We start from the raw sequence: 139,234 nt of genomic DNA, 5'->3' as shown, positions 1-139,234 counted from the left end.
CCCACATCACATGACCTACATCACATGACCTACATCACATGACCCACTACATCACATGACCCACATCACATGACCTACATCACATGACCTACTAAATCACATGACCTACATCACATGACCTACTAAATCACATGACCTACATCACATGACCTACATCACATGACTCACATCACATGACCTACATCACATGACTCACATCACATGACCTACATCACATGACCTACTAAATCACATGACCCACATCACATGACCTACATCACATGACTCACATCACATGACCTACATCACATGACCCACTACATCACATGACCCACATCACATGACCTACATCACATGACCTACTAAATCACATGACCTACATCACATGACTCACATCACATGACCTACATCACATGACCTACTAAATCACATGACCTACATCACATGACCTACATCACATGACTCACATCACATGACCTACATCACATGACTCACATCTCATGACCTACTAAATCACATGACTCACATCACATGACCTACATCACATGACTCACATCACATGACCTACATCACATGACCTACATCACATGACCCACATCACATAAGCTACATCACATGACTCACATCACATGACCTACATCACATGACCCACATCACATGACCTACATCACATGACCTACTAAATCACATGACCTACATCACATGACTCACATCACATGACCTACATCACATGACCTACTAAATCACATGACCTACATCACATGACTCACATCACATGACCTACATCACATGACCTACTAAATCACATGACCTACATCACATGACCTACATCACATGACTCACATCACATGACCTACATCACATGACTCACATCTCATGACCTACTAAATCACATGACTCACATCACATGACCTACATCACATGACTCACATCACATGACCTACATCACATGACCTACATCACATGACCCACATCACATAAGCTACATCACGTGACCCACATCACATGACCTACATCACATGACTCACATCACATGACCTACTAAATCACATGACTAACATCACATGACCCACATCACATGACCTACGTCACATGACCTACATCACATGACACACATCACATGACCTACTAAATCGCATGACTCACATCACATGACTTACATCACCTGACCCACTAGACCGCATGACCTTCATCACATGACCCACATCACCTGACCTACTACATCACATGACCCACATCACATGACTCACATCACATGACCTACATCACATGACCTACATCACATGACCTCAATCAGTGGTTCCCAACCTGGGATCCGGGCCACCCCCTGGCAGTTCCTGGACCACATGACTTACATCACAAGTCCTAGATCACATCAAACTGTTAACTGATCGCTCATTTTGTCTGAAATTTGGAGCGAACAGGAAGGACATATAATCTTTAATAACCTTGTCATCTTAGATGTTCCCCATCTGAATATACTGTGGTTGTATCCATCTATAACTAGAATGTAGCAGCTTTTTTTTTTTTTTTGCATTTATCCCTATTCCTATTGATTTTCTCTTTTCCTCTCCGGCCTCTGTTCAGACCGTCTCTTCCATTCTCCCAGCAGAAACTCTGAGCAGCAGCTGATAACTTGGGGATCAGAGTAGTGAGGCTCTGCTTCATGCCTGGTTTCAGCTCCTTTCTCCTCATACATTCCTCCTCTGGCTCCAAAAACAAGCTCCTGAAATCCTTCTACAAAGTTTATCACAGGCTGGGACTGATTCCAGATTCGTTTCTGACTGACTGTATCTGATTCTTCTATTTTTAGATCCCTTTCACAATATTCTTTAAACACAATCTCAGTTTTTCATATAAAGTTCTCAGTTTTCTTTATCTTTACATTCAGTTCCATCCATTAATATGCTCCTCACTGCTGTTCTCTTAACCTTTGACCTGGTAAATGCACCCTGGGCCCGTCCCACTGGGACTGTACCCACATTAGTTTTATTTCCTGACTTCTTGAAACAGAAACAACCTGCAGAGACAATCTGCTCCAACCTGTTGAAGGGTGACAGCAGAGAACAGGAAGTGGAACATGCTGATTCATTCCACACATTCCAGAGCTCCAATCACACCTTCCTCACACTCCTCTGCTCCGCCTCGCACTCACTCCTTACTTTGAACCTCCGTTTGGCTTTTAATTGGACGCATCCTCTCAAAATTTAGATGCTCCACATTCCAGTCAAGTTACTGAAGGCTCAGAGGGAGGAACACGACCTCTGACCTCTCTGGTGAGGAAGATCATCTGTCTCTACTGCACTGTATAGGAGGCATCATAGTGGGAGTGAAGAGCGACCTACCGAAGAGCAATCAATGCTGCCTAAAACCGGTCTGTGGAGTGAAAGAGGTCTGGAGCTCTGGTCAGCTGACCGGCCTGTACCATCGCCAGCCGGGGGGGGGGGTCTTACCTGGCCCACAGACTGTGAGGGGGGAACAGGGCCTGGGCCAGCAGACTCTGGTACAGGTACAGACACACCATGTGGCCGGCGGTGAAGAAGCCCACCATCACACACAGCGCGTTGAAGCCCAGGTGGCTGATGGGAAAATGGCACGCCCACCATGTGCACACGCCGATGAAGAGCAGGAAGTAGATTGCAGAGAAGGCTGAGGGGAGTGTGATGCCTGGAAGGAAACACACTCTTCAATACACACACCCAGTAACCCTGGAACATTCTGGATGATCTTGACTCGGCACACAGAAAAATCCAGCCACTGAATTTCCTTCTTCTTTAATGAAACGCATAAAGAAGAACGGTAAATGTTGAGGTAAACAGCTGAAAGGTTCCTCCTCTGTTCCTAAACCTTTCGGGTCATGAAGTCCAGCTACCTGGCTCTGCAGGTGGTCCAGGTCCAGCTCCTCCCTGGAAACATGAGAACTCTCATCTCTGTGTTCTGTTTGGACTCAACAGGTAAGCTGCAGTCTGTAGTCTCCGCCTCGTCCGGACCTCTATGAACACTGAATGAAGTCAGTGGAATGTTGTGTTGCTTTAGATGCACTAAGAGGTGACCTGATTCTTTTCAGTGGATCAGTCCCATAATGCTTTGCACTGTTTGTGACATGTGGACAGAATCCCACGTTTGTCTGTGAAGCTCCAAAGAAACTTCTCTTGGCTCAGAACTGAATCAGGGAGAGACGAGCGCTGCAGGCTTTGAGTTGCTCAGGGGTACCTTGGAGTTCTTCCTGGTTTCCAGGAACTTCAGAGTGTCTGAAGTGACGTTGTTTTCAGGTTTCAGCGTGAATCTGAGCCAGTCTGTCTTGATAGAGTCAGGTAAGAGCTCTCTGTCACTCTGGGTACTGAGGGATGCTTTATTGCTCCGGTTTCCCGGCTCTGTGAGCTCTGCCAACACTTTTTCCACGGCCTGCATCAGGTCAGTGACTTTCCTTGGCTGGTTTCGCCTCACAGGAGCAGTTTGTCCTGTTCTTCCAGGATTTCTATGGAGATGGTTGATTTATTTCCATATCTGTTCCCCATCACTCTGAATACCTCTGCAGATGTTCCGCAGGTTGACAGTCGTGTCAAACACTAGGCTGCTCAAGCGGCGTGAAAGAGCCACATAAGTGAAATCCGTGTTTTTAACTAACGTCTGAAAATGGGGCGAAGCTAACGGAGCGTGTGAAGCTAACTTTTTCCAAGCATCCTGCCAAACTGTGAGCATGGCGAGCTGGACATTCGCTTTAATCCCGACTGAGTGGCAGGACAGCGGACTCCCTCCTCAGGTCACTGACTGGGATCAGTTGTGTGAATTTGTGTGGCGGTTGCAGTGATCTGGAGATAAAAACGGATTAATCCAACCGGTACAAACGGTCATTGCACCTCCAGCAGACTATCTGCTCTGACATTCCCACTTCCTCTGAGCTCGAAATTGAAGGCAGCAGCCACAGACAGCACCCCTCAGCTTCCTGACAGCCACTTGCCTGGTGTTTGTAGATAATTTGTCAGTTGTGGCCGCCGAGCGACGCCTCCGGCGGTGAAGGAGAATGTAAACACCCTGACGACCTCCGGGTTGAAACGCGAGCTCTTACCAGCCAGAGCCAGCAGGCTGACGGCCAGGACCCTCCCCAGGTCCCGCAGGACTTTCCGCGCCGACGCCTTCAGACGCTCTCGCAGCTGCTTGGCTCTGGTCGCCGCTGAAACCTCCTCTTCCAGGTCACCGGGATAGGTCTCATCTTCATCTTCAACATCCTCAACATCCTCAACATCCTCATCATCCTCATCGTCGTCTCCCGATGCCTCCTCTGCATCCTCCTCTACCTCATCTGGTGCTTTGTTCTCTGGCTCGTCTTCAAGCTGAGGAGGGAGCAGAGAATAAAGAGTTAAGAATCCTGAGGAACCAGGTCAGAGCCTTTCTAAAGCGGTTGTTTCTAGTATGAAGCAATTTCAACCCTTCAGGTTCTTTCACAAATGTCAATGTAATTAAGTCCCATAAACCTCCGGAAAGCTTTTTGCCCTCTTGCCAGTGGTGTTTCCTCATTGTGTTGGCTCATTTCAGCAGGATAATACATCTTTCAACACTGAAATATCGTGAGGAACATGGCAAAGAGTCCTGGAGGTTGACTTGACTTCTAAACTCACCAGGCGTCAGTCTGATCCAACATGTATGGGAATGGGTGGATAAACCCCACCGATCCAAGTGGAACCAACCTCACTATTAACAGAGCTTAAAGGATCTGAACGCCACAGAGCAAAACGCTTCCAAAACTCCTCCAAACCGGGCGTCTCTGGAGCCACATGGGAGCGTACAGACAGTCCTCACCGGGTGGTCCTAATGCTGTGCTTGTTTACCGTGTGCTTAATGGTATGGAAAGTTTTACATGGCCCGAACTCCCTGGTGTAGTGTTTGGACTGCAGCGAAGGAATGCACTTTATTGAAGCAGGCAGAGGACTGAGAAAAAACCCTGCAGCCTGCACTCGGAGGAGAACCGGGGAGGTAGGTAGGTGGGCAGATAGATGTAGGTAGGTAGATAGGTGTTTAGGTAGCTTCAGGTAGGGAGGTAGATAGCTGGGTAAGTAGATATATGTAGGTACTAGGTAGGTAGGTTGATTGGTAGGTAGGTGGGTAGATAGATAAAGGTAGGTAAGTCAATAGGTAGGTAGGTAGGTTGATTAGTCGGTAGGTAGGTGAGTTGATTGGTAGGTAGGTGGGTGTGTAGGTTGATATAGGTCGGAAGGTTGATTGGTAGGTGGGGAAGTAGATAGGAAGATAGGTAAGTAGGCAGGTACATAGATTGGTAAGAAGGTTGATTGCTAGGTAGTTAGATCAGCCAGTCAGTTGGTATGTTTTTCATTTATGTAGGTCAATCATAGGTAGGTGGTTAGGTAAGTCGGTAGGTACCTGATTTATTCGGTGGGTTCATATGTACATTAGGATATATATGTAAGTCCATACAGTATATAAATCAGCAGACAATCAGCCAGTAGGTTTGTGGATAAGTAGGTTAGATGACAGGTGGACAGTAAGGTAGACACAATGCTACTGTTGGGAAATGCTGACGTGGACAGTCATAAAAGAGGAGCAAGAGAACAATAATGTTAAACATTAACACCTGTAAGTATAAAACATGGTAATAACAGTAAGATGTGTATGTGGGACGGTTGGAGGGATCAGTAGAAGTAAAGGGGCATCCAGGTAGGATGGAGTGGGGGTCTGCAGGATTCTAACCCTCAATGAAGACATTCAGGCCTCCACAGTGGTTTATTGACCCTGTTATCGGTGACTGCACTAAAGCTCAATACAACAACACACAGACAGGCGGTCAGGCGTGTGTTTTTGAAACATCTTTTTTCTTCATGACAAATCTGATCTCTTGGCTTCTTTCAGGGTCTCAAACATCCGGGCTCGTCCTGGTGACGAGCTCCACCAGTCCAGCCTGCTCCTCCATGAGCTTTACAGGCCTGTTCACAGTTTTTACCCTCCTAAAACTTTTACTGCGTCTGTCATCGGGTTTCATTACTCAATTAGAGTTGGAATAAAAGAGAACGGCGTCCGACTGCTGAAGTGCTGACACAGCGCAGGTTAAATCTGTGTGAACGGAGTGGCCCGGCGAGGCTCTCACGAAACGACACGACAGGCGGCAACAGGTGGCGGAGATCTAACGTTTCTCATCACGGAGACCAGAATATCACATGACCCCCCCCCCCCACCGAGCGCCTCCCCCACTGAAATGCCTGTGTACAGGATCCAGCCTGAGCCTGGAGGCCCGGTGCTGCTCCACTGGAGATGATCCAGCAGAGGAGGATCTTTACTGCCTCATCACGTCAACACACACTGGACACACACTCCAGGACCAAGCAGTGTGTTTTAACAGAGTGAAGAGCAGCCCAGTGACGCCGTGGCCTCAGAGCAGGACGGCCCACTGTCTGATTCCGATGGTTAATGTGAAGGTCACCAACACTGCAGCACGCCGGAGACCCCAGTGGAGGTCAGGGAACAGCAGACAGATGGGTGACATGAGTCTTTACCACACACACACACACACACACACACACACACACACACACACACACTGACAGCTGTCATGACAACCATTGCAAGGTCTTGAGCTCACGCTCGCTCCTATTTGACCCTCCTTCGTCACTGCCTCACCTCAGCCCCACAGACCCCTGGGGGTCCAGGCCCCGCCCCCCACTCACCGATGTGATGTTGGCTGCAGCCACCATCGCTCTGTTCCTCAGCAACCTGCCGCACAGCAACACCGTCACCAAGGACACCAGACACACTCCCAGGTCCGGACAGACGAGACGAGTCACCGTCCAGGGGTCGTCCAGGGGGAGCCTGAGGGACGCACACACACACACACACACACACACACACACACACACACACACACACACACACACACACAGGTTACCTTAACACATGATGGAGTCAGAGGGAGTTTGGAGTTTGTGACGTGCGTGCTGGACTCAGATCAGAATGTAGTAACGTCTTCACGTCCACTAAAAGGTCAAAGGGCATGGCGTGCAGTTGTGACGTCAGTCGGTTGTTTTGTTTTCGTCTCGGTCGGTTCGGAGCTATGGCGATGTTCCTAGACTTACTCTGGACTGTTCCAGATGTTCCAGACATCAGGCTGAAGTCAGCTGCAGCAGACGCAGGACTGCTGCCTCTGGGAAACCCCAGGCCCTGAAGACTGACCTGGGGTCACCCTCCACCTCAGCTCGGGGGGGCACAGAGGTACTCTGACCTTCACAGGTGACCTGTGGCGTTCACCTTTCTGTATGTGATGACCCCTTCTGACTTCCTCTGCGGTGAACTTCACCTGATTCTGGTCAGAAATCAAACCCATTCACTCCAAAACATCTGGCTAGAGCAGAGGGCTGCAGCTCCCGTTTGGTCCTGAGCAACTGGCCCCGCCTTCAGGACCCTGTCTGGGTGGTTTGGGGTCGGTAAGACCGCCGTACGTTCCGTTTGGGAGGCTGCAAGGCCGCTGATCCCTCTGCCCCGGGGGGAGAAACTGCAGGAGATGGTGGACGGCTTTGAGGAGAGGTGGGGTTTCCCACCGTGCTGTGGAGCAGTGGATGGCTCTCCTCCGGCTGACCTGAACCCTCAGCATGGTTCCAGACAGGAGGATGAGCCGTGTCTCTGGTGTTGTGGTCTACTGCTGTGGTGCTGGGCATTGCTTTGTGGTAGGAGCCTCCGTCCAACAAAACGATGGCCGGGCACACAGCAAAGCATCCGACTCATCAAAAAACGGGCAGGAAGTGCGGCCCTCCCCGCCTGGCTGCTGCTGCCTCTTCACATGTGTGATCTCCGTTTGGCACTGTGCCAGCTCCAGCTGGAGCCGCCCTCCCTCATGGTCTTGGTGACTGTCTCCTCAGGGGTCCGGTTGTGGTCTGAGTCCTCCGGCTGGCACCGAGCTGCATCCTCTGCCAGGCCGCTGGAAGGCGGCGTGCCTCGGCAGACCCCCGGGCCCGGACGTCCACGCTCTTCGCCATCGCCATTGGAAAAGTGTGCAAGCAGCGGTGGTACCTCCACTCGGCCACAGCGGTGATTTAAAGACCATCCAACCTCCAACCCTGTGCTCCTGAGACCCGAGACGCTCCAGGTGGAAACTGGGCCACAGCGAAAACAGCCGGGGCGACCTGACCCACCTGGACAGTCCGATGTGTCTGCTGATGGTGTCCCATTGCGAGCAGTTGTCCCCGATGGCGATGCTGAGAGGCGGATACGTGTACAGTGTCGTCTGGAAGCAGATTTGAGCCACGATAAATAACAGACTGGTGCCCAGCACTGCTTTGATGAACCGGCCCGTGTGACCTGGAAGACAAAGAAAACAGAGTTACCAGAGCACCGAACCGTCGCCAGGAGACAAAACCAGCAACCAGAGACCAGGCTGGGAACCTGCACCCGTCTCAGCAGAGAGCTGCCACTTCAGGATTCAGCTGCTCCAGAACCACATGGTGAACAACAGATCAGCACACTGTGACCATTTCAACATTCAAGAGATCTGATGAGACCAGCATTGAGCTTTTTAGCTTTTCTGATGTATCAGATACTTGTATCATGCAATAAAATGCAAAATATTAAAAAATCAAAAGTTCAGACTAGAGCAGGGTTCCCCAAAAGGCGGCCCGCGGGCCGTATCCGGCCCACTGAACCATCCAATCCAGCCTGCGAGAGGGTTCCAACACGCGCGTGCATGAATGCACGTACGTACGCACGCATTATATGTATGTATGCTGCTGCTACCGGCGATCACCCCCCCCCCCCCGCGCGCTCTCCGGTCCGTGGATGGATGCACGGCCCACGATTCACGTGCGCAAAAAAAAAAAGTGGCCCGCTGCCAAATCTAATTGCCGACCCCTGGACTAGAGCATAGAGAACATCTAGGGAACATCTCTTGGCCCAGTCATGATTAGGATGATTCAGCAGAGATCAGGTCCAGGACTGAAGAGCTCAATGCAGCCACAAACACCTGCTGGTGATAAAACCAACATGAAGTTTAAATCTGAGTTCAGACTGAGTGAAACCAGGAAGTCTGGCACCCTGAGAGGAGACCAGCCTTCCTCTGTCAAGACACACAGAGGAGAGTCTGAGTACAGGGTCTCATCATCGTATTCAACTGAGATCAGACCCGCTGATCATGTGGAAGGAATCCTCCTCCTCCTAGTCCCTGACCCTGGGTCCCTGGACCCTGGCCTCTGTTCCCTGGTCCTTGTTTCCTGGTCCCTGTTCACTGATCCCTGGTCCTTGTTCCCACCAGTGATGTCAAACAAACAGCTCCCGGACCAAAACCAGCCTGCAAGAAGGTCCAGGCCAGCATGTGTGTGTGTGTGTGTGTGTGTGTGTGTGTGTGTGTGTGTGTGTGTGTGTGTGTGGGGCTGGTTGTATCGTCCCAAACACACACTTGTGTGAAAGGTTTCTCCTCCAGTTTTTCTTCAGCTCCCTAACAGATGAAGTTTTGAGGTGAATGAGGTAAATGTGTAATAAACTGTTTGAATAAGTGTGTTTCCTCCTTCATGAAGGGCGGAGCTTCGTGAATCTGTGCCGAGCAGCAGTCGTCTTACCTCTGATGGTGTGTTTGTTGGGGCAGAGGAACCATGGCAGCAGCAGCAGGAACAGGAAGTACACCAACGACAGGACGTTGAAGCGGAAAAGACAAGCTGCGGAGACAGACAGCAAGACTTCAGTATGACGTCCTCACACACTTTAACGTCTGTCAGAAGTCAGGGACACCGGTCACAGCGGCTGGATCTGACTGGACACTGCAAACACTGGGAGTCGGTTTCTGAAATGAGTCTATTCCAGTAAAAAGCCTCCAGTCAGGATGGATGTTGCCTATTTATCCATGTATTTCAAGGTTGAGAAAATCCTCTGGCTTCTCTATCAGCTGTTCACCGTAAACATCAGATGTTCACTGTAAACATCAGCTGTTCACTGTAAACATCAGCTGTTCACTGGAAATATCAGCTGTTCACCTTAAGCATCGGCTGTTTATGGTAAATATCAGCTGTTCACCATAAATATCCGCTGTTCACTGTAAACATCAGCTGTTTACCGTAAACATCAGCTGTTTACCGTAAACATCAGCTGTTCACCGTAAACATCCGCTGTTCACTGTAAACATCAGATGTCCACTGTAAACATCAGCTGTTTACCGTAAACATCAGCTGTTTATGGTAAACATCAGCTGTTCACCATAAATATCCGCTGTTCACTGTGAACATCAGATGTTTACTGTAAACATCAGCTGTTCACCGTAAACATCAGCTGTTCACAGGAAATATCAGCTGTTGACTGTAAGAATCAGTTGTTTACCGTAAACATCAGCTGTTTACTGTAAACATCCACTGTTCACTGTAAACATCAGTTGTCAATATCAGCTTTTCACTGCTGTTCACTGTACACATCAGCTGTTCAGTGGTAACAAACACTTATCAAAAGCTTTCGGTTTCCCTGCATACCATCGTCTGGCTGCCAGATCAAACCTCCTGTTCTGTATTTGAAGTCGCTCTGCCTCCCAGCATGGCCACAAACATCCGCCCTTCGTCTTTCCTCACACACGGCTCCGTCTGGACTTTAAAATGTGAACTTTGAGAGTTTGCTGCTGCGGTTTGAGTTGCTGCGGCAGTACTTTACAGCCCAGCGGGCCGAAGCCCCAGCAGAGCAGCTTCTGGAGGAACCTCGGTGTTTTCCTCCGGCACAGGAGAGAACAGCTCCTCAGACGTCGGAGGCTTTACGAGGTGTCGCAGGCGTGGAGGAATTAAAACCGTCTGCCAGCGTTTAGAAGTGGAATGAAGGAGATTGGTCTAATTTCCTCTTGTTAAAAGCGTGTTGGGATAATGATTAGCACCCAGAACCGAAGCTGGCATCAGGCTAGCTCTGCAGTTTACAGGAGGGAAGAGACGGACACGAGTCATCCTCTCAACCATGAGGTCTCTGATCCTCCAGCTCCTCGTGTTTTCTTCTGCTGATCTGATCGTCACAGTTTGTTTGAGTCTGTTTGCTCTTGATTGCTTCTGACGGTTCACTTCCGGGACTGGAGCGGTGTTCTGTCTGTTCTCCAGGTTCATTTAGGAGAACATTGTCTATCAGTGCTGAATGAATCTATGTTATCATCATCTGGAGGTCGTGTGGTTCCTGGACTTCCTGGAATTTTCCCCTTCAGCAGATGAAGTCCACCACTTCACTCAACTGGAATACAGTGCATCTTTAGAAAAGTTTGAGCCTCAATTGAAGCAAAAAGGAAGGAAGTGAGTCTCTTTTGCAGAGCGTCCTGTTGTTTTCCCTCTGAAGGAGAAACTTTACATATATAAAGGAAACCTCGGTTCACGAGAGGAAACGTTTCCTCCGCTCAGCATGACTCATGTTGTCATCTGACGGTCATGCTCAGTGTGCGAGTGTGTGTGTGTGTGTGTGTGTGTGTGTGTGTGTGTGTGTGTGTGTGTGTGTGTGTGCGTTCTTGTATTTCTATCCTTGTCGGGGCCAAATGTCCCCACAAGGATAGCAAAACGTGGAACGACGTGCCTTGTGGGGACCTTTTTCCGGTCCTAAGTAGGAGAAACAGTGTTTTCTTGACCATTTTGTTGTTACTGAAAAAAGTAAAAGTGCAAAAACATTTCTTTAGGGTTAGGCTTTGTTGTGGTGTGGGTTAGGGTTAGGGTAAGGGTCAGGGTTAGGGGCTAGACATGAATGGGAGTCAATGGACGGTCCCCACAAGGATAGAAATACAAGACTGAGCGTGTGTGTGTGTGTGTGCGCCACAGCAGTTCATTTCAGTTTCCAGCTCCACCCTGCTGACCAGCTCACACCCAAACTGAAGTCTGTGCACACACACGATAACACTGTAATAACCACAGCACAGCACCTAACTGACCACACACACACACACACACACACACACTCACACTCACACTCACACTCACACTCACACTCACACTCACACTCACACTCACACACACACTCTCTGATCCTCTTGGATCGGGGTGTGCTGTCATGTGAGACTGGTGAGGAGGCAGTCAGCACATATTTGTTTCTTGGAGCGAGGGAAAGAAAAATGCCACGGCCATCCGTCTCGTAGCTGTTGAGACATCTGAGTGAGGGGTTGATGGGAGTGTGCGAGGGGTCAGGAGGTCAGGAGGTCAGGAACGGGCTCGGGTTCAGCTCAGAATATTTCCAAAGCGGCGGTCAGACATGAGGAACGCTGAACGCTCCCGAGCCACATGCCGCAAACAGGATTTCTACGCAGTGGAATAGAACCGTCAACCCGGGCAGCTGTGAAAACGAATCCCATCGGAATACTTAGAGTCAGAGACAGGACAGAGGACGGACGAGCAGAACCAGGGCCCGAGGAGCAGCCGGTCTGATCTCTGTTCATAAAAACACTGAAGATCCAACCACTTTATGGAAAATGAGCCACACTGACAGAGAGGGCCTGTCTCTGCCGAGGACAGCTCCGGGGCCTGTCTCTGCCGAGGACAGCTCCGGGGCCTGTCTCTGCCGAGGACAGCTCCGGGGTCTGTCTCTGCCGAGGACAGCTCCGGGGTCTGTCTCTGCCGAGGACAGCTCCGGGGTCTGTCTCTGCCGAGGACAGCTCCGGGGCCTGGCTCTGCCGAGGACAGCTCCGGGGTCTGTCTCTGCCGAGGACAGCTCCGGGGTCTGTCTCTGCAGGGTGACAGCTCCAGAGATGAGATCAGGACCTCCAGGCCTTCTCCTCCGTTAACACACCGTGAGGAGCAGCTGGTGCTCATAGAGGATAACACATCCCACAGTTCAAAGGTCAAACCGACACTTTCTCCAATACACAGCTTCCACAACCCCAAGGTGAAAGGTCACTGTTCACTAATAGAGAACGGCATTTCAATCCACAGCTGGAGCGACAGAAGAGGGGTCAGAGCCGATCTGCTCAGAAAACTGGAGTCAAACTGGAATCAGAGACTGAAAGCTGAACAGTGACGACTGAAGGTGTTCAACAGTCGGAAGAATAAATGATCAATGACAAACTGAGGAAACTCAAGCCGTCATGTTGATACTGAACCTCAGAGCATGCACACACACACACACACACACGCCGTGTGTTTATTCTTCTCAGTAACAGTGCTCTTTCTCTCGTTCTCTCTTGAGACTGTTTTTCCATTTTCTCAGCAGCAGTTTGAAGAGTTTGATTATTTTAGACATTTTTTCCTTCGCTGTGACTTTCTGACTTCGTCCTTATGAGACGCTGGAGTCTTTATGGTTTTCACATTTCCCTCACTGCAGCAGGTTTAGTGCTGCTTCTCACACACACACACACACACACACACACACACACACACACACACACACACACACACACACACACACACAGCTTTATGACCGCAGATCTTCCAGATGAAAGCAGGACCTGCTGAGAGGAGCCTGGAGTCGACGGTCCTGCCGTCCCGGTCCTGAAAAGATGAGGATCTGCAGCGCGGCGCCCGGACACGCTCACACCGCCCGGACACGCTCACACCGCCCGGACACGCTCACACCGCCCGGACACGCTCACACCGCCCGGCCCCACGCTCACACCGCCCGGACACACTCACACCGCCCGGACACACTCACACCGCCCGCCGGATCCCAGAACTCCCATCAGACGGTCCCGGTGTTCGGCGGGTTCCGCGGCTCAGCTGGGGGGAAAAGCTGCAGGCCTGAGATCAAGGTGATCCAGCTGGGATCTGCCAGCTGGGAGGGGACCCGCTTTCCTGTTTTCATGGAAAAAAGAGCCACACACACACCTATAATTTACACACACACACACACACACACACAGTGTAATTACACAGTGTGTTGAATATAATTTCTGAGTAGCTGGAGTTACAGTCAGTCCCGAGTTTCCATGAGAACCAGCAGACACCCCGGAGTCACTGAGAGACAGGAAAGACTCCCAGAGGAGGATCCACTGAGAGGAGATATACTTAGACAACAGGAGGATCCACTGAACACCGAAAGTAAGATCCACTGAGGGGAGATCCACTGAGAGGAAGATCCAATAAAAGGATCAAGTGAGAGGAGAGGATGATCCACTGAGAGAAGGATCCAATGAACACTGAGAGGAGGATCCACTAAGAGGAGGATCCACTAAGAGGCAGATCCGCTGCTCTGGTGTCAGAAATAGTTTCTATGTTCCAAAGTCAATAATGAGTCTGAGTGTGTGTTGATAGAACCACGAAACCCTGACAGCTGAAGAGTCCAGAGGACCAGAGGGACCGGTTCAGCAGGTCTACAGAGGAACCGTCTGCTGGTCTACAGAGGAGCCGTCTGCTGGTCTACAGAGGAGCCGTCTGCAGGTCTACAGAGGAACCGTCTGCTGGTCTACAGAGGAACCGTCTGCAGGTCTACAGAGGAACCGTCTGCTGGTCTACAGAGGAGCCGTCTGCTGGTCTACAGAGGAACCGTCTGCAGGTCTACAGAGGAACCGTCTGCTGGTCTACAGAGGAGCCGTCTGCTGGTCTACAGAGGAACCGTCTGCTGGTCTACAGAGGAGCCGTCTGCTGGTCTACAGAGGAACCGTCTGCTGGTCTACAGAGGAGCCGTCTGCAGGTCTACAGAGGAACCGTCTGCTGGTCTACAGAGGAGCCGTCTGCTGGTCTACAGAGGAACCGTCTGCAGGTCTACAGAGGAGCCGTCTGCTGGTCTACAGAGGAACCGTCTGCTGGTCTACAGAGGAGCCGTCTGCTGGTCTACAGAGGAGCCGTCTGCAGGTCTACAGAGGAGCCGTCTGCTGGTCTACAGAGGAACCGTCTGCTGGTCTACAGAGGAGCCGTCTGCTGGTCTACAGAGGAACCGTCTGCTGGTCTACAGAGGAGCCGTCTGCAGGTCTACAGAGGAACCGTCTGCTGGTCTACAGAGGAGCCGTCTGCTGGTCTACAGAGGAACCGTCTGCAGGTCTACAGAGGAGCCGTCTGCTGGTCTACAGAGGAACCGTCTGCTGGTCTACAGAGGAGCCGTCTGCTGGTCTACAGAGGAGCCGTCTGCAGGTCTACAGAGGAGCCGTCTGCTGGTCTACAGAGGAACCGTCTGCAGGTCTACAGAGGAGCCGTCTGCTGGTCTACAGAGGAACCGTCTGCTGGTCTACAGAGGAACCGTCTGCTGGTCTACAGAGGAACCGTCTGCTGGTCTACAGAGGAACCGTCTGCAGGTCCAGGTCTTCCTCACAGATAGTTCTCATGCAGTAACCGGAGCCAGGGGGTTCCAGGCTTCGGGAACAGTTTCTAGGCCACAGCTGTGAAAGTCATTCTGGATCTGGATCCGGAGTGGAGCCGACCAGCGAATGTTTGTGTGATTCGTCATGAAGCTGCTGACAGAGAGAACCTGCTGGAGTCGGCTCGGCTGCATGTCGGTACTGCTGAGAGAACGAAGACGCAGGACGTCCTGCAGCCAGCACAGGGACTCAGAGCCTCCCGGGCAGGACGGAGACGGCAGGAACTGTCCCCGACTTCACTTCGTCTCCGGACACACTGAGCCGCAGAGATTTCACCACATCTCTGATCTCAATGAAACCCAGGAGCTGATCCACGGAGCAGGTCTGGACAGGTCTGGACAGGTCTGGAGCGGTCGGCTCTGCCGTCTGGAGAGGAGCTGACTAACACACACCAGCACACACACCGGCTCCTGGACCAGACGCCACTGAACCTCTAAAGCTCACCGCCTCCAAACGTCCGCGGCTGGCAGGAGCTCTCAGTTTCCACGCCACGGCTTCAGGGGGAAACGGGGAACCGGAGCGAGACGCCAGAGAAGTGGCGCGGCGAGCGCTGCCAAGTGGGACAGTCAAGACTCTGAAGCAGAGGGGAAGCGTCTGGCCTGTGAGACAGACTCTGGACGGATTCTCTGAAATGTTGCGGAGCGGGACGTTGATGCCGAGCAGATGTTCGCATCTGCCGCTGAGAGACGTTCGTCCTGCCTCACACGTGTGGCCGCTCCAGAACGTCTCAGAGGTTCCATGACTTCACGCCGCTGCAGAATGTGGCGGAGCGCCGTGGAGTCGAAGGCTCTGCCTCAGGCGACCTCGGAGAACACACCGTCCATCCTCCGTCCAGAGTCCTCTCACACACCCGCAGTATTTCTCACTGAACCGCAGAGTGACTCACTGAGCAGCCCTCACACACTCGCTGCATCAAACATGGCTGCATGTCGGAGCTGGTCCGCAGGACTTCAGGCGTTCCCCGCTCCACAGCGGACCATCCGCTGGAGGCGATCCAGGTCTGAGCGGACCGGGTTCACGTCTGTTTCTGAGAGTCCGAGGCAGAGGAAGCAGCTCACTGCACAGCCGAGGCTGGTCCAGCGTCAGGACGGGGACCGAATTCCGCCGGTACTACGAGTACCGATCCACGTACAATCGGACGGTACCGTGTTTTGGCACCTGAAGGCATCCACTGTGAGGGAGCGGAAGAATGAGGAATTTCCCGAGGCGTACTTGAACACAGCATTGTGGGTTCAGTCAAGAAGTCCAGCATGGCTGACGGAGCGTGGCATGGCTCCACGTCTCGCAGAGCGACGCAGATCACGCTCACTGCAGTCTTTGAAAAGTGCTTCTAACCGCAGGAGGCGCCTGGCGAAGCACACCGTTTCTCTCCAGAGTGCACGATTGTTTTATTTGCTGCTGCACAGGTCTCTCTTGCAAATGAGACCCTGGGTCTCAATGGCATAACCTGTAGAAATAAAGGTTAAAATAAAATAAAATAAAAAATTTCACAGTTTCAGATCTACGGCTACAACTCCTGCATTCGGCACCATTAGCATGCTAGCACCCCTTACCATGCTAGCATCTGTTAGCACGCTAGCATCTGACAGCAAACTCGTCTGAAGCCAGAACCAAATGAAAATTTATTACCACAAAAACATAAAAGTAGTGAATATTGGTGGCGTTGAGTCCCGGTACCGGTTCTCTGGTACCGGCAGTTGGAACCATATGTGTTCACATGTGAAGGAGTCCAGCAGCTGCTTGATGCTTCAGTGTCCGACTGAACCTCAGTCCTGCAGAGGAGGAGGCATCATGGGGCTGAGCGGGGGCTTGGTGTTGACAATCCCCCCCGGAGGAACTTCAGGTTCTAACAGAGACCCTCCACGGCGGTCTGCAGTTCCCTGAAGACAGCCGGAGTCTGCAGGACCAGGACTCCACTGTTCGGTCAGTTCTCCTCTCACTGATCAGGACTCTGGAAGGCCATCGCCACGCCGGCTTTCTGATGCGCCCTTTACCAGGAAGCAGGCAGGAGCCGCTGTAAACACAGCAGCTGAGAGGTTCCTCTGGTCTGAGTGCTGCGGCAGCTCTCAGAGGTCAGCCCTGCTCTCGCTGGGGCCACAGTGTGGTTGATCTGATCTGATCCTCTCTGGAGTCCTGGACTCATCTCGTCTCTCATCCGTCCACCTCTCCTCCCCGACAGGAGCACTGAGGCCGACACCGACGTCCACACCGACGCCGCCGGGAGCCGGCCTCGGCTCATCGTCCCGCTCCACCCAGAACCTGCAGAGATCAAACGGCTCCGCCCCGTCTGGCAAACACCGCTGCTCCCGTCGTCCACATCAAAGGTCGACCCGGCCATAAAACCTCTCCGCCCTGCAGAACCCGGCCGAGGCCGCACCGCGAGGGACGCTACGTCCTGGAAGCAGACGTGGGGAGTGTGAGAGGAATGGGTGTGTGTGTGTGTGTGTGTGTGTGTGTGTGTTGAGAACAGGTCGACGGAGCTGCAGAATCCTCTTCTTTCCTCTTGAAATGTGCTTCTCCATGAATTCCACCCTCAGTCTCCGGGAGCTCTGGCTGTTTGACGTACCGATGCTGAACAGGATCCGTTCCTGGAAGCAGGGCGCAGCGCCGGCTCTCCGACGCTTGAAGCTTTTACGGTCTCAAGATAAGATAAGATCAGATCAGATCAGACAAGCCTTTCTTTATCTCACAGTGGAGGAATTTCTCATTTCAGAGATAAACTCACACTGAAGGGAGCAAACACCAGGAGGAAACAGAAAGAAAATAAACCTGCACGTTAAACCGCGTCCAGTCATAAAACCTGAAGAGTGCAAATTAAAATGCAACTGTAGAGATATGAGCACAGAGTGGAGGAGGGGACCTGTTTACTCCAGCTCTACGTGCACCGAAAACCTGCAGTCACAGCCCAGGGCCCAACCCTCTACCTGCAGTCACAGCCCAGGGCCACGCCCCTCTACCTGCAGTCACAGCCCAGGGCCACGCCCTCTACCTGCAGTCACAGCCCAGGGCCACGCCCCTCTGGAAACTGGAAACCATGAAGTGTGTCTGAAAGCTGAAAGTTGAAGCTGAGAGGATTTTTTCCGGAGAAGCTTCTTCTCAGGTGAGTCAGCGTCAGTCTGGGTTTCTGCTCTGACTCGTCACACCGTGCACACACTCCAGCTCCTAACATCCTCTCCCACCGCCAAAACACAGCAACACCCTTCAGGTGACACACACACACACACACACACAATGAGACACACTGAAAGGACGATAGATGTCGAGGCGTGTGTGTGTGTGTGTGTGTGTGTGTGTGTGTGTGTGTGTGTGTGTGTGTGTGTGTGTGTGACTGACAGCGTTCTGTTGGCATAACTCAGACCTTCCAGTGTGTCAGTGAGCCGTCCTCCCTCCAGAGGACAGTGGGACGGACACACACTGATTGTTCCTGTTTCAGGAACACTTTTTAAAAGCTGTACTGCTTCTGTTCTTCCCCAGACTTTAAAATATCTTCACTTTGATGCTGGCGTTCTGGCTGGACGGCCGAGGAGGAACATGTTGGGACCGCGGGTCACTGAGAACACAGCATGGCTTTACACGGTTCTCATCCCTGGAGCCATCCTGGACCCTGGTCCTGCTGGTCCTCCTGGTCCTCCTGATCCTGCTGATCTCCTGGTCTCCTGATTCTCCTGGTCCTGCTGGTCCTCCTGGTCCTGCTGGTCTTCCTGGTCCTCCTGGTCCTCCTGGTCCTGCTGGTCTTCCTGGTCCTCCTGGTCCTGCTGGTCTTCCTGGTCCTCCTGGTCCTGCTGGCTGGTCCTCCTGGTCCTGCTGGTCTCCTGGTCCTCCTGGTCCTCCTGGTCTCCTGATCCTCCTGGTCCTCCTGGTCCTGCTGGTCTCCTGGTCCTCCTGGTCCTCCTGGTCTCCTGGTCCTCCTGGTCCTCCTGGTCTCCTGGTCCTCCTGGTCCTCCTGGTCTCCTGGTCCTCCTGGTCTCCTGGTCCTGCTGGTCTCCTGGTCCTCCTGGTCTCCTGGTCCTCCTGGTCCTCCTGGTCCTCCTGGTCCTCCTGGTCCTCCTGGCCCTGCTGGTCCCAGCCCTCAGGATGGTTTGATTTGTTTTGTTTATGTTGTTGTTCCTGTCTCACAGTGAAGTCCTCCCAGATGAAACATGAAGTGGCGTCGGCACTGCCAGCAACGCTCAGCTTCTCTTTTCACTGGAAATGAAAAGAGAAGTGCAGTTCCTCGTTCCTATTCCTGCCCGGGAACCGCCACATGTGGCAACAGCCAAACAACAGCTCAGCAAGAACAGCGAGGCTGTCGTCATCGTACAGTCTGCTGTCAGCATGATGACACCGCCGCCATGGCAACCCCACACTATGACGATGTCAGCCTCTTCAGAAACTCTGAATGGTCCATTCTGGTGTTTCTCCATTGCTTTGTGCTTTGGCTCATTTCTTCAAACAGAAACAACATTTTTAAAACTCTAAGATCTTTTGGGAAAACCGTTCAGCTCGACACCGCGGTTCACCTGTCACTTATCTCTTTAAAACTCTTCACCCAAACTCCATGTGCTTCTCCTGTCCTGTGGTGCTCGGTCTGTGTGGCGCTGTGCGGCTCTGACAGTCAGAATGCCGACATGTTTGGTCTTTGAGGCAGAGGAACCCTGAAACCCCCCTCAGCTCCCTCAGTCAGCCCAGGCCTCCGCTGCTGATGGCCGCTGTTCAGCTGACAGAATACATGTTGTTTATGAAACTGAAGAATAAAAAAAGCTTTTCATGGTGAGAAAAACTTTGCTCTCATACTGCCACGGAAACTGTAGTTATTTTCAATTCACATGCAAAGAAACTTCCATCCAACAGAGTTCAATGTGCTGTGAGAGAAACACAAACAAAGGAAAATCCTGTTTCCAATCCAGAGGATGGAGGGAGGGAGGGAGGAGGGATGGATGGATGGATGGATGGATGGATGGATGGATGGATGGATGGATGGATGATTTACAGGTTGAATCCTCAGCCAGATGAGAAGCTCTTCCAGGTATTTCAGTGTGTGAAGTCTCTCTAATCCAGAGAGAATCTGACGTTTCGGGATCCCCGTCCTTCACCGACACTCTGAAAGCCCAGCTTCACAGTTTTCCAGCCGGCTGTTGAATTTCACACAGAGCTATTTTTACTCCTGTTTGGGAATTTAGAACCTGATTTCACTGCCTCGGCCCAACTTTCACTACCGAGATCTGAACCTTCTCTGAATCAGGCGGGGTGAAGGGAGGCAGAGGAAGAAACCCTCAGGATGGCAGAGTGGCTTCAGGTGAACCTCAGGTTTACCTGGACCAGCTCCGCTCATGAACACACACAAACAGGAACACTCATTTTCACAGTCAGACTGAGGAAACAGCCTGGATTCAGAGCTGCCACATCAGGAGAACAGTGAGAGAGGTTATAGTGTCACACTGGGCGTGTTTGGTTTGTCTCACAGTTTTACATTACTTACATTAAAGTTAGGAATCACTCTGAAATGTGACTTTTTCCTGGTAAAAGTCTGAATTCTCAGATTCAAGTCAGAATATTGCCTTTCTGACCCTTTTTCAAAGTCAGACACAAAACCTTCAACTTCTTTTTTAAATACATTGATCTCAAAACGCAGAGGGAAAAGCTTATAAATAATCTGACTGGATTCAAGACAAACACCCTATTCTGACTGGACTGGTCTAAGTCTGGCGGTCCATCACGGTTCTGAGCCCTGGTTCGGTTCTGTTCGGTTCGGTTCGGTCTTCCCCCCCCCCCCCCCCCTCCCCAGCGGGACTCACGCGGCTCACAGTCCGGTAGAGACGCACCGAGTCCCGCCTCACTCCCCAGCGCGTCCCGCTTTACCTGAGAGCAGCGCGGCGGGCAGCAGCAGGCAGTAGAAGAGCCAGACGACCACCTGGAGGTCCATGTCAGAGCAGGACCGGGTCCGGGACCGGGCCCGGGTCCAGAGACCAGCAGTCTATCTGGGCTGCCTCCATCCAGGCAGCTCCGGTGACAAAGGAACGGAACTCTCGGTAAATCCCCGAACCCTCATGGTCTCCGGTGGAGCGTCCTCAGAGGACAAGAGCAAAGTTTTCCCGCTGGAGGTGAGACTCTCCTCTCAGTCCGGGTCTTCCTCCGGTTCTGCCCTCAGTCCGGGGTTTCTCCGGTTCTGCCCTCAGTCCCGGTTTTTCTCCGGTTCTTCTCTCCCTCCGGAGTGTGAACTTCTTGAGTCGGAGGTGGAAAATGTGATTCACAGACCAGGGGCGTTCATAGAGGAGCTATTCTGTACGAGAGGCGCTGCTGGGCCCTCCCTGCTGCACGGAGCCACAGTGTGTGTGTGTGTGTGTGTGTGTGTGTGTGTGTGTGTGTGTGTGTGTGTGTGTGTGTGTGTGTGTGTGTGTGTGTGTGTGAGTGAGAGAGAGTGAGTCAGTCAGTCAGTGTGTGTGAGCGTGCTTATGTGTGCGACAGTGTGTGTTAGAAAGTTGAGTGTGTGAGACAGCTGTTCATAGAGGAGCTATTCTCCACTTTTGCTCTGCTGTCTCCTCCCAGTTCAGTGTGTGTGTGTGTGTGTGTGTGTGTGTGTGTGTGTGTGTGTGTGTGTGTGTGTGTGTTTCAACATGCACACACCAGTCACCCCTGACAAAAAAGTAGTTCTTCCTCCAAGAAAACACAATGACAGGATCTACCCCACCTGACGTCAGTGCACGAGGCTGTGAGCGAGGCAGCAGCGCCCTCTGGAGGAAGAGGCAACTCTTCAATCACAGACACAGACGGCAGAAAAAGTCTCAGGCTTTTGTTTCTTTGACGTCTCATTCACTGGACATGACAGGCCTGTCTCCTCTATAGCGACTCTATATCTCTTTAGTGACTCTATATCTCTATAGTCACTCTATAGCTCTATAATGACTCTATAGCTCTATAATGACTCTATATCTCTAAAGTGACTCTATACCTCCTCTGCAGTGACTCTATATCTCTATAGTGACTCTACATCTCCTTTATAGTGACTCAATAGCTCTATAATTAGTAGTTACTGGACGAAACTCCAGTTCTACGAATAAGTGCTTAGCCCGCCTACGGGCTTCACTATGGGGACCTCACCCTCGACCAATCACGACCAATCACTGATACAAAGAGGAAGCTTGATGCACCAATCCCCTACACGCGATGGGGCAGCGCCACGCCCCCCGCCGAGGGTATATAACCTCAAGGGGCCTTCTGCAAATCCTTCTTCTGATGAAAAGTAAGGAAGCAGACAGCTGAGCCAGCAGGTAGGCGGGCACGCACTTATTCGTAGAACTGGTGTTACGTCCAGTAACTACTAATTCCACGTCAGAAGTGCTTAGCCCGCCTACGGGCTTCGCTATGGGGTACTCACCAAAGGCGAAGGCCGTAGGGATGAATGTACTCCCAGCTGGCCTGCTGACAGGATTGGTGCGTAGGACGGAAGTGAAAAACCGTACGTCCAGAACGATCGTAGAACTCCTGAAGAACGAGGTGGGCAGCCATGTGCCAAGCACAGCCCGCGACGTGAACAAGCATCGCCACAGCGACGCACACACGCCAGCCGCGGCACAGCCGAGCGACAGGCGGGGAAAGCCCTGGACCACGGCCCCCCCAGGGATGCAGAGACAGGCCAGAGGACCGAAACTCTTAGGCGACCGAACCCCTGTTCACGCTAAAAACTGACATGGTCACAGAGTCTGTGCACATATCCAACAGATATGAACGCACAAAAATGGACACAGAGGCCCAGGAGGCAGCCTGGCAGACGTCACCCACCGTGACCCCCCTGCACAGGGCCACAGAGGCAACCACACGCCGTGTGGAATGAGCATGAATCACCGCCGGCGGCAAGAGATTCTGCGCCTCTTGGGGGAGAGGTCAGTGAGGCTCCACGCTCCCTGGCTCCAAACCTCACAAACAGCTGGTCCGTGGTAGAGCCCTGACCAGGCACAACAACCCCAGCCGTGGGTCGTCCCCAGATGAGCCAGGCATGGAGGTGAGTGTCAAGACCCTGATCACTCGTGACCGGAAGTCCAAAGTGATCACCTTGGGATGAAAGGCCGGGTTAGGCCAGAGATGCAGGAGTCCCCCATCTGCGCTGAACACCATGCAGGATGGGTGGACTGACAAAGCGCAGAGATCCCCAACTCTCTTGGCAGATGCTAGTGCTAACAAAATGTCAGCCTTGAAGGAGAGAAAGCGGTCCTCCGCCTGCTCCAAAGGCTCGAAGGGGGGTCCCTTAAGACCCTCCAACACAATGCAGAGGTCCTATGGGGAGACCACATGCCTGGGGGGTGGCTGAAGCTGACACACCCCGCGCAGAAAACGCTTCACCAGCGGATGGCTGCGTGCCGAGAAGCGGCCGAAGCCGCCATGACCCGCCGCGATAGCCGATGCAAACACCGCAAGAGTGGATGAAAGAGGTGGGCCGGAAGGAATGCATACAGGAGGCTCGGAGGCCAGTTTCTGTGTGCGAAGGCGTCTACCCCTAGAGGGGGTCCGTCTGACGACCTGAGCGAGAACCAGAGTGGGCACTGTGCGTTCTCTGCACTGGCGAAAAGGTCTGCCACTGGGCATCCGAACCGGCGCCAAAGCTGAGCTGCGACCCACGGGGCCAGGCCCCACTCGTCGTGGAGTGGGCCTCCCCGGGACATCCTGTCCGCACCGACGTTGAGAACCCCGGGCACGTGTCGCGCTCTGAGAGACGCAAAGTGCCGGTCCGCCCACCGGAGGATCTCCGCCGCTTTGTGGTGAAGAAGAGGAGACCGGGGCCCCCTCTGCCTGTTCAGGTACGCGACCACTGTGGTGTTGTCCGACCTGACAAGTACGTGGCTATCCTTCAGCCTGGCCTGGAAATGGAGCAGGACCTTCTGCCCCGCAGTCATTTCCAGCACATTGATGTGAATGGGAGTGGAATCCCAAGCACCACCCACCGCGTGGTGGGCTAGGGTGCCTCCCCATCCTGCGAGAGACGCATCCGTGAACACCTCGACGCGATGCGACACGCAGCCCAGGGGGACTCCTTGTGTCAGGCGAGCCGGATCCATCCAGTAGATGAGATCCTGGTGTGCGTGGGGCGGGATCGGGAGCCTTCTGCGACCATCCCGCACCCCCACGCAGTGGCGGCGTACGAACCACCGTTGCAGCCTGCGCATGTGCAGGAGGCCCAACCGAACCACTGGGTGGGCAGCAGCCATCAAACCCAGGATGGTTCTGATCAATCAGACCCTGACCAGGGGTGTGGTCATCGCAGACCTCAGGGCCGAGAGCAGGGAGGTTCATCTCTCCTCGGAGAGGTTGGCCATCATGGAGAGAGAGTCCAGCTCCAACCCCAGGTAAGCCGTCCGCTGAGCCAGGGTGAGGGCGCTCTTGTGTCGGTTCACCGTGAACCCCAGGAGCTCGATGTGGTGCAGGACCTGGGTCATGTGCAGCACAGCCTCCTGCTGGGAAGACGCCAGTATGAGCCAGTCGTCGATGTAGGTGAGGATCCTCAAACCGCGACGACGGAGGGGCTCCAACGCTGCTTCGACACACTTGGTGAATGTGCGAGGAGCGAGAGAATAGCCAAAAGGGAGCTGGGTGTATTGAAAACACCTGTCTCCCACGGCAAACCTGAGGAAGGGCCTGTGCCTCCTCAGAATGGGGATGTGGAAGTAGGCGTCCGTCAGGTCGACCGACGTCATCCAGTCCCCGGGCCGGATGCACTCCAGGAGGTGTTTGACCATCAGCATGCGGAACCTCCTGGTGGCTATGTGAGTGTTGAGGACCGGCACTTCCAAAAAGGGTCTCACTCCCCCGGACTTCTTGGGAACCAGGAAGTAGGGGGAATAGAAGCCCGAGTGCGTCTCGTCCGTGCTCAGCTCCGTGACCGCGCCCTGGCGGAGGAGCGAGGCTACTTCCACTTGGAGAGCGGCCGCCCCAGCAGGGCATGCGAGCCACGTACGAAGGACGCCACTGAAGAGAGGCGAGCAACAGGGGAACTGCTGGGCATAACCGTTTCTCAGTGTCCTGGCCAGCCAGGGAGAAAGCAGCCCCAACATGACACGCCACATGTGAAACCGGAGTGTGAGTGGTTGCACTATGGCCAGGGGGGACGGCCCATCCGTCGTCCTGGCCTCGGGAGATGGGGCCCCTCGAAGAAAGGGCCGTGGAGGGGGCGTCCCGTGCTTGAGCGCGGGCGGCCACTCCGGGGCTGCAGGCCAGCTCTTTGTTGGAGACAACCCGGGCAGAGGCCGCGAGAGGGCTGAGTTTCCCGGGTCGCTGGCCGTGGTCATGAAGCCGGAGCTGGACGCTCAATAACGAGACGCTGCGTGGCGATAACCCGGAGCGGTACGGCTCTTTTGCCCCGACGCCTCGCCGCGTGTCACGGTGAGGCTGGAGGGGAAACACTGCTTGGAGCGTGGTGAATAACGCCGAGAGCGGGGCGCCCGGCGGTGGAGACCCGGGTCGGTGAAGCTCCGCTGCTAAGACGCTTCGCTACGCTCACCTGAGCCGAAGCCGACGGATAATGCAGCCTGGAGCGTTTACGGGGTGCTGGAAGGACCTCAGCAGCGCTCTGTTTCCGAGACGCACCTGACGTGGAAGCCAGCGGTCTTGATGCGCTGCTGCATCCCATACACGTGGCCGCCGTGCAGCAAGCCCATGAGTGCGCATTCAACTCACCGATCTCAGCCACTTTATCCCGAGCGAGAGACGAGAGGTGGAGAGACCCTACCGAGTTTAACACTTTTCGATCGTGTAAACACCGGGGAAAGAAGAGACAGCTGCACTGAAATAGTTGTAACGTGCCTGACTGCCTTTATTCACAGATTTCACAGCTGGAGTTGGACGAGCGGACGGGGCGCTCCGGGACTCGGGAGCGTGGGCCCGTTTCGGCTGGTTGGCATCCCGGGAGGGTCGGCGGGAAGACGGTCGAGTCTGGCCAGACACCGGGGAGCTCCAGGGGGCTGGGCGCCACTGGTCCGCGGGACGTCGTCTCTGTGGCGGCGGCTCACTGTGAGGCTGCAGATGCGGGGTGAGCTGTTGCGAGCCGCACGCAGCCGCTTCCATGCGCTCAATGATGGCCTGTATGTCAGGCTCAAAGAGAGAGGAGGTGGACAGGGGGAGGCCCAGGACTCCCCGCTGGTCCCGGTCAGACAGTGAGGACAGGCCAAGCCACAGGTGCCACATGGTGAGCTGTGCGCTTGCAATGACGCGGCCTCCGTTGATGGCGGTGGCTCTGCACATCCGCATGAGGACCTCGGGCACGTTCTGGATTTCCTCAATGTCATCTGGAGCGAGCTGGGACCTCTCCTGGCATATCTTATCCACGGAGCCCAACAGGATGGTCAGGATGGTCATGTTGTTAGCCAGGGCAAATATTTGATTGCCGCTAGCATAACCACGGTCCAGGAAGGTCGCCATGCGTCTGTCTCTCTCAGACGGCAGCATGAGTTTTCCGCTCGGCCAGGCGGAGGACTTGGGGAGAAGGCACAGTCTCACAGAGTCCTCAATTGCAGGCACTCCGGGGACCGGCGGCCAGCCATCCACGCAGGAATATTCGCGGTAGCCTTTCACCGCGCCCTTGGCAGTGAGCGGCGTACCCCAATCTTTCCGCACGTTCTCCTGGAATGAAGGCACAGCAGAACATAACACCGCAGTCCGGGACCGAGTCCGTGACAGGGTTGCTAGCCCGAGTGCAAAATCACGTTGAGCCGGCTCCAGAGGCTGCGGCGGCAGTGCGAGGCCGATGCGCTAGGTGGTGGAGGTGAGGAGCTCTGCAAGGTGTTCGGCGGGCTCGCGGGGGAGGCTCACGGCACCTGGCGCGGGAAACGGTGGCGGCAGAGTTGTTGAGGCGGGAACTCCGCGACACCGAGACGCTGCTGCTGCTGCTGCTGATGCTGCTGCTGCTGCTGCTGATGCTGCCGACGGCGTCGCCCCACTCGTAGGCGGCGGGGGCGGTGACGTCCACGGCGTCTTCAGCGTTGTCCTCGCAGGCGGGAAGTGGGAGAGGTGTCTCCCACGAAGGTGGTTCGCCGGTGAAGCTCTTCTGGCGGCAGCGCGAGGCTGGCCGGGCAGGTGGACCGCTGGCGGTGATGCTGCCGGCCGAGGCAGAGGAAGCAGCGCTCGTGATGATCTCCCTCGCAGAGCGGAGTGCCGCAAGAGCGGCAGGGGAAAGGCCCGATGCCTGATGGCGACTGGTCGCGTCCCGGTGAATCCATGTCTTGATCCGTGGTCTTGTTCCGCAGAAAGCTTCTAGTCTCATGAAGTACTGAGGAAGAAGAAGGATTTGCAGAAGGCCCCTTGAGGTTATATACCCTCGGCGGGCGTGGCGCTGCGCCATCGCGCGTAGGGGATTGGTGCATCAAGCTTTCTTTTTGTCTCAGTGATTGGTCGAGAGGGTGAGGTCCCCATAGCGAAGCCCATAGGCGGGCTAAGCACTTATGACATAGAATGACTCTATATCTCTAGTGACTCTATACCTCCTCTATAGTGACTCTATAGCTACTTTAGAGTAAAATAGATCATATCTGTTTGATCCTCAGTAATGTTTGTGTTCTTCTGGTAGCTAACCTCTACTCTGTCATGTGATTATCAACACCCAGTGTTTCAGTGTGTCAGAACATGGTGGAGTAGAATGACATTGTTGATGATTGTGACAAGTGAAACATCTGAACTTTTTTAGCTCTATTTTAATGAGGACTTCTAACCTCAGTCACAGTGGACCTGCTGGAGGAAACGCAGGCAGCCAGGTCTGTTCTGTGTTACATCTCTTCTTATAAATTGACTTTAGCAACTTTTGCAAATAATATTGTAATTTTTTGTACATCTCCTGTTCATATTTATTGTTAGTTTTCTTTATAGGTGCCATCGGTTCTCATGGCATTGTTTTGCTCTGTCATTATAAGCTTTTTTAAATTCTATTTTACATTTGTGTCATTTATATGTTTTAATGTTATTGTTGCTCGACACACCCAAACAAGTTTATAGTACTGTGAAAACTGAACTTTTGACAATAAACCTGGTTCTGATTCTGACTCTATCATATCCGATTTCTTTATTTGTCCACTTTATTAGTAACCTTACTAATCCTTTATTAGTAACATCCCATCATTACTGTTATAATCAGAAAATATTGTATGTATGTTGATTATTTCTGTTTAGATCTATCTATCTATCTATCTATCTATCTATCTATCTATCTATCTATCTATCTATCTATCTATCTCTCTCTCTGTGCGGCTGTGTCTACGTTAATACTCTATGTTTCTATGTTTATAGGTCTGGGGCTTTACGCGCCTCCTCCTGTGACGTAGCGGAAAAGGCGTGGTTTAGTTTATTTCGCGGGAAAGTGCATTGTGTTTCCTGTGCAAGGCGGACTCAGACTCAGATCCAGATCAGAGCCTGGCTGCAGACAGAGTGTTTTCCTCGGTGGTTGTCGGTCCCTCGCGGTCTCTCTCGGTTCCCCGGTTCTTGGTTCTTGGTTCTCGGTTCTCCGGTCCTCGGCTTCGTGCCCAGCAGCATGGCTCAGGCTCAGGCTCAGGCTCAGGCTCAGGCTCAGGCTCAGGCTCGGGTCACTGATTTCTACACCCTGACGAAGAGAGGCGCCGGCCGGCCGCACAAGACCAGCAAGCAGCGGAGCGGCTCCAGATCCCGGGCCCGGGGCCCGGACCAGGTCCTCTGCTCCTCCGGACCCCGGGATCAGGACCTGGACCAGGTCCTCTGCTCCTCGGCCGTGCACGAGGAGTTTCTCCGGGTCATCGACGAAGCTGCGGGGCTGACCGAGGCCCCGGGAGTCCCGGCCAGTCCCCGGACCCCGAAGCGGACCTCCGCCGAGGCGGAGTTCGACCTCGGGGCCGCGGTGTTTTCCGCCACCCCCAAGAAGAGGCGGGCTGCGGGGGCCAGAGGCCCGGCTGCGGCCGCAGGGGGGCCAACGCGGAGCTCCGCCAGGAAGAGGCTCCCCCTGCCCGAGAGGGCCCCCCAGGTGAGTGGCCAGATCCGGACCCCCAGGCCAGAGGGCAGATCCTGGGCAGCACTGGTCCTCTAGGATCTGTAGGACCCTTCTGGTCTCTGTGGGACCCCCCTTGGCCCCTGGGGGACAGTTCCTGAGTTGTCTTTGTTAAACTCTTTTTACTGAGTCTCCTCCTTTGTGTTGTGTTCAGGCTGCAGCCCGGCCCCCCTCCACGGACCTGGATGAGGGCCCCCCTGGTCCAGTCCAGTCCTCCTCCACGGACCTGGATCAGAGACTCCCCTCCGTGGAGCTGGATCAGGGGCCCCCTCCAGCGGGCCCTGACAGCAGACCCTCGCAGAAGAGCCATGTGGAGGTCCAGGACAGGAGGCGTGGAGGAGAGACCCCCAAGGTGAGTCCTGTCCTCAGGGACCCCCTTCATGGTCCTGGATCAGGCCCGGTCTGGGCTCTGGTCCTGGTCTGGAGGGTCCAGGTCTACCCTGGAGGTGGACCTGGTCTTTGATGATGGCTGTGATCACATCAGCTCCTCTTGATTAGCTTTTGTTCGGATGCTAATGAGAACCTGAGGAGGTCCAGGCTGGAGTTTCCATTGTTTGGTCCTGATGCGGATCCTTATCTTGATCTAGATCAGGGTCTGCAGCGTCTCGCAGGACTTTGTCCTCTTGTTTCACAGCCTCCTGGACCGTCCTTTGTGGCGTCTCCTCGTCAGACATGAGAGACAGAAACTATCAGATCAGTTTGTTTCCTTCTTTCTCCCTGAGAGGAAAGTCTGCGAGGCTTCAGCTTTTTAAATATTATTTTTATTGGTAGAAATTCACATGTTTGCATTTCTTCACGAGCTACGTCCGGCCAGAGAGTAGAAAACAGCAGTATTTATCTTCACATGCAGAATTTCACAGTAAAGGAAGCAAATGAACAGATGAATCAGTAAATAGAACAAGCAAAACAGAACTTCACCACTGCTGTACCACCGCTTTACCACCGCTTTACCACCGCTTTACCACCGCTTTACCACCGCTTTACCACCGCTTTACCACCGCTTTACCACCGCTCCATGGCTGAGTTCCCGCAGCGAGCAGCATCCTGAGTCAGGATCTGTTTGTTCCTTATCTCTGGAGATGCGGAGCCCAGATATCAGTGTGAAAATCAGATGATAAAGACATGTAAAAAATACTTCTGTGGCTTTCTGTCCAATAGCGTTGAATTTGAACAGAATGTGAGGAGGCGAAGCTCTGCAGCACGAAGCGAGGTGTAGTGCTGTGTAGCGTTGTGTAGCGTTGTGTAGCGTTGTGTAGCGTGAAGCCAGCATTCACCTGCCGATGGTGTGTTTTCTGTCGTGGGGTAATTAAACAGTCAGTCTCATTGTTCCATCTGTGAGCTTCAGTGTTGAATTAGATGTTTCTTCTCTCTGTTGTTGATCAGCCTCCTCCTCCTCTCATTGGTCCTCGGTGTATCTTGCTGAGTGGTTGTTGAAGTTGTGAGTCTTTGGTGTTGTTGTGTTCTGATGTTTGTGAGGATCTCTGATCGGATCGAAGGTCTGCCGTCTTCTCCCTTCATCTTCCTCTTGGTGTTTCGGCTGTAAAGTTCCTCCTGTTCCAGAGAGTGCTGCTTCAGTCATGATGTTCCAGGGATGGTGGACTCCAGCCACCGCTGGACCAGTCCTCTCCCTGCCGTATCAACCTGGAAATGGTTTCACGCCATTCAGTGAAGTGGTTCTGGTTCTGGTTCTGGTTCTGAAATGAGGGACAGAAGTCGAGGGAGTACATTGATTTGAATTCTTTGACTTAAAGGGGCTGTATCATGCTTTTTTAGCTAGTCCAAACCCTAGAAATGGCTCTAACATGGTAATAGTTTATTTTTGGCGCTAAGGAAAAGTAATTTTGTGTGAAATAAAAGATTTTCTGGGGCTAATTCTGAAACCCGGAAGAGAAAACGCTCCGTTTCACTGAAAATCCCGCCTCTCCCCCTGTGGACTTTGACTGACAGCTACTTCAACCAATCAGAGCTTCAAAACAAATACGCTAGCTAGCTTTAGCTCTTTAGCTCTAGCTTCTCCACGCGCAAAAACGTCTTTTCCTGTGAGAAAATCACCAAGCGCAGACCCTCCAGACCCTCCAGACCCTCCAGACCCTCCAGACCCTCCAGACCCTTCAGACCCTCCAGACCCTCCAGACCCTCCAGACCCTCCAGACCCTCCAGACCCTTCAGACCCTTCAGACTCTTGCTCCTGCTTGACTGTTGCTTTCAGACGATGGTCAAAGTTTATCCTCGAAATCGGAGTTACAAAAAGCAGCAACGCTGATTGCCGAGGGCCTGTGGGAGGGGGGCTCAGGGGAGCCGTCTTCACAGTGTGACGTCAACGTGGGAAACAGAGCGTGGGTGGGTGTGGAAGGGGCTGCCTCTCTGAGCAGCACAAACAGGAGGAAAACTCAAACACACAGGCACGGAGGAAAAAAAACGCTTTGGGGTGTTTTAGGCGAGTACATAACTATATCACAAAGTTAAAACATACAAAAAGTGAATTTTGCATGATACAGCCCCTTTAAAGATGAGAACAGGGGAAAGAGGCTCCATCTGGCCTGGTGGTCTTGATTCCTGATGTCCAGAGTCTGCTCTTCCAGACGGTCTTGGTGTTCAGGAGCGTTCTGCAGAGGGCTTCAGGGAGTCTGTCCTCCGTTTCAGTGGCGAGGCTCCTTCTAACTTGTCTGATGATTAAAGTACCTGTTTTACTGCTATTTCATTGAGCCAGTCTTATTTAGGAAATCCGTCACTTCTGGTCGAGATACTTCAGGATTTCTTCAGTACAGCAGTGTGTCGTCTGCGTAGCGGGGTGTTCAGCGTTCAGTTCCTCATGTCTTTTCTGGTTGGAGGTTGTAGAGACGGGCTGGAGAGCAGAGTTTTCCCCATGATCATTTCCTTTTCTGTACTTCTGAATTTCATGACTTGTTTCTTTTTTGAGTTTGGGGCCGTCGAGTCGGCTTGAACCGAGCCTCCATGTTGGATTCCTTCGCCTGTTTTTTTAATCCACTCTAACCTGATCACTTAAATCAATCAGTCCTGCTTCTGACCGGTCCCGTCCAGGCATGGTACCGTGCTCTGTTCTAGACCAGCAGCATGTTCCTGTTCCGGGCTTCATCTCATTCAAGTCTCACTCACGTTCTTCTTCTTGTTATTTTGGCCTGAGCTCTCAGGTTGAGGCTGGAGGTGAATGTTTGTCTCCTTCACACATCAGGATTCCTCCTGTTTCATAGAAATGAGACGGATCACTTCTTAGGAAAAGCCAGTTCGCTCCTGCTGCTAGCGTAGCATTCCGGCCTCCTGCGTCTCCGTCCGTCTGTCCTGCTCCTCTTCGCTTGGTGGGTTTGACCGGCAGGTTCACGGGATGTTTAGCGTTCAGTCGGGTCACACCGGTCTCTAACGGGACCGGGACCGGGACCAGGACCCGGTTTTAGCTTTTTAACGTCTTTTTTCCACAATGTTCAAGAAACGACATGACGAAGTAGCAAAACTTGACACTGATGACAGAGTCCCTGTTACTGCAGGTCCCTCGGCTCTGGACCATCGGGTCCTCATTACCGGTCTGGTTCTGGTCTCTCTGATCCACATTAGCAGCGTTTCCTCGTTGACCCCCCCGATCTGTTTCAGGCTCTCAGTCTGGAGGACGTGGTCTCGCTCAAGTCTCGTCTTCAGAGGATCAAGAGACGAGTGGAAGAAAGGACCACCGCCGAGGCCTCTTCATCCTCCTCCTCCATCACAGCCACGCCCCCTCCCCCCTCCATCACAGCCACGCCCCCTCCCCCCTCCTCAGAGACCCTCAGACTGAGTCGAGCTAAAGAGCTAGCAGCCAGAGCTCAGAAGAGGAAGGAGGATGAGGAGAAGAAGAGTGAAGCACCTGCACAGACCAGGTGATGAACACACTCTCTCTCTCACACACACACACACACACCCACGCCCTCCTGTCCTCGGTGTATTCACGGCCCCCTCCCTCTGCCCCCCCAGCGCCGAGCTGCCGGCCCACCAGCGGTACCACAGCCTGGCCCAGGCCGCCCCCCCGGGCCTGGTTCTGCCGTTCTCCTACCGGGTCCTGGCCGAGATGTTCCGGAGCATGGACACGGTGGTGGCCATGCTGTACAACCGCTGCGAGACCGCCACCTTCTCCAAGGTCCAGAGGGGAGTCCAGGACATGATGCACAAGTAGGTGCCAGACCTGGTCCACACGGTCCACCTGGGTTTCCTGATCCATCACCTCATAGTTTAAATTTGAACATGGTGATATGTGTGTGTGTCAGGAGGTTCGAGGAGAGCCACGTGGGCCAGATTAGGTGTGTGTTCCCTGAGGCCTACACCTTCCGGCAGCAGAAGGACGTCCCTCCGTTCCACGGCGGCGTGAAGCCAGGAGGCTACCAGCTGACGGTGGAACCCGTCCTCCAGTCAGGTGGGTGCAGAACCGTCAGAGACACCGTCACGGTGGACGAGAGCGTGACGTGATCTGTCCTCGTCCTCGTCCTCAGACCAGCAGGAGGTCCGTCCCGTGCTGTCGGCCTCCCGGCTGCTGGACCGACGCCGCGTCTTCCACCTGAACCTGCTGTCCATCGTCAAGCAGCACCACAAGGTGAGCGTCCGCCGGAGGAACCCCTCCGCCGCCGCCACGCGTCCCGCCGTCTCACCCCTTCCCCCCCCTGTCCGCAGGCCTTCCTGTCCTCGCTGACTCCGCCCCTGTCCGTCCCGGAGGACAAGCTCACCCGCTGGCACCCCCGCTTCAGCGTGGACACGGTGCCGGCGCCGCAGAGCGCCGCGCTGCCCCGCGCCCCGCACGCCCAGAGGCCCGCCACGGCCCGGGAGGTCCTGGACCAGGCCCGCCACCTGCTCACCCCCAAGGTACCGCTGATGCTAATATGTTGCCATGGCAACCAGAGTTCCATTCACAGGCTGAACCACCTGAGCCAGGCTGCTCTGGACTGAAACGTGTCTCTTGTGTTCAGATGGAGAAAGCTCTGGTTTCTGCGGCTCTGAGGGAAGACCGAGCTGCTGAGGGTGAAGAGAAAACCCCTCCTCGGACCGCTGCAGCGCCACCTGCTGCTCCACCTGCCGCCGCTCTCAGAGGAGTCTCGCAGTCCCTGCTGGACAGGGTACGTACACCATCAGCTGCTGTCAGCCGTTCCGGTCGCGGAGCGGTTTTCTCTAAACCTTGTGGATCCGCCGGTTCCAGATCCGAGCCAAGGAGGCCCAGAAGCTGCAGGCGGCCCTGACTCGAGACCCGGCTCAGGACCAGCGCCTGCTGATGATGTCCCGGCTGGGGGAGCTGGCCCGGATCCTGCGCGGCGTCTTCGTGGCGGAGAAGAAGCCGGCTCTGACCATGGAGGTGGTCTGTAACCGGCTGGAGTCCAGCTACAGGTCGGCTCTGACCGCAGGTGGGTTTCAGTCAGCCTGGTCTCCGAGTCCAGCATCCGGTCTGGTCCCACAGCGACGAGCTCAGGACACAACGCAGACGGTCGTCTGGTTCCATGCGTGCAGAGCATCCATGGTGTTTCGCTTGAGCTGGCGGCTACGTGTTTAGTGTTAGCTGTGGGTTACATGTTTAGCGTTAGCTATGGGCTGCGTGTTTAGTATTAGCTGGAGGCTGCCTGTTTAGCATTAGCTGGTAGTTATGTGTTTAGCTAGCGGCTACAGGTTTAATGTTAGCTGGTAGCCATGTGTTTAGCATTAGCTGGGGGCTACATGTTTAGCATTAGCTGGTATCCACATGTTTAGCGTTAGCTGGCGGCTACGTGCTTAGCATTAGCTGGCGGCTACGTGCTTAGCGTTAGCTGGCGGCTACGTGTTTATCATTAGCTGGCGGCTGCGTATTTAGCGTTAGCTGGCGGCTGCGTGTTTAGCGTTAGCTGGCGGCTACGTGTTTAGCATTAGCTGGCGTTTACGTATTTAGCGTTAGCTGGCGGCTACGTATTTAGCGTTAGCTGGCGGCTATGTGTTTAGCATTAGCTGGTGGGTACGTATTTAGCGCTAGGTGCGTTCGACATGAGAAAGCCAGAGGCAGACTTTTGAGACTTTTGAGCTGCCCCGCCCAGATTTGGCCCGGCGTCACTGATACGTAGGACCTACGTAGGGCATGGAAAACTCGCGAGACCCAAACGAGATCAGTCACAGAGGTAGCCGCGTGAGCTGCTGGAGAGCAACTCACCGCGGCTACCTGGCCCACCCTTCTGTTTCATACAGGCAGGGGATTGGACCCCAGCCCACTCCTCATCAGTTTGATGACAACACGCTTTATTTGCATAAATAAACACCCAGTCCCGGCTCCAGTCCAGTGTAGGGGGGGGGCTACAAATGGGGGGGGGGGGTGCGCAAAGGTGGCGAAAAAGTAACGGAGCAACACAAAAACAGAATCCACAGATCAGAGGCCTGTTCTACCATGTCCAACAACGTATGATCATTAACCACATTGCTAAAAAGCACAAATAGTGAAAAAACCAAATGATAAAATAAGCAGCTCTCACCTTTAGTAGTGCTGCAGTCTCCTCTTTTTTTGAATTTTGAATAGCACAACACTTCATATTGATTTGACCCAACCAGCCGAGTTTGCTCTTGTTTTTTAAGGACATAATAGACTGAAAACTTATTTTTTTTAAATGAAATACTATATTTTGACTGAGGGGGCGAGGCAGTCTGCACCCCCCTTGATGCCGGGTCTGCACTTGCAGCAGCACACACGCCTCACATGACAGAAGCCAAAACATAACTTAAAATTATTTTGTTTTTTACATTTTATTTATTTCAGTTAACTGAATATGAATTAACACAATGTGACACATGAAAGAAATTATGAATTCTTTTGTTTTTAATAAGAAAAAAAAATTACCCTCTGACAGCCAGGGGGGGCAAGGAGGCACAGGCGGGGGGGGCAGGGGCATTGCCCCCCTAATTGACACCCCGGACACCCCCCACGGTTGGAGTCATGAGAAACACGAACATGGAGAACACAGCGTTGTCCGAGTTGGAGGCAGACTTATAACTCCGCCCCACGGCTGCGCCGTCTACTTCGTCTAGCTCCGTCTACCTCTGGCTTTGCCATCGTGAACGCACCTGTTAGCTGGAGGCTACGTATTTAGCGTTAGCTGGCGGTTACGTGCTTAGCGTTAGCTGGAGGCTACGTGTTTAGCGTTAGCTGGCGGCTACGTGTTTAGCGTTAGCTGGAGGCTACGTGTTTAGCGTTAGCTGGCGGCTACGTGTTTAGCGTTAGCTGGAGGCTACGTGTTTAGCGTTAGCTGGCGGTTACGTGTTTTAGCCAGTGGCTACATATTTAGCATTAGCTTGGGGCTACATGTTTGGCGTTAGCTGGTAGCCGCATGTTTAGCATTAGCTGGTAGCCATATGTTTGGTTGGTGCCTACATATTTAGCATTAGCTGGGGGCTACATGTTGAGTGTTAGCGGGTAGCTACATGTTTAGCGTTAGCATTAGCTGACAGCTATGTATCCAGTATTGACTTAACCCGTGTTTGATAACAGGAAGTGACCTCATGCTCTTCTTCACAGGGGAAATGGAGAAACATGTCCGCCTCCTGGCCGAGCTGGCTGCTGATTGGCTGAGCATCCATCCAATCAGGAAGGACTTCTACCTGAAGCTGAACAAAGGCATGGAGCTGAGCGCCGTGCTGGACAGACTGAGCAGGAGGCTCCAGGAGGAGGAGCGGGGGGGCGGGCCCTGAGGAGGAGGAGGAGCGGGGGGGCGGGCCCTGAGGAGGAGGAGGAGCGGGGGGGCGGGCCCTGAAGAGGAGGGGGAGCGGGGGGGCGGGCCCTGAAGAGGAGGAGGAGTGGGGGGGGGCGGGCCCTGAAGAGGAGGAGGAGCGGGGGGCGGGCCCTGAGGAGGAGGAGGAGGGGTCAGCTGCTCACTGAGCCCCTCCCCCCATCCATCAGAAGACTGAGCCCAGTGTGAGCGTGCTGCCTGGCCGCTCTGCAGTGTGTTGTGGAGTGTGAGGACGGTTGATGAGCTCGATGCTGCTGGAGCTTCTGCACAAGGTTCTTCTTTGTTTTTAATAAAGTCACTTTGTGGGATTTCTTCCTTTTCTGTCAGATCAACAGAGAACCAGGGACTGGCCTTCTCTTAGCAGCCCAACTTCACAAATCCCCACACTAGTGTTTCCTTTATGCATTAAATTGGTGATTACAAGTTGAAATGTGATTAAAATGTAATGGATTGACAGAACTAATGTTTTTGCTCAGGACAAGCTGTTTTCAGGCGTCAGAGTTCAGTGTTTTTTCAACCACGACCGTCTGGACAGCATCTTCCTGCAGAAGCTCCAGAAACACAGATCACACATTGGAGGCTTAGAACCGTTTAATCTCATTAGTTTCAAATCAGTTACACATTCTGTATTAAAAATAATAAAAAATGAACCTAACATGGTTAGAATACATTAAACATAATTTTAGTTCTATGGAATCAGCTTCAGACGGTCGACAAGAAGCCATGAGAACTTTAAAGAGGTTTAAATGGAATTATGTTGATCACACAGCGGAGTGTTCCTCTCAGAACCAGAACCAGACAGAACCATCACCGGCCCCTCAAACCCCGGCTGCTTCTTAACGGGGAGCTTTCAGTGGAATCACCAGAACTTTTCACATCAAACTCTGTTCTGAGACAGACCACAGAGTAAAGTGGTCTCCAAGATCCTGGATCACCCCGATACCCAGAACCCTCCATGCTCTCAGTAAGGAGAACAGATCAGAATCATGAAGAGGTTCTCAGAGGAACCCAGACACCCGGCTGCAGGAAGTTTAAATCCTCTCATGTTCTGGATACGAGAAGGAGAAACGTTCTGGAGTTCTCCAGGAGAACGTCTGCAGCCAGCTGAGGTTGAAGCTGTTGGTTTAAGTCCAGGCTTCCGGCTGTCGTCAGAGGACGGGGGGCTCTGGGGGTTCCTCAGTACTGGACCAGGGAGAAGACCCTCTGCGGCTTCAGCTTGTCCACGCCCTGCAGCTCTTTGAGCTCGATGACCACCAGGCAGCCCAGAACCTCCGCCTGCTGCTTCCTCATCAGCTGGCAGGCGGCGTACAGCGTTCCTGCGGGACACGGCAGAACCGGGACGGAACCGTCAGAGAGCCTCACGGGACAGGACCGTCCCGGAAGACACGAGGAGGCTCAGAGTTCTGACCTCCTGTGGCCAGCAGGTCGTCGATCAGCAGAACCTTCTGACCCGGAGCCACGGCGTCTTCCTGGATCTCTGCCTCCGCCTGAAGAGCGACGCAGCAGAACGTCAGCCGGGAACAGAACACTGGGTGATGGAGGACATTCATGGAACAGATGGAGATGTTCAACATGTACCGAGCAAACTAATCAGTGCAATAAAAACCTGTTTCAGTTAGTACGTGTGTGTGTGTGTGTGTGTGTGTGTGTGTGTGTGTGTAGTCATGTTAAGTCAGATTTGTGATCTTTTTCTGTTGCAGTTGCGCTCTATGACCACTAGAGGGCTCTCTCTCCATTGTAACACAGTCCCTCAGAATCCCGTTAATCAAAGCTGTTCCAGTAGTGATCTTATAAAACCTTTATTCCATCCTCAACCACTGACTGACGCTGCGTGTCCAGTTCCACCGGTTCAGCTGATATGTTCTCTACGTGTTCTGCCACATCTCTTCTATTTGCTGTATGCTGAGGTCCTGGTCCTGGTCCTGGTCCTGGTCCTGGTCCAGGTTTCTGCGAGCAGATGAGGACTCTCCAGAGCTGTGGGGGTTCCTTACCGTCCCGTACTCCAGGTCATAGGTCACAGCCACCGTGGCTCCGGGCAGCTTGCCTTTCTTCCTCACCAGCACGAAGCCCACGCCCAGCCGCTGGGCCAGCAGGGGGCCGAACAGGAAGCCGCGGGCGTCCAGACCTGCGGCGCCGCACGGGGACAGGAGACGGGTTAGTGAAGGACGGGTTAGTGAAGGACAGGTTAGTGAAGGACGGGTTGGTGAAGGACGGGTTAGTGTAAATCCGCCATGTGACGGTGCTGAAAATGAGGACAGAGACTGAAACAAGCTGCTTCTTACCAACGATCAGATCAACCTGCTGGTAGTTGATCCTCACATGATCTTCAAACAGATCGATCACTGCAGAGAGAGCAGCCGCGTCCTTCAGGAGGGGACAGATGTCTCTGAGACGGAGACAGAGACTTTTCAAGTCACTGCACATCGAGAATAAGAACCATTAAAACACAAAGCTCACTTCTAGACCCTCCATGTGGTTCCTGATTTCTGACCTGGATCTAAACTGAGTTTCAATGTTTAAACTACAGACAGACCGATGTGGTTTTCTCAGGCTGATACTGATTCTCAGTAGCCAAGGAGGCCGATAGCTGATACTAACAGCCGACATTCTTTTGCAGTGAAAGAGAAAATATCGGTGTGAGGATTCTGAACTGTCCAAACAGAGCTGTGTAGTGCCTGGACTGTACCGGTCTCCCACTTCCTGTTCACGTTCTGCAGGCTGAAGGCAGTTTTCAGTACCGTTTGGCGTGGCAGAGCAGTCGTCTTACAATCAGGAGGTTGTTGGTTCGATTCTCTATCTTCCCCGTCCATATGCTGAAGTGTCCTTGGGCAAGACACTGAACCCCAAACTGCTCCCAGCGGACGGACTGAGCGCCTGGCATGGCAGCCGCCTCCACTGGTGTGTGAATGGGTGAATGTTCATGCAGTGTAGAACATTCCCCATTTGCTCGTCTTTTCCTGAGTGAGGGAACTATCAGCCTGCTCGTGCTGAAATCATCAGCGTTTGTGTTTTGTATTTAGCCAGTGGAATGTTTCTCACTTTAATTTGTTCCAACAAGTTCTGCGACTGTTGTGCTAACTGTTAGCATGTCAATGGGTTTTCCCATACAAGTTAGCATTAAGCTAGCGGTACTTCTCATCCATGTGGAAAGCAGAATTCAGCCTCTACAGCAGGGGTCTCCAAACTGGGCCAGAAAGGGCCGGTGTGGCTGCTGGTTTTTGTTCCAACCAAGCAGGAGCACATCAGACTCCACCCATGTCCCCAAGCGAGTCCCCAAGCGAGTCCCCAAGCGAGTCCCCCTGTGGACTTGGTGAAACAGGCGGAGTGTAGTGGAGTGTTTCTGTCTGGTGATATATTACACAGAGGAGCAGCACTCCCTCTGGGATGAATGAAATGCGACTACTGCTCTCCTGGAAAGGTCAGCAGTTGGTTTAAGTCGGGTTTCAGAGGCGCCGGAGCAGCTCCACTGCATGATGGTACCTCCACCGTGCTGCACAGGGACCCTGGCGTTCCTCTCTCTGCTTCGTCTGGAGATCAGTAAACACGGAACAGGCATGAAGGGCGAACCCGAGTCCAGACGGTGAGACCGATCAACCACAGCAGAGACGTCACAGAGTAAAGTTCCTCACGTTACATAAGACTTTTGTCTCAATGTTCAGTGGGAGACGATCTGATGACCCTGGAACTCTGGAAGCACGTTCTGCTTCACAGCTTTACACTCAGATTACTGGAATCAGCTGCACTGAAGGAAACAGGCCTGGTGATCAGATTGTGATTTCATTCAGAAGGATTTCCAGTGTGGAGGGAGCCTGGGGGGGGGGGGGGGGGGGGGGGGGGGGCTGAACTGTCCCCTCATTCTTCACTGAGTCTTATCACTAATAAAAGCCTTGGAGATAAGCAGCAGAACCAGGCGGCTCTTTAACCCTCACGGGACCTGCACGCTGGAGCTGAAGCTGTTTCCTGTCAGTCTGACTGGATCCCTCCAGAGGACCAGGACCAGGACCAGGGCCAGGACCAGGACCAGGACCAGGACCAGGACCCTGCTCTGCAGAGAACCCCTGATGCTCCATGCTGCTATGAATGTCTGGATATAAACAATGATCCGCACGTGCTCCGTGGCCCTGAGGGGTGAATGTCAGGACCAGGACCGCGTCCTCCTGCAGGCTGCTGTCCTGAGGGGACAGAGGTGTCTGTGCTGCCGCCTCGTGCTGCGGGCCGACGGGTCCTTCTTCTTCTTCTGTGTCAGGCTGGCGGCTCCTACCTGAACACGATGCCTTTCTTGGGGAAGTCCGGAAAGGCCCGGATGTGGCTGACGACCAGCTGAAGCTTGGAGTCCCGCACGCCCGCCTCCATGCTGCTGCTGCTGCTGAGCCACGCGCTGCTTCTGCCTCTGCCTCTGCTTCTACCCCCGGCTGCTGCACACCGCGGCTCTGCTGCCCCCTGCTGGGCTCCAGCAGGCACAGCGCAGGCTGCTTCCGGCCTTCTGAAACTGCACTTTCCATCCTGCAGACTGCGTTTATAAATCTGAACTCGTTCTTCGCATGCTGCAGGACTGACTTGCAGGGTGCAGAAAGTATATTATTTATAACATCTTCAGATTAATATGTTACAAAATAGAAAAATGAACCTGATCAACCTTAAGCCACCAGTGAAATAGCAACAGCAGATGTAGAACAAATGGAAAGTATTTTATTTATTTATTTATTTATTTATTTATTTATTTATTTATTTATTTATTTATTTATTTATTTATTTATACTGTTCTTTTGTCTGAGTCAAACCAAATTAACTAAACTGATCACATTTTTTTTCTGGTTTTTGAACATAAAGAGGAGAAACTCCCCTGATAATCAGAGATCAGCCCATGTGTTCCCTTTCAATGTTTTTTTCTTTCTTTGTTTTAATTTGGAGCTTCGAACCATCAGGAGCTCTTATCAGTGAGATAAACATCACTTTTCAGGTCGAAGCATCTTTTCAGGACTGTGGTATAATCAGGATGAGACAGCAGTGCTGCAGAGAAGACACTCAGCTTCATCCTGGCTACCTCTAAACCTCCAAACAGATCTTTATTACATATAAAGGTGATTTGTTTTTATGCTTTTCAGACTGACTCTCATTGAACAAAATGTAGATCGTGAACAAATTTTAGCATCGCGTCTGTGCTAAAATTTACTTTGTACATTTAAATATGTTTCAATGTGTGAATCAAATCATTTTAAATTTAAATTTGAAATAACTTAATTGTGGAGCATATCAAGGATTTATTCGTGTATTTTTTGTTGACAAAATGAATGATAATAACAGAAATACTTAGACACTGACATAGATTTCTGTAGACAGTCAACAGGGTGGCGGTGGAGGTGAGGGTGTAGTTCACCCTCCAGACCAGCAGGTGGCGGCAGTGAGCAGCACCACGAATTTTTTCCTCTTCCTGCTCCTCTCCCACCTGCATCCTCACTGCTGTGTCAGTGTGTGTAGTGTGAGTGCGTCAGAGTGTGTTCTATGTGACAGTGTGCGTGTGTGTGTGTGGGAGTGAGCCAGAGAGTGAGACAGAGTGAACCAGGGAGTGAGATGTGGGCCTCGGCTCGCCCCCGCCTCTCCCCGCTCCTCCTCCCGCTGCTCTCCGCTCGCTGCTCCGGATGGAAGAGGCTTAGCACTGCGGGGATCCGCCGCGCAGGTCAGTGCTGTCCCCCGTCCCCGCTCCTCCTCCCTGCTCCTCATTCCTCCTCCCTGCTCTTTAATCTGCTTTTTGTTGTTGTTGTTTTTTATTCAATTCAATTCAGTTCAGCTTTATTTACAAAGGGCCAATTACAACACAGTCACTTCTAGACACTGATACAGAGAAACCCAACAGATCTACATGAGCAAGCATCAGCGACTGTGGGAAGGACAAACTCCCTTTAAACAGGAAGAACCCTGCAGAACCAGGCTCAGAGGAGGAGAACCCTGCAGAACCAGGCTCAGAGGAGGAGAACCCTGCAGAACCAGGCTCAGAGGAGGAGAACCCTGCAGAACCAGGCTGAGAGGAGGAGAACCCTGCAGAACCAGGCTCAGAGGAGGAGAACCCTGCAGAACCAGGCTGAGAGGAGGAGAACCCTGCAGAACCAGGCTCAGAGGAGGAGAACCCTGCAGAACCAGGCTCAGAGGAGGAGAACCCTGCAGAACCAGGCTGAGAGGAGGAGAACCCTGCAGAACCAGGCTCAGAGGAGGAGAACCCTGCAGAACCAGGCTCAGAGGAGCAGAACCCTGCAGAACCAGGCTCAGAGGAGGAGAACCCTGCAGAACCAGGCTCAGAGGAGGAGAACCCTGCAGAACCAGGCTCAGAGGAGCAGAACCCTGCAGAACCAGGCTCAGAGGAGGAGAACCCTGCAGAACCAGGCTGAGAGGAGGAGAACCCTGCAGAACCAGGCTCAGAGGAGGAGAACCCTGCAGAACCAGGCTCAGAGGAGCAGAACCCTGCAGAACCAGGCTCAGAGGAGGAGAACCCTGCAGAACCAGGCTCAGAGGAGCAGAACCCTGCAGAACCAGGCTCAGAGGAGCAGAACCCTGCAGAACCAGGCTCAGAGGAGGAGAACCCTGCAGAACCAGGCTCAGAGGAGGAGAACCCTGCAGAACCAGGCTCAGAGGAGGAGGCTTTCTGCTATTCCGGTTGGGGTGAGGGGACAGAACGAGAAGGAGATAGGACAGACAGTTTCTTGTATCTACATACAATTCATGGATAAACAGAGAGAACAGAGGCTACAGGAGGAACAATCATCAGTGACACGTAGTACTAGAATGGAATTACCTTGAAACGAGTGAAAGGAGCAGAACTGGGAGCCGGTTCCACATGGTAGGAGCCTGGGGTTAAGTAAACGCTGACACCCACTGGGTCCGGGTTATCTCAATCAATCAGTGGATCAGCTGTTTCGATTGATGCCCAATTAGAATTGAATGCACCTATGGAATCCAGGTTGTCTCATTAGATCAAGTTAAAGGGCAACTCCGGTTTTTTGACACCTGGACCTTATTTCTAGGTGTGTCATGCTCATATACTCACTCAGACAAACATCGTGCAGCTCGGAGTCCTTCAAAAGTTATTTAGATCCAACCGATTTAGCGGGGGCCACGGCAAGGGAGTTTCAGCGCGGGACATCATCTCTGCAAAATCGCTCATTTCGGCTATATTTTTTTCATCCATCGCCAGTGTTATCATAAAGTCAGCTCGTCTACCGTCTTCAGGTCGGTCAGCTGACCCAATTGAAGACGGTCGGACGGCGAGGGGCGGCTGGCGCGTGGGTCCGGTCGCTCGCCCGCGGAGCCCGACCGGGCCTGGCGGCTGCGCCGCTGGGTCGGGGAACCATCCGCCATGGTGGCGGCGCTGGGCGGAGCTGCAACTATCGAGTATTTTGGAATCGAGTATTCTATTGATTATTTCTTTGAGTAATCGAGTACATTTTGGGCTCACGCGGTGTTCGTTCCATACATGTCCACTGATCCAAGCATCCTCGAGAAGCTTTTCCGTTTCTCCAGACTTTTTATCTGCTCTTTCATTACAGATTATTGATAAAAAATGAAGCACATATATTGTCAGTATAATATCATAGTATTACAGGTTGTTAAGCAATTTTTTCTGGTTGTAAATCGCGGGGGCGGCGCCTGAACAATTAGATACTTTCAGTTTAGTAGGCAGACCTTCTTATCTCTCCAGACAGCAGTCTGATATCCCGCATTGCTTGGATATGTCTGCCAATTCACTTCTTTTATGATACTCATGTTATAAAGCAGCAGACAGAAACACGTCAAGTCAGATGACTGAAAGCAGAGTTTGGGTCCGAAAGGAGAAAGAACACTGTTAGTGGGAAGGTTAACATTCATAAGCAGCTGTGTGTTGTGTCATTAGAGCCGTGTTGATTAATTACTGAAGAACATAATTGTTATAATGTCTCTGTGTCTGCGGGTGTGGTGGTGTCTGTCTCTGCGGGTCCTGTTACGTCTCTGTGTCTCCTGGCTGTAGCCTGCTGACCTGTAGCCACAGCTGAGGGACTGGACGACTCTTGTCTCACTATGTCTTCTGCCCTCCAAGGAAAGCTGCAGCGGGACGGAGACCACAAGAAACCAGTGGTGAGTCTGTGTGTGTGTGTGTGTCTGTCTGTGTGTGTGTGTGTGTGTGTGTCTGTGTCTGTGTCTGTGTGTGTGTGCATACAGACCTGAGGCCTGTACTAGGAGTGGAATCATCAACTGAACTGAATGTGAGATCTAAAGTGAAGCAGGTTGTGATTGGTTGGAAGCTGTAAGCTCCGCCTCTTTAATGTGAACGCTCATCAGGACTGGAGGAGTCTGGGCTGAAGTACTGGGTTCAGAACCTGCTTCATAGTCCAGGGAACTGAGACATCCAGGGTCTGTTAATCCAGGTCAGTGTCCAGGCCTCAGGTGTCTGAGTGTGAAGCTGTGTCTGCAGACCTGGTCTCTGTAGACCTGGTCTCTGTAGACCTGGTCTCTGCTAACCTGGTCTCTGTGTGTGCCAGACCTGATCTCTGCTGACCTGGTCTCTGTGTGCCTGCTCTCAGATCTTTGTGGAGGGGAACATTGCCAGTGGGAAGACCACGTGTCTGGAGTACTTCAGCAGAACCAGCGACATCGAGGTAGATCACATTCTGACTCTTGTTCTCAAATCATGTCCCAGAGACACCATGTTGTCTCCGGGACCTGTCCTCCTGATTCTCTACAGCTCGTGTCCTCTGGTTTCAAAACGGCCCCGCCTCCTTTGACTGTTTTTCCAAAATAAAAGTGGAACTGCTCCTTCAGTCCAACACTCCTTCACCTGGAGGTCACGGCTGGTGGACCTGGACTCCTGAGGCCTGGATAAACAACAGACTGCGGGGTGGGGTTTTGTTTGGACCGGATGGTGGACTGACCCTCTGCTCTGGTTGGTTGCAGGTCCTCACAGAGCCGGTCTCCAAGTGGAGGAACGTCCGAGGACACAATCCTCTGGTAATGTTCCACCACACACACCTGCTGCAGCAGGGACCGCGGGACCCTTCAGAACCCGGGTTGTTCCCCTGTCATGGACTGGTCAGGGACTATGTAGCGTTTTGTCCTCCTTCAGCCAGGTTCAGGTTGTTTTTCTGGGTCTGCCTCACTCTGATGGGAACAGCTGCTCACACACGTGGTCAAGCTGTGGTTCCAGGTCGTCTCTGAGGACTCTTTGTCCCTGCAGGCTCTGATGTACCAGGATCCTGAACGCTGGGGCCTGACGCTGCAGACCTACGTCCAGCTCACCATGCTGGACCGACACACGTCCACCACAGTAAGTGACCCACCAGAACTGCAGTCCTGATTCACCAGACTTTCTGTGTTTCAATGGTTGAAGTCACTGATGGGCCAGACTAAGGGCAGGTCAACAGCTCCTATGATAAGGTTACAATCTAGATCCGTGACGTCGCCCGGTATGGTGCAGCCGGAGCCCCACCCTGGAGCCAGGCCTGGGGTTGGGGGTTGCAAGCAAGCGCCTGGTGGCCGGGCCTTTGCCCAGTGGACCAACCCTCCAGCCAACTCTCCGGCGGACCCACCACCCGCCAAGGGAACCGTAGACTTGGCAGACCCAAACGTATTGTGAGGGTCTGCTGGGAATGTATGGTTGAACCCTCTGTCAACAGAGTTTTCAACTCCCACCTCCAGGAGAGTATCTCTCATTTCGGACATTGAGTCCGAATGGACCATGTTCTCTACCTCCATTGTCGAAGCAGCTGCTCGGAGCTGTGGTCGGAAGGTCTCTGGTGCTGTCGTGGCGGCAACCCTCGAACCTGTAGGTGGACAGCGGAAGTAAGGGCTGCCGTCAAGCTGAAGGAGTCCTATTGAGCCTTGTTGGCTTGTGGGACTCTAGAAGCAGCTGACAGGTACCGGCAGGCCAAGCGAACTGCAGCCTGAGCGGTTGTGGAGGCAAAAACTCGGGTCTGGGAGGAGTTCAGGGAGGCCATGGAGGAGAACTACCGGTCGGCCTTTAAGAAATTCTGGCAAACCGTCCAGCGCCTCAGAAGGGGAAAGCAGGTCTCCACTAACACTGTTTCCAGTGGAGGTGGGGAACTGCTGACCTCAACTGGGGATATTATAGGACGCTGGAAGGAATAGTTTGAGGACCTCCTCAATCCTGTTGCTACGTCTTCCGTGGAGGAAGCAGAGGCTGAGGTCTCACAGGTGGACTGAGGTCTCAGAGGTGGACTCATCCATCACCCAAGCTGAAGTCACTGAGGTGGTTGGTAAGCTCCTTGGTGGCAAGGCACTGGAGGTGAATGAGATTCGCCCCGAGTACCTTAAGTCTCTTGATATGCAGGGACTGTCTTGGTTGACACGTCTCTGCAACATCGCATGGTGGTCGGGGACAGTGCCTCTGGATTGGCAGACTGGGGTGGTGGTTCCCCATTTAAAAAAGGGGGACCAGAGGGTGTGCTCCAACTATAGGGGGATCACACTCCTCAGCCTCCCTGGGAAAGTCTATGCCAGGGTACTGGAGAGGAGGATCCGACCGATAGTCAAACCTTGGATCCAGGAGGAACAATGCAGTTTTCATCCTGGTCATGGAACACTGGATCAGCTCTTTATCCTCCGTAGGGTGCTCGAGGGTTTGTGGGAGTTCACCCAACCAGTTCATATGGGTTTTGTGGACTTGAAGAAGGCATTCGACCGCGTCCCTCGTGGTGTCTTGTGGGGGGTGCTTCGGGAATATGGAGTCCAGGGCTCCTTGTTAAGGGCCATCCAGTCTCTATATGAGCGGAGTAGGAGTCTGGTCCGCATTGCCGGCAGGAAGTCGGACCTGTTCCTGGTGCATATGGGACTCCGGAAGGGCTGAACTTTGTCATCGGTTCTGTTCGTAATCTTAATGAGCAGAATTTCTAGGTGCAGCCAGGGGCCGGAGGGGGTCCGGTACGGGGACCGCAGGATTTCATCTCTGCTTTTTGCAGATGATGTTGTCCTGTTGGCTTCATCGAACCCGGACCTGCAGCATGCACTGGGGCGGTTTGCAGCCGAATGTGAAGCGACAGGAAAGAGAATCAGCACCTCCAAATCTGGGGCCATGGTCCTTGACCGGAGGAAGGTGGCTTGCCCCCTCGAAGTTGGTGGAGAGACCCTAGCCCAGGTGGAGGAGTTCAAGTATCTTGGGGTCTTGTTCACGAGTGGGGGACGGATGGAGCGTGAGATTGACAGGCGGATCGGTGCAGCATCTGCAGTGATGCAGTCGTTGTATCGGTCCGTTGTGGTGAAGAAGGAGCTGAGCTGAAAGGCGAAGCTCTCGGTTTACCAGTCAATCTACATTCCCACTCTCATCTATGGTCCTGAGTTTTGGGTCATGACCGAAAGGACAAGATCCTGGATACAAGCGGCTGAAATGAGCTTCCTCCGTAGGGATAGTCCAGGGACCCTTGGGGATAGGGTGTCCTTAGGGATAGGGTGAGGAGCTCAGTCACCAGGGAGGAGCTCGGAGTAGAGCTGCTACTCCTCCACATCGAGAGGAGCCAGCTGAGGTGGCTCGGGTATCTGTTCAGGATGCCTCCTGGACACCTCCCTGGGGAGGTGTTCCGGGCATGTCCCACCGGGAGGAGACCCCGGGGAAGACCCAGGACACGCTGGAGAGACTATGGCTGAATCCCATTTCACCCCTTAGCCCTCCCCCTTGGCCCTACCCCTCCATTTTGTGAGTTCACGTGGAGGGGTAGGGTGTCCCAATTGTCATTATGACGGAGGGGTAGGGGGAAGTGGGCTATACACCCCTCCAAACGGAGATTCTCCTGAGGCACACTCCAAACGGAAGGGTATGACAGATTTCCCAGAAAGCCTTGCAAGATCGGCAAGATGGCGGGGTCCGCAACGAAAAAAGTTAATAAATTTAAGTATTTTCTCAATTAATAAAGTTTTAAAATGTAAGAAAAACATTCTTCGTCGGCAAACAGTTGTCGCATCTGCCTACGTCATCGGCAGCGGCGACTACTGATGACCTACGCGATTGTCAAAGGGGTGTTCCAATTCGGAGGGGTTTACTTTCGGCCCTACCCCTTAGCACTCCGTTTGAAAGGGGTAGGGCTAAGGGGGAGGGGTAGAAAGAGAAATGGGATTGGACCTAAGTCTCTCAGCTGGCCTGGGAACACCTTGGGGTCCTCCCAGAGGAGCTGGAGGAAGTGTCTGGGGACAGGGAAGTCTCGGCATCCCTGCTGAGACTTCTGCCCCCACGACCCGGTCCCGGATAGGCAGTGGAAAATGGAAGGATGCATGGAAGTCACTGAGGAGTTCTGGTTTTCGAGTTCTTGTTTTAGTGTTAGGGTTTTACAGTCCTGGTTTAGTGTTCTGGTTTCAGAGTCCTGGGTTCAGAGTTTTGGTTTAGTGTTCTGGTTTCAGAGTCCTGGTTTTCCAGTCGCCCTCTTTCTTCTGCTCTTTGTTGTGCTGCTGTTCTCTCAGATAGTTTTCATTGATGTGATCAGCTGATCAGCTGATCGATGTTCCACTCTGCTGCAGGAGGCTGCAGTCAGGATGATGGAGAGGTCCATCTTCAGCGCCAAGTACATCTTTGTGGAGAACCTCTTCAGAAGGTACGGAATCACTGATCAGTCCTTCTATCCGTCCACTGATCAATTAGCTCCAGAATCAGGACCGGCTGAGGCCCCGAGCCTCAGCCCAGATGAGCTCAGATGTTCTGATTTGGTTCTGGGTCCTGTGGACCGGGTGTTTGAGGTAAACCCAGATCAGAACATGACCCAGAACTGGATCTGAGTCCCATCAGCGAGTCTTCATTGATCAGTTCTGGATCAGGTTCTGATCAGTCTCTGGAATGTTCCTGCAGTGGGAAGATGCCCGAGGTGGACTTTGCCGTGCTCAGTGAGTGGTTCGACTGGATCACCACCAACGTGTCCATTCCTGTGGATCTGATTGGTGAGAGGACACACACTGTCCCCGTCTCTGTGCGCTGTGGAGCGTGTTCTGGTGGAACTGCTCCACGTTCCTCCCTGTTCTCTCAGTCTACCTGCAGACGGATCCTGAGACGTGCCACCGGCGGCTGAAGCAGCGCTGCAGAGAGGAGGAGAAGGTCATTCCACTGGTGAGGAAGCAGCTCTTCGTCCTGTGCTCTGCTAACCCTAACCCTAACCCCGTCAGCTGTGTGTGTGTGTGTGTGTGGATGTGTGTGTGTGTGTGTGTGTGTGTGTGTGTGTGTCCAGGAGTACCTGCAGGCCATCCACGAGCTGTACGAGGACTGGCTGGTCAGACGGACCTCGTTCCCGCTGCCGGCTCCCGTCCTGGTGAGCTTCACTCCACAGCGCCAGAGCCTTTAACGAGAGAATCAAACCGTCCAGTTCTTCACTCTTCATCTGAGGTTCTAAAGTCTCAGTGGAACACTCAGGAAAGGTTCTTTCATCTCAGTTGAAACACTCAATCCGGAAACTCAGTGTTATGAATTGAATTCAGAAGGTTTAGTGAAATAAATCCAAATTGATCAAGAAGAATGTCTTCTTCCACACACAGAATATGAAGAGTAATTAAAGATGAGTGTGATCATGGAAAATGTAACAGTGATCATACAAACATCACCTCTGACCCCTGAGAAGAAGCAGGTCGGAGTGGCCCTCAGGGCTGAGAAAACGGCAGCCATCCCAGAGGCCAGACCCCAGCCCCTCCCAGGTAGACGTCCACGCACTGGTCCAGAAGGGGGCAGAGGAAGGACCTGGCTCCCAGGGAGCCTAGACTGACAAGGCGACAGCCCAGGGCCTAAGAGCACAAGAGCCAACCCCCCCCCCACCCACCCCCACTCCGGCAGAAGGACATGACCATACCCAGGAGAACTGGCCCCCCCGGGGCAACTACCCGCCCCAGGCCAGCGCTCCTCCAGTGCTCCAGCCACGTACCCCAAAATCCAGGGTATCACAATCCCCCAAGGCCCTCCCACAGCCGGCCCAGACCAAGGCCCCCTACCACAGGGCACCGCACTCTCTCCTCACATACATACCTATCCAATCACTCCCCCCCCCCCCCCCCCCCCCCACACACACACACACACACACACACACACACACTAACACCTGGTAACCTGGTGTCCGGGGCAGTATAGTCTTCATTTCATCTGTGTGTGTGATGTGGACAGGCTGGTGGATGTGACCTTTGACCTCTGTGCCTGTCCTCTCTCAGGTGATTCCTGCGGACGGCAATCGTCAGAACATGGAGCTCAAGTACGAAGAGAACCGAGAGCAGATCCTGGCTGCTGCAAAGCTCTGATCACACACACACACACACACACACACACACACACACACACACACACACACACACACAAACACACACACACACACTGAGCAGAGCTCTGAACCTGGGGGGACCTGAAGGAGACTCATAGAGTTCTTCATTTTTCTCAGTTTTAACTGAAGAATGTTTCGAATGTTTTTTTTCTCTGTTGGAATCAATAAAATTGATCGTTTTGAAGCTCCTGATCCTGTTTTAGGGTTTCTGTCAGACCTGAAGTGTGACGGATTCATCAATACTGATAACTTGAGAGCTTGTGTCGGCGGAGATGTCGTTCCTACTGGCCGTTGCCACTGTGAAGCGTGCTGGGGGAGCCGCAGGCTCTGTCAGTTCACCCGACGTGCCTCAGGTGGCATCCGGAGAGGGCAGGCTGTGCTCTCAGCCTGTGGTCTCAGTCCAACCAGGCTATTCAACTTGACCGATAAGACCCCCTGTCGAGCGGCTCGGGTCACCGGCCGGAACTCTTGTGCCCCATCAGGGCTCTGAGCTACATGGCGGCGACGGCAGATGTGCGGACATCTGACCAGCTGTTTGTCGACATTGTCGACATCGAGTGACATTGTTGGTATACATACTTGAACTACTCATGCGCGAAGGGAACATTACAGTGCATAAAGCACCGCTTCTGGCGGTCATCCAAGATTCATGGAACCATAGTTTCACCCTCCCAACTTTGAGGCTCCGCCCCCCCTGCCCCCCTGCCCCCCCAAGCTGCTCTCAGCTCGCTGGATGAGGCTCATCAGTGAGAGGATCCATCGCACAGGTCAGTGCTGCCCTGCGGGACGCCTGTCCCCCATCCCTGCTCCTCCCTGCTCGTTAATCTGCTTTATATTCAGTTTTTTTATTGTTGATTATAATCTATGTGATGTGTTCAGGGCACATTGCGAGACATAACCTGCATAAAAATGACTAGAGCTGCAGCTATCGAGTATTTTTTTAATCGAGTATTCTGTTGATTATTTCTTCGAGTAATCGAGTACATTTTGGGCTCACGCATGCACACCACGCATGCACACTGATCCACGCATCCTCGAGAAGCTTTTCCGTTGCTCCAGACTTTTTTATCTTCTCTTTATTTCAGATTATTTATAGAAAATGAAGCACAGTATAACATCATTTTGTATTGGAGTTTATTAAGCAATTTTTTCTGGTTCTGAATCATGGGGGCGGCGCCCGAATGAATGGATACTTTCAGTTTAGTAGGCAGAACTTCTTATCTCTCCAGACAGAAGTCTGATATCCCACATCGCTTAGATATGTCTGTTAATCACACACACACACACACACACACACACACACACACACACACACACACACACCATCTCTCTCACTCTCTCTCTCGTGCGTGTGCACATCTCATCGCCATGTGAGGTTGATTAAACGAAGCAGTATAAGAATTTGTCTCGATCGTTTTTTGTACTCGAGATACTCGAATTACTCGAGTAATAGTTGCAGCCCTCTTCCACATCTGAACTTTGGTTCTTGTTGTGTTAAAGCGACACTAAGGAACTTTTCAACCTTAAAGGTGTAATACAGGATTTTCTTGAAAAGATGAAGCCAAACGGCCTGTTACTTTTTGAAAAACGCGCATGCGCCAGACCATCCGGCCGGCTCTCCTGCTTCTCCCAGGAAACGCCTATAATGCTGGAAGCATGCGAGCGCGTCCTCCTCTTCTCCAGGCGTGCACGGCTCTGTTTACAGTTTCTGCGATCGGCCTCGCTCATAAAGCTTATTTTCCAAAACAATTACAGTTTCATTATGTCAGACTCGCCATCGGTAAGTAGCTACTAGCTGAAACCGAAGCTCACCGGCTGCAAAAACACTCTGAATGCGCATGCGCAATACGTAGAATGTGATTGGGAGCGAGCACACAACGGCTTGACGAAAGCAGCTCGTCAGAATGATTGACAAACAGGCCCACCAGTTATTTAGATGATCCACCCGGAAGTCAAAGCAAATAGAAAATCCTGTATTACACCTTTAATAGAGCATTTTAATATCTTTTGTGATGATACATCGACTTACAACTAGTCGAATGACCCTCTGTCACGGCCTGAGGGCGTCAGTGTTGCTTCACTTGGACTGAGCAGCTGTGAGGAGGGTGGTAGGAACCCTGCACACTAAAACACTCCAAATGTGCGGACTGCTTTACGGCATGAGTCACATCACGATATAACATTGTTTAGCCACCATTAGATTCATGACCTCGTCGCTATCCGTCCTTCACACAGCCACTGGAAACAAATGTAGGCGAGTTCAGTCCGACAGCACGCCACCGGGAGCAGCATTTTACGACGCCACACGCTAGGCCTCATGGGAACTGTAGTATTCCTTCAGGCAAAACACTACCGCTTTTGTCCACTGGCGCCGCCAAAATCAACGAAAACTGAAAGTTCCTTAGTGTTGCTTTAAGTTAACATGCTGACTGAGGAGTCCGCACTTTCAGTTTAATTCTTTCAAATAGAGTTAAAGTTGAGTTATGGTGGTGCATGGCTGGACTGAAGCCTGATATCTTCAGCTGTTAGTGATCAGGGTGTTTGACCAGTCTGCTGGAGTCCAGCTGCACTGTATTAACACATCGTATTCACTTCTTTTATTATATTCATGTTATAAAGCAGCAGACAGAAACATGTCGAGTCAGATGACTGAAAGCAGAGTTCTGCTGGAGGATGGCGATAAAAAAACAACCTGCGTCTGATGGAAACGGGGTCCGAAAGGAGAAACAGCACTGTTAGTGTAACATTCCCAACACAGCAGGACTTCAGCATAAGCAGCTGTGTGTATTGTCATTAGAGCTGTTTTGATTAATCACTGGAGAACATGATAGTTATAATGTCTCTGTGTCTGCGGGTGTGGTGGTGTCTGTCTCTGCAGGCAGAGGTGGAAAAACTACAAAAAAATTGTAATTGAGTAAAAGTATCTTCACTTTGCTTAAATCCTACTCAAAGTAAAAGTAAAAGTACCCATCTGAAAATTTACTCGAGTGAAAGTACAAAAGTACATCGTTTAAAATGTAATTTGAGTAAAAGTTACTTAGTTACGCGAACGCGGATAGGTCTTCTAAGTTTGGTCGAGGGTTTTTGAGGTTTTCCTCTCCAGAAGTTGTAGCTTCTTCCGACCCTTTCTCCTCCATGATGTCCAAATTGACTGCAACATCCACTGTACTGGAGGCTCAATACAGTGACTGTCTTTTCATTTGCAATCGCAGAGTGCACGTCGGTTAGAACGCTCTTAAGTTCCCCCAAGACTTACTCCAAAGACAGACACTAAGAGGATATGTTCATTTATGGAGCTTTAAAGCTCGTGTCCGGAGTTTTGAAAGAGAGAGGGGTTTTTTTTAATCCAGTGTTTGGAGGTTCCGCCCTCCCTCTGCTTTCAGGAGCGACCAAGCCACGCCCCTTTAATTGTGCACACTATTATCCGTTGGGTGAAAATGAGAGCCTCTGAGTCCTACAGCATCCTCCATGTTTAGCTGTTTACGGTGGATGTTCAGCAGACAGTGGATATATCCGAGGTAAGTGTGGCGGCTGCTGCGTTGCTAACTCACCTCTGCCTGGGCGAGCGGCCGTGCTCTGTGGCTGCGTGCACACGTTTGATTGACAGCGTGAGAATGCGCAAGCTCGAAATCTATTGGCTGACACTGACCGGCGCTTTTTCGGATAACATGGGGGTCTATGAGACGAAGGCGGGGCTCATAAATAAATTTTTATATTGCTTTATGCTAATATTATAGTAAAGTATCGAACCAGACTGACACATTTAAGCTCTGTTGAAAAATGATACATACATTGGAAACGAACGGAAACTCCGGACACGAGCTTTAATGATACTCAACAGGCAGTGTACAGGTGTATTGTGTGGTTTTCTAAGAATAAACAGAAAGACAATAATCATTATCAACTCACCACACTTATCCATATTTCCAGACCACATGTATGTATAGATAATTTCCAGAGTGATAAACAAGGCCTGACACAGCATGAACACACTGACCACTTATAGAGATCAACCTGAACTAGTGGGAATTGCCCTTTAATGTCGACGTTAGCTTCTATCAATCATTATCATTGCTAATCACACATAGCTGCCATAGAGTTAGCTTAAGCAACCTCGCCACAAACAAGAGGGACAACATCCACTGCACCAGGGCGACTGACATTCTCTGGACGCTCACTAACACTGACACAACCCACACCTGACAGCTCCAACCTGTCTCTGATGTCGGACTTCTCCATGTGCCTTTTACTCTCCGACACGGAGCGGTGCTCAGCAGCCGTGAGCGGCGCCAGCACTGCCCCTAGTGGCTGCCGGTGCAAATAACGTCTCCAGTCTGCAGAACAGCCACCTTTCCACGTGTCGATCCAGATTATAAATGAGACAAGAGGAAGGGCGCGTCGTTTTTTCATTATCATAATTGTACTCAGTAACGTGAGGGGGCTCAAATGTAGTGAAGTAAAATACTTGGGTCAAAATGTAATTGAGTAAAAGTAAAAATTACATATTTCAAAAGCTACTTATAAAATGACAAATTACTCATAAAAAGTACTCAATTACAGTAACGTGAGAAAATGTAATTCATGACTTTCCACCCCTGTCTGCGGGTCCTGTTACGTCTCTGTGTCTCCTGGCTGTAGCCTGCTGACCTGTAGCCACAGCTGAGGGACTGGACGACTCCTGTCTCACTATGTCTTCTGCCCTCCAAGGAAAGCTGCAGCCGGACGGAGACAACAAGAAACCAGTGGTGAGTCTGTGTGTGTGTGTGTGTGTGTGTGTGTGTGTGTGTGTGTGTGTGTGTGTGTGTGTTAGTGTGTGTGTGTGTGTGTGTGTGTGTGTGTGTGTGTGTGTTAGTGTGTGTGTGTGTGTGTTAGTGTGTGTGTGTGTGTGTGTGTGTGTGTGTGTGTGTGTTAGTGTGTGTGTGTGTTAGTGTGTGTGTGTGTGTGTTAGTGTGTGTGTGTGTGTGTGCATACAGACCTGAGGCCTGTACTAGGAGTGGAATCATCAACTGAACTGAATGTTAGATCTAAAGTGAAGCAGGTTGTGATTGGTTGGAAGCTGTAAGCTCCGCCTCTTTTATGTGAATGCTCATCAGGACTGGAGGAGTCTGGGCTGAAGTACCGGGTTCAGAACCTGCTTCATAGTCCAGGGAACTGAGACATCCAGGGTCTGTTAATCCAGGTCAGTGTCCAGGCCTCAGGTGTCTGAATGTGAAGCTGTGTCTGCAGACGTGGTCTCTGCTGACCTGGTCTCTGTAGACGTGGTCTCTGTAGACCTGGTCTCTGTAGACCTGGTCTCTGCTGACCTGGTCTCTACAGATTCAGATTCAGATTTAATTTATTCGTCCTAGTGGGGAAATTTGTCTTCACCGACTGAGACATACAACAACACACATTATACATCACAGACAAGAACAACTACAGTGGGAGCAGACATAGCAGTATGGGGACATTGATGACAACAAACAACGGTTGGTGAACTGGTCAGCCTGTCAGCGGGGCCTGGTGTTTAGGGCGGCTATAGCTGCGGGAATCAGGCTTTTCCCAAGGCGAGCCCTCCTGAATTTTAATGTTCTGTACCTGCACCCTGAGGGTAGTGGGATGAAGTAGCGGTGTAATGGGTGTGTGATGTCCTGGACTATTGTGTTTGCCGTTCGGGTGATGGATCTGTTATTTAGCTCTGTAAGGTTGGGTGTGGGGAGGCCGATGATTTTAGCAGCTGTGTTTGTGATGCGTGTAGATTTGGCCCAGTTAGTGACAGAGAGCATGGTGTAGAAACATGTGGAGCAGAACAGGAGGATGGGTTGGATGATACTTTTATAGAGTAACAACAGGAGGTGGGGTGCTACTTGTAATCCTTTAAGTTTGCGGATGGCTGACAGTCTTTGTTGGCTTCTTTTTTGAATGTCCGTGGTGTGCTGATCGAAGGTCAGTGTATTGTCCAGAGTTATTCCTAGATATTTGAAAGTGTCGACTGACTCAACTGTTTGTGTGTTTATGGTAATGGGATCCTGGGGTGAGGGGGGTTCAACCATAGTTCCTTAGTTTTGTTGACATTAATCTCCAGATAACTGTCTGTGCGTAGCTTGGTGAAGTGGGTGACTGTGTTGTGGTAGTCCAAAGTAGATTGACTGTCAGAGAGAAGTGCATGGATGGCTGTGTTGTCTGAGTATTTTAGGTATGTTGTGGTGGGTGAGATGCTGCGGCAGTCGTTGGTGTAAAGTACATACAGGAAAGGGCTCAATACACATCCCTGTGGAACCCCGGTGTTGATGGTGAGTACAGAGGATGTGGCTGAGCCCACCCTTACTGCTTGCAGTCTGTCTGTGAGGAAGTTGTAGATGAGATGGATCAGCTGAGGGGGGATGTTTAGATGATGTAGCTTCCGGATCAATAGGTGCTTCCGTTGAAGGCGGAACTGAAGTCCACGAAGAGGATCCTGGCGAAGTTGCCTGGAGAATCCAGGTGCTGGAGGAGGAGGTGCAGCAGGCAGGCCACAGCATCCTCTGTGCCTCTCTTAGCCTTGTAGGCAAATTGGAGGGGGTCCAGGTGTGGGGTGACAAGTGGAAGGATGATATTCAGCAGTAATTTCTCCAGGCACTTCATTATTATGGATGTGAGGGCTACGGGCAGGTAGTGGTTGAGTTCTGTGGGTCTGGGTTTTTTTGGTATTGGAATTATGGTTGCAGTTTTCCATAGTGTGGGTATTGTGGCAGTCCGGAATGATTGGCAGAAGAGTGAGTGTAGGATGGGAGCGAGCTCCATGGCTTTTGACCACCCTGGCTGGAATGCCATCAGGCCCTGGGGCCTTGCTCGCCTTGCAGCAGCTCAGCTAGCCACTGTGCCTCCTCCACTGTGAAGAGGGCCGGTTCTTCAGAGTCTGGTGGTGGGAGAGCTCTCAGCAAGTCCTGACACTCTGATGAAAAGTCCTGTTTATCAAAATGGGTGTAGAAGGTGTTTAAGTCCTGGGTGAATATTTTTTGGTCACTGGCTGTGCATGTGGGTTTGGGTTTGCATCCAGTCAGGGTTTTCACATTCTGAAAGGCTTGCTTGGTGTTCATATGGCTGAATTCTATTTCCAGTTTGTTCTTGTAGTCCAGTTTGGCTTTAAACACCTCATTTTTTTGGACTGTTTATTACATTAAGGCTGGTCCAGTCCTTGTGTCTGAAGGATTTATGTTTTTCCCACAGGCTCTTTCAACTGTGGAGTAATCCATGGTTTGGAGTTGGGATAGGTCTTTATTGTTTTGGTTGGAATTGTGGAACTGATGCAAAATTTGATGTAGTCTGTGATGGCGGAGACCCTGTCATCCAGATTCCCATAAAAAATATCCCAGTCAGTGCAGGCTAAGGAGCCTTAGAGTTGTTTGATGGCGTCCTCCGTCCATTGGGGGACACTGCTGCAGTGTGGTGTGTGGCGCTTTAGTTCCTGTTTGTAGAGCGGAAGTAAACAGATGACGTTGTGGTAAGCGGCTCCGAGCGGTGGATATGAGTGGGCACGGAAGGCATCGATGATGTTTCTGGTCTCTGCTGACCTCGTCTCTTCAGACCTGGTCTCTGCTAACCTGGTCTCTGTGTGTGCTGACCTGGTCTCTGTAGACCTGGTCTCTGTAGACCTGATCTCTGCTGACCTGGTCTCTGTGTGCCTGCTCTCAGATCATTGTGGAGGGGAACATTGCCAGTGGGAAGACCACGTGTCTGGAGTACTTCAGCAGAACCAGCGACATCGAGGTAGATCACGTTCTGACTCTTGTTCTCAAATAATGTCCCAGAGACACCATGTTGTCTCCGGGACCTGTCCTCCTGATTCTCTACAGCTCGTGTCCTCTGGTTTCAAAACGGCCCCGCCTCCTTTGACTGTTTTTTCAAAATAAAAGTGGAATTGCTCCTTCAGTCCAACACTCCTTCACCTGGAGGTCACGGCTGGTGGACCTGGACTCCTGAGGCCTGGATAAACAACAGACTGCAGGGTGGGGTTTTGTTTGGACCGGATGGTGGACTGACCCTCTGCTCTGGTTGGTTGCAGGTCCTCACAGAGCCGGTCTCCAAGTGGAGGAACGTCCGAGGACACAATCCTCTGGTAATGTTCCAACAGCCAGGTTCAGGTTGTTTTTCTGGGTCTGTCTCACTCAGATGGGAACAGCTGCTCACACACGTGGTCAAGCTGTGGTCCCAGGTCCTCTCTGACTACTTTGTCCCTGCAGGCTCTGATGTACCAGGATCCTGAACGCTGGGGCCTGACGCTGCAGAGCTACATCCAGCTCACCATGCTGGACCGACACACGTCCACCACAGTAAGTGACCCACCAGAACCACAGTCCTGATCCACCAGAACCAGTTCTGAGCCACCAGAACCACAGTCCTGATCCATCAGAGTTTCTGTGTTTGAATCATTGAAGTCACTGAAGAGTCCTGATTTTCGAGTTCTAGTTTTAGTGTTCGGGTTTTACAGTCCTGATTTTAGAGTCCTGGTTGAGTGTTCTGGTTTCAGAGTCCTGGTTTTCCAGTCGCCCTCTTTCTTCTGCTCTTTGTTGTGCTGCTGTTCTTTCAGACAGTTTTCATTGATGTGATCAGCTGATCAGCTGATCGATGTTCCACTCTGCTGCAGGAGGCTGCAGTCAGGATGATGGAGAGGTCCATCTTCAGCGCCAAGTACATCTTTGAGGAGAACCTCTTCAGAAGGTACGGAATCACTGATGAGTCCTTCTATCTGTCCACTGATCAATCAGCTCCAGAATCAGGACCGGCTGAGACCCCGAGCCTCAGGCTTCAGATGTTCTGTTTTGGTTCTGGGTCCTGAGGACTGAGGGTTTGGGGTAAACCCGGATCAGAACATGGCCCAGGGCTGGATATGAGCCAGTTTCCATCAGCGAGTCTTTATTGATCAGTCTCTGGATCAGTTCTGGATCAGTCTGTGCTCTGGAATGTTCCTGCAGTGGGAAGATGCCCGAGGTGGACTTTGCCGTGCTCAGTGAGTGGTTCCACTGGATCACCGCCAACATGTCCATTCCTGTGGATCTGACTGGTGAGAGGACACACACTGTCCCCGTCTCTGTGCGCTGTGGAGCGTGTTCTGGTGGAACTGCTCCACGTTCCTCCCTGTTCTCTCAGTCTACCTGCAGACGGATCCTGAGACGTGCCACCGGCGGCTGAAGCAGCGCTGCCGAGAGACGGAGGAGAAGGGCATTACACTGGTGAGGAAGCAGCTCTTCGTCCTGTGCTCTGCTAACCCTAACCCTAACCCCGTCAGCACTGTGTGTGTGTGTGTGTGTGTGTGTGTGTGTGTGTGTGTGTGTGTGTGTGTGTGTGTGTGTGTGTGTGTGTTTGTATCAAGGAGTACCTGCAGGCCATCCACGAGCTGTACGAGGACTGGCTGGTCAGACGGACCTCGTTCTCGCTGCCGGCTCCCGTCTTGGTGAGCTTCACTCCACAGCACCAGAGCCTTTAACGAGAGAATCCAACCGTCCAGTCCACTTCACTCGTCATCTGAGGTTCTAAAGTCTCAGTGCAGACACTCAGTCCGGAAACTCAGTGTTGTGAATTAAATTCAGAACGTTCACCAAGATGAATCCAGATTTATTAAAGGAATGTTTTCTTCCACATGCAGAATATGAAGAGTGGTTAAAGATGAGTGTGATCAAGTTCAAATGTGACAGTGATCATGCAAATATGACCTCTGACCCCTGAGAAGACCAGAAATAGGCCAGAGAGGCACTCAACCGGCAGCCATCCCAGAGCCCAGACCCCAGCCCCACCATTCAGACGTCCACACACTGGTTCAGAAGGGGGTAGAGGATAGAGGAAGGCTACGGTTCCCAGGGAGCCAAGACCGACAAGCCCGACAAGCCGAGAGCCCAGGGCCCAAGAACCCAAGAGCAAACACCCCCCCCACCACCACCACCCCCCCCACTCAGGTAGAGGGCCATGACCACACCTAGGAGAACTCAGAAACTCAGGACTGAGCTGACCTGATGCAGGGCATGGACACACAACAGAACACGTGGACAGACCCACAAGGAGCCCACAAGACACACAAGGGGAGCAGCACTTAAATAGAGGGGAACACAGGTGTCACACATTAGGTGATAACGAGGCAGGTGAACAAGAGGATCAGACAGAAACTGGTGGGGCAGGGCAAGCACAGGGCGCCCCCACATGGCCACAGGGGCACAGGGCATGACAGTTGTGATTTCAATTTCAAGGGGACATATGCTATTTTTCAGTCATGGCATATAGGTCTCAGAAGCCCAAAAACATAGTGTTTAAGTTTGTTCACCCCAAATTCATCCTTTGTTCGGAGTTTCAGTGGTCTAAAAAGTCGCTCTGAGGAGCCCTCCTCAGAACAGGATGTTTATGAGCCTGCTTCCCGGTATGCACTTGAACTTATCTGTCCACACCCACTCTCTCTCTCTCTCTCTCTCTCTCTCTCTCTCTCTCTCTCTCTCTCTCTCTCTCACACACACACACACACACACACACACACACAGTCTCGTATTTCTATCCTTGTGGGGACCGTCCATTGACTCCCATTCATGTCTAGCCCCTAACCCTGACCCTTACCCTAACCCTAACCCACACCACAACAAAGCCTAACCCTAAAGAAATGTTTTTGCACTTTTACTTTTTTCAGTAACAACAACATGGTCAAGAAAACACTGTTTCTCCTACTTAGGACCGGAAAAAGGTCCCCACAAGGCACGTCGTTCCACGTTTTGCTATCCTTGTGGGGACATTTGGCCCCGACAAGGATAGAAATACGAGAACACACACACACACACACACACACACACACACGGTGGGGGCACAGTCAGGGGGAGGAGTGAAATCCTCTTATTTCAGGATAACCACCCAACTCGAACTCGACCGTGACTAACAATCAAGCAAAACCAAACACACAATCTATCTAGGTGTCTATACAACTCGTGTTTATATGAATGTGTGTGTGTGTGTGTGTGTGTGTGTGTGCGTGCGTGCGTGCGTGCGTGCGTGCGTGCGTGTGTGTGAGGGAGAGGGACGGTTTGTGACGCTAGATGGAGGACTGGGGTATGGAGCTACAGATCAAAATGGCGGCCAGCCAAAGACTACAGTTAAAATGGCGGATCAGAGGGATGTGCTTGGCACATGTGCTCGGTAACAAAGGAGGGCTTGAGAGATAGTTGAGGCCTGTGTTCTTCTCTCAAATCCACTTTGTAAAAGCCAATTCAAAAAGAGTCTACATGATCTGGGTGGTCCATCACGTCAGACCAGGTGGAAGATGTTGGATTAACCAGGTGATGTTTTGGTGTGATGCTGGAGGCTGAAGCTTTACAATTCAGTACCAAGATTAACTTGCTAACCCGGTGTTGGGTGAAGCGAAGTGATCATCAGCCTACAGACTGTTAACTTATCCTCAGTTCATCAAAACCAGAAAACAATCTCAATTAAATCCACACATAATAAAAGCAAACAGTTCTTAGAAAAACCTGTTTATGCTAAAGCCCAGATAGTTCCCACGTTCCATGGTCTTTGGAGGAAGAGTCGCTCGGTGCTAGCCAGCTGCTCGGTGCTAGCCAGCTGCTCGGTGCTAGCCAGCTGCTCGGTGCTAGCCAGCTGCTCGGTGCTAGCCAGCTGCTCGGTGCTAGCTCAATGTTAGCCAGCTGCTCGGTGCTAGCCAGCTGCTCGGTGCTAGCTCAATGTTAGCCAGCTGCTCGGTGCTAGCCAGCTGCTCGGTGCTAGCCAGCTGCTCGGTGTTAGCCAGCTGCTCGGTGCTAGCCAGCTGCTCGGTGCTAGCTCAATGTTAGTCAGCTGCTCGGTGCTAGCCAGCTGCTCGGTGCTAGCCAGCTGCTCGGTGTTAGCCAGCTGCTCGGTGCTAGCCAGCTGCTCGGTGTTAGCCAGCTGCTCGGTGCTAGCCAGCTGCTCGGTGTTAGCCAGCTGCTCGGTGTTAGCCAGCTGCTCGGTGCTCGCCAGCTGCTCGGTGTTAGCCAGCTGCTCGGTGCTAGCCAGCTGCTCGGTGTTAGCCAGCTGCTCGGTGCTAGCCAGCTGCTCGGTGTTAGCCAGCTGCTTGGTGCTAGCCAGGTGGCTGCTCTTTGTCTCCTGTTAGCAGGTCCCTGCTAACGTTGCCTGTTGCTGTGCAGTGGTAGAAGGTGGAGGTTTTGAAGGGTTGAAGACCCGTTCCTGCCGTGGTTCTTCCACCGTGTCCTTGTCGTGGGCTGGAGGAGTGGATCCGGGGCCCGGTGGCAGTCAGACGCTGGGGCTGACTGGGCCTTGGCTTGGTCGGTCAGTCTGCCATGTGCTTATGGCTGGAGGCCGGAGATCCCGCTTCAGGCTGAAGGAGCTGGTTGCTTCGCCTGTGGAACTCTCAAAGAACAGTTTGTGAGAGGAGAGGCGGTGCTCCTCTGGCCTGTTCTGGTGGTCCTTGGTGGGGCCTGGATCCTGGATGCCTCTCTGGTTAGGCCCTGGGTCTGAGGGCCGACCCTTCCTTTGCCGGCTGTGGGACCTGCACATTCCCCTCCTCCCTCCTCAGACGTCGGGCGAGAACTCTGCTGGAGGAAAGTAGGAACTGCGGGACTGGACAGTTTCTGTGAGATCCTGACCAATCACAGTTCATCACCTCCTCTCAGACGTGGGCCTTGAAGCTCGGTTCGAATTTCAAATGCGTAGCGCCCTTTGAGGGTGGGAGGTGGGGCTGACCCCCCCTTGCTGTGTGCGTGCACACACACAGCAGTCATGGCAAATGAACAGCTTCCCAGTGATACCTGCGGTCCCCAAGATGCTGGTGGATGTGACCTTTGACCTCTGTGCCTGTCCTCTCTCAGGTGATTCCTGCGGACGGCGACCATCAGGACATGATGCTCAAGTACGAAGAGAACCGAGAGCAGATCCTGGCTGCTGCAATCTTCTGACATGCGCACACACACACACACACACACACACACACACACTCCCAATCTGAGCAGAGCTCTGAACCTGGGGGGATCTGAAGGAGACTCACGGAGTTCTTCATTTTTCTCAATTTTAACTGAAGAATGTTTGAAATGTTTTTTTTCTGTTGGAATCAATAAAACTGATCGTTTTGAAGCTTGTGTTCCTTTTTTAGGGTTTCTGTCAGACCTGAAGTGTGACGGATTCATCAATACTGATTACAAACTGGACTATTGTGAACACAGTCCAGGTCCAGGTCCAGGTCCAGGTCCAGGTCTATGTCCAGGTCTACACAGATCAATAGATCCGTTCACTGAACCGACTTACATTTAACTGTTTGAATTAATTTGAATCAGCCTCAAATATTATATATTACTAAAAGGAGGATGAGACACACTCAGTTTTGATGCGTTCCATTTTATTACCATTTATTCCATTTATAGACCTGAGTGTTTATGAACGACGCTGAAAAAACAGAGAAAACCAGACAGTCTGATAAAACAACCCTGAGAAAACCTGGAAATCAGAGGTAAAGCTCTTCCTCCAGAAGCACCGAGGAACCGCCAGCCGTCTGCAGCTCCTCTGTGCAGTTTGCATGTTCCTCCTCTGCATGCGTGGCTTCCTGAGTCTTCATGACGGAGAGCTTCAACAACAGAGGGTGTGTGTGTGTGTGTGTGTGTGTGTGTGGTGTGTGTGTGTGTGTGTGTGTGTGTGTGTGTGTGTGTGTGTGTGTGTGTGTGTGTGTGTGTGTGTGTGTGTGTGTGTGTGTGTTCTTGTATTTCTATCCTTGTTGGGGCCAAATGTCCCCACAAGGATAGCAAAACGTGGAACGACGTGCCTTGTGGGGACCTTTTTCCGGTCCTAAGTAGGAGAAACAGTGTTTTCTTGACCATGTTGTTGTTACTGAAAAAAGTAAAAGTGCAAAAACATTTCTTTAGGGTTAGGCTTTGTTGTGGTGTGGGTTAGGGTTAGGGTCTGGGTCAGGGTTAGGGGCTAGACATGAATGGAAGTCAATGGACGGTCCCCACAAGGATAGAAATACAAGACTGCGCGTGTGTGTGTGTGTGTGTGTGTGTGTGTGTGTGTGTGTGTGTGTGTGTGTGTGTTACCATGCTCTGATGTGGGCTGGAGGTCTTCAGGTTTCAGGCTCTGCTCTGTGAGTCCGGCTCTCAGAGTGATGTGCAGAGAAATGGCCTGAGGACCGCTGAGCTCCTCTGGAGCTGCCCCCCCGGCCCCCCCTGCCCCCCCTGCTGCTCCTCCATCAGCTGGAGCTGCAGGCTTGGTGTTTCTCCCGGACCTGCTGCTCCTGCTGCTCCTGCTGCTCCTGGTGCTGCCGTGCCCTCTGGGAGGTCTCTCCAGGACCACCTTGCGGCCCCTGAAGGCCAGGTCTGGGTAGGTCTCCTGCATGTCTTCGTGGACCAGGCGGGTCTGCGGGGTTTGGATCTGGGGCTGAACGAAGGAACCTGCAGAGGAGGAACGGCAGGGTCTGGAGGGTTCTGAGACCGAGAACACAGACCACCTTCAGTCTTCATGTCCAGAACAGAGGAGGGTCTGGAGGTCCAGAACAGAGGAGGGTCTAGAGGTCCTGGAGGTGCTTCACTGCTGACGTTGCTTCCAGAGGTTCCACTAACTTGTCAGGTTGGAACCTTCTGTGAAGAACCTGCAGCAGATCCTGCAGGGAAGAACATGAGGACCGTGGAGTGAAGGAGGAGCTCTGCTGACTGGACCTCTTCAGCGGGGGTCTGGTGTGGGTCTGGTGTGGGTCTGGATGTGGGTCTTGATGAGGAGCTGCGGATGCCGCTCCAAAGGCTGTAACTGAAGCTAACCATCCCATCTCCACCACGATGCTTTGGTGTCGCAGTAGGCATCTCCGTGGTGAGATCGTTTGCAATCGCCGGATGACGGGAGGCTTGTCGTCACTATCTGGAAGTACACGAGGCATCGGGACGCGGACGCTCCCTTTGGTTTGTACGGCCGACCCACTGTGGGTGTCGGCCCCACGAGGAGTGCTTCTCCTCCATGTGGGCACGCCGTTGTGCTTCCTCCGCCTGGCTCGGTAGCTGGGCTGTCTGGTACGAGGCCGGTGTGGTCGGCCGCTTTGGAGTTTTCCCGGTTGTTGGCCCCACTGAGGCGTCGGGCCTTGGCGGGTGATTACTGTTGTGCAGTGGTGGAAAGTAACTGTAGTACCCTGGTTAAATACACGTAATTCATATTCAATTTTGTACATTTTTTTTCACAGAGGTGTTTTTATGTGCATTTAAAGCTGTTATGCATGAAATTATTTAGGTTTGAAGTTCATTTTAACTCTGTTATTGAACGTCACGGGAAATTAATCTGGAAGCTTTGGTTTCCGATTGCATTTAAAGGGGTCAGTGTTTTTTTTTTTTTTTTTTTGGAGGGGAAGGAAGTAGAAGACGGGAGGAGGAGGCGGGAGAGAGAGACACCTGGAGGAAAAACTGCGGTCAAGTGAGCCGGCGCTCTGACAAACACAGTCAAGTGAGCCGACACGTCATGAAGCGGTGCGCACATATTCTCTGCATTACGGTAAAAGCGAAACTGAGAGGATTGTGAAACAAACGTGGATCACAACTCACCTTAATGAACAGGAGACACATGAATACTGTGAATAAAAGCAAATCTGACCAACACAATGCGTTAAGGAAAGCTTATGCTTGAGTCAATATAGGTCAAAAGAACAGGGAGACAATGAGCTCAAATACTGCATTTCTCTTCAAAACATTATATTTCTTGAACAATATTTAAAGCTAAAACAAAGACATGGGTCTCAAAGACGCACTCGAGTAATGTGATTCACAAGAGATTTGGAGATAATAGGTCCAATAACCTGGAAGCTATTGAGGAAAAGCTTTTTCATAAAAATATTAATAAAATTTATTAATTACTTTCCCTGGGAAAACAAAGACCTGTGTCTGAACCAGAAGATACAGTAATGGGATGCACAGGTGATTTGGGGTCAATAGGTCATATAACCTGGGAGCTATTGAGGAAAAACTCTCGTTTTTTCACAAAAATATTAATAAAATGTATTAATAACTTTCCCTGAGAAAACAAAGACCTGTGTCTGAACCAGAAGATACAGTGATGGGATGCACAGGTGATTTGGGGTCAATAGGTCATATAACCTGGGAGCTATTGACGAAAAACTCTCTCTCTCCCTGGTAAATTGGCCTATCGACTCCAAATCACTTGTGAATTACATTGCTACAGTGTGCTGTGCAAACACAGCTCTTTGTTTTCTTGTTGAATGTTATTAATAATTTCTTATGAATATTTTAATGAAAAAATTAGTTTTTTCCTCAATAGCTCCCAGGTTATTGGACCTATTGACCCAAAATCACTCGTGAATCACACTACTGTAGTGTGTGGTTCAGACACAGCTCCTTGTTTTCTCAGGGAATGTTATTAATAATTTTTATTAATATTTTTATGGAAACAAGAAACTTTTTCCTCAATAGCTCCCAGGTTATTGGACCTATTGACTCCAAATTACCTGTGAATCACATTACTGTAGCTCCTGGTTGAGACACAGCTCTTTGTTTTCTTGGGGAAAGTTATTAAACTTTTTTTTAATATTTTTATGAAAAAAAGAGACTTTTTCCTCAATAGCTCCCAGGTTATTGGACCTATTGACTCCAAATTACCTGTGAATCCCATTACTTTATTGTGCGGTTCAGACACAGCTTTTTGTTTGCTCAAAAAAAGTAATTAATAAATTCTATTAATATTTTTATGAAAAAAAGAGACTTTTTCCTCAATAGCTCCCAGGTTATTGGACCTATTGAACCAAAATTACCTGTGAATCACATTACTGTATACTGTAGCTCCTGGTTCAGACACAGCTCTTTGTTTTCTTGGAGAAGTTTATTAATAAATTTTATTAATATTTTTATGAAAAAACAGTTTTTCCTCAATAGCTCCCAGGTTTTTTTGCGTAGTGACTTGAAATCACCTGTGAATCCCATTACTGTATTGTGCGGTTCAGACACAGCTTTTTGTTTGCTCAAAGAAAGTTATTAATACATTTTATTAATATATTTATGATAAATACAAAGGTTTTCTTCAATAGCTCCCAGGTTATTGGACCTATTAATTCCAAATCTCTTGTGAATCACATTACTCTAGTGTCTATTTCCGACACATCTCTTTGTTTTAGCTTTAAACATTGAAAAAAAAGAGAAATGCAGTATTTGACCTCATTATCACTCTGTTCATTTGACCTATATTGACTGAAAATCCCAATTAGCATAAGTTTTCCTCAATGTACTTTGTTGGCCAGTCTTGCTTTCACTGACAGTATTCATGTGTCTCCTATTCATCTTTAAGGTCAGTTGTGATCCACATTTGTTTCACAATCCTCTCGGTTCCGCTTTTACCGTAATGCAGAGAATATGTGCGCACCGCGTGACGTGTCGGCTCACTTGACTGTGTTTGTCAGAGCGCCGGCTCACTTGACCGCAGTGAGGAAAAGGAGTTTTGGCTTCAGCATCTAACGGGAAGAAAGAAACTGAGTTTGAGTAGACTGACGATTTGGAAAGCGGTTCATCAGTTGAGTGCACGTCGGTGCGGCGGAGGTTTGTTTTTTTGGGTCGCTCCAACTCCAAGGAGGGGCGAGAAAAGAAAAAAAACGGTTTAGCGGCTGAAGAAGAGGAGCGGCGAGAAACGGCTGCAGGAGGAGGAGAGACAGGAGGACGGAGGTGAAGGAGGCTGGACCTGGACCTCTTCTCGGCGGTCTCAAGTGGATGTGGATCCTAGTGAAGGACCGGCGGAGAGGATTCCACTAAAGGAATATATCACTTGTCAGAGGTACATTTTCATTTTCATTTTCATTTCAACTGAGCTATAAAATCCCGGGTATTTCATTTAGAAGACACTGGTTTTGGTGACAAGAGTTATAAAGTGTGTGTATAAATTCATCTAATAAATGTGGGGTTATGATTGTTAAATTGTGTGATCCCAGATGTAATGTGTATCAGAGGGTTAACAGTGTAGGACAGTTGCTCACATTTACAGTTTCAGCTCCAGAGTTTGCTCACTGGGCCTGTCTGCATCCTCGGCAGAGCGTAAAGATCGTATTTGTCATCATTGGTTTTCATCTAATAGAAGTAGGCTCCTGATTAAGTCATTTCTGAGCCTTATTTGAGAACTGCTCTGTCAGAGGTATACAGACACTGTGACTGGATCTTGGGTTGATTAGGAGGGCGACATAACACTTCAGTATTTTTTTGTGTATCTATACGTTGCTCAAGTAAAAAAATGAAGGGGTACTTTCACTTTTACTTCACTACATTTTAGAGCAGGTATCTGTACTTTTGACTTCACTACATTTAGATTTATGGTTGCGTTACTCGCTACTTTTCAATGTTCTGTAAATCTATTGTTTTGTTTTTTTTTCTGTGTGCGCGAGCGCAAAAATGAAAGTGAAACTAGGCGCGCCACCGTAAAGGAGCGGCAGAGGCAGCAAATAGTACATGAGCCGGAGGGCACATCGGTACCATTTTGAGGGATTAATTTTCATAGTGATTTTCATGAAGGTGCACATCTCTAGTGCTGGAAAATGTGTGATAGCCTTCAATCCACGGTAGTTTTTAGGAGCTATCATCACTGAAACCAAAGAAAGTCAGCTCGGCCGAGTGAGCTCACAGACCCAGCTTCCGCCTAATATTTTTAGCAATATCTCTGGAACGGAAAGCGTTAGAAACTTAATTCTTTCTATTTCTGAAACTAGAGAGTTGCAGCTTTACAACAAGATATCCTGCAGCCTTCTACACTCTCTGGAAGCTGTACAAAATCCCTGTAAATATTGTTCAAAATTTTTCAAAATAAAAAAAGTTGATTTTCTTTTTTTATTTTCTACATACATTAAAAACCAAAGATGATAGACACTTACTGTTTTCTTTGTTGGAATCTGTGGCTTTCTAGCTTTCAAACAAGCACACCCATTGCTTCTTACTCTTCCGGGAGGCTATGTTACATTGCATTGAAAATTTGTCATGAATTGTGAATCTTAAACAAAATTAAGTTTCACACTTATGAGCCTACTTTTACTATTAAACATCCATCCATCCATCCATCTTCAGCCGCTTATCCGGGGCCGGGTCGCGGGGGCAGCAGTCTCAGCAGGGATGCCCAGACTTCCCTGTCCCCAGACACTTCCTCCAGCTCCTCTGGGAGGATCCCAAGGCGTTCCCAGGCCAGCCGAGAGACATAGTCTCTCCAGCGTGTCCTGGGTCTTCCCCGGGGTCTCCTCCCGGTGGGACATGCCCGGAAAACCTCCCCAGGGAGGCGTCCAGGAGGCATCCTGAACAGATGTCCGAGCCACCTCAGCTGGTTCCTCTCGATGTGGAGGAGAAGCGGCTCTACTCCGAGCTCCTCCCTGGTGACTGAGCTCCTCACCCTATCTCTGAGGGAGCGCCCAGCCACCCTACGAAGGAAACTCATTTCGGCCACTTGTATCCGGGATCTTGTCCTTTCGGTCATGACCCAAAGCTCATGACCATAGGTGAGGGTGGGAACGTAGATTGACCGATAAATCGAGAGCTTCGTCTTTCGGCTCAGCTCCTTCTTCACCACAACGGACCGATACAACGACTGATCACTGCAGACTCTGCACCGATCCGCCTGTCAATCTCACGCTCCATCTTTCCTCCAGTCATGAACAAGACCCCAAGATACATAAACTCCTCCACTTGGGCCAGAGTCTCTCTACCAACCTGGAGAGGACAGACCACCTTCTTCCGGTCGAGGACCAGGACCTCGGATTTGGAGGTTTTGATCCTCATCCCTGTCGCTTCACACTCGGCTGCGAACTGCCCCAGTGCATGCTGTAGGCCCGGGTTCGATGAAGCCAACAGAACAACATCATCTGCAAAAAGCAGAGATGAAATCCTGTGGTTCCCAAACCGGACCCCCTCCAGCCCCTGGCTGCACCTAGAAATTCTGTCCATAAAAATAATAAACAGAACCGGTGACAAAGGGCAGCTCTGCTGGAGTCCAACAACAGGTCCGACTTATTGCCGGCAATGCGGACCAGACTCCTATTCCAGTCATACAAAGACTGGACGGCCCTTAACAAGGGGCCCTGGACTCCATATTCTCAGAGCACCCCCCACAAGACACCACGAGGGACGCGGTTGAATGCCTTCTCCAAATCCACAAAACACATGTGGACTGGTTGGGCGAACTCCCACGAACACTCGAGCACCCTATGGAGGGTCTAGAGCTGGTCCACTGTTCCGCGACCAGGACGAAAACCACATTGTTCCTCCTGAATCCGAGGTTCGACTATCGGTCGAATCCTCCCCTCCAGTACCCTGGAATAGACTTTCCCGGGGAGGCTGAGGAGTGTGATCCCCCTATAGTTGGAGCACACCCTCCGGTCCCCCTTTTTAAACAGGGGGACCACCACCCCGGTCTGCCAATCCAAAGGCACCGTCCCCGACCGCTACGCGATGTTGCAGAGACGTGTCAACCAAGACGGTCCAAGCACATCCAGAGTCTTAAGATACTCAGGGTGAATCTCGTCCACCCCGGTGCCTTGCCACCGAGGAGCTTACCAACCACCTCGGTGACTTCAGCTTGGGTGATGAATGAGTCTGCCTCTGAGACCTCACCCTCTGCTTCCTCTACGGAAGACGTGGTGACGGGATTGAGGAGGTCCTCAAAGTATTCCTTCCACCGTCCTATGACATCCCCAGTTCAGGTCAGCAGCGCCTCCTCCACTGTAAACAGTGTTAGTGGAGACCTGCTTTCCCCTCCTGAGGTGCTTGACGGTTTGCCAGAATTTCTTCGAGGCCGACCGGTAGTCCTCCTCCATGGCCTCCTGAACCCCTCCCAGACCCGAGTTTTTGCCTCCACCACCACTCGGGTTGCAGTTCAATTAGCCTGCTGGTACCCGTCAGCTGCTTCTGGGGTCCCACAAGCCAATAAGGCTTGACAGGACTCCTTCTTCAGCTTGACAGCAGCCCTTACTTCCGGTGTCCACAACCGGGTTCGGGGGTTGCTGCCCTGACAGGCACCGGAGACCTTACGACCACAGCTCCGGGCAGCTGCTTCGACAATGGAGGTTGAGAAAATGGAGAACATGGTCCACTCGGACTCAATGTTCCCAGCCTCCTCGGGACATGAGAGAAGCTCTCCCGGAGGTGGGAGTTGAAAACCCTGCTGACAGAGGGTTCCACCAGACGTTCCCAGCAGACCCTCTAAACACGTTTGGGTCTGTCCGGTTTCCTCCTCTGCCAGAGAATCCAACTCACCACCAGGTGGTGATCGGTCGACAGCTCTGCCGCTCTCTTCACCTGAGTGTCCAAAACACGTGGCCGGAGGTCAGATGACACGACAACAAAGTCGATCATCGACCTCCGACCTAGGGTGTCCTGGTGCCAAGTGCACTTATGGACACCCCTGTGCTCGAACATGGTGTTTGTTATGAACAAACTGTGGCTACCATAGAAGTCCAATAACAGAACACCACTCGGGTTCAGATCAGGGAGGCCGTGCGATCCAATCACCCCCTTCCAGGTCTCACTGTTGCTGCCCACGTGGGCGTTGAAGTCGCCCAGTAGACACAATGGAGTCCCCAGTCGGAGCACTGTCCAGCACCCCTCCCAGGGACTCCAAGAAGGCCGGGTACTCTGCACTGCTGTTCGGCCCATAAGCCGAAACAACAGTCAGCTACCTGTCCCTGACCCGAAGGCGCAGGGATGCGACCCTTTGGTTCACTTGGGTGAACTCCAGCACATGGCGGCTGAGCTGTGGGGCTATAAGCAAACCCACACCAGCCCGCCGCCTCTCACCACGGGCAACGCCAGAGCAGTTGAGAGTCCAGCCCTTCTCGAGAGGTTGGGTTCCAGAGCCCAGGCTGTGTGTGGAGGTGAGCCTGACTATATCGAGCCGGTACCTCTCAACCTCCCTCACAAGCTCGGCCTCCTTCCCCCCCAACGAGGTGACATTCCATGTCCCTAGAGCTCATCTCTGTGTCCAGGGATCGGGTTGCCGGGCACCCTGCCGTCGGCTGCCACCCAATCCACATTGGTCCATATCCGTCATACTTTTCCATATTGAAGTGGAAGCTTGCGATCTACATCTCTTTTACTTTGTGTAGCATAACCACCACTAATCCTGAAACAGAGTAAAACATTATCACAACTCCAGCTCCAGAAGAGTACTTACATATTACTTGCACAGTATGTAATCCCACACTAAATGTTACACCCTAATATTACCGTGAGACCTCAAAAGATAATTGGTTTCAACAGAGATTATTAAATCACAAAGCAATCTTTTAAAATTGTATTTAGCAGTCCAACTCTTTTTTTCTCTTCGTCTTGTTTTGCATGTTGTGTTAAACTTAAAAGTTTGTTACTTTTTCATGTGTGTACTTACTGCAGCTGTCTGACACGCCCGCTTCATGTGCTTAATTAGACCAGGCCAGAGAGAAGGGGAGGGGCTGAGGGGGGAACATTGGTATAACAGCATATAACTAAACAGAGACAGAAAGACAATAAGAGGAACAGCCCTGAAAGTAATTTAGATGTAATTAAAGGAAATAAATAAATAAATAAATATTATATATATTTATATAAAAATAAAAATAAATCAGATGTTCTTGTCCCTTTACTTGCATTTGAGATGAGGGTTACATTCAGAATTCATGACAAAATTTGTACGCTATGTTACATAGCCTCCAGGTGGAGTAGAAACCCATGGGTGTGCTTGTTTGAAAGCTAGAAAGCTATAGATTCCAACAAAGAAAACAGTAAGTGTCTATCATTTTTCGTTTTTAACATATATAGAAAATAAAAAAAGAAAATCAACTTCTTTTGATTTTGAACTTTTTTTAAAGATATTTACCAGGATTTTGTACAACTTCCAGAAGGCATAGAAGGCTGTAGGATAGCTTGTTATAAAGCTGTAACTCTCTAGTTGCAGAAATAGAAAGAATTAAGTTTCTAACGCTTTCCGTTCCAGAGATATTGCTAAAAATGTCAGGCGGAAGCTGGGTCTGTGAGCTTGCTCGGCCGAGCTGACTTTCTTTGGTTTAAGTGATGATAGCTCCAAAAAACTACCGTGGATTGAAGGCTATCACACATTTTCCAACACTAGAGATGTGCACCTTCATGAAAATCACTATGAAAATTAATCCACCTGGCACAGCTGCAGCTGCATCGCCTGGATATGTCCGTTAATTACACACACACACACACACACACACACACACACACACACACACACACACACACACACGACATCTCTCTCTCTCTCGCGTGCATCTCATCGCCACAACGAAGCCTCAAAGTATAAGAATTTGTCTCAAGCATTTTTTTTGTACTCGGGGTACTCGGGGTACTCCAGTTACTCGAGTAATAGTTGCAGTTTTACAAATGACCAAAATGTTTTCTAATCATTCCCTCTTCCACATCTGAACTTTGGCTCTTGTTGTGTTAAGTTAACATGCTGACTGAGGAGGAGTCCGCACTTTGAGTTTAAATCTTTAAAGCTAATAGCAGTAGAAATAGTTAAAGTTGAGTTATGGTGGTGCATGGCTGGACTGAAGCCTGATGTCTTCAGCCGTTAGTGATCAGGGTGTTTGACCAGTCTGCTGGAGTCCAGCTGCACTGTATTAACACATCGTATTCACTTCTTCCATTATATTCATGTTATAAAGCAGCAGACAGAAACACGTCAAGTCAGATGACTGAAAGTGGGTCCAAAAGGAGAAACAACACTGTTAGTGGAACATTCCCAACTAGGGGTGTCCTCAGATAGTCGATGATTCCACGATTCGTTCGAAGGGGCCTGATTCGACTACCAATCACGCAGTCGAAGCATCGAAAAAATGTGGTTATTAAACGAGGACCATTCCATCACAGCTGTATGGGGGTGCTGAATGACTGATTCTACATAGAATTGCTTGTTTTTTTCCAAATAAACATGATATAAAGCCTATTTGATATACATGTTAGCCTATCAAATATACTGTGGAAAAATGTACTTGTACTTTTATTCAATATTCTATCTATTTACTGTTTGTGGATGAACCACCATGGTGAGTGGCACAATCCGATTTTGCGCAGAGCTCTGTCACAGAGCAGCGTCTCGGTGGTGATTTGGCTGAACTTTAAAAGGCTCACAAAGTCGGAAAAAAAAACAGAACTTCAGACCAAGTCAAAGATGATCCAAAAAAAAAGTCAAATGCAGATTGTGTCCTTTCATATCACTCCAAAACAACATGGCTTTCCACCTTAAACGGGTGAGTAGCCAGATAATTGGGTTGATAAAAGACGGTTCTGTTACTCATTTCTCATTTTTAATGCTGACTTTATTTCGTTTAATTGTAACATTTTAGGTTATTATTATATTATTATTTTTATTTATCTAAAAGGCTAATTCTATTTAATTTAGTGTTTGTTTTTGCATGGATGCTGCGCTGCCAAACGGACCGACACAGTGCAATTAAGCCTATTTCATTTAATTTGAGCAGATAATGTGAGAAACTGTTTAGCCAAAAAATGTGAGCTTATCTGCAGAGATTATAGATATAAATAAATGACATGCTTTAGCCCGTTTGTTAGAAGAGGGTTTGGTTCTGCTCATTTGAACTATACTTCATTTGTTTGATGTTTAGAGTTACCGACACTTTGTTCCAGTCTGTGTTTCAGTGAGTAGGAAAAAAATAAGTGTCTTTTACCTGCCTGCGCTGTTTTTTTTTTTTCATTGTGTTTGGGTTTTTTTTTTTTGTTTGTTTTGTTTAATTTTTTTATTATTAGTGCAATCAGGGCCGACTGTAGGCATAGGCGCCCGTGAGCACCGCTCTGCACTGTGCTGCGCTCCGACACCTGTGTAGGCACACTTCACCCCCCCCCCCCCCCCCCCACCCCCCCACCGCTCCTCCAAACAAGATGATAGATTCGACTACCAGTCGACTATTGGCAGATTCGGACGGATCAGATTCGACTATAGAAATCCTTAGTCGGGGACACCTCTATTCCCAACACAGCAAGACTTCAACATAAGGAGCTGTGTACTGTGTCATTAGGTCCATGTTGATTTATTACTGGAGAACATGACTGTCATGACGTCTCTGTGTCTCCTGGCTGTAGCCTGCTGACCTGTAGCCACAGCTGAGGGACTGGACGACTCCTGTCTCACTATGTCTTCTGCCCTCCAAGGAAAGCTGCAGCGGGACGGAGACCACAAGAAACCAGTGGTGAGTCTGTGTGTGTGTGTGTGTGTGTGTGTGTGTGTGTGTGTGAGTGTGTGTGTGTTAGTGTGTGTGTGTGTGTGTGTGTGTGTGTGTGTGTGTGTGTGTGTGTGTGTGTGTGTGTGTGTGTGTGTGTGCATACAGACCTGAGGCCTGTACTAGGAGTGGAATCATCAACTGAACTGAATGTTAGATCTAAAGTGAAGCAGGTTGTGATTGGTCAGAAGCTGTAAGCTCCGCCTCTTTAATGTGAATGCTCATCAGGACTGGAGGAGTCTGGGTTGAAGTACCGGGTTCAGAACCTGCTTCATAGTCCAGGGAACTGAGACATCCAGGGTCTGTTAATCCAGGTCAGTGTCCAGGCCTCAGGTGTCTGAGTGTGAAGCTGTGTCTGCAGACCTGGTCTCTGTAGACCTGGTCTCTGTAGACCTAGTCTCTGTAGACCTGGTCTCTGTAGACCTGGTCTCTGTAGACCTGGTCTCTGTAGATCTGGTCTCTGTAGACCTGGTCTCTGCTAACCTGGTCTCTGTGTGTGCTGACCTGGCCTCTGTAGACCTGGTCTCTGTAGACCTGGTCTCTGCTGACCTGGTCTCTGTGTGTGCTGACCTGGTCTCTGTAGACCTGGTCTCTGCTGACCTGGTCTCTGTGTGCCTGCTCTCAGATCGTTTTGGAGGGGAACATTGCCAGTGGGAAGACCACGTGTCTGGAGTACTTCAGCAGAACCAGCGATGTCAAGGTAGATCACATTCTGACTCTTGTTCTCAAATAGTGTCCCAGAGACACCATGTTGTCTCCGGGACCTGTCCTCCTGATTCTCGACAGCCCGTGTCCTCTGGTTTCAAAACGGCCCCGCCTACTTTGACTGTTTTTCCAAAATAAAAGTGGAACTGCTCCTTCAGTCCAACACTCCTTCACCTGGAGGTCACGGCTGGTGGACCTGGACTCCTGAGGCCTGGATAAACAACAGACTGCAGGGTGGGGTTTTGTTTGGACCGGATGGTGGACTGACCCTCTGCTCTGGTTGGTTGCAGGTCTTCACACAGCCGGTCTCCAAGTGGAGGAACGTCCGAGGACACAATCCTCTGGTAATGTTCCACCACACACACCTGCTGCAGCAGGGACCGCGGGACCCTTCAGAACCCGGGTTGTTCCCCCTGTCATGGACTGGTCAGGGACTATGTAGCGTTTTGTCCTCCTTCAGCCAGGTTCAGGTTGTTTTTCTGGGTCTGTCTCACTCAGATGGGAACAGCTGCTCACACACCACTTGCATTGGTCAAGCTGTGGTTCCAGGTCCTCTCTGACTACTTTGTCCCTGCAGGCTCTGATGTACCAGGATCCTGAACGCTGGGGCCTGACGCTGCAGACCTACGTCCAGCTCACCATGCTGGACCGACACACGTCCACCACAGTAAGTGACCCACCAGTACCACAGTCCTGATCCACCAGAACCAGTTCTGAGCCACCAGAACCACAGTCCTGATCCATCAGAGTTTCTGTGTTTGAATCGTTGAAGTCACTGAAGAGTCCTGGTTTTGGAGTCCTGGTTTTAGTGTTCGGGTTTTACAGTCCTGATTTTAGAGTCCTGGTTGAGTGTTCTGTTTTCAGAGTCCTGGGTTCAGAGTTTTGGTTTAGTGTTCTTCAGAGTCCTGGTTTTCCAGTCGCCCTCTTTCTTCTGCTCTTTGTTGTGCTGCTGTTCTTTCAGACAGTTTTCATTGATGTGATCAGCTGATCGGTGTTCCACTCTGCTGCAGGAGGCTGCAGTCAAGATGATGGAGAGGTCCATCTTCAGCGCCAAGTACATCTTTGTGGAGAACCTCTTCAGAAGGTACGGAATCACTGATCAGTCCTTCTATCCGTCCACTGATCAATTAGCTCCAGAATCAGGACCGGCTGAGGCCCCGAGCCTCAGGCTTGATGAGCTCAGATGTTCTGGTTTGGTTCTGGGTCCTGTGGACCGGGTGTTTGAGGTGAACCCGGATCAGAACATGACCCAGAGCTGGATCTGAGTCCCGTCAGCGAGTCTTCATTGATCAGTTCTGGATCAGTCTGTGCTCTGGAATGTTCCTGCAGTGGGAAGATGCCCGAGGTGGACTTTGCCGTGCTCAGTGAGTGGTTCGACTGGATCACCACCAACGTGTCCATTCCTGTGGATCTGATCGGTGAGAGGACACACACTGTCCCCGTCTCTGTGCGATGTGGAGCGTGTTCTGGTGGAACTGCTCCACGTTCCTCCCTGTTCTCTCAGTCTACCTGCAGACGGATCCTGAGACGTGCCACCGGCGGCTGAAGCAGCGCTGCAGAGAGGAGGAGGAGGGCATTACACTGGTGAGGAAGCAGCTCTTCGTCCTGTGCTCTGCTAAGCATAACCCTCACCCTAAAGCTCGGTTTACACTTGCACAATTCTGTGGCACGCATTGGCACGAATCGAGAAACCACTCGTAAAGTGGCGTGAAGTGTGCGTAAACCCTTTGTGACTGCGTGCCATGTCGGGACGAGAATTTTGAAATGTTCCAAATTTTGGTCACGATAAAATATCGCGACTGGGCCGTGAACTATGTGACAACTGTTCGTGAACGCCACGTGAACGCATCAGGACAATGCAGGAGGATGTGTGCAAGTAGTGGCATAGCACGCACTGCCGCATACTGCAACGAATAGTTCACGAACAGCCCAAGCCGAACTGCTCAACCACGTCGTGCCAATGCGGGAAGCACTTAATCACACGCAAACTATGCACGAATGCGTCATGCCAGTCCGTGACACTGACGGGCGCGCATTCGTGAACTATTCGTGAACTGGTCGTGAACATGGCGGGAGCCTGCCAATTCGATGAGTCCAGATTGGCTCGCATTGCTACGACAACATAGTGGCAAAAAGTCGTGTAAACCTGGCTTAATCCCATCAGCACTGTGTTTGGGTTTGTGTGTGTGTGTGTGTGTGTGTGTGTGTGTGTGTGTGTGTGTGTGTGTGTGTGTGTGTGCGTGTGTGTGCGCGTATGTGTCCAGGAGTACCTGCAGGTCATCCACCAGCTGTATGAGGACTGGCTGGTCAGACGGACCTCGTTCCCGCTGCCGGCTCCCGTCCTGGTGAGCTTCACTCCACTGCTCCACAGAGCCTTTAACGAGAGAATCAAACCGTCCAGTTCTTCACTTTTCATCTGAGGTTGTAACGTCTCCATGGAGACACTCAGTCTGGAAACTCAGTGTTATGAATAAATTCAGAACATTCAGTGAAATAAATCCAGCTTGATCAAGAAGAATGTCTTCTTCCACATGCACAATAGAGTGATTAAAGATGAGTGTGATCATGCAAATGTGACAGTGATCATGCAAATATGACCTCTGACCCCTGAGAAGACCAGAATCAGGACAGAGAGGCCCTCAGGGCCCAGACAACCGGCGGCCATCCCAGAGCCCAGACCTCAGTCCCCCCAGGTAGACGTCCACGCACAGGTCCAGAAGGGGCCAGAGGAAGGCCCCAACCGGGACCCCCAATAGCCACGGGGCCTGGTTCCCAGGGAGCCAAGACCGACAGGCCGAGAGCCCAGGGCTCAAGAACACAAGAGCCAACCCCCACCACCCACCCCCACTCAGGCAGATGGCCATGACCATACTCAGGAGAACCGCCCCTTCCCCCGGGCCATACCTATCCAATCACTCCACCCACCGCCACCACCACGACCACCAATACCCCCCCAACCCCCCCACCCTGTACCCTGTTTTCCGGGGCAGCAGCCAGACACCATAGCAGCCAAGCCCAAGCTGCCCGCCCCCCCCCAGCCAGGCCAACTACCTTCATCTCCACATGTCTTCATTTCATGTGTGTGTGTGATGTGGGCAGGCTGCTGGATGTGACCTTTGACCTCTGTGCCTGTCCTCTCTCAGGTGATTCCTGCGGACGGCGACCCTCAGGAAATGATCCGCAAGTATGAAGAGAACCGAGAGCAGATCCTGGCTGCTGCAAAGCCCTGAGACACACACACACACACACACACACACACACACACACACACACACACACACACACACACACACATTGAGCAGATCTCTGAACCTGGGGGGACCTGAAGCAGACTCATACACTCTAAAAAGAAAAGAAATCAATGCAACAGTTTGCATTAGTCTTTTTAAGTCATGGCAACCTCATTAGAAATGACATTGAACCAACAAACTATATTACTTTGGGTGAATTCATTTTTTGTCATCAGTCAAAGATCATTTTTGATCATTTTAAGTACTGCTTACTTAATAAATGCAAGATTTTTACGTTGACAACTCAAATAAATTGGCTGCCCACTTTTAAGTAATTAAAATGGCCAACTTGTGAATAACCTTATATGTTGTAATTGTTTGGGATTACAATGCTGTGACAGCCAATGTGGGGTAATACTGCTCAGGCAGTCTCGGGCTGTTAATAAGCTCAATAAATGCTCAATACTTCTCATTCCAGGTTGGAAACTGTTAGGGATATACTTTAATTAGCACTACTACTATGGAATAATTGTATTAACTGCAAATTGAGAAGTATGAAAGTAAAGTATATAAGTATGAAAATAAAATTTGATTTGATTTGATTTGAATTGATCTGAAGTCAACGTTGACAAAATTAAATTACCAAGCCAAGTTTGTTCAGTTATAGCAACTTGAATTTTGTTTTAAACCAATGAGTAAATGATAAACAATGAGTTTTGAGTTCAATTTGCAAGAAAAATTAAGTTGATGTAATAAGGAACATTTTTATTTATTCATAACTTGAAAAAAATAAGTTTGGTATTTAGAAAGTTTATCAAAATCAACTAATTACAATTTTTTTAATTGGATCCATGTTTTAAATCAAGTGGTGTTAGAAGCTTCTCTGAGTTACTTATTAGAGTGTAGGCCCAATCCCATGTCTCTTTCTACCCCTCCCCCTCAGCCCTACCCCTTTCAAACGGAGTGCTGAGGGGCAGGGCCGAAAGTAAACCCCTCCGAATTGGAACACCCCTTCGACAATCGCGTAGGTCATCAGTAGTCGCCGCTGCCGATGACGTAGGCAGGTGCAACAATTGTTTGCCAAAGAAGAATGTTTTTCTCACATTTTAAAACTTTATTCATTGAGAAAATACTTACATTTATGAACTTCTTTCGTTGTGGACGCCGCCATCTTGCCGTTCTTGCACGGCTTTCTGGGAAATCTGTAATACCTCTCCGTTTGGAGTGTGCCTCGGGAGAATCTCCGTTTGGAGGGGTGTATAGCCCTACACCTTCCCCCTACCCCTCCGTCATAATGACAATCGGGACACCCTACCCCTCCACGTGAACACGCAAAATGGAGGGGTAGGGCCAAGGGGGAGGGCTGAGGGGGGAAATGGGATTCAGCCATAGAGTTCTTAATTTTTTTCAGTTTTAATTGAAGAATGTTTCAAATGTTTTTTTCTGTTGGAATCAATAAAACTGATCGTTTTGAAGCTTCTGGTCCTTTTTAAGGGTTTCTGTCAGACCTGAAGTGTGACGGATTCATCAATACTGATTACAACTGTGAACACAGTCCAGGTCCAGGTCCAGGTCCAGGTCCAGGTCCAGGTCCAGGTCTACACAGGTCAATAGATCCGTTCACTGAACCGACTTATCTTCAACTGCTTGAATTAAATTGATTCAGCCTCTAATATAATATATTATTAGAAGGAGGATGAGACACACTCAGTTTTGATGCGTTCCATTTTATTACCATTTATTCCATTTATAGACCTGAGCGTTTATGAACGACGCTGAAAAAACAGAGAAAACCAGACAGTCTGATAAAACAACCCTGAGAAAACCTGGAAATCAGAGGTAAAGCTCTTCCTCCAGAAGCACCGAGGAACCGCCAGCCGTCTGCAGCTCCTCTGTGCAGTTTGCATGTTCCTCCTCTGCATGCGTGGCTTCCTGAGTCTTCAACCCTCCCTGTTCACAGCACGACGTAGCTCTTCTCCTCCTCCTCCGCCTCCTCCTCTCCCCGGCGGCCCCCCGGCGGGGGGGACCTCCTCCTGCTGGACCCCCCGGCTGCTCCGCTCACACTCAGCTGGCCCATCCTCTCCGCCAGGCCTCGCAGCTCCGTCTCCTCGTCCACCGAGCCCGGCGAGCCCGGCAGCTTCCGCGGCTCTGTGGGACGGTCAGCAGCTGTCAAGACCAGCAGAGGGTGTGTGTGTGTGTGTGTGTGTGTGTGTGTGTGTGTGTGTGTGTGTTACCATGCTCTGATGTGGGCTGGAGGTCTTCAGGTTTCAGGCTCTGCTCTGTGAGTCCGGCTCTCAGAGTGATGTGCAGAGAAATGGCCTGAGGACCGCTGAGCTCCTCTGGAGCTGCCCCCCCTGCCCCCCCTGCCCCCCCTGCCCCCCTGGCCCCCCTGCCCCCCCTGCTGCTCCTCCATCAGCTGGAGCTGCAGGCTTGGTGTTTCTCCCAGACCTGCTGCTCCTGCTGCTCCTGGTGCTCCTGGTGCTGCCGTGCCCTCTGGGAGGTCTCTCCAGGACCACCTTGCGGCCCCTGAAGGCCAGGTCCGGGTAGGTCTCCTGCATCTCTTCGTGGACCAGGCGGGTCCGCGGGGTTTGGGTCAAGGGCTGAACGAAGGAACCTGCAGAGGAGGAACGGCAGGGTCTGGAGGGTTCTGAGACCGAGAACACACAGACCACCTTCAGTCTTCATGTCCAGAATGGAGGAGGGTCTGGAGGTCCAGAACAGAGGAGGGTCTAGAGGTCCTGGAGGTGCTTCACTGCTGACGTTGCTTACAAAGGTTCCACGAACTTGTCAGGTTGGAACCTTCTGTGAAGAACCTGCAGCAGATCCTGCAGGAAAGAACATGAGGACCGTGGAGTGAAGGAGGAGCTCTGCTGACTGGACCTCTTCAGCGGGGGTCTGGGTGTGGGTCTGGGTGTGGGTCTGGGTGTGGCTCTGGGTGGGGGTCTGGATGTGGGTCTGGATGAGGAGCTGCGGATGCCGCTCCAAAGGCTGTAACTGAAGCCAACCATCCCATCTCCACCACGATGCTTGGGTGTCGCAGTAGGCATCTCCGTGGTGAGATCGTTTGCAATCGCCGGATGACGGGAGGCTTGTCGTCACTATCTGGAAGTACACGAGGCATCGGGACGCGGACGCTCCCTTTGGTTTGTACGGCCGACCCACTGTGGGTGTCGGCCCCACGAGGAGTGCTTCTCCTCCATGTGGGCACGCCGTTGTGCTTCCTCCGCCTGGCTCGGTAGCTGGGCTGTCTGGTACGAGGCCGGTGTGGTCGGCCGCTTTGGAGTTTTCCCGGTTGTTGGCCCCACTGAGGCGTCGGGCCTTGGCGGGTGATTACTGTTGTGCAGTGGTGGAAAGTAACTGTAGTACCCTGGTTAAATACACGTAATTCATATTTACTTTTATACATTTTTTTTCACAGAGGTGTTTTTATGTGCATTTAAAGCTGTTATGCATGAAATTATTTAGGTTTGAAGTTCATTTTAACTCTGTTATTGAACGTCACGGGAAATTAATCTGGAAGCTTTGGTTTCCGATTGCATTTAAAGGGGTCAGTGTTTTTTTTTTTTTTTGAGGGGAAGGAAGTAGAAGACGGGAGGAGGAGGCGGGAGAGAGAGACACCTGGAGGAAAAGGAGTTTTGGCTTCAGCATCTAACGGGAAGAAAGAAACTGAGTTTGAGTAGACTGACGATTTGGAAAGCGGTTCATCAGTTGAGTGCGCGTCGGTGCGGCGGAGGTTTTTTTTTTTTGGGTCGCTCCAACTCCAAGGAGGGGCGAGAAAAGAAAAAAAACGGTTTAGCGGCTGAAGAAGAGGAGCGGCGAGAAACGGCTGCTGGAGGAGGAGAGACAGGAGGACGGAGGTGAAGGAGGCTGGACCTGGACGTCTTCTCGGCGGTCTCAAGTGGATGTGGATCCTAGTGAAGGACCGGCGGAGAGGATTCCACTAAAGGAATATATCACTTGTCAGAGGTACATTTTCATTTTTTTGTCTTTGAGCTCCTTTCTTTGAGTATTTCATTTAGAAGACACTGGTTTTGGTGACAAGAGTTATAAAGTGTGTGTATAAATTCATCTAATAAATGTGGGGTTATGATTGTTAAATTGTGTGATCCCAGATGTAATGTGTATCAGAGGGTTAACAGTGTAGGACAGTTGCTCACATTTACAGTTTCAGCTCCAGAGTTTGCTCACTGGGCCTGTCTGCATCCTCGGCAGAGCGTAAAGATCGTATTTGTCATCATTGGTTTTCATCTAATAGAAGTAGACTCCCGATTAAGTCATTTCTGAGCCTTATTTGAGAACTGCTCTGTCAGAGGTATACAGACACTGTGACTGGATCTTGGGTTGATTAGGAGGGCTACATAACACTTAAGTATTTTTTTGTGTATCTGTACGTTGCTCAAGTAAAAAAATGAAGGGGTACTTTCACTTTTACTTCACTACATTTTAGAGCAGGTATCTGTACTTTTGACTTCACTACATTTAGATTTATGGTTGCGTTACTCGCTACTTTTCAATGTTCTGTAAATCTATTGTTTTGTTTTTTTTTTCTGTGTGCGCGAGCGCAAAAATGAAAGTGAAACTAGGCGCGCCACCGTAAAGGAGCGGCAGAGGCAGCAAATAGTACATGAGCCGGAGGGCAACTCGGTACCATTTTGAGGAATTAATTTTCATAGTGATTTTCATGAAGGTGCACATCTCTAGTGCTGGAAAATGTGTGATAGCCTTCAATCCACGGTAGTTTTTAGGAGCTATCATCACTGAAACCAAAGAAAGTCAGCTCGGCCGAGCGAGCTCACAGACCCAGCTTCCGCCTGACATTTTTAGCAATATCTCTGGAACGGAAAGCGTTAGAAACTTAATTCTTTCTATTTCTGAAACTAGAGAGTTACAGCTTTACAACAAGATATCCTGCAGCCTTCTACACCCTCTGGAAGCTGTACAAAATCCCTGTAAATATTGTTCAATATTTTTCAAAATAAAAAAAAAAGTTGATTTTCTTTTTTTATTTTCTACATACATTAAAAACCAAAGAAGATAGAAACTTACTGTTTTCTTTGTTGGAATCTATGGCTTTCTAGCTTTCAAACAAGCACACCCATGGCTTCTTACTCTTCCGGGAGGCTATGTTACATTGCATTGAAAATTTGTCATGAATTGTGAATCTTAAACAAAATTAAGTTTCACACTTACGAGCCTACTTTTCCTATTAAACATATTTGTTTGAAATGTTGTGGATTATTTACATAATTAGGAGGAAAAAAATAATAAATGTTCTGTCATTAATAATATTTGTGCAAAAATGCCAACATTATCTGTATTTTAACACATAAATGAATTGTGAATATTTTTCCAGAAAATTGATGATTTCAATGCTGTTATTGAGAAAAGAACATGAACAATAGCATTTAATTGACTTTTTTTTATTATTATTAAGAAATTTTATAAACTCAACCAAGGAATGCCAAAAAAATTAGGGAACATGCATAATTTTAGACCACTGTAATCTATGCTTTGTGGTAGGTCACATCATACATTTCTCACATCTAGGAGGAATCAGTCGATTTCTTCTTCATCCCCGTTCTCGTCATCAGCATCATCACTGTCTGAAGTACATGCTTGGTTTTCACAGTCTGACTGCCTGCACATGTCTGTGCATTTCAGTCTATTTGCTTCCCTGTTGCTTCCCAGACTTCCCTGTCCCCAGACACTTCCTCCAGTTCCTCCGGGAGGATCCCAAGGCATTCCCAGGCCAGCCGAGAGACATAGTCTCTCCAGCGTGTCCTGGGTCTTCCCCGGGGTCTCCTCCCGGTGGGACATGCCCGGAACATCTCCCTAGGGAGGTGTCCAGGAGGCATCCTGAACAGATACCCGAGACTCCTCAGCTGGCCCCTCTCGATGTGGAGGAGTAGCGGCTCTACTCCGAGCTCCTCCCTGGTGACTGAGCTCCTCCCCCTATCTCTGAGGGAGCGCCCAGCCACCCTACGAAGGAAACTCATTTCAGCTGCTTGTATCCGGGATCTTGTCCTTTCGATCATGACCCAAAGCTCATGACCATAGATGAGGGTGGGAACGTAGATTGACCGATAAATCGAGAGCTTCGTCTTTCGGCTCAGCTCCTTCTTCACCACAACGGACTGATACGACTGATCACTGCAGACGCTGCACCGATCCGCCTGTCAATCTCACGCTCCATCTTTCCTCCAGTCATGAACAAGACCCCAAGATACTTAAACTCCTCCACTTGGGCCAGGGTCTCTCCACCAACCTGGAGAGGACAGACCACCTTCTTCCGGTCGAGGACCAGGACCTCGGATTTGGAGGTTTTGATCCTCATCCCTGTCGCTTCACACTCAGCTGCGAACCGCCCCAGTGCATGCTGTAGGCCCGGGTTCGATGAAGCCAACAGGACAACATCATCTGCAAAAAGCAGAGATGAAATCCTGTGGTTCCCAAACCGGACCCCCTCCAGCCCCTGGCTGCACCTAGAAATTCTGTCCATAAAGATAATAAACAGAACCGGTGACAAAGGGCAGCCCTGCCGGAGTCCAACAACAGGTCCGACTTATTGCCGGCAATGCGGACCAGACTCCTACTCCAGTCATACAAAGACCGGACGGCCCTTAACAAGGGGCCCCGGACTCCATATTCCCAGAGCACCCCCCACAAGACACCACGAGGGACGCGGTTGAATGCCTTCTCCAAATCCACAAAACACATGTGGACTGGTTGTGCGAACTCCCACGAACCCTCGAGCACCCTATGGAGGGTCTAGAGCTGGTCCACTGTTCCACGACCAGGACGAAAACCGCATTGTTCCTCCTGAATCCGAGGTTCGACTATCGGTCGAATCCTCCCCCTGGAATAGACTTTCCCGGGGAGGCTGAGGAGTGTGATCCCCCTATAGTTGGAGCACACCCTCCGGTCCCCCTTTTTAAACAGGAGAACCACCACCCCAGTCTGCCAATCCAGAGGCACCATCCCCGACCGCCACGCGATGTTGCAGAGACGTGTCAACCAAGACGGTCCAAGCACATCCAGAGACTTAAGATACTTAGGGTGAATCTCGTCCACCCCCGGTGCCTTGCCACCGAGGAGCTTACCAACCACCTCGGTGACTTCAGCTTGGGTGATGAACGAGTCTGCCTCTGAGACCTCACCCTCTGCTTCCTCTACGGAAGACATGGTGACAAGACTGAGGAGGTCCTCAAAGTATTCCTTCCACCGTCCTATGATATCCCCAGTTGAGGTCAGCAGCTCCTCCTCCACTGTAAACAGTGTTAGTGGAGACCTGCTTTCCCCTCCTGAGGCACCGGACGGTTTGTCAGAATTTCTTCAAGGCCGACCGGTAGTCCTCCTCCATGGCCTCCTGAAGCCCTCCCAGACCCGAGTTTTTGCCTCCACCACCACTCGGGCTGCAGTTCAATTAGCCTGCTGGTACCCGTCAGCTGCTTCTGGGGTCCCACGAGCCAATAAGGCTCGACAGGACTCCTTCTTCAGCTTGACAGCAGCCCTAACTTCCAGTGTCCACAACCGGGTTCGGGGGTTGCTGCCATGACAGGCACCGGAGACCTTACGACCACAGCTCCGGGCAGCTGCTTCGACAATGGAGGTGGAGAAAATGGAGAACATGGTCCACTGGACTCAATGTCCCCAGCCTCCCTCGGGACATGAGAGAAGCTCTCCCGAAGGTGGGAGTTGAAAACCCTGCTGACAGAGGGTTCCACCAGACGTTCCCAGCAGACCCTCACAACACGTTTGGGTCTGCCAAGTCTGTCCGGTTTCCACCTCTGCCAGAGAATCCAACTCACCACCAGGTGGTGATCGGTCGACAGCTCTGCCGCTCTCTTCACCCGAGTGTCCAAAACACGTGGCCGTAGGTCAGGTGACACAACAACAAAGTCGATCATCGACCTCCGACCTAGGGTGTCCTGGTGCCAAGTGCACTTCTGGACACCCCAGTGCTCGAACATGGTGTTTGTTATGAACAAACTGTGGCTACCACAGAAGTCCAATAACAAAACACCACTCGGGTTCAGATCGGGGAGGCCGTGCGATCCAATCACCCCCTTCCAGGTCTCACTGTTGCTGCCCACGTGGGCGTTGAAGTCGCCCAGTAGAACAATGGAGTCCCCAGTCGGAGCACTGTCCAGCACCCCTCCCAGGGACTCCAAGAAGGCCGGGTACTCTGCACTGCTGTTCGGCCCATAAGCCGAAACAACAGTCAGCTACCTGTCCCTGACCGGAAGGCGCAGGGATGCGACCCTTTGGTTCACTGGGGTGAACTCCAGCACATGGCGGCTGAGCTGTGGGGCTATAAGCAAACCCACACCAGCCCGCAGCCTCTCTCCGCGGGCAACGGCAGAGCAGTTGAGAGTCCAGCCCTTCTCGAGATGTTGGGTTCCAGAGCCCAGGCTGTGTGTGGAGGTGAGCCCGACTATATCTGGCCGGTACCTCTCAACCTCCCTCACAAGCTCGGCCTCCTTCCCCCCCAACGAGGTGACATTCCATGTCCCTAGAGCTCATCTCTGTGTCCAGGGATCGGGTTGCCGGGCACCCTGCCATCGGCTGCCACCCAATCCACATTGGTCCATATCCGTCATACTTTTCCATATTGAAGTGGAAGCTGGCGATCTACATCTCTTTTACTTTATGTAGCATAACCACCACTAATCCTGAAACAGAATAAAACATTATCACAACTCCAGCTTCAGAAGGGTACTTACATATTACTTGCACAGTATGTAATCCCACACTAAATGTTACACCCTAATATTACCGTGAGACCTCAAAAGATAATTGGTTTCAACAGAGATTATTAAATCACAAAGCAATCTTTTAAAAATGTATTTAGCAGTCCAACTCTTTTTTTCTCTTCATCTTGTTTTGCATGTTGTGTTAAACTTAAAAGTTTGTTACTTTTTCATGTGTGTACTTACTGCAGCTGTCTGACATGCCCGCTTCACATGCTTAATTAGACCAGGCCAGAGAGAAGGGGAGGGGCTGAGGGGGGAACATTGGTATGACAGCATATAACTAAACAGAGACAGAAAGACAATAAGAGGAACAGCCCTGAAAGTAATTTAGATGTAATTAAAGGAAATAAATAAATAAATAATATATCTATATCTATCTATATATATATATATATATATATATATATATATATATATATATATATATATATATATATATATATATATATATATATATTTATATATATATATATATATACACTGTATATAACTGTATATAACTTACTTGCATTTGACATGAGGGTTAGATTCAGAATTCATGACAACATTTGTACGCTATGTTACATAGCCTCCAGGTGGAGTAGAAACCCATGGGGGGGCTTGTTTGAAAGCGAGAAAGCTATAGATTCCAACAAAGAAAACAGTAAGTGTCTATCATTTTTCGTTTTTAACATATATAGAAAATAAAACAAGAAAATCAACTTCTTTTGATTTTGAATTTTTTTTAAAGATATTTACCAGGATTTTGTACAACTTCCAGAAGGCATAGAAGGCTGTAGGATAGCTTGTTATAAAGCTGTAACTCTCTCGTTTCAGAAATAGAAAGAATTAAGTTTCTAACGCTTTCCGTTCCAGAGATATTGCTAAAAATGTCAGGCGGAAGCTGGGTCTGTGAGCTTGCTCGGCCGAGCTGACTTTCTTTGGTTTAAGTGATGATAGCTCCAAAAAACTACCGTGGATTGAAGGCTATCACACATTTTCCAACACTAGAGATGTGCACCTTCATGAAAATCACTATGAAAATTAATCCACCTGGCACAGCTGCAGCTGCAGATCCCGCAGCCAGCCCAGCCTGCTGTCAGCGCCTTCTTCAGGCACAGACGGCCCCCGTCTGCTTTGGCGGTCCCTCCCTCGGAGGATTTCCTGTTTCCCAAGCTGGGTGGAGACCGTCGTGAGACACGTTAGTTTTACCCTACACTCAAAAAAAGCACTCTTTGAATGAACTTAAAAAAATCATGGAAAGTATTTCCACATGATTAAATGTCTTTTCTTCAGCATTAAACAATTTAGTCAGTCCAACATGATGTATTTTAGTTGTTTCAACTTAACCTTTTCGGGTTGTGTGAACTAATTTACTAGGTTTGGGTCCAAATTAATTTAGTCGCGTTGATTCAATAGAATCTCTCGATTTACCGGTCAATCTACGTCCCCACCCTCACCTATGGTCATGAGCTTTGGATCATGACCGAAAGGACAAGATCCCGGATACAAGCGGCCGAAATGAGCTTCCTCCGTAGCTTTCAGATAGGGTGAGGAGCTCAGTCACCAGGGAGGAGCTCAGAGTAGAGCCGCTTCTCCTCCACATCGAGAGGGGCCAGCTGAGGTGGCTCGGGCATCTGTTCAGGATGCTTCCTGGACGCCTCCCTGGGGAGGTTTTCCGGGCATGTCCCACTGGGAGGAGACCCCGGGGAAGACCCAGGACACGCTGGAGAGACTATGTCTCTCGGCTGGCCTGGGAACGCCTTGGGATCCTCCCGGAAGAGCTGGAGGAAGTGTCTGGGGACAGGGAAGTCTGGGCATCCCTGCTGAGACTGCTGCCCCCGCGACCCGGCCCCGGATAAGCGGCTGAAGATGGATGGATGGATGGATGGATGGATGATTCAATAGATTCATTAGGGTTCTTGTAACTTGTTTACTATGGTTGGGACCAACTAACTTTAATACTATTAGACCAACTAATTTGACAGTAGCCAAATTACACCAGTATATTAAGTTGATCCAACCCAGGTTAAATATGTCAGCCAAACACACTTTCCTATTGATTGGCCAAAGCCATTTAATTAAATGGAAATACTTTCCATAATTTAATTACATTCATTCAACAAATACAATTTTAGTTTAAACAGTTTGGTGTCAAGTGGAAAGAAACCTAAAAGAAGGTACACAATTCCATACAATTTTTGGATTTTTATTTTTCAAAACAGTCACATACTCTCTGTAAAATGAAATGGAACAATGCAGCAGTATGCAACAACACAAGCAGTGTGCAACAACACAAAAATGTTGCTTTTTTTGGGCTAGCTGAAATAAACAACCACTAAATGGTGGGCATTAACAGAAAATAAACAGGAAAATGCTGCTGTTACATTTTTTCTCCAAGTAGGCAATAACAGTTTAACAAAAGCAGTAGCTTCAACAAAATGAAAATGCAGTTCTCTTTTTCAAATAAAAATAAAAGATCACAGTGCTTCCCTGCTTTTTTTAAAGAAATATGCTCAGAGAATAAATCACAGTACCTAATAATAGAGCCATATATAAAAAAAACAGATACAGTCAACCTAAAATATTTTTTTGTTGCTTTTTTTTCTGACTCATCAAACAAAACACTGCTTTTGGGTCAGTACAAATCAAATGGACAGCACTTGATACTTAATCCATTCCAAAGGAAAAAACAAAACAAAAACAACAACAACCAAAAAAAGACAGTATTCAAAATGAGACTATAACAAGATCATATCTTGCCTTGCTTCTGACCATTAACTGTGGGAAATGGGACTACCTCCTGAGTCTCCTTCCATTTAAATATTTGTCCTTCACAGATAACTAATTGTCTGAGCTCCAATTCCTGTGTGAAGGATTCTCCATCACTTCACTAACGGCAAAAGAATGTTTTGAGAGCTTGTACTTCTCTGGATAGTCTGCTTCCGTCTATTTCCATTATGATTTTCTGAAGTGCTTCGAAGGTATATTTCAACTCCGGAGGGTAGCTCAGGTTTAGAGCTTACACAAGAGCGAGCAACATCGCAACAGCAAAAGGAACATTTCTCAAGTTGTTGAGTACCTCCACCCCTTCCTGAATGATTCCAACATCCTCTGGGTCATCAGCAGGCCCGGCTCCTTCCTGTCGGATGACAAATAATCCAAAGACCGTCTCTGCCATAGCTGTTCTGGAGCCTTCGTCATCAGCCTGCCGAAACAATTCAGAAAAGGTCAATGATTTTTCTCTGATATACATTTGATCCCCCACCCCCCATCACCTTAATTCACATAATCAAAACAAACGACTGACAGCATTTCCCAATACACACAGTAAGTGTCAATACAAATCGAAAGGAGGCTTATTTGATAGGTAGAGAGAGACGGGCTCAGCAGGACAGACATCGGGACAGATGTTTGCAGTTCAGAGATCTTCTTCTTTGGAGCGGGTGGCGACCAACAACTTCGGTGCACAGCGCCACCTTCTGTGCCTCTTGGTGAATGTACTTCAGTTTGCTTCCAGATCACTGTATTCACTTCAGAGATCTGTAAAACCGCAACAGCATGTATTTTGCGACACCGGGCTGTGGTTGAGGAGAGGCTGAGTGGACCATGAGGAAATATTGGTGAAACTAATGAGTTTTTGGACGATTAAAGTCGTTTTGGGAGCCGGCGCCACGCATGCCCCATTGGCTAACAGTATATGGAGGTCTGCAGCTCGACTATGGATCTAAATTTCTCCCGGACCACTTTTCAGATCAGAAAACCCTTCTGAGTGAATATATTGTTCTACATCTTTCTATAAACAACGTGAAAACAGTTTAATCCAAACTTATCCTTTAAGGTACATCTGTCAAGAAAATACATTTGCCTGAAACTGGCACACATCAAAAAAAAAGTATGCAAGATCTAATCTCTAGGTGAGGCATCGCTGCAGCCACACTGCAATCCTGCACTGAAAATGTTACTAAGGAATTTAACCACCACTACCACCATCCCTCAAACACACTTCATACCTTTTCCAGAAAAGATGTCGTCACTGATGCAAACGAATGGAAGACAGATGTAGTGAGACAGCTCACTTGAAGAAACAGGACACTTTGGTGACAAACTGCTGTGAGAAAATGGGGGAGATCAATCAATTTTTGTCCATGAGAAGACAACAGTTGACAATTGACAGATGCAAACACAAGTAATGAAAAGGTGCTTTTCATTTTGAACATGAAAACACATTTTCATAAACACATCAGCTTTGCTTAAAATGCTAAGCTCTGCTTAGAAAATGTGGGCATTATTTGCAGGTGTGAAATTAGTTATCACTATGACAGTGGCACAATAAAAATCAAGTTAATTGTGCTTTCTTGAACATATGACAAGAGATAATAAACTGACATTGATATCAGAGTTCAATACTAAAATACATAATCCAGTGTGAAAACAAAGATGCTACAAGATGTTAAAAGATTCTTCCATTCATTATTATTATCATAATTATTATTACCACAAAGCAACATTATCAAAAAAAAAAAAAAAAGAAAAAAAAAAAAACGGACTGCAGTATTGTTAAACAAATAAACAGAAAATGAACAGACAGAACACTATTCATACAGCCAGGCAACTATCCATGTAATCTATCTTCAGAATTAAAAAGATAACTGCAGGAAAAGAAAGTAGGCAGCTGCGCATCTATATCTGCCATCATAATAACAAACGGTTCTTTATGAATATTTTATTTACTGTACGCCCAATATCGACATGTCTCAACCGTCCGCATGCGTTTGTGATTAGCGTTTTAGCATTAGCACCGAGTGTCTCAGGTCGCTCAAAAGTTAAAATATTTTAACTCTGGCTACGGGCGACCTCAGGTGGCTCGTTCTGGGCTACAGGACGCGAGTGCAGAGATCGCTCGTCGTCGCTCATCGCCATTGACTTTGCATTGAAATTGGTCACTGGCGCCCTGAAGTCACGTCCGGTGTGAACACGGCATAAAATACACCAACCTGCGACCAAACAACCTGCACACAGTTCCGCTGCAACGCGCACTAACCAGCAACATTTATGCATAGTATTTCGTTTGCATTTAGATGGCTAATAATGAAGTTTTATTACATACCTTTTCCATGTGTGCGGTCAGCTCCTCTTCCCAGGTGTCACTGCGAACTGTCGCAACAGCAAAGTCTCGCGGATCATCGCGATATTGACGTTGCTTTCACTGCCTAGTTGTACAAACGCAATTTCTTCACGTAACTGCAATGTGAATTAATTTAATGAATGTTTAGTTGCTTAACTTCATGTAAAGCCAACATGATTTTGTCATGTTAGTTAGTTAGTTAAGTTTATTTCAGTCATCTTTTTACAGGAAAACACAAGAAGCATAATTCTTACACTTAAAAACAATACATTGACTGAAAGGGTATAGGCAGAAGTCATGATTGAAACACTAAATTATAGCTTAGATGAAACATGTTACAATTGAGTTAATGTAACAGCCTACCAGTTTGCTTATTTTGAGTGTACTGATGATGTGTTGTTGCAATAGTAATTCTGGAGGGATAGCATGGCCCCCTCCAGGCTGTTGGCGGATGGTACGGATGGCGGATGGCCCCAACTTGAGGCTCCTTTAATCTGCTTTTTATTCTGTTTTTTTTTATTGTTGATAATAATCTATGTGATGTATTCAGAGTGCCTCAGAAATCTTCCCGTTCCGAGACATAATCTGCATAAAAAGGACTAGAGCTGCAACTATCAAGTATTTTTGGAATCAAGTATTCCATTGATGATTTCTTTGAATAATCGAGTACATTTTGGGCTCACGCAGTGCGCGTTCCATATATGCGCACTGATCCAAGCATCCTCGAGAAGCTTTTCCGTTTCTCCAGACTTTTTATCTGCTCTTCATTACAGATTATTTATAGAAAATGTAGCACATATATTGTCAGCATAATATCATTTAGTATTGGAGTTTGTTAAGCAATTTTTTTTTTGTTTCTGAATCGCGGTGCGTCACCGGAGCGATTAGATACTTTCAGTTTAGTAGGCAGACCTCCTTATCTCTCCAGACAGAAGTCTGATATCCTGCATCGCCTGGATATGTCCGTTAATCACACACACACACACACACACTACATCTCTCTCTCGCGCGCGCATCTCATCGCCACAACGAAGCCTCAAAGTATAAGAATTTGTCTCAAGCATTTTTTTTGTACTCGGGGTACTCCAGTTACTCGAGTAATAGTTGCAGTCTTACAAATGACCAAAATGTTTTCTAATCATTCCCTCTTCCACATCTGAACTTTGGCTCTTGTTGTGTTAAGTTAACATGCTGACTGAGGAGGAGTCCGCACTTTGAGTTTAAATCTTTAAAGCTAATAGCAGTAGAAATAGTTAAAGTTGAGTTATGGTGGTGCATGGCTGGACTGAAGCCTGATGTCTTCAGCCGTTAGTGATCAGGGTGTTTGACCAGTCTGCTGGAGTCCAGCTGCACTGTATTAACACATCGTATTCACTTCTTCCATTATATTCATGTTATAAAGCAGCAGACAGAAACACGTCAAGTCAGATGACTGAAAGTGGGTCCAAAAGGAGAAACAACACTGTTAGTGGAACATTCCCAACACAGCAAGACTTCAACATAAGGAGCTGTGTACTGTGTCATTAGGTCCATGTTGATTTATTACTGGAGAACATGACTGTCATGACGTCTCTGTGTCTCCTGGCTGTAGCCTGCTGACCTGTAGCCACAGCTGAGGGACTGGACGACTCCTGTCTCACTATGTCTTCTGCCCTCCAAGGAAAGCTGCAGCGGGACGGAGACCACAAGAAACCAGTGGTGAGTCTGTGTGTGTGTGTGTGTGTGTGTGTGTGTGTGTGTGTGTGTGTGTGTGTGTGTGTGTGTGCATACAGACCTGAGTCCTGTACTAGGAGTGGAATCATCAACTGAACTGAATGTTAGATCTAAAGTGAAGCAGGTTGTGATTGGTCAGAAGCTGTAAGCTCCGCCTCTTTTATGTGAACGCTCATCAGGACTGGAGGAGTCTGGGCTGAAGTACCGGGTTCAGAACCTGCTTCATAGTCCAGGGAACTGAGACATCCAGGGTCTGTTAATCCAGGTCAGTGTCCAGGCCTCAGGTGTCTGAGTGTGAAGCTGTGTCTGCAGACCTGGTCTCTGTAGACCTGGTCTCTGCAGACCTGGTCTCTGCTGACCTGGTCTCTGCAGACCTGGTCTCTGCTGACCTGGTCTCTGCAGACCTGGTCTCTGTAGACCTGGTCTCTGCTGATCTGGTCTCTTTAGACCTTGTCTCTGCTGACCTGGTCTCTGCAGACCTGGTCTCTGCTGACCTGGTCTCTGTGTGTGCTGACCTGGTCTCTGTAGACCTGGTCTCTGCTGACCTGGTCTCTGTAGACCTGGTCTCTGCTGACCTGGTCTCTGTGTGCCTGCTCTCAGATCGTTTTGGAGGGGAACATTGCCAGTGGGAAGACCACGTGTCTGGAGTACTTCAGCAGAACCAGCGATGTCAAGGTAGATCACATTCTGACTCTTGTTCTCAAATCATGTCCCAGAGACACCATGTTGTCTCCGGGACCTGTCCTCCTGATTCTCGACAGCCCGTGTCCTCTGGTTTCAAAACGGCCCCGCCTACTTTGACTGTTTTTTCAAAATAAAAGTGGAACTGCTCCTTCAGTCCAACACTCCTTCACCTGGAGGTCACGGCTGGTGGACCTGGACTCCTGAGGCCTGGATAAACAACAGACTGCAGGGTGGGGTTTTGTTTGGACCGGATGGTGGACTGACCCTCTGCTCTGGTTGGTTGCAGGTCCTCACAGAGCCGGTCTCCAAGTGGAGGAACGTCCGAGGACACAATCCTCTGGTAATGTTCCAACAGCCAGGTTCAGGTTGTTTTTCTGGGTCTGCCTCACTCTGATGGGAACAGCTGCTCACACACGTGGTCAAGCTGTGGTTCCAGGTCGTCTCTGAGGACTCTTTGTCCCTGCAGGCTCTGAGGTACCAGGATCCTGAACGCTGGGGCCTGACGCTGCAGAGCTACATCCAGCTCACCATGCTGGACCGACACACGTCCACCACAGTAAGTGACCCACCAGAACCACAGTCCTGATCCACCAGGACCAGTTCTGAGCCACCAGAACCACAGTCCTGATCCATCAGAGTTTCTGTGTTTGAATCATTGAAGTCACTGAAGAGTCCTGATTTTCGAGTTCTAGTTTTAGTGTTCGGGTTTTACAGTCCTGATTTTAGAGTCCTGGTTGAGTGTTCTGGTTTCAGAGTCCTGGTTTTCCAGTCGCCCTCTTTCTTCTGCTCTTTGTTGTGCTGCTGTTCTTTCAGACAGTTTTCATTGATGTGATCAGCTGATCAGCTGATCGGTGTTCCACTCTGCTGCAGGAGGCTCCCGTCAAGATGATGGAGAGGTCCATCTTCAGCGCCAAGTACGTCTTTGAGGAGAACCTCTTCAGAAGGTACGGAGTCACTGATCAGTCCTTCTATCTGTCCACTGATCAATCAGCTCCAGAATCAGGACCGGCTGAGGCCCCGAGCCTCAGGCTTCAGATGTTCTGTTTTGGTTCTGGGTCCTGTGGACCGGGTGTTTGGGGTAAACCCGGATCAGAACATGGCCCAGGGCTGGATCTGAACCAGTTTCCATCAGCGAATCTTTATTGATCAGTCTCTGGATCAGTTCTGGATCAGTCTGTGCTCTGGAATGTTCCTGCAGTGGGAAGATGCCCGAGGTGGACTTTGCCGTGCTCAATGAGTGGTTCGACTGGATCACCACCAACGTGTCCATTCCTGTGGATCTGATCGGTGAGAGGACACACACTGTCCCCGTCTCTGTGCGCTGTGGAGCGTGTTCTGGTGGAACTGCTCCACGTTCCTCCCTGTTCTCTCAGTCTACCTGCAGACGGATCCTGAGACGTGCCACCGGCGGCTGAAGCAGCGCTGCCGAGAGACGGAGGAGGAGGGCATTACACTGGTGAGGAAGCAGCTCTTCGTCCTGTGCACTGCTAATCCTAACCCTAACCCCGTCAGCACTGTGTGTGTGTGTGTGTGTGGATGTGTGTGTTTGTGTGTGTGTATCTAGGAGCACCTGCAGGCCATCCACGAGCTGTACGAGGACTGGCTGGTCAGACGGACCTCGTTCTCGCTGCCGGCTCCCGTCTTGGTGAGCTTCACTCCACAGCGCCAGAGCCTTTAACGAGAGAATCCAACCGTCCAGTCCACTTCACTCATCATCTGAGGTTCTAAAGTCTCAGTGCAGACACTCAGTCCGGAAACTCAGTGTTATGAATTAAATTCAGAACGTTCACCAAGATGAATCCAGATTTATTAAAGGAATGTTTCCTTCCACATGCAGAATATGAAGAGTGGTTAAAGATGAGTGTGATCAAGTTCAAATGTGACAGTGATCATGCAAATATGACCTCTGACCCCTGAGAAGACCAGAAATAGGCCAGAGAGGCACTCAACCGGCAGCCATCCCAGAGCCCAGACCCCAGCCCCTCCATTCAGACGTCCACACACTGGTTCAGAAGGGGGTAGAGGAAGGCCACGGTTCCCAGGGAGCCAAGACCGACAAGCCGAGAGCCCAGGGCCCAAGAACCCAAGAGCAAACCCCCCCCCCCCCCCCCCCCCCCCCCCCCCCCCCCACTCAGGTAGAGGGCCATGACCACACCTCGGAGAACTCAGAAACTCAGGACTGCCCTGATGCAGGGCATGGACACACAACAGAACACGTGGACAGACCCACAAGGAGCCCACAAGACACACAAGGGGAGCAGCACTTAAATAGAGGGGAACACAGGTGTCACACATTAGGTGATAACGAGGCAGGTGAACAAGAGGATCAGACAGAAACTGGTGGGGCAGGGCAAGCACAGGGCGCCCCCACATGGCCACAGGGGCACAGGGCATGACAGTTGTGATTTCAATTTCAAGGGGACATATGCTATTTTTCAGTCACGGCATATAGGTCTCAGAAGCCCAAAAACATAGTGTTTAAGTTTGTTCACCCCAAATTCATCCTTTGTTCGGAGTTTCAGCGGTCTAAAAAGTCGTTCTGAGGAGCCCTCCTCAGAACAGGATGTTTATGAGCCTGCTTCCCGGTATGCACTTGAACTTATCTGTCCACACCCTCTCTCTCTCTCTCTCTCTCTCACACACACACACACACACACACACACACACACACACACACACACACACGGTGGGGGCACAGTCAGGGGGAGGAGTGAAATCCTCTTATTTCAGGACCCAACTCGAACTCGATCGTTATTCACAATCAAGCAAAACCAAACACACAATCTATCTAGGTGTCTATACAACTCGTCTTTATATGAATGTGTGTGTGCGTGTGTGTGTGTGTGTGTGTGTGTGTGTGTGTGAGGGAGAGGGACGGTTTGTGACGCTAGATGGAGGACTGGGGTATGGAGCTACAGATCAAAATGGCGGCCAGCCAAAGACTACAGTTAAAATGGCGGATCAGAGGGATGTGCTTGGCACATGTGCTCGGTAACAAAGGAGGGCTTGAGAGATAGTTGAGGCCTGTGTTCTTCTCTCAAATCCACTTTGTAAAAGCCAATTCAAAAAGAGTCTACATGATCTGGGTGGTCCATCACGTCAGACCAGGTGGAAGATGTTGGATTAACCAGGTGATGTTTTGGTGTGATGCTGGAGGCTGAAGCTTTACAGTTCAGTACCAAGATTAACTTGCAAACCCGGTGTTGGGTGAAGCGAAGTGATCATCAGCCTACAGACTGTTAACTTATCCTCAGTTCATCAAAACCAGAAAACAATCTCAACTAGAAAAAATTTGCAGTTCCTGAAGAAACTGCAAGTGTGAATGCTGAGCTGAAAATGCTAAACTGTAATGCAGAAGAAGTTCAAGAAGAAAGGTTGAAAAGGAAGTTGAAAAAGTTTTGAAAATAATTGAAAAAGGTTGAAAAAGTTTGACAAAGTTTGAAAACACTGCAAAGATTTGAAAATAATTGAAAGAGTTGGAAAACGCTGCAAAAAGTTGAAAAACATTGAAAAAGGTTGAAAACACTGCAAAAAGTTGAAAAAAAAACCTGAAAAAGTTTGAAAACGCTGCAAAAAGTTGAAAAACGTTGAAAAAGGTTCAAAAGTTTGAAAACACTGCAAAAATGTTGAAAAAGGTTGAAAACGCTGCAAAAAGTTGAAAAAACTTGAAAAAGTTTGACAACACTGCAAAAAGTTGAAAACAGTTGAATAAGGTTGAAAACGCTGCAAAAAGTTGAAAACACTTGAATAAGGTTGAAAAATGTTGAAAACACTGCAAAAAGTTGAAAAAAGTTGAAAACGCTGCAAAAAGTTGAAAACACTTGAATAAGGTTGAATAATGTTAAAAACACTGCAAAAAGTTGAAACATGTTGAAAAAGGTTGAAAACGCTGCAAAAAGTTGGAATATTTTGAAAAAGTTTCAAAACGCTGCAAAAAGCAGAAAAAAGTTGAAAAAGGTTGACAAAGTTTGAAAACACTGCAAAAAGTTGAACGAAGTTGAACAAGGTTGAAAAGGTTCAAAAAGTGTAAAAAAGTTGGAAAAGTTGAAAAAGTTGAAAAAAGGTGAAAAAACTTGAAAAAGGTTAAAAAAGCAGAAAAAAGTCGAAAAAGTTTGAAAAAGTTGAAAAAAGGTGAAAAAACTTGAAAAAGGTTAAAAAAGCAGAAAAAAGTCGAAAAAGTTTGAAAAAGTTGAAAAAAGGTGAAAAAACTTGAAAAAGTTTGAAAAACTTAAAAAAAAGTCAAAAGCTGAAAATTTTTAAAATACCTTTAAAGTTGAAAAAGTGGAACAGAGCAGTAAACAGCAGTGGAGTCAGTGTCAGAGTAAGAGGATCAATAGAGCTCCAGTCTTATGCTACGTTCACACCGAACGCGTCGCGGGCGTCGTCGACGCTTGGGACGCCTCGAAGCTGACGCTTGTGACGCTTTAAACACGACGCTTGACACCGGGTGGTCACAAAGCTCGCGACGCTCGCAACGCTCTTGATGCACGTCAGTTAATTGGCGCGCTGGAGGCTGATTTCTGTTTCCAGCTATGGCGGATCGCATCAGGAGAGCGGCTTGGCTTTATTTGTTAAATAAAGCTAGACCGCGTCGTCGTCGGAAAAGTGGCTATTGGCTGCTCTGCTCCTCTCTGCTCTGCCTGCAGCAGGGGGCGCTGCTGAGACTGACCGCTTGTGAGCGCTTTGGGACGGGGGAGGGGCTCACGCAGCACCCGCTGCTCATTGACGACAGCAACGAGACGTCCTGTCACGTCTCCAGAGCACCATAGAAGGTTGCTAGATTAATCGCTAGTTGCTTTTGACAAAAAAACGTCGCCAAGAGGCTTTGGAAAGTCGCCAGATTTAGCGAGAAAGTCATCAAGTTAGCAACACTGGCCGGCCCGCATCGGTGCTCGGATCACTCGCAGTGACGTAGCACCGGAGGGATCGTCTCTGATTGGTTGACGCTCAGCGGCAGCGCGTCGAAAGTTCAGTTTTCCCAACTCTCAAAAAGCGACGCTCACGACGCTCTTGACGCCGGGGACGAGCGTCGTGGGCGTCGCCGCTCGAAACGCTGGAAAAGCGACGCTCATGACGCTCCTGATCCACCGCCCCGCCGCCCGCCGCTCCACGACGCTCGTCCACCATAGACTTTGCATAGAAAAGCGCCGCTCACGACGCTTGCGACGCGTCCGGTGTGAATGCACCATTAATGGAAAAATCCAGACTAATCAAGCAGCAGGAAGCACAACAGGTGTGTCTGTTGCTATGGAGACCAGCCGCACAGCAGCCATGACAGTGAATCAGCAGTTCTTATGGAGTGCGCATGGTTGAGAAAATGTCATTCCTCGAGAACCCAGAGGTGAAATTGAAAAAGATTTTCACACAGTCAGATTCAGAAGTCTTTCATGAATTTAATGGTGCAGGAATCATGTCTGTAGGATCATCCATTCAGCCACGGCGATGGTGCGAACATGAGTGAAGTTTTGGATTTGAGCGAGAAAATCTCTCTCCAAAATGCATTGGAGCGGATGGGAGAAAATTCTGCACTCTCCTCAAACAAATGCAGCTGGAGAGAGAACCATTTGAGATAGAGACAAAGTGACTCAATTGTACGGGTCATAACAAAATTGCCTACGTTTTGAGGGGTTATTGTGCAGATTGAGACAGAAATGTGGCCGTACGGACGAGAAAAGAATTTTTTTTTTGGTCAAAATCGAGAGCTTCCCCCACTCTAACTGCCACTCTCCCACTCTAGCTTCTCCAATACACACCCATTGTAAACTCCGAATATGGCTGAAATTCTCTCCGTACTTGAAAGCTCACAGTTTAAATTTGGTAAAAGATCTGGACATGATATAACATACCTGAATAGAGGACAAAAATGCCTACATTTTGCAAGTAAAATGACTTGTCTACGTCAAAGTATGACAAAGTTGTAAGGGGTCAAAGTTGAAGGAGTTCAAAGGTCAATTGAAGGGTTTTCCCATCCACTTCCATGTTAAAAATAATTTTAAAAAGTTGAAATATTTCAAAAAGTTGAACAAAGTTGAACAAGTTTAAAAAGGTTGAAGAAAGGGTTTAAAAAGTTGAATATTTTAAAAGTTGAATGGTGAAAATCGGTTAAGATTTGAAGAAGTTATAAGGTTCCAAAGTTTGAAAAAAGCTCCATCTGTTAACATGGGGAAAAAAGTTGCACAAAAGTTGAAATATTTCAAAAAGTTTAAAAGATATTAAAAAGCCAGAACATAGCCGGAATGTCCTTAAAAAGCTGCACATTTTGATATCTGAATGGTTCAAATCGGACAAAATTTGTAGGAGGAGAAGCGTGCCAAAAAACGGCAGAAGAAGTCAGAAGAGGAATGTAATCGTGTGAATGCCTTCAGCATTCACACAATTAAATCCACACATAATAAAAGCAAACAGTTCTTAGAAAAAACCTGTTTATGCTAAAGCCCAGATAGTTCCCACGTTCCATGGTCTTTGGAGGAAGAGTCGCTCGGTGCTAGCCAGCTGCTCGGTGCTCGCCAGCTGCTCGGTGTTAGCCAGCTGCTCGGTGTTAGCCAGCTGCTCGGTGTTAGCCAGCTGCTCGGTGTTAGCCAGCTGCTCGGTGTTAGCCAGCTGCTCGGTGTTAGCCAGCTGCTCGGTGTTAGCCAGCTGCTCGGTGCTAGCCAGCTGCTCGGTGCTCGCCAGCTGCTCGGTGTTAGCCAGCTGCTCGGTGTTAGCCAGCTGCTCGGTGCTAGCCAGCTGCTCGGTGTTAGCCAGCTGCTCGGTGTTAGCCAGCTGCTCGGTGCTAGCCAGCTGCTCGGTGCTAGCCAGCTGCTCGGTGCTCGCCAGCTGCTCGGTGTTAGCCAGCTGCTCGGTGTTAGCCAGCTGCTCGGTGTTAGCCAGCTGCTCGGTGCTAGCCAGCTGCTCGGTGTTAGCCAGCTGCTCGGTGTTAGCCAGCTGCTCGGTGCTAGCCAGCTGCTCGGTGCTAGCCAGCTGCTCGGTGTTAGCCAGCTGCTCGGTGTTAGCCAGCTGCTCGGTGCTAGCCAGCTGCTCGGTGTTAGCCAGCTGCTCGGTGTTAGCCAGCTGCTCGGTGCTAGCCAGGTGGCTGCTCTTTGTCTCCTGTTAGCAGGTCCCTGCTAACGTTGCCTGTTGCTGTGCAGTGGTAGAAGGTGGAGGTGTTGAAGGGTTGAAGACCCGTTCCTGCCGTGGTTCTTCCACCGTGTCCTTGTCGTGGGCTAGAGGAGTGGATCCGGGGCCCGGTGGCAGTCAGACGCTGGGGCTGACTGGGCCTTGGCTTGGTCGGTCAGTCTGCCATGTGCTTATGGCTGGAGGCCGGAGATCCCGCTTCAGGCTGAAGGAGCTGGTTGCTTCGCCTGTGGAACTCTCAAAGAACAGTTTGTGAGAGGAGAGGCGGTGCTCCTCTGGCCTGTTCTGGTGGTCCTTGGTGGGGCCTGGATCCTGGATGCCTCTCTGGTTAGGCCCTGTGTCTGAGGGCCGACCCTTCCTTTGCCGGCTGTGGGACCTGCACATTCCCTTCCTCCCTCCTCAGACGTCGGGCGAGAACTCTGCTGGAGGAAAGTAGGAACTGCGGGACTGGACAGTTTCTGTGAGATCCTGACCAATCACAGTTCATCACCTCCTCTCAGACGTGGGCCTTGAAGCTCGGTTCGAATTTCAAATGCGTAGCGCCCTTTGAGGGTGGGAGGTGGGGCTGACCCCCCCTTGCTGTGTGCGTGCACACACACAGCAGTCATGGCAAATGAACAGCTTCCCGGTGATACCTGCGATCCCCAAGATGCTGGTGGATGTGACCTTTGACCTCTGTGCCTGTCCTCTCTCAGGTGATTCCTGCGGACGGCGACCATCAGGACATGATGCTCAAGTACGAAGAGAACCGAGAGCAGATCCTGGCTGCTGCAACGTTCTGACACGCGCGCACACACACACACACACACACACACACACACACACACACACACACACACACACACACACACACACACACACACACACACACACACACTCCCAATCTGAGCAGAGCTCTGAACCTGGGGGGATCTGAAGGAGACTCACGGAGTTCTTCATTTTTCTCAATTTTAACTGAAGAATGTTTGAAATGTTTTTTTTCTGTTGGAATCAATAAAACTGATCTTTTTGAAGCTTGTGTTCCTTTTTTAGGGTTTCTGTCAGACCTGAAGTGTGACGGATTCATCAGTACTGATTACAAACTGGACTATTGTGAACACAGTCCAGGTCTATGTCCAGGTCTACACAGATCAATAGATCCGTTCACTGAACCGACTTACATTTAACTGTTTGAATTAATTTGAATCAGCCTCAAATATTATATATTACTAAAAGGAGGATGAGACACACTCAGTTTTGATGCGTTCCATTTTATTACCATTTATTCCATTTATAGACCTGAGCGTTTATGAACGACGCTGAAAAAACAGAGAAAACCAGACAGTCTGATAAAACAACCCTGAGAAAACCTGGAAATCAGAGGTAAAGCTCTTCCTCCAGAAGCACCGAGGAACCGCCAGCCGTCTGCAGCTCCTCTGTGCAGTTTGCATGTTCCTCCTCTGCATGCGTGGCTTCCTGAGTCTTCATGACGGAGAGCTTCAACAACAGAGGGTGTGTGTGTGTGTGTGTGTGTGTGTGTGTGGTGTGTGTGTGTGTGTGTGTGTGTGTGTGGTGTGTGTGTGTGTGTGTGTGTGTGTTCTTGTATTTCTATCCTTGTTGGGGCCAAATGTCCCCACAAGGATAGCAAAACGTGGAACGACGTGCCTTGTGGGGACCTTTTTCCGGTCCTAAGTAGGAGAAACAGTGTTTTCTTGACCATGTTGTTGTTACTGAAAAAAGTAAAAGTGCAAAAACATTTCTTTAGGGTTAGGCTTTGTTGTGGTGTGGGTTAGGGTTAGGGGCTAGACATGAATGGGAGTCAATGGACGGTCCCCACAAGGATAGAAATACAAGACTGTGCATGTGTGTGTGTGTGTGTGTGTGTGTGTGTGTGTTACCATGCTCTGATGTGGGCTGGAGGTCTTCAGGTTACAGGCTCTGCAGAGTAATGGCCTGAGGACCGCTGAGCTCCTCTGGAGCTGCTGCTCCTCCTCCTCCTCCATCAGCTGGAGCTGCAGGCTTGGTGTTTCTCCCAGACCTGCTGCTCCTGGTGCTGCCGTGCCCTCTGGGAGGTCTCTCCAGGACCACATTGCGGCCCCTGAAGGCCAGGTCCGGGTAGGTCTCCTGCATCTCTTCGTGGACCAGGCGGGTCCGCGGGGTTTGGGTCTGGGGCTGAACGAAGGAACCTGCAGAGGAGGAACGGCAGGGTCTGGAGGGTTCTGAGACCGAGAACACACAGACCACCTTCAGTCTTCATGTCCAGAATGGAGGAGGGTCTGGAGGTCCAGAACAGAGGAGGGTCTAGAGGTCCTGGAGGTGCTTCACTGCTGACGTTGCTTACAAAGGTTCCACTAACTTGTCAGGTTGGAACCTTCTGTGAAGAACCTGCAGCAGATCCTGCAGGAAAGAACATGAGGACCGTGGAGTGAAGGAGGAGCTCTGCTGACTGGACCTCTTCAGCGGGGGTCTGGGTGTGGGTCTGGTGTGGGTCTTGATGTGGGTCTGGATGTGGGTCTTGATGAGGAGCTGCGGATGCCGCTCCAAAGGCTGTAACTGAAGCTAACCATCCCATCTCCACCACGATGCTTGGGTGTCGCAGTAGGCATCTCTGTGGTGAGATTGTTTGCAATCGCTGGATGACGGGAGGCTTGTCGTCACTATCTGGAAGTACACGAGGCATCGGGACGCGGACGCTCCCTTTGGTTTGTACGGCCGACCCACTGTGGGTGTCGGCCCTACGAGGAGTGCTTCTCCTCCATGTGGGCACGCCGTTGTGCTTCCTCCGCCTGGCTCGGTAGCTGGGCTGTCTGGTACGAGGCCGGTGTGGTCGGCCGCTTTGGAGTTTTCCCGGTTGTTGGCCCCACTGAGGCGTCGGGCCTTGGCAGGTGATTACTGTTGTGCAGTGGTGGAAAGTAACTCTAGTACCCTGGTTAAATACACCTAATTCATATTTAATTTTGTACATTTTTTTCACAGAGGTGTTTTTATGTGCATTTAAAGCTGTTATGCATGAAATTATTTAGGTTTGAAGTTCATTTTAACTCTGTTATTGAACGTCACGGGAAATTAATCTGGAAGCTTTGGTTTCCGATTGCATTTAAAGGGGTCAGTGTTTTTTTTTTTTTTTTTTTAGAGGGGAAGGAAGTAGAAGACGGGAGGAGGAGACGGGAGAGAGAGACACCTGGAGGAAAAACTGCGGTCAAGTGAGCCGGCGCTCTGACAAACACAGTCAAGTGAGCCGACACGTCATGAAGCGGTGCGCACATATTCTCTGCATTACGGTAAAAGCGAAACTGAGAGGATTGTGAAACAAACGTGGATCACAACTCACCTTAATGAATAGGAGACACATGAATACTGTGAATAAAAGCAAATCTGACCAACACAATGCGTTAAGGAAAGCTTATGCTTGAGTCAATATAGGTCAAAAGAACAGGGAGACAATGAGCTCAAATACTGCATTTCTCTTCAAAACATTATATTTCTTGAACAATATTTAAAGCTAAAACAAAGACATGGGTCTCAAATACGCACTCAAGTAATGTGATTCACAAGAGATTTGGAGTTAATAGGTCCAATAACCTGGAAGCTATTGAGGAAAAGCTTTTTCATAAAAATATTAATAAAATTTATTAATTACTTTCCCTGGGAAAACAAAGACCTGTGTCTGAACCAGAAGATACAGTAATGGGATGCACAGGTGATTTGGGGTCAATAGGTCATATGACCTGGGAGCTTTTGACGAAAAACTCTTGTTTTTTCATAAAAATATTAATAAAATGTATTAATTACTTTTTTGGAGCAAACAAAAACCTGTGTCTGAACCAGAAGATACAGTGATGGGATGCACAGGTGATTTGGGGTCAATAGGTCATATAACCTGGGAGCTATTGAGGAAAAACTCTCGTTTTTTCACAAAAATATTAATAAAATGTATTAATAACTTTCCCTGAGAAAACAAAGACCTGTGTCTGAACCAGAAGATACAGTAATGGGATGCACAGGTGATTTGGGGTCAATAGGTCATATAACCTGGGAGCTATTGACGAAAAACTCTCTCTCTCCCTGGTAAATTGGCCTATCGACTCCAAATCACTTGTGAATTACATTGCTACAGTGTGCTGTGCAAACACAGCTCTTTGTTTTCTTGTTGAATGTTATTAATAATTTCTTATGAATATTTTAATGAAAAAATTAGTTTTTTCCTCAATAGCTCCCAGGTTATTGGACCTATTGACCCAAAATCACTCGTGAATCACACTACTGTAGTGTGTGGTTCAGACACAGCTCCTTGTTTTCTCAGGGAATGTTATTAATAATTTTTATTAATATTTTTATGGAAAAAAGAAACTTTTTCCTCAATAGCTCCCAGGTTATTGGACCTATTGACTCCAAATTACCTGTGAATCACATTACTGTAGCTCCTGGTTGAGACACAGCTCTTTGTTTTCTTGGGGAAAGTTATTAAACATTTTTTTAATATTTTTATGAAAAAAAGAGACTTTTTCCTCAATAGCTCCCAGGTTATTGGACCTATTGACTCCAAATCACCTGTGAATCCCATTACTTTATTGTGCGGTTCAGACACAGCTTTTTGTTTGCTCAAAAAAAGTAATTAATAAATTCTATTAATATTTTTATGGAAAAAAAGAGACTGTATCCTCAATAGCTCCCAGGTGATTGGACCTATTGACTCCAAATTACCTGTGAATCCCATTACTTTATTGTGCGGTTCAGACACAGCTTTTTGTTTGCTCAAAAAAAGTAATTAATAAATTCTATTAATATTTTTATGAAAAAAAGAGAGTTTTTCCTCAATAGCTCCCAGGTTATTGGACCTATTGAACCAAAATTACCTGTGAATCACATTACTGTAGCTCCTGGTTCAGACACAGCTCTTTGTTTTCTTGGAGAAGTTTATTAATAAATTTTATTAATATTTTTATGAAAAAACAGTTTTTCCTCAATAGCTCCCAGGTTTTTTTGCGTAGTGACTTGAAATCACCTGTGAATCCCATTACTGTATTGTGCGGTTCAGACACAGCTTTTTGTTTGCTCAAAGAAAGTTATTAATACATTTTATTAATATATTTATGATAAATACAAAGGTTTTCTTCAATAGCTCCCAGGTTATTGGACCTATTAATTCCAAATCTCTTGTGAATCACATTACTCTAGTGTCTATTTCCGACACATCTCTTTGTTTTAGCTTTAAACATTGAAAAAAAAGAGAAATGCAGTATTTGACCTCATTATCACTCTGTTCATTTGACCTATATTGACTGAAAATCCCAATTAGCATAAGCTTTCCTCAATGTACTTTGTTGGCCAGTCTTGCTTTCACTGACAGTATTCATGTGTCTCCTATTCATCTTTAAGGTCAGTTGTGATCCACGTTTGTTTCACAATCCTCTCGGTTCCGCTTTTACCGTAATGCAGAGAATATGTGCGCACCGCGTGACGTGTCGGCTCACTTGACTGTGTTTGTCAGAGCGCCGGCTCACTTGACCGCAGTGAGGAAAAGGAGTTGTGGTTTCAGCATCTAACGGGAAGAAAGAAACTGAGTTTGAGTAGACTGACGATTTGGAAAGCGGTTCATCAGTTGAGTGCACGTCGGTGCGGCGGAGGTTTGTTTTTTTGGGTCGCTCCAACTCCAAGGAGGGGCGAGAAAAGAAAAAAAACGGTTTAGCGGCTGAAGAAGAGGAGCGGCGAGAAACGGCTGCTGGAGGAGGAGAGACAGGAGGACGGAGGTGAAGGAGGCTGGACCTGGACGTCTTCTCGGCGGTCTCAAGTGGATGTGGATCCTAGTGAAGGACCGGCGGAGAGGATTCCACTAAAGGAATATATCACTTGTCAGAGGTACATTTTCATTTTCATTTTCATTTCAACTGAGCTATAAAATCCCGGGTATTTCATTTAGAAGACACTGGTTTTGGTGACAAGAGTTATAAAGTGTGTGTATAAATTCATCTAATAAATGTGGGGTTATGATTGTTAAATTGTGTGATCCCAGATGTAATGTGTATCAGAGGGTTAACAGTGTAGGACAGTTGCTCACATTTACAGTTTCAGCTCCAGAGTTTGCTCACTGGGCCTGTCTGCATCCTCGGCAGAGCGTAAAGATCGTATTTATCATCACTGGTTTTCATCTAATAGAAGTAGACTCCTGATTAAGTCATTTCTGAGCCTTATTTGAGAACTGCTCTGTCAGAGGTATACAGACACTGTGACTGGATCTTGGGTTGATTAGGAGGGCGACATAACACTTCAGTATTTTTTTGTGTATCTATACGTTGCTCAAGTAAAAAAATGAAGGGGTACTTTCACTTTTACTTCACTACATTTTAGAGCAGGTATCTGTACTTTTTACTTCACTACATTTAGATTTATGGTTGCGTTACTCGCTACTTTTCAATGTTCTGTAAATCTATTGTTTTGTTTTTTTTTCTGTGTGCGCGAGCGCAAAAATGAAAGTGAAACTAGGCGCGCCACCTTAAAGGAGCGGCAGAGGCAGCAAATAGTACATGAGCCGGAGGGCACATCGGTACCATTTTGAGGGATTAATTTTCATAGTGATTTTCATGAAGGTGCACATCTCTAGTGCTGGAAAATGTGTGATAGCCTTCAATCCACGGTAGTTTTTAGGAGCTATCATCACTGAAACCAAAGAAAGTCAGCTCGGCCGAGCGAGCTCACAGACCCAGCTTCCGCCTAATATTTTTAGCAATATCTCTGGAACGGAAAGCGTTAGAAACTTAATTCTTTCTATTTCTGAAACTAGAGAGTTGCAGCTTTACAACAAGATATCCTGCAGCCTTCTACACTCTCTGGAAGCTGTACAAAATCCCTGTAAATATTGTTCAAAATTTTTCAAAATAAAAAAAGTTGATTTTCTTTTTTTATTTTCTACATACATTAAAAACCAAAGATGATAGACACTTACTGTTTTCTTTGTTGGAATCTGTGGCTTTCTAGCTTTCAAACAAGCACACCCATTGCTTCTTACTCTTCCGGGAGGCTATGTTACATTGCATTGAAAATTTGTCATGAATTGTGAATCTTAAACAAAATTAAGTTTCACACTTATGAGCCTACTTTTACTATTAAACATCCATCCATCCATCCATCTTCAGCCGCTTATCCGGGGCCGGGTCGCGGGGGCAGCAGTCTCAGCAGGGATGCCCAGACTTCCCTGTCCCCAGACACTTCCTCCAGCTCCTCTGGGAGGATCCCAAGGCGTTCCCAGGCCAGCCGAGAGACATAGTCTCTCCAGCGCGTCCTGGGTCTTCCCCGGGGTCTCCTCCCGGTGGGACATGCCCGGAAAACCTCCCCAGGGAGGCGTCCAGGAGGCATCCTGAACAGATGTCCGAGCCACCTCAGCTGGTTCCTCTCGATGTGGAGGAGAAGCGGCTCTACTCCGAGCTCCTCCCTGGTGACTGAGCTCCTCACCCTATCTCTGAGGGAGCGCCCAGCCACCCTACGAAGGAAACTCATTTCGGCCGCTTGTATCCGGGATCTTGTCCTTTCGGTCATGACCCAAAGCTCATGACCATAGGTGAGGGTGGGAACGTAGATTGACCGATAAATCGAGAGCTTCGTCTTTCGGCTCAGCTCCTTCTTCACCACAACGGACCGATACAACGACTGATCACTGCAGACTCTGCACCGATCCGCCTGTCAATCTCACGCTCCATCTTTCCTCCAGTCATGAACAAGACCCCAAGATACATAAACTCCTCCACTTGGGCCAGAGTCTCTCTACCAACCTGGAGAGGACAGACCACCTTCTTCCGGTCGAGGACCAGGACCTCGGATTTGGAGGTTTTGATCCTCATCCCTGTCGCTTCACACTCGGCTGCGAACTGCCCCAGTGCATGCTGTAGGCCCGGGTTCGATGAAGCCAACAGAACAACATCATCTGCAAAAAGCAGAGATGAAATCCTGTGGTTCCCAAACCGGACCCCCTCCAGCCCCTGGCTGCACCTAGAAATTCTGTCCATAAAAATAATAACAGAACCGGTGACAAAGGGCAGCTCTGCTGGAGTCCAACAACAGGTCCGACTTATTGCCGGCAATGCGGACCAGACTCCTATTCCAGTCATACAAAGACTGGACGGCCCTTAACAAGGGGCCCTGGACTCCATATTCTCAGAGCACCCCCCACAAGACACCACGAGGGACGCGGTTGAATGCCTTCTCCAAATCCACAAAACACATGTGGACTGGTTGGGCGAACTCCCACGAACACTCGAGCACCCTATGGAGGGTCTAGAGCTGGTCCACTGTTCCGCGACCAGGACGAAAACCACATTGTTCCTCCTGAATCCGAGGTTCGACTATCGGTCGAATCCTCCCCTCCAGTACCCTGGAATAGACTTTCCCGGGGAGGCTGAGGAGTGTGATCCCCCTATAGTTGGAGCACACCCTCCGGTCCCCTTTTTAAACAGGGGGACCACCACCCCGGTCTGCCAATCCAAAGGCACCGTCCCCGACCGCTACGCGATGTTGCAGAGACGTGTCAACCAAGACGGTCCAAGCACATCCAGAGTCTTAAGATACTCAGGGTGAATCTCGTCCACCCCCGGTGCCTTGCCACCGAGGAGCTTACCAACCACCTCGGTGACTTCAGCTTGGGTGATGAATGAGTCTGCCTCTGAGACCTCACCCTCTGCTTCCTCTACGGAAGACGTGGTGACGGGATTGAGGAGGTCCTCAAAGTATTCCTTCCACCGTCCTATGACATCCCCAGTTCAGGTCAGCAGCGCCTCCTCCACTGTAAACAGTGTTAGTGGAGACCTGCTTTCCCCTCCTGAGGTGCTTGACGGTTTGCCAGAATTTCTTCGAGGCCGACCGGTAGTCCTCCTCCATGGCCTCCTGACCCCTCCCAGACCCGAGTTTTTGCCTCCACCACCACTCGGGTTGCAGTTCAATTAGCCTGCTGGTACCCGTCAGCTGCTTCTGGGGTCCCACAAGCCAATAAGGCTTGACAGGACTCCTTCTTCAGCTTGACAGCAGCCCTTACTTTCCGGTGTCACAACCGGGTTCGGGGGTTGCTGCCCTGACAGGCACCGGAGACCTTACGACCACAGCTCCGGGCAGCTGCTTCGACAATGGAGGTTGAGAAAATGGAGAACATGGTCCACTCGGACTCAATGTTCCCAGCCTCCTCGGGACATGAGAGAAGCTCTCCCGAGGTGGGAGTTGAAAACCCTGCTGACAGAGGGTTCCACCAGACGTTCCCAGCAGACCCTCTAAAACACGTTTGGGTCTGTCCGGTTTCCTCCTCTGCCAGAGAATCCAACTCACCACCAGGTGGTGATCGGTCGACAGCTCTGCCCCTCTCTTCACCTGAGTGTCCAAAACACGTGGCCGGAGGTCAGATGACACGACAACAAAGTCGATCATCGACCTCCGACCTAGGGTGTCCTGGTGCCAAGTGCACTTATGGACACCCCTGTGCTCGAACATGGTGTTTGTTATGAACAAACTGTGGCTACCATAGAAGTCCAATAACAGAACACCACTCGGGTTCAGATCAGGGAGGCCGTGCGATCCAATCACCCCCTTCCAGGTCTCACTGTTGCTGCCCACGTGGGCGTTGAAGTCGCCCAGTAGAACAATGGAGTCCCCAGTCGGAGCACTGTCCAGCACCACTCCCAGGGACTCCAAGAAGGCCGGGTACTCTGCACTGCTGTTCGGCCCATAAGCCGAAACAACAGTCAGCTACCTGTCCCTGACCCGAAGGGCGCAGGGATGCGACCCTTTGGTTCACTTGGGTGAACTCCAGCACATGGCGGCTGAGCTGTGGGGCTATAAGCAAACCCACACCAGCCCGCCGCCTCTCACCACGGGCAACGCCAGAGCAGTTGAGAGTCCAGCCCTTCTCGAGAGGTTGGGTTCCAGAGCCCAGGCTGTGTGTGGAGGTGAGCCCGACTATATCTAGCCGGTACCTCTCAACCTCCCTCACAAGCTCGGCCTCCTTCCGCCCCAACGAGGTGACATTCCATGTCCCGAGAGCTCATCTCTGTGTCCAGGGATCGGGTTGCCGGGCACCCTGCCGTCGGCTGCCACCCAATCCACATTGGTCCATATCCGTCATACTTTTCCATATTGAAGTGGAAGCTTGCGATCTACATCTCTTTTACTTTGTGTAGCATAACCACCACTAATCCTGAAACAGAATAAAACATTATCACAACTCCAGCTTCAGAAGAGTACTTACATATTACTTGCACAGTATGTAATCCCACACTAAATGTTACACCCTAATATTACCGTGAGACCTCAAAAGATAATTGGTTTCAACAGAGATTATTAATCACAAAGCAATCTTTTAAAATTGTATTTAGCAGTCCAACTCTTTTTTCTCTTCGTCTTGTTTGCATGTTGTGTTAAACTTAAAAGTTTGTTACTTTTTCATGTGTGTACTTACTGCAGCTGTCTGACATGCCCGCTTCATGTGCTTAATTAGACCAGGCCAGAGAGAAGGGGAGGGGCTGAGGGGGGAACATTGGTATAACAGCATATAACTAAACAGAGACAGAAAGACAATAAGAGGAACAGCCCTGAAAGTAATTTAGATGTAATTAAAGGAAATAATAAATAAATAAATATTATATATATTTATATAAAAATAAAATAAATCAGATGTTCTTGTCCCTTTACTTGCATTTGAGATGAGGGTTACATTCAGAATTCATGACAAAATTTGTACGCTATGTTACATAGCCTCCAGGTGGAGTAGAAACCCATGGGTGTGCTTGTTTGAAAGCTAGAAAGCTATAGATTCCAACAAAGAAAAACCGTAAGTGTCTATCATTTTTCGTTTTTAACATATATAGAAAATAAAAAAGAAAATCAACTTCTTTTGATTTTGAACTTTTTTTAAAGATATTTACCAGGATTTGTACAACTTCCAGAAGGCATAGAAGGCTGTAGGATAGCTTGTTGTAAAGCTGTAACTCTCTAGTTTCAGAAATAGAAAGAATTAAGTTTCTAACGCTTTCCGTTCCAGAGATATTGCTAAAAATGTCAGGCGGAAGCTGGGTCTGTGAGCTTGCTCGGCCGAGCTGACTTTCTTTGGTTTAAGTGATGATAGCTCCAAAAAACTACCGTGGATTGAAGGCTATCACACATTTTCCAACACTAGAGATGTGCACCTTCATGAAAATCACTATGAAAAATTAATCCACCTGGCACAGCTGCAGCTGCATCGCCTGGATATGTCCGTTAATTACACACACACACACACACACACACACACACACACACACACACACACACACACACACACACACACACACACACACACTACATCTCTCTCTCTCGCGTGCATCTCATCGCCACAACGAAGCCTCAAAGTATAAGAATTTGTCTCAAGCATTTTTTTTGTACTCGGGGTACTCGGGGTACTCCAGTTACTCGAGTAATAGTTGCAGTCTTACAAATGACCAAAATGTTTTCTAATCATTCCCTCTTCCACATCTGAACTTTGGCTCTTGTTGTGTTAAGTTAACATGCTGACTGAGGAGGAGTCCGCACTTTGAGTTTAAATCTTTAAAGTTAATAGCAGTAGAAATAGTTAAGTTGAGTTATGGTGGTGCATGGCTGGACTGAAGCCTGATGTCTTCAGCCGTTAGTGATCAGGGTGTTTGACCAGTCTGCTGGAGTCCAGCTGCACTGTATTAACACATCGTATTCACTTCTTCCATTATATTCATGTTATAAAGCAGCAGACAGAAACACGTCAAGTCAGATGACTGAAAGTGGGTCCAAAAGGAGAAACAACACTGTTAGTGGAACATTCCCAACTAGGGGTGTCCTCAGATAGTCGATGATTCCACGATTCGTTCGAAGGGGCCTGATTCGACTACCAATCACGCAGTCGAAGCATCGAAAAAATGTGGTTATTAAACGAGGACCATTCCATCACAGCTGTATGGGGGTGCTGAATGACTGATTCTACATAGAATTGCTTGTTTTTTTCCAAATAAACATGATATAAAGCCTATTTGATATACATGTTAGCCTATCAAATATACTGTGGAAAATGTACTTGTACTTTTATTCAATATTCTATCTATTTACTGTTTGTGGATGAACCACCATGGTGAGTGGCACAATCCGATTTTGCGCAGAGCTCTGTCACAGAGCAGCGTCTCGGTGGTGATTTGGCTGAACTTTAAAAGGCTCACAAAGTCGGAAAAAAAAACAGAACTTCAGACCAAGTCAAAGATGATCCAAAAAAAAAGTCAAATGCAGATTGTGTCCTTTCATATCACTCCAAAACAACATGGCTTTCCACCTTGAACGGGTGAGTAGCCAGATAATTGGGTTGATAAAAGACGGTTCTGTTACTCATTTCTCATTTTAATGCTGACTTTATTTCGTTTAATTGTAACATTTTAGGTTATTATTATATTATTATTTTTATTTATCTAAAAGGCTAATTCTATTTAATTTAGTGTTTGTTTTTGCATGGATGTTGCGCTGCCAAACGGACCGACACAGTGCAATTAAGCCTATTTCATTTAATTTGAGCAGATAATGTGAGAAACTGTTTAGCCAAAAAAATGTGAGCTTATCTGCAGAGATTATAGATATAAATAAATGACATGCTTTAGCCCGTTTGTTAGAAGAGGGTTTGGTTCTGCTCATTTGAACTATACTTCATTTGTTTGATGTTTAGAGTTACCGACACTTTGTTCCAGTCTGTGTTTCAGTGAGTAGGAAAAAAATAAGTGTCTTTTACCTGCCTGCGCTGTTTTTTTTTTTTTCATTGTGTTTGGGTTTTTTTTTTTTTGTTTGTTTTGTTTAATTTTTTATTATTAGTGCAATCAGGGCCGACTGTAGGCATAGGCGCCCGTGAGCACCGCTCTGCACTGTGCTGCGCTCCGACACCTGTGTAGGCACACTTCACCCCCCCCCACCCCCCCCCCCCCACCCCCCACCGCTCCTCCAAACAAGATGATAGATTCGACTACCAGTCGACTATTGGCAGATTCGGACGGATCAGATTCGACTATAGAATCCTTAGTCGGGGACACCTCTATTCCCAACACAGCAAGACTTCAACATAAGGAGGCTGTGTACTGTGTCATTAGGTCCATGTTGATTTATTACTGGAGAACATGACTGTCATGACGTCTCTGTGTCTCCTGGCTGTAGCCTGCTGACCTGTAGCCACAGCTGAGGGACTGGACGACTCCTGTCTCACTATGTCTTCTGCCCTCCAAGGAAAGCTGCAGCGGGACGGAGACCACAAGAAACCAGTGGTGAGTCTGTGTGTGTGTGTGTGTGTGTGTGTGTGTGTGTGTGTGGAGTGTGTGTGTGTTAGTGTGTGTGTGTGTGTGTGGTGTGTGTGTGTGTGTGTGTGTGGTGTGTGTGTGTGTGTGTGTGTGTGTGTGTGCATACAGACCTGAGGCCTGTACTAGGAGTGGAATCATCAACTGAACTGAATGTTAGATCTAAAGTGAAGCAGGTTGTGATTGGTCAGAAGCTGTAAGCTCCGCCTCTTTAATGTGAATGCTCATCAGGACTGGAGGAGTCTGGGTTGAAGTACCGGGTTCAGAACCTGCTTCATAGTCCAGGGAACTGAGACATCCAGGGTCTGTTAATCCAGGTCAGTGTCCAGGCCTCAGGTGTCTGAGTGTGAAGCTGTGTCTCAGACCTGGTCTCTGTAGACCTGGTCTCTGTAGACCTAGTCTCTGTAGACCTGGTCTCTGTAGACCTGGTCTCTGTAGACCTGGTCTCTGTAGATCTGGTCTCTGTAGACCTGGTCTCTGCTAACCTGGTCTCTGTGTGTGCTGACCTGGCCTCTGTAGACCTGGTCTCTGTAGACCTGGTCTCTGCTGACCTGGTCTCTGTGTGTGCTGACCTGGTCTCTGTAGACCTGGTCTCTGCTGACCTGGTCTCGTGTGCCTGCTCTCAGATCGTTTTGGAGGGGAACATTGCCAGTGGGAAGACCACGTGTCTGGAGTACTTCAGCAGAACCAGCGATGTCAAGGTAGATCACATTCTGACTCTTGTTCTCAAATAGTGTCCCAGAGACACCATGTTGTCTCCGGGACCTGTCCTCCTGATTCTCGACAGCCCGTGTCCTCTGGTTCAAAACGGCCCCGCCTACTTTGACTGTTTTTCCAAAATAAAAGTGGAACTGCTCCTTCAGTCCAACACTCCTTCACCTGGAGGTCACGGCTGGTGGACCTGGACTCCTGAGGCCTGGATAAACAACAGACTGCAGGGTGGGGTTTTGTTTGGACCGGATGGTGGACTGACCCTCTGCTCTGGTTGGTTGCAGGTCTTCACACAGCCGGTCTCCAAGTGGAGGAACGTCCGAGGACACAATCCTCTGGTAATGTTCCACCACACACACCTGCTGCAGCAGGGACCGCGGGACCCTTCAGAACCCGGGTTGTTCCCCTGTCATGGACTGGTCAGGGACTATGTAGCGTTTTGTCCTCCTTCAGCCAGGTTCAGGTTGTTTTTCTGGGTCTGTCTCACTCAGATGGGAACAGCTGCTCACACACCACTTGCATTGGTCAAGCTGTGGTTCCAGGTCCTCTCTGACTACTTTGTCCCTGCAGGCTCTGATGTACCAGGATCCTGAACGCTGGGGCCTGACGCTGCAGACCTACGTCCAGCTCACCATGCTGGACCGACACACGTCCACCACAGTAAGTGACCCACCAGTACCACAGTCCTGATCCACCAGAACCAGTTCTGAGCCACCAGAACCACAGTCCTGATCCATCAGAGTTTCTGTGTTTGAATCGTTGAAGTCACTGAAGAGTCCTGGTTTTGGAGTCCTGGTTTTAGTGTTCGGGTTTTACAGTCCTGATTTTAGAGTCCTGGTTGAGTGTTCTGTTTTCAGAGTCCTGGGTTCAGAGTTTTGGTTTAGTGTTCTTCAGAGTCCTGGTTTTCCAGTCGCCCTCTTTCTTCTGCTCTTTGTTGTGCTGCTGTTCTTTCAGACAGTTTTCATTGATGTGATCAGCTGATCGGTGTTCCACTCTGCTGCAGGAGGCTGCAGTCAAGATGATGGAGAGGTCCATCTTCAGCGCCAAGTACATCTTTGTGGAGAAACCTCTTCAGAAGGTACGGAATCACTGATCAGTCCTTCTATCCGTCCACTGATCAATTAGCTCCAGAATCAGGACCGGCTGAGGCCCCGAGCCTCAGGCTTGATGAGCTCAGATGTTCTGGTTTGGTTTCTGGGTCCTGTGGACCGGGTGTTTGAGGTGAACCCGGATCAGAACATGACCCAGAGCTGGATCTGAGTCCCGTCAGCGAGTCTTCATTGATCAGTTCTGGATCAGTCTGTGCTCTGGAATGTTCCTGCAGTGGGAAGATGCCCGAGGTGGACTTTGCCGTGCTCAGTGAGTGGTTCGACTGGATCACCACCAACGTGTCCATTCCTGTGGATCTGATCGGTGAGAGGACACACACTGTCCCCGTCTCTTGTGCGATGTGGAGCGTGTTCTGGTGGAACTGCTCCACGTTCCTCCCTGTTCTCTCAGTCTACCTGCAGACGGATCCTGAGACGTGCCACCGGCGGCTGAAGCAGCGCTGGCAGAGAGGAGGAGGAGGGCATTACACTGGTGAGGAAGCAGCTCTTCGTCCTGTGCTCTGCTAAGCATAACCCTCACCCTAAAGCTCGGTTTACACTTGCACAATTCTGTGGCACGCATTGGCACGAATCGAGAAACCACTCGTAAAGTGGCGTGAAGTGTGCGTAAACCCTTTGTGACTGCGTGCCATGTCGGGACGAGAATTTTGAAATGTTCCAAATTTTGGTCACGATAAAATATCGCGACTGGGCCGTGAACTATGTGACAACTGTTCGTGAACGCCACGTGAACGCATCAGGACAATGCAGGAGGATGTGTGCAAGTAGTGGCATAGCACGCACTGCCGCATACTGCAACGAATAGTTCACGAACAGCCCAAGCCGAACTGCTCACCACGTCGTGCCAATGCTGGGAAGCACTTAATCACACGCAAACTATGCACGAATGCGTCATGCCAGTCCGTGACACTGACGGGCGCGCATTCGTGAACTATTCGTGAACTGGTCGTGAACATGGCGGGAGCCTGCCAATTCGATGAGTCCAGATTGGCTCGCATTGCTACGACAACATAGTGGCAAAAAAGTCGTGTAAACCTGGCTTAATCCCATCAGCACTGTGTTTGGGTTTGTGTGTGTGTGTGTGTGTGTGTGTGTGTGTGTGTGTGTGTGTGTGTGTGTGTGTGTGCGTGTGTGTGCGCGTGTGTGTCCAGGAGTACCTGCAGGTCATCCACCAGCTGTATGAGGACTGGCTGGTCAGACGGACCTCGTTCCCGCTGCCGCTCCCGTCCTGGTGAGCTTCACTCCACTGCTCCACAGAGCCTTTAACGAGAGAATCAAACCGTCCAGTTCTTCACTTTTCATCTGAGGTTGTAACGTCTCCATGGAGACACTCAGTCTGGAAACTCAGTGTTATGAATAAATTCAGAACATTCAGTGAAATAAATCCAGCTTGATCAAGAAGAATGTCTTCTTCCACATGCACAATAGAGTGATTAAAGATGAGTGTGATCATGCAAATGTGACAGTGATCATGCAAATATGACCTCTGACCCCTGAGAAGACCAGAATCAGGACAGAGAGGCCCTCAGGGCCCAGACAACCGGCGGCCATCCCAGAGCCCAGACCTCAGTCCCCCCAGGTAGACGTCCACGCACAGGTCCAGAAGGGGCCAGAGGAAGGCCCCAACCGGGACCCCCAATAGCCACGGGGCCTGGTTCCCAGGGAGCCAAGACCGACAGGCCCGAAGCCCCAGGGCCCAAGACACCAAGAGCCAACCCCCACCACCCACCCCCACTCAGGCAGATGGCCCATGACCATACTCAGGAGAACCGCCCCTTCCCCGGCGACTACCTCCCCGGGCCATACCTATCCAATCACTCCACCCACCCCACCACCACGACCACCAATACCCCCCCCAACCCCCCACCCTGTACCCTGTTTTCCGGGGCAGCAGCCAGACACCATAGCAGCCAAGCCCAAGCTGCCCGCCCCCCCCAAGCCAGGCCAACTACCTTCATCTCCACATTCTTCATTTCATGTGTGGTGTGTGATGTGGGCAGGCTGCTGGATGTGACCTTTGACCTCTGTGCCTGTCCTCTCTCAGGTGATTCCTGCGGACGGCGACCCTCAGAGAATGATCCGCAAGTATGAAGAGAACCGAGAGCAATCCTGGCTGCTGCAAAGCCCTGAGACACACACACACACACACACACACACACACACACACACACACACACACACACACACACACACATTGAGCAGACTCTGAACCTGGGGGGACCTGAAGCAGACTCATACACTCTAAAAAGAAAAGAATCAATGCAACAGTTTGCATTAGTCTTTTTAAGAGTCATGGCAAACCCTCATTAGAAATGACATTGAACCAACAAACTATATTACTTTGGGTGAATTCATTTTTTGTCATCAGTCAAAGATCATTTTTGATCATTTTAAGTACTGCTTACTTAATAATGCAAGATTTTTACCGTTGACAACTCAAATAAATGGGCTGCCTCACTTTTAAGTAATAGAAATGGCCAACTTGTGATAACCTTATATGTTGTAATTGTTTGGGATTACAATGCTGTGACAGCCAATGTGGGGTAATACTGCTCAGGCAGTCTCGGGCTGTTAATAAAGCTCAATAAATGCTCAATACTTCTCATTCCAGGTTGGAAACTGTTAGGGATATACTTTAATTAGCACTACTACTATGGAATAATTGTATTAACCTGCAAATTGAGAAGTATGAAAGTAAAGTATATAAGTATGAAAATAAAATTTGATTTGATTTGATTTGAATTGATCTGAAGTCAACGTTGACAAAACTTAAATCACCAGCCAAGTTTGTTCAGTATAGCAACTTGAATTTTGTGTTTAAACCAATGAGTAAATGATAACAATGAGTTTTGAGTTCAATTTGCAAGAAAAATTAAGTTGATGTAATAAGGAACATTTTTATTTATTCATAACTTGACAAAAATAAGTTTGGTATTTAGAAAGTTATCAAAATCACTAATTACAATTTTTTAAAATTGGATCCATGTTTTAAATCAAGTGGTGTTAGAAGCTTCTCTGAGTTACTTATTAGAGTGTAGGCCCAATCCATGTCTCTTTCTACCCCTCCCCCTCAGCCCTACCCCTTTTCAAACGGAGTGCTGAGGGATAGGGCCGAAAGTAAACCCCTCCGAATTGGAACAACCCCTTCGACAATCGCATACGTCATCAGTAGTCGCCGCTGCCGATGACGTAGGCAGGTGCAACAATTGTTTGCCAAAGAAGAATGTTTTTCTCACATTTTAAAACTTTATTCATTGAGAAATACTTACATTTATGAACTTCTTTCGTTGTGGACGCCGCCATCTTGCCGTTCTTGCACGGCTTTCTGGGAAATCTGTAATACCTCTCCGTTTGGAGTGTGCCTCGGGAGAATCTCCGTTTGGAGGGGTGTATAGCCCTACACATTCCCCCTACCCCTCCGTCATAATGACAATCGGGACGCCCTACCCCTCCATGAACACGCAAAATGGAGGGGTAGGGCCAAGGGGGAGGGCTGAGGGGGGAAATGGGATTCAGCCATAGAGTTCTTATTTTTTCAGTTTTAATTGAAGAATGTTTCAAATGTTTTTTTCTGTTGGAATCAATAAAACTGATCGTTTTGAAGCTTCTGGTCCTTTTTAAGGGTTTCTGTCAGACCTGAAGTGTGACGGATTCATCAATACTGATTACAACTGTGAACACAGTCCAGGTCCAGGTCCAGTCCAGGTCCAGGTCCAGGTCTACACAGGTCAATAGATCCGTTCACTGAACCGACTTATCTTCAACTGCTTGAATTAAATTGATTCAGCCTCTATATATATTATTAGAAGGAGGATGAGACACACTCAGTTTTGATGCGTTCCATTTTATTACCATTTATTCCATTTATAGACCTGAGCGTTTATGAACGACGCTGAAAAAACAGAGAAAACCAGACAGTCTGATAAAACAACCCTGAGAAAACCTGGAAATCAGAGGTAAAGCTCTTCCTCCAGAAGCACCGAGGAACCGCCAGCCGTCTGCAGCTCCTCTGTGCAGTTTGCATGTTCCTCCTCTGCATGCGTGGCTTCCTGAGTCTTCAACCCTCCCTGTTCACAGCACGACGTAGCTCTTCTCCTCCTCCTCCGCCTCCTCCTCTCCCCGGCGGCCCCCCGGCGGGGGGGACCTCCTCCTGCTGGACCCCCCGGCTGCTCCGCTCACACTCAGCTGGCCCATCCTCTCCGCCAGGCCTCTCAGCTCCGTCTCCTCGTCCACCGAGCCCGGCGAGCCCGGCAGCTTCCGCGGCTCTGTGGGACGGTCAGCAGCTGTCAAGACCAGCAGAGGGTGTGTGTGTGTGTGTGTGTGTGGTGGTGTGGTGTGTGTGTGTTTGTACCATGCTCTGATGTGGGCTGGAGGTCTTCAGGTTTCAGGCTCTGCTCTGTGAGTCCGGCTCTCAGAGTGATGTGCAGAGAAATGGCCTGAGGACCGCTGAGCTCCTCTGGAGCTGCCCCCCCTGCCCCCCCTGCCCCCCCGCCCCCCTGGCCCCCCTGCCCCCCTGCTGCTCCTCCATCAGCTGGAGCTGCAGGCTTGGTGTTTCTCCCAGACCTGCTGCTCCTGCTGCTCCTGGTGCTGGTGCTGCCGTGCCCTCTGGGAGGTCTCTCCAGGACCACCTTGCGGCCCCTGAAGGCCAGGTCCGGGTAGGTCTCCTGCATCTCTTCGTGGACCAGGCGGGTCCGCGGGGTTTGGGTCAAGGGCTGAACGAAGGAACCTGCAGAGGAGGAACGGCAGGGTCTGGAGGGTTCTGAGACCGAGAACACAGACCACCTTCAGTCTTCATGTCCAGAATGAGGAGGGTCTGGAGGTCCAGAACAGAGGAGGGTCTAGAGGTCCTGGAGGTGCTTCACTGCTGACGTTGCTTACAAAGGTTCCACTAACTTGTCAGGTTGGAACCTTCTGTGAAGAACCTGCAGCAGATCCTGCAGGAAAGAACATGAGGACCGTGGAGTGAAGGAGGAGCTCTGCTGACTGGACCTCTTCAGCGGGGGTCTGGTGTGGGTCTGGGTGGGGTCTGGTGTGGCTGGGTGGGTCTGGATGTGGGTCTGGATGAGGAGCTGCGGATGCCGCTCCAAAGGCTGTAACTGAAGCAACCATCCCATCTCCACCACGATGCTTGGGTGTCGCAGTAGGCATCTCCGTGGTGAGATCGTTTGCAATCGCCGGATGACGGGAGGCTTGTCGTCACTATCTGGAAGTACACGAGGCATCGGGACGCGGACGCTCCCTTTGGTTTGTACGGCCGACCCACTGTGGGTGTCGGCCCCACGAGGAGTGCTTCTCCTCCATGTGGGCACGCCGTTGTGCTTCCTCCGCCTGGCTCGGTAGCTGGGCTGTCTGGTACGAGGCCGGTGTGGTCGGCCGCTTTGGAGTTTTCCCGGTTGTTGGCCCCACTGAGGCGTCGGGCCTTGGCGGTGATTACTGTTGTGCAGTGGTGGAAAGTAACTGTAGTACCCTGGTTAAATACACGTAATTCATATTTACTTTTATACATTTTTTTTCACAGAGGTGTTTTTATGTGCATTTAAAGCTGTTATGCATGAAATTATTTAGGTTTGAAGTTCATTTTAACTCTGTTATTGAACGTCACGGGAAATTAATCTGGAAGCTTTGGTTTCCGATTGCATTTAAAGGGGTCAGTGTTTTTTTTTTTTTTTTTGAGGGGAAGGAAGTAGAAGACGGGAGGAGGAGGCGGGAGAGAGAGACACCTGGAGGAAAAGGAGTTTTGGCTTCAGCATCTAACGGGAAGAAAGAAACTGAGTTTGAGTAGACTGACGATTTGAAAGCGATGAGTTCATCAGTTGAGTGCGCGTCGGTGCGGCGGAGGTTTTTTTTTTTGGGTCGCTCCAACTCCAAGGAGGGGCGAGAAAAGAAAAAAAAACGGTTTAGCGGCTGAAGAAGAGGAGCGGCGAGAAACGGCTGCTGGAGGAGGAGACAGGAGGACGGAGGTGAAGGAGGCTGGACCTGGACGTCTTCTCGGCGGTCTCAAGTGGATGTGGATCCTAGTGAAGGACCGGCGGAGAGGATTCCACTAAAGGAATATATCACTTGTCAGAGGTACATTTTCATTTTTTTTCTTTGAGCTCCTTTCTTTGAGTATTTCATTTAGAAGACACTGGTTTTGGTGACAAGAGTTATAAAGTGTGTGTATAACATCTAATAAATGTGGGGTTATGATTGTTAAATTGTGTGATCCCAGATGTAATGTGTATCAGAGGGTTAACAGTGTAGGACAGTTGCTCACATTTACAGTTTCAGCTCCAGAGTTTGCTCACTGGGCCTGTCTGCATCCTCGGCAGAGCGTAAAGATCGTATTTCATCATGGTTTTCATCTAATAGAAGTAGACTCCTGATTAAGTCATTTGAGCCTTATTTGAGAACTGCTCTGTCAGAGGTATACAGACACTGTGACTGGATCTTGGGTTGATTAGGAGGGCTACATAACACTTAAGTATTTTTTTGTGTATCTGTACTTTGCTCAAGTAAAAAAATGAAGGGGTACTTTCACTTTTACTTCACTACATTTTAGAGCAGGTATCTGTACTTTTGACTTCACTACATTTAGATTTATGGTTGCGTTACTCGCTACTTTTCAATGTTCTGTAAATCTATTGTTTTGTTTTTTTTTCTGTGTGCGCGAGCGCAAAAATGAAAGTGAAACTAGGCGCGCCACCGTAAAGGAGCGGCAGAGGCAGCAAATAGTACATGAGCCGGAGGGCATCGGTACCATTTTGAGGAATTAATTTTCATAGTGATTTTCATGAAGGTGCACATCTCTAGTGCTGGAAAATGTGTGATAGCCTTCAATCCACGGTAGTTTTTAGGAGCTATCATCACTGAAACCAAAGAAAGTCAGCTCGGCCGAGCGAGCTCACAGACCCAGCTTCCGCCTGACATTTTTAGCAATATCTCTGGAACGGAAAGCGTTAGAAACTTAATTCTTTCTATTTCTGAAACTAGAGTTACAGCTTTACAACAAGATATCCTGCAGCCTTCTACACCCTCTGGAAGCTGTACAAATCCCTGTAAATATTGTTCAATTTTTCAAAATAAAAAAAGTTGATTTTCTTTTTTTATTTTCTACATACATTAAAAACCAAAGAATAGAACTTACTGTTTTCTTTGTTGGAATCTATGGCTTTCTAGCTTTCAAACAAGCACACCCATGCTTCTTACTCTTCCGGGAGGCTATGTTACATTGCATTGAAAATTTGTCATGAATTGTGAATCTTAAACAAAATTAAGTTTCACACTTACGAGCCTACTTTTCCTATTAAACATATTTGTTTGAAATGTTGTGGATTATTTACATAATTAGGAGGAAAAAAAATAAATGTTCTGTCATTAATAATATTTGTGCAAAAATGCCAACATTATCTGTATTTTAACACATAAATGAATTGTGAATATTTTTCCAGAAAATTGATGATTTCAATGCTGTTATTGAGAAAAGAACATGAACAATAGCATTTAATTGACTTTTTTTATTATTATTAAGAAATTTTATAACTCAACCAAGGAATGCCAAAAAAATTAGGGAACATGCATAATTTTAGACCACTGTAATCTATGCTTTGTGGTAGGTCACATCATACATTTCTCACATCTAGGAGGAATCAGTCGATTTCTTCTTCATCCCCGTTCTCGTCATCAGCATCATCACTGTCTGAAGTACATGCTTGGTTTTCACAGTCTGACTGCCTGCACATGTCTGTGCATTTCAGTCTATTTGCTTCCCTGTTGCTTCCCAGACTTCCTGTCCCCAGACACTTCCTCCAGTTCCTCCGGGAGGATCCCAAGGCATTCCCAGGCCAGCCGAGAGACATAGTCTCTCCAGCGTGTCCTGGGTCTTCCCCGGGGTCTCCTCCCGGTGGGACATGCCCGGAACACCTCCCAGGGAGGTGTCCAGGAGGCATCCTGAACAGATACCCGAGACCTCAGCTGGTTCTCGATGTGGAGGAGTAGCGGCTCTACTCCGAGCTCCTCCTGGTGACTGAGCTCCTCCCCCTATCTCTGAGGGAGCGCCCAGCCACCCTACGAAGGAAACTCATTTCAGCTGCTTGTATCCGGGATCTTGTCCTTTCGATCATGACCCAAAGCTCATGACCATAGATGAGGGTGGGAACGTAGATTGACCGATAAATCGAGAGCTTCGTCTTTCGGCTCAGCTCCTTCTTCACCACAACGGACCGATACGACTGATCACTGCAGACGCTGCACCGATCCGCCTGTCAATCTCACCTCCATCTTTCCTCCAGTCATGAACAAGACCCCAAGATACTTAACTCCTCCACTTGGGCCAGGGTCTCTCCACCAACCTGGAGAGGACAGACCACCTTCTTCCGGTCGAGGACCAGGACCTCGGATTTGGAGGTTTTGATCCTCATCCCTGTCGCTTCACACTCAGCTGCGAACCGCCCCAGTGCATGCTGTAGGCCCGGGTTCGATGAAGCCAACAGGACAACATCATCTGCAAAAAGCAGAGATGAAATCCTGTGGTTCCCAAACCGGACCCCCTCCAGCCCCTGGCTGCACCTAGAAATTCTGTCCATAAAAATAAACAGAACCGGTGACAAAGGGCAGCCCTGCCGGAGTCCAACAACAGGTCCGACTTATTGCCGGCAATGCGGACCAGACTCCTACTCCAGTCATACAAAGACCGGACGGCCCTTAACAAGGGGCCCCGGACTCCATATTCCCAGAGCACCCCCCACAAGACACCACGAGGGACGCGGTTGAATGCCTTCTCCAAATCCACAAAACACATGTGGACTGGTTGTGCGAACTCCCACGAACCCTCGAGCACCCTATGGAGGGTCTAGAGCTGGTCCACTGTTCCACGACCAGGACGAAAACCGCATTGTTCCTCCTGAATCCGAGGTTCGACTATCGGTCGAATCCTCCCCCTGGAATAGACTTTCCCGGGGAGGCTGAGGAGTGTGATCCCCCTATAGTTGGAGCACACCCTCCGGTCCCCCTTTTTAAACAGGAGAACCACCACCCCAGTCTGCCAATCCAGAGGCACCATCCCCGACCGCCACGCGATGTTGCAGAGACGTGTCAACCAAGACGGTCCAAGCACATCCAGAGACTTAAGATACTTAGGGTGAATCTCGTCCACCCCCGGTGCCTTGCCACCGAGGAGCTTACCAACCACCTCGGTGACTTCAGCTTGGGTGATGAACGAGTCTGCCTCTGAGACCTCACCCTCTGCTTCCTCTACGGAAGACATGGTGACAAGACTGAGGAGGTCCTCAAAGTATTCCTTCCACCGTCCTATGATATCCCCAGTTGAGGTCAGCAGCTCCTCCTCCACTGTAAACAGTGTTAGTGGAGACCTGCTTTCCCCTCCTGAGGCACCGGACGGTTTGCAGAATTTCTTCAGGCCGACCGGTAGTCCTCCTCCATGGCCTCCTGAACCCCTCCCAGACCCGAGTTTTTGCCTCCACCACCACTCGGGCTGCAGTTCAATTAGCCTGCTGGTACCCGTCAGCTGCTTCTGGGGTCCCACGAGCCAATAAGGCTCGACAGGACTCCTTCTTCAGCTTGACAGCAGCCCTAACTTCCGTGTCCACAACCGGGTTCGGGGGTTGCTGCCATGACAGGCACCGGAGACCTTACGACCACAGCTCCGGGCAGCTGCTTCGACAATGGAGGTGGAGAAAATGGAGAACATGGTCCACTGGACTCAATGTCCCAGCCTCCCTCGGGACATGAGAGAAGCTCTCCCGAGGTGGGAGTTGAAAACCCTGCTGACAGAGGGTTCCACCAGACGTTCCCAGCAGACCCTCACAACACGTTTGGGTCTGCCAAGTCTGTCCGGTTTCCACCTCTGCCAAGAATCCAACTCACCACCAGGTGGTGATCGGTCGACAGCTCTGCCCTCTCTTCACCCGAGTGTCCAAACACGTGGCCGTAGGTCAGTGACAACAACAAAGTCGATCATCGACCTCCGACCTAGGGTGTCCTGGTGCCAAGTGCACTTCTGGACACCCCAGTGCTCGAACATGGTGTTTGTTATGAACAAACTGGCTACCACAGAAGTCCAATAACAAACACCACTCGGGTTCAGATCGGGGAGGCCGTGCGATCCAATCACCCCCTTCCAGGTCTCACTGTTGCTGCCCACGTGGGCGTTGAAGTCGCCCAGTAGAACAATGGAGTCCCCAGTCGGAGCACTGTCCAGCACCCCTCCCAGGGACTCCAAGAAGGCCGGGTACTCTGCACTGCTGTTCGGCCCATAAGCCGAAACAACAGTCAGCTACCTATCCCCGACCCGAAGGCGAAGGGATGCGACCCTTTGTTCACTGGGTGAACTCCACACATGGCGGCTGAGCTGTGGGGCTATAAGCAAACCCACCCAGCCTGCAGCCTCTCACCCGGGCAACGCCACAGCAGTTGAGAGTCCAGCCCTTCTCGAGAGTTTGGGTTCCAGAGCCCAGGCTGTGTGTGGAGGTGAGCCCGACTATATCTAGCCGGTACCTCTCAACCTCCCCCCAAGCTCGGCCTCCTTCCCCCCCAACGAGGTGACATTCCATGTCCCTAGAGCGAGTCTCTGTGTCCAGGGATCGGTTGCCGGGCACCCTGCCATCGGCTGCCACCCAATCCACATTGGTCCATATCCGTCATACTTCCATATTGAAGTGGAAGCTGGCGATCTACATCTCTTTTACTTTATGTAGCATAACCACCACTAATCCTGAAACAGAATAAAACATTATCACAACTCCAGCTTCAGAAGGGTACTTACATATTACTTGCACAGTATGTAATCCCACACTAAATGTTACACCCTAATATTACCGTGAGACATCAAAAGATAATTGGTTTCAACAGAGATTATTAAATCACAAAGCAATCTTTTAAAAGTATTTAGCAGTCCAACTCTTTTTTTCTCTTCGTCTTGTTTTGCATGTTGTGTTAAACTTAAAAGTTTGTTACTTTTTCATGTGTGTACTTACTGCAGCTGTCTGACATGCCCGCTTCATGCTTAATTAGACCAGGCCAGAGAGAAGGGGAGGGGCTGAGGGGGGAACATTGGTATGACAGCATATAACTAAACAGAGACAGAAAGACAATAAGAGGAACAGCCCTGAAAGTAATTTAGATGTAATTAAAGGAAATAATAAATAAATAAATATTTAATTTTATATTATATATATAAAAAAATATATCTTTCTTTCTTTACTTGCATTTGAGATGAGGGTTACATTCAGAATTCATGACAAAATTTGTACGCTATGTTACATAGCCTCCAGGTGGAGTAGAAACCCATGGGTGGCTTGTTTGAAAGCTAGAAAGCTATAGATTCCAACAAAGAAAAGTAAGTGTCTATCATTTTTCGTTTTTAACATATATAGAAAATAAAAAAGAAAATCAACTTCTTTTGATTTTGAACTTTTTTTAAAGATATTTACCAGGATTTTGTACAACTTCCAGAAGGCATAGAAGGCTGTAGGATAGCTTGTTATAAAGCTGTAACTCTCTAGTTTCAGAAATAGAAAGAATAAGTTTCTAACGCTTTCCGTTCCAGAGATATTGCTAAAAATATCAGCGGAAGCTGGGTCTGTGAGCTTGCTCGGCCGAGCTGACTTTCTTTGGTTTAAGTGATAGCTCCAAAAAACTACCGTGGATTGAAGGCTATCACACATTTTCCAACACTAGAGATCACCTTCATGAAAATCACTATGAAAATTAATCCACCTGGCACAGCTGCAGCTGCAGATCCCGCAGCCAGCCCAGCCTGCTGTCAGCGCCTTCTTCAGGCACAGACGGCCCCCTCTGCTTTGGCGGTCCCTCCCTCGGAGGATTTCCTGTTTCCCAAGCTGGGGGAGACCGTCGTGAGACCACGTTAGTTTTACCCTACACTCAAAAAAGCACTCATTTGAATGAACTAAAAAATCATGGAAATTTCCACATGATTAAATGTCTTTTCTTTCAGCATTAAACAATTTAGTCATCCAACATGATGTATTTTAGTTGTTTCAACTTAAACCTTTCGGGTTGTGTGAACTATTTACTAGGTTTGGGTCCAAATTATTTAGTCGCGTTGATTCAATAGAATCTCTCGCTTTACGGTCAATCTACGTCCCCACCCTCACCTATGGTCATGAGCTTTGGATCATGACGAAAGGACAAGATCCCGGATACAAGCGGCCGAAATGAGCTTCTCCTCCGTAGCTTTCAGTATAGGGTGAGAGCCAGTCACCAGGGAGGAGCTCAGAGTAGAGCCCTTCTCCTCCACATCGGAGGGGCCAGCTGAGGTGCTCGGGCATCTGTTCAGGATGCTTCCTGGACGCCTCCCTGGGGAGGTTTTCCCGGGCATGTCCCACTGGAGGAGACCCCGGGGAAGACCCAGGACGCTGGAGAGACTATGTCTCTCGGCTGCCTGGAACGCCTTGGGATCCTCCCGGAAGATGGAGGAAGTGTCTGGGGACAGGGAAGTCTGGCATCCCTGCTGGACTGCTGCCCCCGCGACCCGGCCCCGGATAAGCGGCTGAAGATGGATGGTGGATGGATGGATGATTCAATAGATTCATTAGGGTTCTTGTAACTTGTTTACTATGGTTGGGACCAACTAACTTTACTATTAGACCAACTAATTTGACAGTAGCCAAATTACACCAGTATATTAAGTTGATCCAACCCAGGTTAAATAGTCAGCCAAACACACTTTCCTATTGATTGGCCAAAGCCATTTAATTAAATGGAAATACTTTCCATATTTAATACATTCATTCAACGATACAATTTTAGTTTAACAGTTTGGTGTCAATGGAAAAAACCTAAAAGAAGGTACACAATTCCATACAATTTTTGGATTTTTATTTTTCAAAACAGTCACATACTCTCAGTAAAATGAAATGGAACATGCAGCAGTATGCAACAACACAAGCAGTGTGCAACAACACAAAATGTTGCTTTTTTTGGGCTAGCTGAAATAACAACCACTAAATGGTGGGCATTAACAGAAAATAAACAGGAAAATGCTGCTGTAACATTTTTTCTCCAAGTAGGCAATAACAGTTTAACAAAAGCAGTAGCTTCAACAAAATAAAATGCAGTTCTCTTTTTCAAATAAAAATAAATCACAGTGCTTCCCTGCTTTTGTTAAAGAAATATGCTCAGAGAATAAATCACAGTACCTAATAATAGAGCCATATAAAAAAAAACAGATACAGTCAACCTAAAATATTTTTTTTGCTTTTTTTTCTGACTTATCAAACAAAACACCGCTTTTGGGTTAGTGCAAATCAAATGGACAGCACTTGATACTTAATCCATCCAAAGGAAAAAACAAAACAAAACAACAACAACCAAAAAAAGACAGTATTCAAAATGAGACTATACAAGATATATCTTGCTTCTTCTGACCATTAACTGTTGGGAAATGGGACTACCTCCTGAGTCTCCTTCCATTTAAATATTTGTCCTTCACAGATAACTAATTGTCTGAGCTCCAATTCCTGTGTGAAGGATTCTCCATCACTTCACTAACGGCAAAGGAATGTTTTGAGAGCTTGTACTTCTCTGGATAGTCTGCTTCCGTCTATTTCCATTATGATTTTCTGAAGTGCTTCGAAGGTACATTTCAACTCCGGAGGGTAGCTCAGGTTTAGAGCATATACACAGGCGAGCAACATCGCAACAGCAAAAGGAACATTTCTCAAGTTGTTGAGTACCTCCACCCCTTCCAGAATGATTCCAACATCCTCTGGGTCATCAGCAGGCCCGGCTCCTTCCTGTCGGATGACAAATATTCCAAAGACCGTCTCTGCCATAGCTGTTCCGGAGCCTTCGTCATCAGCCTGCCGAAACAATTCAGAAAAGGTCAATGATTTTTCTCTGATATACATTTGATCCCCCCCCCCATCACTTAATTCACATAATCAAAACAAATGACTGACAGCATTTCCCAATACACATAAGTGTCATTACAAATCGAAAGGAGGCTTATTGATAGGTAGAGAGACGGGCTCAGCAGGACAGACATCGGGACAGATGTTTGCAGTTCAGAGATCTTCTTCTTTGGAGCGGGTGGCGACCAACAACTTGGTGCTCAGCGCCACCTTCTGTCTCTTGGTGAATGTACTTCAGTTTGCTTCCAGATCACTGTATTCACTTCAGAGATCTGTAAAACCGCAACAGCATGTATTTTGCGACACCGGGCTGTGGTGGAGGAGAGCTGAGCGGACCATGAGGAAATATTGTGAAACTAATGAGTTTTTGGACGATTAAAGTCGTTTTGGGAGCCGCGCCACGCATGCCCCATTGGCTAACAGTATATGGAGGTCTGCAGCTCGACTATGGATCTAAATTTCTCCCGGACCACTTTTCAGATCAGAAAACCCTTCTGAGTGAATATATTGTTCTACATCTTTCTATAAACAACGTGAAAACAGTTGAATCCAAACTTATCCTTTAAGGTACATCTGTCAAGAAAATACATTTGGCTGAAACTGGCACACATCAAAAAAAATATGCAAGATCTAATCTCTAGGTGAGGCATCGCTGCAGCCACACTGCAATCCTGCACTGAAAATGTTACTAAGGATTTAACCACCACCCCCACCATCCCCCACACTTCATACCTTTTCCAGAAAAGATGTCGTCACTGATGCAAACGAATGGAAGACAGATGTAGTGGACAGCTCACTTGAAGACACAGGACACTTTGGTGACAAACTGCTGTGAGAAAATGGGGGAGATCAATCAATTCTTGTCCATCCAAGACAACAGTTGACAATTGACAGATGCAAACACAAGTAATGAAAAGGTGCTTTTCATTTTGAACATGAAAACATTTTCATAAACATCAGCTTTGCTTAAAATGCTGAGCTCTGCTTAGAAAATGGGCATTATTTGCAGGTGAAATTAGTTATCAGTATGACAGTGGCACAATAAAAATCAAGTTAATTGTGCTTTCTAGAACATATGACAGAGATAATAAACTGACATTGATATCAGAGTTCAATACTAAAATACATAATCCAGTGTGAAAACAAAGATGCTACAAGATGTTAAAAGATTCTTCCATTCATTATTATCATAATTATTATTACCACAAAGCAACATTATCAAAAAAAAAAAAAAAAAAAACGGACTGCAGTATTGTTAAACAAATGAACAAATGAACAGACAGAACACTATTCATACAGCCAGGCAACTATCCATGTAATCTATCTTCAGAATTAAAAAGATAACTGCAGGAAAAGAAAGTAGACAGCTGCGCATCTATATCTGCCATCATAATACAAACGGTTCTTTGAATATTTTATTTACTGTACGCCCAATATCGACATGTCTCCACCGTCCGCATGCGTTTGTGATTAGCGTTTTAGCATTAGCACCGAGTCTCAGTCGCTCAAAAGTTAAAATATTTTAACTCTGGCTACGGGCGACCTCAGGTGGCTCGTTCTGGGCTACAGGACGCGAGTGCAGAGATCGCTCGTCGTCGCTCATCGCCATTGACTTTGCAGTGAAATTGGTCACCGGCGCCCTGAAGTCATCCGGTGTGAATACGGCATAAAATACACCAACCTGCGACCAAACAACCTGCACACAGTTCCGCTGCAACGCGCACTAACCAGCAACATTTATGCATAGTATTTCGTTTGCATTTAGATGGCTAATAATGAAGTTTTATACATACCTTTTCCATGTGCGGTCAGCTCCTCTTCCCAGGTGTCACTGCGAACTGTCGCAACAGCAAAGTCTCGCGGATCATCGCGATATTGACGTTGCTTTCACTGCCTAGTTGTACAAACGCAATTTCTTCACGTAACTGCAATGTGAATTAATTTAATGAATGTTTAGTTGCTTAACTTCATGTAAAGCCAACATGATTTTGTCATGTTAGTTAGTTAGTTAAGTTTATTTCAGTCATCTTTTTACAGGAAAACACAAGAAGCATAATTCTTACACTTAAAAACAATACATTGACTGAAAGGGTATAGGCAGAAGTCATGATTGAAACACTAAATTATAGCTTAGATGAAACATGTTACAATTGAGTTAATGTAACAGCCTACCAGTTTGCTTATTTTGAGTGTACTGATGATGTGTTGTTGCAATAGTAATTCTGGAGGGATAGCATGGCCCCCTCCAGGCTGTTGGCGGATGGTACGGATGGCGGATGGCCCCAACTTGAGGCTCCTTTAATCTGCTTTTTATTCTGTTTTTTTTTATGTTGATAATAATCTATGTATGTATCAGAGTGCCTCAGAAATCTTCCCGTTCCGAGACATAATCTGCATAAAAAGGACTAGAGCTGCAACTATCAAGTATTTTTGGAATCAAGTATTCCATTGATGATTTCTTTGAATAATCGAGTACATTTTGGGCTCACGCAGTGCGCGTTCCATATATGCGCACTGATCCAAGCATCCTCGAGAAGCTTTTCCGTTTCTCCAGACTTTTTATCTGCTCTTCATTACAGATTATTTATAGAAAATGTAGCACATATATTGTCAGCATAATATCATTTAGTATTGGAGTTTGTTAAGCAATTTTTTTTTTTGTTTCTGAATCGCGGTGCGTCACCGGAGCGATTAGATACTTTCAGTTTAGTAGGCAGACCTCCTTATCTCTCCAGACAGAAGTCTGATATCCTGCATCGCCTGGATATGTCCGTTAATCACACACACACACACACACTACACTCTCTCTCGCGCGCGCATCTCATCGCCACAACGAAGCCTCAAAGTATAAGAATTTGTCTCAAGCATTTTTTTTGTACTCGGGGTACTCCAGTTACTCGAGTAATAGTTGCAGTCTTACAAATGACCAAAATGTTTTCTAATCATTCCCTCTTCCACATCTGAACTTTGGCTCTTGTTGTGTTAAGTTAACATGCTGACTGAGGAGGAGTCCGCACTTTGAGTTTAAATCTTTAAAGCTAATAGCAGTAGAAGTTAAAGTTGAGTTATGGTGGTGCATGGCTGGACTGAAGCCTGATGTCTTCAGCCGTTAGTGATCAGGGTGTTTGACCAGTCTGCTGGAGTCCAGCTGCACTGTATTAACACATCGTATTCACTTCTTCCATTATATTCATGTTATAAAGCAGCAGACAGAAACACGTCAAGTCAGATGACTGAAAGTGGGTCCAAAGGAGAAACAACACTGTTAGTGGAACATTCCCAACACAGCAAGACTTCAACATAAGGAGCTGTGTACTGTGTCATTAGGTCCATGTTGATTTATTACTGGAGAACATGACTGTCATGACGTCTCTGTGTCTCCTGGCTGTAGCCTGCTGACCTGTAGCCACAGCTGAGGGACTGGACGACTCCTGTCTCACTATGTCTTCTGCCCTCCAAGGAAAGCTGCAGCGGGACGGAGACCACAAGAAACCAGTGGTGAGTCTGTGTGTGTGTGTGTGTGTGTGTGTGGTGTGTGTGTGTGTGTGTGTGTGTGTGTGCATACAGACCTGAGTCCTGTACTAGGAGTGGAATCATCAACTGAACTGAATGTTAGATCTAAAGTGAAGCAGGTTGTGATTGGTCAGAAGCTGTAAGCTCCGCCTCTTTTATGTGAACGCTCATCAGGACTGGAGGAGTCTGGGCTGAAGTACCCGGGTTCAGAACCTGCTTCATAGTCCAGGGAACTGAGACATCCAGGGTCTGTTAATCCAGGTCAGTGTCCAGGCCTCAGGTGTCTGAGTGTGAAGCTGTGTCTGCAGACCTGGTCTCTGTAGACCTGGTCTCTGCAGACCTGGTCTCTGCTGACCTGGTCTCTGCAGACCTGGTCTCTGCTGACCTGGTCTCTGCAGACCTGGTCTCTGTAGACCTGGTCTCTGCTGATCTGGTCTCTTTAGACCTTGTCTCTGCTGACCTGGTCTCTGCAGACCTGGTCTCTGCTGACCTGGTCTCTGTGTGTGCTGACCTGGTCTCTGTAGACCTGGCTCTGCTGACCTGGTCTCTGTAGACCTGGTCTCTGCTGACCTGGTCTCTGTGTGCCTGCTCTCAGATCGTTTTGGAGGGGAACATTGCCAGTGGGAAGACCACGTGTCTGGAGTACTTCAGCAGAACCAGCGATGTCAAGGTAGATCACATTCTGACTCTTGTTCTCAAATCATGTCCCAGAGACACCATGTTGTCTCCGGGACCTGTCCTCCTGATTCTCGACAGCCCGTGTCCTCTGGTTTCAAAACGGCCCCGCCTACTTTGACTGTTTTTTCAAAAAAAGTGGAACTGCTCCTTCAGTCCAACACTCCTTCACCTGGAGGTCACGGCTGGTGGACCTGGACTCCTGAGGCCTGGATAAACAACAGACTGCAGGGTGGGGTTTTGTTTGGACCGGATGGTGGACTGACCCTCTGCTCTGGTTGGTTGCAGGTCCTCACAGAGCCGGTCTCCAAGTGGAGGAACGTCCGAGGACACAATCCTCTGGTAATGTTCCAACAGCCAGGTTCAGGTTGTTTTTCTGGGTCTGCCTCACTCTGATGGGAACAGCTGCTCACACACGTGGTCAAGCTGTGGTTCCAGGTCGTCTCTGAGGACTCTTTGTCCCTGCAGGCTCTGAGGTACCAGGATCCTGAACGCTGGGCCTGACGCTGCAGAGCTACATCCAGCTCACCATGGCTGTGACCGACACACGTCCACCACAGTAAGTGACCCACCAGAACCACAGTCCTGATCCACCAGGACCATTTCTGAGCCACCAGAACCACAGGTCCTGATCCATCAGAGTTTCTGTGTTTGAATCATTGAAGTCACTGAAGAGTCCTGATTTTCGAGTTCTAGTTTTAGTGTTCGGGTTTTACAGTCCTGATTTAGAGTCCTGGTTGAGTGTTCTGGTTCAGAGTCCTGGTTTTCCCAGTCGCCCTCTTTCTTCTGCTCTTTGTTGTGCTGCTGTTCTTTCAGACAGTTTTCATTGATGTGATCAGCTGATCAGCTGATCGGTGTTCCACTCTGCTGCAGGAGGCTCTCCCGTCAAGATGATGGAGAGGTCCATCTTCAGCGCCAAGTACGTCTTTGAGGAGAACCTCTTCAGAAGGTACGGAGTCACTGATCAGTCCTTCTATCTGTCCACTGATCAATCAGCTCCAGAATCAGGACCGCTGGAGGCCCCGAGCCTCAGGCTTCAGATGTTCTGTTTTGGTTCTGGGTCCTGTGACCGGGTGTTTGGGTAAACCCGGATCAGAACATGGCCCAGGGCTGGATCGAACCAGTTTCCAGTCAGCGAATCTTTATTGATCAGTCTCTGGATCAGTTCTGGATCAGTCTGTGCTCTGGAATGTTCCTGCAGTGGGAAGATGCCCGAGGTGGACTTTGCCGTGCTCAATGAGTGTTCGACTGGATCACCACCAACGTGTCCATGTCCTGTGGATCTGATCGGTGAGAGGACACACACTGTCCCCGTCTCTGTGCGCTGTGGAGCGTGTTCTGGTGGAACTGCTCCACGTTCCTCCCTGTTCTCTCAGTCTACCTGCAGACGGATCCTGAGACGTGCCACCGGCGGCTGAAGCAGCGCTTGCCGAGAGACGGAGGAGGAGGGCATTACACTGGTGAGGAAGCAGCTCTTCGTCCTGTGCACGTGCTAATCCTACCCTAACCCCGTCAGCACTGTGTGTGTGTGTGTGTGTGGATGTTGTGGTTTGTGTGTGTGTATCTAGGAGCACCTGCAGGCCATCCACGAGCTGTACGAGGACTGGCTGGTCAGACGGACCTCGTTCTCGCTGCGCGGCTCCCGTCTTGTGAGCTTCACTCCACACGCCAGAGCCTTTAACGAGAAGAATCCAACCGTCCGAGTCCCACTTCACTCATCATCTAGTTCTAAAGTCTCAGTGCAGACACTCAGTCCGGGAAACTCAGTGTTATGAATTAATTCAGAACGTTCACCAAGATGAATCCAGATTTATTAAAGGAATGTTCCTTCCACATGCAGAATATGAGATGGTTTAAAGATGAGTGGTGATCAAGTTCAAAATGTGACAGTGATCATGCAAATATGACCGCTGACCCCTGAGAAGACAGAAATAGCCAGAGAGGCACTCAACCGGCAGCCATCCCAGAGCCCAGACCCACCCCTCCATTCCAGACGTCCACACACTGGGTTCAGAAGGGGTAGAGGAAGGCACGGTTCCCAGGGAGCCAAGACCGACCAAGCCGAGAGCCCAGGGCCGCAAGAACCCAAGAGCAAACCCCCCCCCCCCCCCCCCCCCCCCCCCCCACTCAGGTAGAGGGCCATGACCACACCTCGGAGAACTCAGAAACTCAGGACTGCCCTGATGCAGGGCATGGACACACAACAGAACACGTGGACAGACCCACAAGGAGCCCACAAGACACACAAGGGGAGCAGCAACTTAAATAGAGGGGAACACAGGTGTCACACATTAGGTGATAACGAGGCAGGTGAACAAGAGGATCAGACAGAAACTGGTGGGGCAGGGCAAGCACAGGGCGCCCCCACATGGCCACAGGGGCACAGGGCATGACAGTTGTGATTTCAATTTCAAGGGGACATATGCTATTTTTTCAGTCACGGCATATAGGTCTCAGAAGCCCAAAACATAGTGTTTAAGTTTGTTCACCCCAAATT

General features: G+C 49.4%; 7 protein-coding genes, 1 long non-coding RNA gene and 2 pseudogenes across 28 annotated transcripts in view; 7 read left to right on the top strand and 3 right to left on the bottom strand.

Moving 5' to 3' along the window:
• Window positions 1-21,501, bottom strand: part of piezo1 (piezo type mechanosensitive ion channel component 1 (Er blood group)) — a 41,602-nt gene extending 20,101 nt beyond the window's left edge. For 7 of the 8 annotated variants that reach the window (XM_030107066.1, XM_030107071.1, XM_030107068.1 and 4 more), the window contains exons 1-6: window positions 21,026-21,501; window positions 9,531-9,626; window positions 8,115-8,280; window positions 6,657-6,798; window positions 4,049-4,313; window positions 2,433-2,646 (exon numbers count right to left, since the gene is read on the bottom strand). In XM_030107066.1, coding sequence (XP_029962926.1) covers window positions 2,433-2,646; window positions 4,049-4,313; window positions 6,657-6,798; window positions 8,115-8,280; window positions 9,531-9,626; window positions 21,026-21,089 — 947 coding nt within the window. In that variant the 5' untranslated portion in view covers window positions 21,090-21,501. The remainder of the gene's footprint in view (window positions 1-2,432; window positions 2,647-4,048; window positions 4,314-6,656; window positions 6,799-8,114; window positions 8,281-9,530; window positions 9,627-21,025) is intronic. The other variant, XM_030107074.1, reaches the window with a different exon arrangement.
• A 7,077-nt stretch (window positions 21,502-28,578) lies between these two features.
• Window positions 28,579-37,223, top strand: cdt1 (chromatin licensing and DNA replication factor 1). The gene is made up of 11 exons (XM_030106710.1): window positions 28,579-29,132; window positions 29,311-29,508; window positions 32,763-33,022; window positions 33,117-33,311; window positions 33,407-33,552; window positions 33,629-33,729; window positions 33,807-33,995; window positions 34,100-34,246; window positions 34,327-34,528; window positions 36,652-36,805; window positions 37,190-37,223. The coding sequence occupies exons 1-11, from the start codon at window positions 28,671-28,673 to the stop codon at window positions 37,221-37,223; spliced, it is 2,088 nt and encodes a 695-aa protein (XP_029962570.1). The 5' UTR covers window positions 28,579-28,670.
• A 223-nt stretch (window positions 37,224-37,446) lies between these two features.
• aprt (adenine phosphoribosyltransferase) lies at window positions 37,447-41,255 on the bottom strand. The gene is made up of 5 exons (XM_030107153.1): window positions 41,124-41,255; window positions 39,145-39,248; window positions 38,854-38,987; window positions 38,271-38,349; window positions 37,447-38,178 (listed from the first exon to the last, which is right to left on the bottom strand). The coding sequence occupies exons 1-5, from the start codon at window positions 41,213-41,215 to the stop codon at window positions 38,039-38,041; spliced, it is 549 nt and encodes a 182-aa protein (XP_029963013.1). The 5' UTR covers window positions 41,216-41,255; the 3' UTR covers window positions 37,447-38,038.
• Window positions 41,256-42,313: 1,058 nt separating this feature from the next.
• Window positions 42,314-51,309, top strand: LOC115399623 (thymidine kinase 2, mitochondrial-like). 6 transcript variants are annotated; one of them, XR_003932696.1, is made up of 11 exons: window positions 42,314-42,539; window positions 44,928-44,965; window positions 45,412-45,486; window positions 45,782-45,835; window positions 46,062-46,151; window positions 49,349-49,422; window positions 49,674-49,762; window positions 49,849-49,928; window positions 49,985-50,127; window positions 51,011-51,123; window positions 51,156-51,309. XR_003932696.1 is itself a non-coding variant. In XM_030107128.1 (11 exons), the coding sequence occupies exons 1-10, from the start codon at window positions 42,434-42,436 to the stop codon at window positions 51,095-51,097; spliced, it is 774 nt and encodes a 257-aa protein (XP_029962988.1). In that variant the 5' UTR covers window positions 42,314-42,433; the 3' UTR covers window positions 51,098-51,125; window positions 51,156-51,309. The 6 variants fall into 6 exon arrangements, 5 of the variants coding, with proteins under 5 accessions (XP_029962988.1, XP_029962986.1, XP_029962989.1 ...); XM_030107128.1 differs by having other exon boundaries at window positions 50,047-50,127; window positions 51,011-51,125; XM_030107126.1 differs by having other exon boundaries at window positions 50,047-50,127; window positions 51,011-51,309.
• Window positions 51,310-51,842: 533 nt separating this feature from the next.
• On the top strand, window positions 51,843-64,164 carry LOC115399626 (thymidine kinase 2, mitochondrial-like). 6 transcript variants are annotated; one of them, XM_030107136.1, is made up of 10 exons: window positions 51,843-51,884; window positions 55,756-55,862; window positions 58,771-58,845; window positions 59,141-59,194; window positions 59,319-59,408; window positions 59,723-59,796; window positions 60,051-60,139; window positions 60,226-60,308; window positions 60,461-60,529; window positions 63,909-64,164. In XM_030107136.1, exons 2-10 carry the CDS (start codon window positions 55,806-55,808, stop codon window positions 63,993-63,995), a joined length of 678 nt encoding a protein of 225 aa, XP_029962996.1. In that variant the 5' UTR covers window positions 51,843-51,884; window positions 55,756-55,805; the 3' UTR covers window positions 63,996-64,164. The 6 variants fall into 6 exon arrangements, with proteins under 6 accessions (XP_029962996.1, XP_029962994.1, XP_029962999.1 ...); XM_030107134.1 differs by having other exon boundaries at window positions 60,449-60,529; XM_030107139.1 differs by having other exon boundaries at window positions 51,874-51,884; window positions 55,825-55,862; window positions 60,449-60,529.
• Window positions 64,165-68,487: 4,323 nt separating this feature from the next.
• On the top strand, window positions 68,488-99,144 carry LOC115399632 (thymidine kinase 2, mitochondrial-like). 4 transcript variants are annotated; one of them, XM_030107146.1, is made up of 11 exons: window positions 68,488-68,838; window positions 76,134-76,240; window positions 76,499-76,584; window positions 76,896-76,970; window positions 77,266-77,319; window positions 77,553-77,642; window positions 77,986-78,059; window positions 78,305-78,393; window positions 78,480-78,559; window positions 79,240-79,320; window positions 80,119-80,318. In XM_030107146.1, the coding sequence occupies exons 6-11, from the start codon at window positions 77,559-77,561 to the stop codon at window positions 80,203-80,205; spliced, it is 495 nt and encodes a 164-aa protein (XP_029963006.1). In that variant the 5' UTR covers window positions 68,488-68,838; window positions 76,134-76,240; window positions 76,499-76,584; window positions 76,896-76,970; window positions 77,266-77,319; window positions 77,553-77,558; the 3' UTR covers window positions 80,206-80,318. The 4 variants fall into 4 exon arrangements, 3 of the variants coding, with proteins under 3 accessions (XP_029963006.1, XP_029963005.1, XP_029963004.1); XR_003932698.1 differs by lacking the exon at window positions 76,499-76,584 and adding an exon at window positions 99,102-99,144 and having other exon boundaries at window positions 68,491-68,838; window positions 80,119-80,268; XM_030107145.1 differs by lacking the exon at window positions 76,499-76,584 and having other exon boundaries at window positions 76,203-76,240.
• LOC115399625 (thymidine kinase 2, mitochondrial-like) lies at window positions 83,939-104,588 on the top strand. Its single transcript, XM_030107133.1, has 10 exons — window positions 83,939-84,171; window positions 95,657-95,763; window positions 96,379-96,453; window positions 96,749-96,802; window positions 96,929-97,018; window positions 97,333-97,406; window positions 97,661-97,749; window positions 97,836-97,918; window positions 98,027-98,107; window positions 104,271-104,588. Exons 2-10 carry the CDS (start codon window positions 95,707-95,709, stop codon window positions 104,355-104,357), a joined length of 690 nt encoding a protein of 229 aa, XP_029962993.1. The 5' UTR covers window positions 83,939-84,171; window positions 95,657-95,706; the 3' UTR covers window positions 104,358-104,588.
• Window positions 91,461-94,947, bottom strand: LOC115399642 (uncharacterized). The gene is made up of 3 exons (XR_003932700.1): window positions 94,048-94,947; window positions 92,951-93,048; window positions 91,461-92,145 (listed from the first exon to the last, which is right to left on the bottom strand). It is a non-coding gene; the product is annotated as an uncharacterized LOC115399642 (long non-coding RNA).
• A 4,459-nt stretch (window positions 104,589-109,047) lies between the features above and the next one.
• Window positions 109,048-120,726, top strand: LOC115399386 (thymidine kinase 2, mitochondrial-like; annotated as a pseudogene).
• A 3,895-nt stretch (window positions 120,727-124,621) lies between these two features.
• LOC115399629 (thymidine kinase 2, mitochondrial-like) overlaps window positions 124,622-139,234 on the top strand; it is a 20,136-nt pseudogene continuing 5,523 nt past the window's right edge.

Source organism: Salarias fasciatus, chromosome 13 (assembly GCF_902148845.1).
Source record: "Salarias fasciatus chromosome 13, fSalaFa1.1, whole genome shotgun sequence".
In the NCBI taxonomy this organism is placed as follows: Eukaryota; Metazoa; Chordata; class Actinopteri; order Blenniiformes; family Blenniidae; genus Salarias; species Salarias fasciatus.
The sequence above is the reverse complement of the archived record's forward strand: the minus strand, read 5'-3'. Positions and strand labels throughout refer to the sequence as shown.

Excerpts from the sequence above, each read along its gene's own strand:
- LOC115399626 (XM_030107134.1), top strand. The coding sequence starts at position 55,806 with ATGTCTTCTGCCCTCCAAGGAAAGCTGCAGCCGGACGGAGACAACAAG. Across the intron at positions 59,409-59,722 it reads ACCGACACACGTCCACCACA|GAGGCTGCAGTCAGGATGAT; the intron begins GTAAGTGACCCA and ends ACTCTGCTGCAG. Across the intron at positions 60,140-60,225 it reads CATTCCTGTGGATCTGACTG|TCTACCTGCAGACGGATCCT; the intron begins GTGAGAGGACAC and ends CTGTTCTCTCAG.
- LOC115399625 (XM_030107133.1), top strand. The coding sequence starts at position 95,707 with ATGTCTTCTGCCCTCCAAGGAAAGCTGCAGCGGGACGGAGACCACAAG. Across the intron at positions 97,019-97,332 it reads ACCGACACACGTCCACCACA|GAGGCTCCCGTCAAGATGAT; the intron begins GTAAGTGACCCA and ends ACTCTGCTGCAG. Across the intron at positions 98,108-104,270 it reads CGCTGCCGGCTCCCGTCTTG|GTGATTCCTGCGGACGGCGA; the intron begins GTGAGCTTCACT and ends GTCCTCTCTCAG.
- cdt1 (XM_030106710.1), top strand. The coding sequence starts at position 28,671 with ATGGCTCAGGCTCAGGCTCAGGCTCAGGCTCAGGCTCAGGCTCAGGCT. Across the intron at positions 29,509-32,762 it reads GTGGAGGAGAGACCCCCAAG|GCTCTCAGTCTGGAGGACGT; the intron begins GTGAGTCCTGTC and ends GATCTGTTTCAG. Across the intron at positions 33,730-33,806 it reads TCGTCAAGCAGCACCACAAG|GCCTTCCTGTCCTCGCTGAC; the intron begins GTGAGCGTCCGC and ends CCCTGTCCGCAG.
- LOC115399623 (XM_030107128.1), top strand. The coding sequence starts at position 42,434 with ATGTGGGCCTCGGCTCGCCCCCGCCTCTCCCCGCTCCTCCTCCCGCTG. Across the intron at positions 49,423-49,673 it reads GTGGAGAACCTCTTCAGAAG|TGGGAAGATGCCCGAGGTGG; the intron begins GTACGGAATCAC and ends ATGTTCCTGCAG. Across the intron at positions 49,929-50,046 it reads AGGAGAAGGTCATTCCACTG|GAGTACCTGCAGGCCATCCA; the intron begins GTGAGGAAGCAG and ends GTGTGTGTCCAG.
- aprt (XM_030107153.1), bottom strand. The coding sequence starts at position 41,215 with ATGGAGGCGGGCGTGCGGGACTCCAAGCTTCAGCTGGTCGTCAGCCAC. Across the intron at positions 38,988-39,144 it reads GCAGGTTGATCTGATCGTTG|GTCTGGACGCCCGCGGCTTC; the intron begins GTAAGAAGCAGC and ends GCGGCGCCGCAG. Across the intron at positions 38,350-38,853 it reads ATGACCTGGAGTACGGGACG|GCGGAGGCAGAGATCCAGGA; the intron begins GTAAGGAACCCC and ends GTCGCTCTTCAG.
- LOC115399632 (XM_030107144.1), top strand. The coding sequence starts at position 76,184 with ATGTCTTCTGCCCTCCAAGGAAAGCTGCAGCGGGACGGAGACCACAAG. Across the intron at positions 77,320-77,552 it reads TCCGAGGACACAATCCTCTG|GCTCTGATGTACCAGGATCC; the intron begins GTAATGTTCCAC and ends TTGTCCCTGCAG. Across the intron at positions 78,560-79,239 it reads AGGAGGAGGGCATTACACTG|GAGTACCTGCAGGTCATCCA; the intron begins GTGAGGAAGCAG and ends GTATGTGTCCAG.